Genomic DNA, 144,179 nt, shown 5'->3' on the forward strand with positions numbered 1-144,179 from the left:
TATTGACTCCACTAATTATCACCAACGTTCAGAAGTGATTCAAGGTGTATTTAAACAAGTTCTGAAGCCCTTGATCAACAAGAAATCATAGAGAAACAAGAGAGAAAGCATCAAACACCAAATTTGTGCAAATCAAGCCAATTTTCCTTTCAATATTCATTTTGCTTTCAAGAACACCATTTGTGCTCATTTGTAATTATCTTTGAGTGTTCTTTTCTTGTTCTAGAATTGTGCAAACATTTTACCTTGTGAGGTTTTCTTGTAAGTTTGCAAATTTGTAATCTTCTCTTTGGGAAAAAGAGTGTTCTCAAGAGTTGGGGTATACTCTTGAGGGATTTTGTAAGGTTATCTCTTTGGCCTCAAAAGAAAGAACAAATTAGTGAATTTGTTGGAAAATCCTTAGTGTGGATAGCTAAGGTAGTGGACGTAGACTTTGTTTGAGAAAGTTGAACCACTGTAAATCGCTGTGCAATTACTTTCAATTTTTCTGCAAAAGCTTCCACGAAATTTTTAATTGCCAATTTACCCCCCTCTTGGCCGATTCCGTCGATCGATTAACTCAACAATTGGTATCAGAGCCTCACTCATTTGAAGGTTTAATCGCCTCTTGAGTCGATTCGGGAAGAGTTACATCGATTACCAAGTTATCAATGGCCTCCACTTCAAATTACGACTCCGGTCTTGATTCGATGCCCGTCAACAAGTCTCCTTTCTTCAATAGAGCTAATTACGCCTATTGGAAGAATAGAATGATGTACTTCATTCAAGCAAGTGACATGGGAGCATGGAATTCCGTAGAAGAAGGATACATCAAGCCTATCACTCATCCAAGGTTGTGGAGTGAAGGAGAGACAAGAATGTTCCAGCTCAACTCCAAAGCCATCCATATTATTTTTTGTGCTCTTGGACCAGATGAATACGGAAGAGTTTCATCGTGTACAACCGCCAAAGAAATATGGGACAAGCTTCAAGTCACACATGAAGGTACAGATGAGGTAAAGAAATCAAAAATTAGTATTCTAATGCATAGCTATGAAAATTTCAGGATGAAACCAAATGAATATATCAAAGCTATGACGGATAGATTTTCAACGATTGTCAATGGTCTAAATCATATGGAGAGATCATCTCAAATGAAAAGCTTGTGAGGAATTTAGTCTACTCCATCCCAAAATCATGGCAATCAAAGAAGACATCAATCATCAAGTCTAAGGACCTATCGTCCTTAACTCTTGAAAACTTATCGGTTCACTCCTCACTCATGAGATGATGCTTGAAGATGAGGTGGACCTTGATAAAGTTGAAGAGACACCAAAGGAAAATGAGAAGAAGAAAAATATAGGAGTTGCTCTCAAATCCACAAAAGATGAGAGTGATTCTAATAATGATGATGATGACGAGGAAATGGCATTGTTTGCCAAACGGTTCAGAAAAATGATGAGACCTTACTAAGGAAGAAAATTCAAACGAAACGAAGGCCTCAAAAATGAACCAAAAGAGAAGGACCCAATCATTTGCTATGAATGCAAAAAACCAGGGCATGTCAAATATGATTGCCCACAATTGAAGAAAAAGGGTCAATCAAAGAATAAGCACAAGGCTCATGTGGCTACATGGAGCGATGAAGAAAGTTCCGATGAAGAGGAACAAGAAGTAGCAAACTTGTGCTTGATGGCATTCGGGGAAGATTCTAAGGTAACCTCTAACTCATCCGATTTTGATAATTTATCTTATGATGAGTTATTTGAGGAGTACAATGTGTTGGCTTCGGATTATGAGAAATTGTTTTTAAAATATAAAAATGATGTTTCAAAATTAAAAATTGAAAACAAACTCATATCCAAAACCAACAACGATCTTGAAAGTAAAATCAAAGATTTGCAAATCAAACTAGAAGAGTTTGAAAAGAAAAATTTAGATTTGCAAAATTTACTTTCAAAGATCAATGGTGATCATCAAAAGAAAATTGATGATCTTAAAACTTCTTTTGATAAAATTGGAACAAAACATTTTGAAAAAGGTGGAAATTCAAAATCCAACTTTGTTAGAAAAAGTTTTAGAAACTACAATCATAGAGGTCCCCAAAGAACCTCTAATGGAAAAATCATTAGAAGTATGTGGGTTCCTAAAGAACTCATTACTACTAAAGATAAAAATATCCTACACAAATGGATACATAAGGGGACTAGGAATTTGGAAACTAATGAATATGGACCCAAAAGAATTTGGGTACCAAAAATCAAAAATTAATCTATGTTTGTAGGGAAAGGAGCATTGCTACAAGGCACGAGAAACAAATTCAAATTCATGGTACCTTGATAGTGGATGCTCAAGACATATGACCGGAGACAAAAGCCGGTTCATTGAGCTTAACGCCAAAAATGGAGGAGAAGTGACTTTTGGAGATAATTCAAAAGGTCATATTAAAGGTATTTGTACTATAGGTAATACCTCTTCCATACAAATTAAAAATGTTTTGTATGTGAATGGATTAAAGCATAATCTTTTGAGTATTAGTCAATTGTGTGACAAAGGATTCAATGTCTTATTTGAAATTAATGGTTGTAAAGTCATTGACATTGCATCTAATCAGATTATGCTTGTTGGTCATAGAATAGGAAACATTTACATGGTGCATTTAGATTCTATTGATATGACTAATTTATGCCTAGTTGCTACGGATGAGCATGATAGTTGGTTATGGCATAGGAGACTAGGTCATGCTAGTATGAGTGTTTTGCAACGGTTAATTCAAGGAGACTTAGTAAGAGGGTTGTCTAAGCTTAAATTTGATAATGATAAAATCTGTGATGCTTGTGCTAAAGGAAAACAAAAACGAGTTTCTTTTAAATCTATTAATGATGTATCAACTAGTAGAGTATTACAATTGATCCATTTAGATCGTTTTGGGCCAACTAGAACTACTAGCTTGGGAGGAAAACAATATGCATTTGTCTTGGTAGATGACTATTCTAGATACACTTGGGTTCTATTCTTAAGTACTAAAGATGAAGCATTAGAAAATTTCATCACATTTTCAAAAATAATCCAAAAATGAAAAAGGTTACTCTATCACTAGTGTTAGAAGTGATCATGGAACTGAATTTGAAAATCTTGGATTTATTGAATTTTGTAATTCTAATGGTATTAGCCATAATTTTTCAGCACCTAGAACCCCTCAACAAAATGGAGTTGTTGAGAGGAAAAATCGAACTTTAGAAGAAATGGCTAGAACCATGCTTTTTGAAAATAATTTGCCAAAATATTTTTGGGCGGAAGCCACAAATATCGCTTGTTATGTTGTAAATCGAGTAATGATTAGGCCAATTTTTAAAGAAAACTCCATATGAAATTCTCAAAAATAAAAAGCCTAACATTAGCTATTTTTATCCTTTTGGATGTAAATGTTTTGTTTTAAACAACGGTAAAGAAAACCTTGGCAAATTTGATGCTAAAAGTGATGAAGGAATTTTTCTGGGTTATTCCTTAAATTCTAAAGCTTATCGTGTATTTAATAAAAGAACTTTAGTTGTAGAAGAGTCTATACATGTTGTTTTCGATGATAATCCCCTTCCGAGGAAGGATTCTTCTGTTAATGATGATGTAGGTATTGTACAAGCAAATGACGTTAGACATGACGTTGGAGAATCATCATCAAAGGAAGAAACAAAAGATGAGGAAACTCATGATCCCCTCGAGAATCCAACCAGTGAAGAAAGGGAAGTATCTTTTCCAAGAGAGTACAACTATGTCAAGGATGGTGAAATTATAGGTGATCCATCAAAAGGGGTAACTACTCGATCTTCTCTTAGAAATATCTGTAATTATGTTGCATTTATTTCATGCATAGTGCCTAAGAACATCAAAGAAGCATTAAAAGATGAACATTGGATTATGGCTATGTAAGAAGAATTAAATCAATTTGAGAGAAGTAAAGTATGAACATTAGTTGAAAGGCCTAGTAATAAATCTACTGTAGGTACTATATGGGTTTTTAGAAATAAACTTGATGAAAGTGGTAATATAGTGAGGAACAAGGCTAGACTTGTTGATCAAGGCTATACTCAAGAAGAGGGCATAGACTATGATGAAACATACGCTCCCGTAGCTAGGATGGAAGCAATTAGAATGTTATTAGCATTTGCATGTTTCAATGAATTTAAATTATATCAAATGGATGTTAAAAGTGCATTTTTAAATGGTTTTATAAAAGAAGAAGTGTACGTGGAACAACCTCCAGGTTTTGAAGATTCAAATTTTCCGGATCATGTTTTAAAATTGACAAAAGCTCTTTATGGTTTAAAACAAGCTCCTAGAGCTTGGTATGAAAGATTGTCAAATTTTTTAATTGAAAAAGGTTTTTCAAAAGGAAAGGTTGACACTACATTGTTTTTAAAGAGAAAAGGTAAAGATTTATTAGTAGTTCAAATTTATGTTGATGATATAATATTTGGTTCTACTAATGATGTTCTTTGCCAAGAATTTTCTAAGCTAATGCAAAGTGAGTTTGAGATGAGCATGATGGGGGAGCTCTCATTTTTCTTGGGACTCCAAATCAAGCAAAGAAAAGATGGCATCTTCATTAATAAAGCTAAGTACGTCAAAGATATGCTCAAGAAGTTTGGACTGGAAAATGGGAAACCTCTTGACACTCCAATGAGCTCTTCTACAAAGCTTGACTTAGATGAAGGAGGTAAATGTGTGGATGTTAAATTATATAGATCCATGATTGGCTCATTGCTTTATCTAACCGCAAGTAGACCGGATATTATGTTTAGTGTTTGCTTGTGTGCTAGGTTTCAATCATGTCCTAAAGAATCACATTTACTAGCCGTTAAGAGGATCTTTAGATACCTTAAGGACTCTCCTAGTATAGGTCTTTGGTATCCTAGAGACTCTAGTTTTAGCTTGCATGCCTTTTCTGATGCGGATTATGGAGGATGCAAATTAGATAGGAAAAACACCTCCGGTACTTGCCAATTCCTTGGAAATATGCTGATTTCTTGGTTTTCAAAGAAACAAAATTGTGTTGCATTATCTACCACTGAAGCGGAATACATTTCAGCAGGTAGTTGTTGTGCACAAGTTTTATGGATGAAACAACAACTTTTTGATTATGGAATTGAAGTAGGTACCATTCCTATCAAGTGTGACAATACTAGTGTTATTTGTCTCACTAAAAATCCCATCCAACACTCTAGAACTAAGCACATTGAAATAAGACATCACTTCATTAGAGACCATGTCACTAAGGAAGATGTAGTTCTAGAATATGTTGATACTTTGCATCAATTAGCAGATATCTTTACAAAACCCTTAGACAATGAAAGATTTTGGACACTTAGGAGAGAATTAGGTTTAACTGACCTATCTTCACTTAGTGTTTAAAATAATTTTAGCACTTTTAAGAATAAATGAAAAATGCTTATAAATAATAATTTTTGATTGCATTCTTGCTATTAGTTAGGGGGAGTTTGTGATTCTTAGTGAAAAATAATTTTATGTTCAAATAAAGTTTAAAGATTAATTTGATTGATTGAACATAATTAATTTTTGGTATATGAGTTGCCATTACCATTAGAGCCAAATTATTTAGCATTTTAAGTGTTTAAAACGGATTTTTGACATTTTTGTGCTTCATGCACCGATGCATTTAACAATGCATCGATGCATCCTTGAATATGCATCGATGCATAAGACCATGCACCGATGCATCTGTCGGGTTTTAGGCTTAAAATCTTCATCTTCTTCATTTTTCTCAAAACCTAAAACACTAAACACACGGCCGTTCGTCCCCCTCTCCCTCAAATCTCTATTTTTGCTCAAAATCTTCGGGAAAACATTGGATTCTTCAAGTCTTTCATCCTACAAACCTGCTACAATCATTAAATCGCACAAAACATCTCCACATTCCCCTCAATCCGAATTTTTCAAGGTATTTTTTACAAAAACTCTATTTTATTAATTTTTGAACTTAGGAATAGTTTAGATTAGTTATAGTTTAAAATAATTATCGGGCATTGGTTATATGATGATTCTAAACTAGTTTCTACAACGAATTTCATCAAAAACGCATAATTTTTCAAAATTATTTGGAATTTTCTAATTAAAAAAAATTATTATTATTATTTCGAAAGTTAATGATACTTTTGATTCAATTATGTTAGTTTCATGAAAACTATGCGTATTATGATATTAATTTTAAATAGTTTTTCAAAACTTTGCCCATTAGGACTTTGTTAAAGAATCTTGAATTATTGAGGACTCATTTGAGTTTTGGGATTAATTGTTGTGCATACATGTGTTTTAAAATTGCAGGTGATATTCATTTTCAAATTTCCCTTACCATGTCAAATCCTAAACGCCCTAGGTCATCCTCTAGTCGGTCTCACCAAAACCGTCCTCCCGTTCCTCAACATCCTAATCCTGTTCCTCTTCAACCTAATCCTGATCCTCAAGCTCCTAATGGCTTATTGAGTGTTTGTTTCAATATGCCAGAGCGTCGTAGAAACGAACTTTATAATAGATACATTGAGTCTTTCCAATCCTATCGAATTCGGGAAGAACGTATTCCCTCGCTTCAAGCCATGAACAAAATTGAATTTGAATACATCCCGACTCTTAGAAGGTGGAAGTTTGATAAACTCTTTTCTCTTCAACCCATCATTTTTCATCAACTTGTCCGTATTTTTTATTCAAATGCGGTATGCATTCAAAATGAAACCCAATGTGGAACCATCGGTATTAGATCCTACCTTTTAGGACAATACATTGTGGTTGATTCCGCAACCATTGCTACTCATTTCAGATTAGATGATAATGGTGCTTTTGATGAAAAAGAGAATGTGAATTATCCCTATATCCCTTATGTGAGTGTCAGTTCTCTTCGAACTCATCACGACCGTTTTCTTCACTTCATTATTTCTTGGTGGTTTAGACCATTGGCTGGTCGTTACTCCACTCTTCGTAATAGGGATTTGTGGTGGATGTACTGCATTAAAAATAAAATCAAAATAAATCTTCCACAAATTATATTCAGCCAATTAGTAGACATCATTAATATTGTCCCTTCCAAACATGTTGAAACCTTAGCCTACGGTTGTCTACTTAGTAACCTGTTTATCAAACTTGGTTTAAACGTTTCTCTCGACACTCCTATCCCTCTCCAAAATAAAATCAACCTCACATCTTTGAAGAAAGCAGATTGGATTCAGGATGAGCGAACCGGTCTTTGGGTCTTTCGACCCAATAAGCCAACTCCGGGAGCTAGTTCTTCTCGAGCTGCTCCTAGTTCTTCTCGTGCTCCTCCTCCTCCTTCAGCTCCTGATGCTGATGATGATCTAGAGCTTCAAAGGCTTATGAGAGATATTGACGAGGAAGTACCAGCTCGGCAAGATGATCAAACGCCACCTTATTTTCGATCTTTTCTAGAGTCGTTTGATCTACGTTTTGCCTCCATTGAGTCTACGATTTCTGAGTTTCAGAGGGAGATGCGTGATCATATGGATGCTCTGACTCTTGAAGTTTGAGCTCATTATCCTCCTCCTCCCGATCCTCCGATGGTGTAGACTTGCTTGTCATGTTTTCTTGTTTTTAAAACTTGGATTGATTTTGATTTTTTGTGCTTTGTTTGGTACTTTGAACTTGATTAGTTGTTGGATGTTTGTTTGAGGATGCTTGAACTTATTATATATATTTGGTTTGACATTTTAACGCTTTCTGTTTATTAATTTTGCATCATTAGAAATTTATGACCAAATTATACCATTTCACATTTTATTATGAATATTGTTTATGAAAACTAATGGCTAATCTCTCTTTTGATTGTGATCTTAGCAGCCTATTATTAATAAATCAATTGGCTAATGTTTTTCAAAATTATTGTTTAAAATGTTTTAATAGAGTCTTTTTGATTTAACAAAAAGGGGGAGAAAATTTAAGATGTGCTATAGTAAGGGGTATAGTAAGGGGGAGTAAGTTTTTCAAAATCGATTTCCAAAATAATTTCTTAAACAAATCTTAAAATTACTCAAATGTTTTGTTATATCAAAAAAGGGGGAGATTGTTGAAAACATTTTTGATATTTCGATATAACAAATTAAGTTAAATGAATTTTAAGATTTTACAAATGATTTTACAATTTTATATTCGATTCAATTAACCGAATATCAAATTATTACTCCAAGTTTTTCAAGATCAATTTTAAACCTTACTAAATGTGTAAAATTGTGATTTGTACTTAAACTATTTTTGAAACAATTTTCACAAAGTATTTTGAACCAAAAACAAGCCTTAAATCAATTATTCAAAGGCATGCACCGATGCATCAGTCCATGCATCGATGCATCGATGAATTAATTGAACATCGAATGCATTCCATGCATCGATGCACTCTCCATGCATCAATGCACTCTGAATATTTTCAAAACATCGAATGCATTTGATGCATCGATGCACAAGCCATGCATCGATGCACCAGGCTATTTTTCAAACATCGAATGCATTTCATGCATCGATGCACACTTGGTGCACCGATGCATCAAGTGTTCCAACGGTCAAAATATTTGAATTTTACACGAATGCACCGATGCATCCTTGATCATGCATCGATGCATGAGACGCTCCACCTAGAAAAATTAATTGTTTTCACACTTAAATGGCTCTATTGACTCCACTAATTATCACCAACGTTCAGAAATGATTCAAGGTGTATTTAAACAAGTTCTGAAGCCCTTGATCAACAAGAAATCATAGAGAAACAAGAGAGAAAGCATCAAACACCAAGTTTGTGCAAATCAAGCCAATTTTCCTTTCAATATTCATTTTGCTTTCAAGAACACCATTTGTGCTCATTTGTAATTATCTTTGAGTGTTCTTTTCTTGTTCTAGAATTGTGCAAACATCTTACCTTGTGAGGTTTTCTTGTAAGTTTGCAAATTTGTAATCTTCTCTTTGGGAAAAAGAGTGTTCTCAAGAGTTGGGGTATACTCTTGAGGGATTTTGTAAGGTTATCTCTTTGGCCTCAAAAGAAAGAACAAATTAGTGAATTTGTTGGAAAATCCTTAGTGTGGATAGCTAAGGTAGTGGACGTAGACTTTGTTTGAGAAAGTCGAACCACTGTAAATCGCTGTGCAATTACTTTCAATTTTTCTGCAAAATCTTCCATGAAATTTTTAATTGCCAATTCACCCCCTCTTGGCCGATTCCGTCGATCGATTAACTCAACACCTTCGATGTTTAATCTTAAGGGGGTGCATCGATGCACTAACTGTGCATCGGTACACTCAAGGCATTCGATGTTTCTTCTTTAAAGAGTGCATCGGTACACATTGAATGTGCATCGATACACTTTGCCCATAATTTGTATTTTACGCCTGAAAATCATCAACTCTTCATTCAATTCTTCTATTTTAAGCCCTATCATATCATTAAACTCAACTACCATTACTTAAACCAACTTGTATTCATATAAACCATCTCGATCTTTTATATCTCATCATGATTCTTAAAATTAAGAATCTTACTAAACTTTCAACTTTGTTATTAATCCTTTCTAATCTCTTATTCTTGGTGATGACAAGTCAAATTCCTTCTCAAATTTCACTTATTAACTATTTTCTAGAAAAAATTAATAATTAATCTCATTTTCTTTAATCTCTTCTATATCTTTCATCTTGTTGTTTTAGAAAAAATTAAGATTTCCTTAAGCTTAATTATCATCTAATGATCATAACCCAACCTTAAAATCAACAATTAATCAACAAACAAAGAAACTCACCTTAGAGCTCGGAGATACGGGAGGAGGAAGAAGAAGAAAGAAAACTCTAGAGAATTCTCTCATTTCCCACGTGGTTCCCTTGTCTTATAAAAGGAATATAAAAAATTTCCTTATCAAATGACCATTTTGCCCTTTAATTCCTTTAATAATTACTAACAACTTTTAGGAAATATTTCCAGATAAATCATTGAATTATTCAATTATTTTACTTTAATCACCAAATTCTGAAATATTTCAATTTGTTCACTAATCCAGTATTGAGGATGTTACAGGATTAGTGACTAAATTATAAGACTTCAAAATTTGGTGATTAAAGTAGAATAATTGAATAGTTTGATGGCTTATTTGAAAATATTTCTTGAAGGGTTGTTAGTAATTATCAAAGGAATTAAAGGGCAAAATGGTCATTTGACAAGAAATATATTTTCCCCATTGATAATAATGAATCACGTGGGGGGGGGGGAAGAGAGTTATCTGGAAACTCTATTCTTCTTCTTGTTTTCTTCTTCCCCGTGTGCCCAAGCTCAAGCCAAGCAAAGGTGAGTTGTCTGATTATTTGTTGATTTAAAGTTTGCATTTTGATCATTAGATGATAACTAAGCTAAAGGAAAGCTTAAGTTATCTTAAAATCAAAAGATAAAATAGTTAAGGAAGATTAAAGATTTGGAGTTCTCGAGTGAAATCTTGAAATAGAGTTTATAATAAGAATTGAAAGTTGGATTTGACTTGTCATCAACCTAATTAAAGAATATGGAGTATTAGAATTGGATTTAAAACATGTTAAAAATTGGGTATGATTCTTGAAGTTCATAAAGAGGAGAGGATATTAAGGTTAAAGATGAAATAAATGGATGTAAATGAGTTTAAGCATGTAAATGTAAGTTAAGAATATGAAATGGGATGAAATATGAAACATTTGAGTTGAATTAAGTGAATTTTGGGCTGAAAAAGCCTGTTTTGCGCAGAGTGTATCGGAACCCTATGTATATGTACCGATACCCTCTTGAAAGAAAATCACATAATGAAATAAGGGTACCGATACCTTAAGGAGGGTATCGATTCACCCCTAAAGGAAAAAGTGAATTTTGGTTCATTAAATTAGCCTAAGTTATTAACATCAAGTTATAAGGTTTAGGCTTTTGAAAATCGTATCGGAAATTATGTTATGTAGATATTGAGACTAAACAAGTTTCGGAACAATTGAAGAATTATAATCAATTCAAATCAAGTGAGGCTAAGGTGAGTGCGACTTAATTTGTACTTATATTATTGAATAAACATTGGCTTACGACGAGCAAGTGACGAAGTTACTATGGTAAGAAGTGACTCCTAAAATGTTATTGTATGTGACATAATTTACATGATTACATGTATATGTGATATGTTTGACATGTTATTTTATGTGTTGTGTGATATATATATGAACATAAGTAAACAAGACATGACATATGTGCTTACATAAAAACATGAGGCTATATGATATGATCTATGTGATTACATACAAAGTGATATGAACTATATGACATATGAATGTGAAATAAGCCATGTGATAAAGACATAGAGAATGAAATGAATACGTGTTAATGAGATATGAGAATATACGAGAAAGTCTTATGATATAAGATCAATAATTAAACGTACATGTGATACGTGACAGGAAAGAAGATATATATGTTTATAAGAGAAATGATATGAATAAGTGATGTGAATATATGAACTGTTATAAATGATAATGCCCATGTTATATGATATGAGAGCTACGGGTATAGTTGGCATGCCAAGGGTTGAGGGTTACCTATGTTATTCGGGACATATGGACTGTTTACCTATGTTATTCGGGACATATGGACTGATTACCTAGGTTCTTCAGAATCTATGGACTGGTCCTTCGGGACATTTATACGAGCTGTGGTGACATCATAATTGTGCACAACCTCAATGTACTCACATACCTTAAGTTCTCAGAAGTGTACATAGGCTTTAAAGAGAGTAAATAAATCAATTGATATGATATTATGTGTGCTCTGTTGTGAGATGATATATGTGTTCCATGGTATGTATAGATGTTCGCTATTTGTGAGTACTATATATGGGTGCATAAATATGTGCAAGTATACACAATCAAAAAAGTAATACAGTGATGAGTGAGTAGCGTCTCCACAGGGATTGGAGGAAATTGATAAGTTCAATAAAAGCCCTTTACTTTATCACCTAAGTAAAGTTAGTGATGTTATTTGCAAATGAAAATGATGTGGCAAAATGAATGGATGTTGTGGAAATTGTCTGATGGTGATATGGTAGTAAATTGAGATGTTATGGCAAATTGAATTGTGCTGAGTGCAATCAAATGAAAATGTAAAGGAAAAATAAATTGTAAATATTGGATTTGCTTAAAAGGACTTTAGACTCTTTATATGACAAGCTACTATGCGAATGAGTGATAGGAGTTACTTAGGAAATTTAAGTCTACTTCTCAGAATGGTTTTACTTCTATGCCTTCTCTGCCCGACAGAGTTTACTAAGGGTGCCCTATGCTATCTCTAGTAAGGGACTCGACAGATTGAAGATGCAATGGCAAAACTGATTGGCGTTAGCTACTGCAAGGATCCTATTGGTCCAGATAACAGGATATGACTCGGTAATACCTTTTTACGGTAGCATTAACATCTAACCTATCGCTCATACACAACAAGTTAGGCAGACACCGAATCCTTAGTGTCTAGCTCGAAAGCTCCATGTGATTTTCGCCCAAGTCCAAGCCTTGTGGATGGAAACTGATAATCATTGGTGGCAATCCTATCCAGAATGTCAAATGCATCTGCTGGTGATTTGTCAAGTAAGGTCCCATTTGCCGAGGCATCTAGCATCATCCTCGTGGATGCATTAACTCCATTGTAGAACTTCACCACTTGCGTCCAATCTTGAAAACCATGATTCAAACATTTGTGAAGCAATCATTTGTATCGATCCCATCACTCATACATCGACTCGTCATCAGCTTGACGAAAAGAAGCAATGTCGTTCCTCAGTTGGGTGTTCATGTTCGGAGGATTATACCGCAGTAAACTTTTTTTGCACAGATCAGTCAACGACTCCATTGAACCCGCTGGAATGTCACTCAACCAAGCTCTTTTATGGTCACGCAGGGAATATGGAAATAGCTTTAATTTCAGAACATCTTCATGCACTCCTTGTTGGCGAAAAAAATCGCACACCTCTAAGAAGTTACGAATATGTTGCCTGGCATCTTCATTTAGCGTGCCCTCGAAGTGCCCTATGGAATTCAACATATTGAACATGACAGGTTTGAGCTCGAAGTGGGCTGCCTGAATTTCTGGTGCCACTATTCCAGGATTTAAGTCATCTAAGAATGGGTTTAAGTGATCACAAATGGCACGAGGTCGGGCTACATTCCTAGCATTTAGATTTACCTCAGCATTCTGATCTTCCTCATGACTAATGCCTTGATTTCTGATTTAAAACATTTTTACATGTTGAGCACGTCTTCTTTGCATAAAAAACCTCTCGATCTCAGGTTCAACAGGTTCTAATGGCTCGTTCGAATGTCTTCTGGTCATACACCGCGAAAAACCTAAAATATATAAAGAAAATAAAAAGTAAAGCTATCTAAAAAAAGAAAAAGAAAAAGTAAAATAAAAATGCTTTGACAAAATAAATTAATTCCAGTTGCCAATCTCCGGCAACAGCGCCAAAAACTTGTCCGCTATTTGTGAGTACTATATATGGGTACGGAAATATGTGCAAGTATACACAATCGAACAAATAATACAGTGATGAGTGAGTATCGTCTCCATAGGGATTGGAGGAAATTGATAAGTTCAATCAAAGCACTTTACTATGTCACCTAAGTAAAGTTAGTGATGTTATTTGCAAATGAAAATACTGTGGCAAAATAAATGGGTGTTGTGGAAATTGTCAGATGGTGATATGGTAGTAAATTGAGATGTTATGGCAAATTGAATTATGCTGAGTGAAATCAAATGAAAATGTAAAGGCAAAATAAATTGTAAATATTGGATTTGCTTATAAGGACTTTAGACTCCTCACACGACAAACTATTATGGGAATGAGTGATAGGAGTTACTTAGGAAATTTAAGTCTACTTCTCAGAATGGTCTTATTTCTATGCCTTCTCTGCCCGAAAGAGTTTACTAAGGGTGCCCTATGCTATCTCTAGTAAGGGACTCGACAGATTGAAGATGTCTTGGCAAAACCGATTGGTATTAGCTACTGCAGGGATCCTATTGGTCCAGATAACAGGATATATCTCGGCAATACCTTTTTAGGGCAGCATTAACATCTAACTCATCGCTCATACACAACTCCTTTTAGTCGAATGAAATCATAGCCTTATCTCTAAGGTGGATTAGGCATAGTTACTATCTAGAACCCCTTGCTTATGTGGTTCCTCCCTAGTTTCTTTCGAACACTAAGAATGTGCTACCTAGACATTCTCTCAAACACTAAGTAATCTCCTAAGGAACGACTACTCTTGTAGCTCCTACAACCTTAAGGCGCTAAGCTTCATAAACAAAACAGAATATAACATAGAAAAATAACCATTCATTAAAGCAAAACTTAAAAATCCAAAATAAACGCCTAGAACGCCACTCCCTCTATCTTGTCAACGGAGGAATGCCACGACAAAAGTGATTGACGGAAAAAGGAAATACCTTTTTCTCTGAATTTTTAGCTCTTGGCGACTGGTCAAAAAGTTCAAAAGTCCCCCCAAAAAGTCAGGCTTCATCTCTTACTTATAGGGAAGAATGAACCTAGGGTTTTATATTAAAATTACACTAGTACCCTAAAGTTAATTCCTTTTATGTGAGAGTAGGTGCAAAGATGGTAATTGGCCTCTCCTTTATGGCTGATTGCAGAAATCACGCATAGTCAATGACAGCTGGCTCTTACTAAAAATATATTTTTTGACTTTTTCTGCCCAAAAATGTCATCCGAGTTGTCGCGACAATCGTATTTTGCTCAGTAGTCTCATCATGTAATGGCAATTCCCTTTTGCTTATCCTTGCCCTAAAATCCTACACATCATCAAACAAAACACCTTCCCCATAAAGCAACACTGATTACAAAATAAAATGCAGCGGCAAACAAAATTCCACCACATGCAACTATATGCTACTAAATGCATCTATATGATCCTAAATGGGCTTTTAGACAGTCAATAACTTAAGTGAAAAGGTCTCAAATATGACCTTTTTACAGAGTTATCATACCCCAAACTTAAGCTATTGCTTGTCCTCAAGTAATGGATAACATTAAGCAAAATAAAAATATCATGGCAAGTTCAGAAAAAGAATAGTTGCATGGGATAAAATTTCAGCCCTCAATACACTTGGCTTTAACATGCTAGACTAGTTTGAGAAATCAAGTACCATCCCCTAGGGCAAGATTTTTTGTATGGGTGTGTGCGCATTTGTATCTAGTCCATACTTAACAAACCTAAAAATTTTCTAAGCAAGTTTTCTTGTTTTGCCACGACATTTACAATTTTTACTCCCACATTGTTTTCTTTTCCTTTTTTAACACTGCTATGAGGGGAGTCAGCCCATCACACCTACAATCTCACACTCTAGGTAAAGAGAGAATATCTTCTACCCCCGAGCTAGTCAAGTAGAGTCATCCCGTGACCACTTTCATTCACTCATATACCATAGTTGTCATTTATTTAAATGCAGTTTCCAGGCAATGTCATGGCATAGCGGAGTGTCCCTCTACAGATATGCCGAAGCATTTATTCATACTTTTATTTTTTTCTTTTTTTTACAAAGTGGGGTTTTCATCGTTTATGCCAAGACATGCAAGAGATCTCTTATAAAAAAATTTCTAAGTTCCTTAAGCATGAAAAACATACAATCGTGTATTCAAAGGTTTCAAAGAAGCAAATCAAAGAAGCAAGTCCTAGAGTTGGTTCTATCATCCTCAACAGTCATGTACATTCAATCCTAGCCATCAAGAATTCATCATCATCGGGCATCCTTAATTTATTCCAGAAAACCAATTCAACCACTTACTAATGTCATGGCATATTCATTCTACTAATACTATCATGCAATGATTTAAGAACCCTACCTCCCCCAAACTTGAGAGAAGCATTGTCCTCAATGCTAAATAAAAACTAAGGAAAATCTAAACTATATGCAATGAAATTCAATGCAATGCAAGGTACCTTGACTTCATGCTTGTGGTGGTGCGACGGTCGTGCGACATGTGCGCTTTTGTAATTGTATGGGGCTGGAATGTTCAAAATATGATTGTGATACGGTTGAAATATGGATGGACCCTAACCTTGCAAAGAAAAATAAAATAGTAAAATAAAAGAAAACTGAATAAAAACAGTAAGTAAATAAACATTTATTTATGCACAAGAGTAAATCCAAAATGTAACGACATCTTAAGATGTTTGGCCAGTTTCGACATCATGCAAGAGGAGTGCATATTTGTCACGCATGGGTGGAGCTCATTGGTAAACCTTCAGGCGCTGGCCATTGATTTTAAAGATGGACCCATCGTCCATGTTCTTGATATCAACAGTGCTATACAGGTAAACATGGTGGACTTCGAATGGTCTCGACCATCGTGATTTTAATTTGCCAGGGAAGAGTTTGAGGCTAGAGTTAAACAAGAGAACTTTCTGGCCCACATGAAAATGTCATGGCAAAAGCATTTTGTCATGCCACTTCTTGGTTTTTTTCTTTGTAGAGCTTGGCATTTTCATATGCTTGTGCTTGAAACTCTTCCATTTCGTTCAGATCGAGCAACCTTTTTTCCCCAGCTAGTTGCGCGTCAAAGTTTAGTTTCTTGATTGCCCATTATGCCTTGTGTTCTAGCTCAACTGGTAGTTGGCAGGCTTTTCCATATACCATCTTGAAGGGTGACATTCCCAAAGGTGTCTTGAATGCCGTTCGGTAAGCCCAGAGTGCTTCGTCCAGTTTTGGGGACCAGTCTTTGCTTCGAGGGTTCACCTCCTTCTCTAAGATTTTCTTGATTTCACGGTTGGGCACTTCAGTTTGCCCATTAGTTTGTGGGTGATATGTCGTGACAATTTTATGTCACACTCCATATTTTTGTAATGCCTTGGCAATTAGCTTGTTATTAAAGTGAGTGCCCTCATCACTGATGATGGCTCTTGGTGCTCCAAATCGAGTAAAGATGTTCTTATGAAGGAACTTGAGCACCGTCTTAGAGTCATTCCTCGGTGTGGCAATCGCTTCAACCCACTTAGATACATAGTCCACCGCAAGCAAGATGTATAAATATCCAAAAGAATATGGGAATGGTCCCATGAAATCAATGCCCCAAACATCAAAGAGCTCTATTTCCAAAATATTTTGCAGTGACATTTCGTATCGTCTGGAAATGTTCCCAGTGCGCTGGCATATGTCGCATGCTTTGCAAAACTCGTGGGCATCCTTAAACAATGATGGCCAGTAGAAACCTGATTGAAGGACCTTTACAGCAGTCCTCGCACCTCCAAAATGCCCTCCATAGGATGCTATGTGGTAATGGTGTAAGACGTCTCGTTGCTCCTCTTCGGGGACACACCATCGAATCATTTGATCGGCACATTGTTTAAACAAGTACGACTCGTCCCAAAAATAGAACTTGGCATTATGCAGAAACTTCTTCTTGCCCTAGCTATTAAATTCATAAGGAAAAACACCACTAACAAGAAAATTAACAAGGTCAGCGTACCACAGAATTGTCGTGGCATATAAAATTTTCTCGTCAGGGAATTCTTATTTAATATAAAAAATGTCATGGCATTCTGAAATGTTTTCTACCCTAGATAGATGGTCTGCAACCTGGTTTTTAGTACCTTTCCTATGAATTACCTCTAAGTTGAACTCTTGCAGGAGTAATATCCATCTAATCAGTCTAGGCTTGGCATCTTTTTTGTTCACTGAGTATTTTATAGTTGAGTGATCAATGTGAACTATGACCTTGGTGCCTATCAAGTATGGCCTAAACTTGTCAAATGCAAATACCACGGCAAGTAATTCTTTCTCAGTGGTAGTATAATTCAATTGTGCCTCATTCAAGGTACGACTAGCATAATATATAACATGAAAAATTTTACCTCTACGTTGCCCAAGCACAGCTCCCATGGTAAAATCACTTGTATCACACATTAATTCGAATGGTGCCGTCCAATCTGGGGGAACCACGATCGGTACAGAGATAAGTCTTTACTTCAGCTCTTTGAATGTGCCATGACATTTCTGATCGAACACGAACGGTTGGTTCTGTTGAAGTAGGGTGCACAAGGGCTTGGATATTGTGGAGAAGTCCTTGATGAATCGTCTATAAAATTTAGCATGTCCAACGAAACATCGAATGCCCTTGACAGAAGTTGGTGGGGGTAGCTTCTCGATCACCTCGTTCTTGGCTTTGTCTACCTCAATGCCCTTCGCAGAAATTATATGGCCTAGAACAATGCCTTCAGTTACCATGAAATTCCATTTCTCTTAGTTCAGCATGATATCGGCTTCCTCGCATCGCTTCAGTACCTTTGCCAAATTGCCGAGGCATTTTTGAAAGTCGTCACCAAAACAGAAAAATCATCTCTAAAAATTTCCAGAAAATCCTCAACCATGTCTGAAAATATGGCTTGCATGCAGCGCTGAAAAGATGCTGGGGCATTACAGAGTCCAAAATGCATTCTTCGAAAAGTATAAGTGCTATAGGGTCACGTGATCGTTTTCTTCTTGTGGTCCTCCGGTACGATGGAAACATGATTATACCTCGAGTATCCATCCAAGAAACAATAAAATGCCTTGCCAGCAAGTCGATCCAGCATATGATTGATGAACGGTAAAGGGAAATGATCCTTCTTGGTGGCCTTGTTGAGCTTGCGGTAGTCCATGCAAATTCGCCACCCGGTGACTGTGCGTGTAGGTAGCAACTTGTTGTCTTCGCTTGCCACCACGGTCGTGCCTCCCTTCTTTGGAACACATTGGATATGACTCACCCAATAACTATCCGAAATGGGGTAAATCACTCCAGCGTCAATCCATTTGAGAATCTCTTTCATCACGACTTGCTTCATGATTGGATTTAATCTTCACTGCGGCTCTATGAATTTGCCATGACATTCTTCCAGTAGGATTTTGTGCATGCAGATAGTTGGACTTATTCCCTTCAGATCTGTCATCGTCCATCCTAACGCTCTCTTATGCTATGACAAAACACTTAACAAACTAGATTCTTGGTTAGGAGTAAGGGCAGAGGAAATAATCACAGGCAAAGTTTCATTACTACCCAGATAAGCATATTTAAGATGTTGTGGAAAATTCTTAAGTTCTAGGGTAGGAGCATACTGTAATAAGGGCTTAGGAGGAACAAACTCTTCAAAATCCAAAGGTTCAAAATGCGTACCCGGCCTAGCTTTGAGGAAGCTAGCCTGTTGTTCCTCAATAGAAAAATCATTAGGCTCTTCAGCCTTTATGTCTTCGAATAACCCCTCATCAGGTCCTAGCTGAATGAAATTGTCTTGGCAAAATTGATCTGCTTCTTTCGTGATTACTATATCCTCTTCTAAAATGCTTTGGCATTCTTCATAATCATCCATGTACTTGAGGGATCGGAAGACATTCACAGTGACATGTTGATCGGCCACTCTCATGTTCAGCTCACCCCTCTCGCAGTCGATGAGAATAAGACCGGTAGCTAGGAAGGGTCTCCCCAAGATGATGGGTGTTGTGGCATCGGCCTCACAGTCCAGAATCAGAAAGTCAATTGGAAAAACAAACTTGTCAACCAGCACGATGACATCTTTAATTCGCCCTTCAGGATGCACATGTGATCGATCAGCTAATTGCAAGATGACAGATATGGATCTCGTATTTTCTATCTCAAGCTTCACGAAAATTGACTTAGGCATCAAGTTCACGCTTGAGCCAAGGTCACATAATGCCTTCCCAATAAATTTGTCTCCTATCAAACATGGGATGATAAAACTGCCTGGATCATCTCTTTGGTGGCAACTTGCTTAATGAAGAGTAAAATTCTTTTGCCGTGGCAATTGTCTCGTACTTCTTAGTCTTTTTTTCTTGGTCACAATCTCCTTGAGGAACTTAGCATATATAGGCATTTGTTACATAGCTTCCAAAAAAGGAACATTGATTTGAAGTTGACTCAGAATGTCAACAAACTTTCTGAATTGAATATCCTCGTTATGCTTTTTCAGTCTTGCGGAAAAATATGTGAGGGTCTGGCTTCCTGTACTGATGGGGTGGGAACATAATTTGTCTTGGCATTTTTGTTTGCTCCCTCAGTCACTTTAATTGATGAACTCTCTTCCTTATCCTCTTCATCTGGTGCTTCTTCTAGCACTTCTTGATCAGCTTGTACAGTCTCAGGCGGTGAATTATCCTTCGATCTTCCCCCAAACTTGTATTCGACATTAATTCGTGTACCACTTCGTAGAGTTAGCACACTACAGTGCTCTTTTCCATGAGGTTCTTTGACTTCAGTGTCACTCGGCAGATGTCCTGGTCGTCGTTCTTGTAATATCGCGGTAATTTGACCAACCTGATTCTCCAATGTCCTCAGCGATGAACTGTGGCTCTGAAGCAGAGCCCCTTGGTTTTTTATGGAGGTTGCATGGTCTCGTAGTATTGTCTTCGTTGTTGCTATGAACTCTTGCATTGTGGCCTCTAAAGAACTGGTTTTAGATGAAGATGACTCTCTCTTGATGGAATTATGCCATGACATATTCAATTGAAATCCCTTGGAGTCATTGAAATTATGCTGCCGAGCTGGTTGATGAGCATTGTCGATTTCTTAGTTTCCCCACGAAAAGTTTAGATATTGACAACATCCAGGATTATATATATTAGAATAGGGGTTGTTGTTGTCTCGATTGAACTGTCCTACATAATTGATATATTCTTAATTGGTCGGGCAATCACTCTCATTGTGATTGTCGTGGCATAATAAACATGCTGAATGAGTTGCCTTAACTTCTCACACCTCGCTTGGTCTTTAAAAATTCTTCAGCATATTGGTGATAACAGCAAGTTGGGCGGACACCGAATCCTTAGTGTCTAGCTCGAAAGCTCCATGTGATTTTCGCCCAAGTCCAAGCCTTGTGGATGGAAACTGATAATCATTGTTGGCAATCCTATCCAGAATGTCAAATGCCTCTGCTGGTGATTTGTCAAGTAAGGTCCCATTTGCCGAGGCGTCTAGCATCATCCTCGTGGGTGCATTAACTCCATTGTAGAACTTCACCACTTGCGTCCAATCTTGAAAACCATGATTCGAACATTTACGAAGCAATCCTTTGTATCGATCCCATCACTCGTACATCAACTTGTCATCAGCTTGACGAAAAGAAGCAATGTCGCTCCTCAGTTGGGTGTTCATGTTCAGAGGATTATACCGTAGTAAACTTTTATTGCACAGATCAGTCCACGACTCCATTGAACCCGCTGGAATGTCACTCAACCAAGCTCTTGCATGGTCACGCAGGGAATATGGAAATAACTTTAATTTCAGAACATCTTCATGCACTCCTTGTTGGCGAAAAAATGCACACACCTCTAAGAAGTTACGAATATGTTGCCTGGCATCTTCATTTGGCATGCCCCCGAATTACCCTATGGAATTCAACATATTGAACATGACAGGTTTGAGCTCGAAGTGGGCTGCCTGAATTTCTGGTGCCACTATTCCAGGATTTAAGTCATCTAAGATCGGGTTTAAGTGATCACGAATGGCACGAGATCGGGCTACATTCCCAGCATTTAGATTTGCCTCAACATTCTGATCTTCCTCAAGACCAATGCCTTGATTTCTGATTTGATACATTTTTGCATGTTGAGCACGTCTTCTTTGCCTAAAAAACCTCTCGATCTCAGGTTCAACCGGTTCTAATTGCTCGTTCGAATGTCTTCTGGTCATACACCGCGAAAAACCTGAAATAGATAAAGAAAATAAAAAGTAAAGCTATCTAAAAAAATAAAAAAAAAGTAAAATAAAATTGCTTCGACAAAACAAATTAATTCCAGTTGCCAATCTCCGGCAACAGCGCCAAAAACTTGTCCGCTATTTGTGAGTACTATATATGGGTACGGAAATATGTGCAAGTATACACAATCGAACAAATAATACAGTGATGAGTGAGTATCGTCTCCACAGGGATTGGAGGAAATTGATAAGTTCAATCAAAGCGCTTTACTATGTCACCAAAGTAAAGTTAGTGATGTTATTTGCAAATGAAAATACTGTGGCAAAATAAATGGGTGTTGTGGAAATTGTCAGATGGTGATATGGTAGTAAATTGAGATGTTATGGCAAATTGAATTGTACTGAGTGCAATCAAATGAAAATGTAAAGGCAAAATAAATTGTAAATATTGGATTTGCTTATAAGGACTTTAGACTCCTCACACGACAAACTACTATAGGAATGAGTGATAGAAGTTACTTAGGAAATTTAAGTCTACTTCTCAGAATGGTCTACTTCTTGCCTTCTCTGCCCGACAGAGTTTACTAAGGGTGTCCTATGCTATCTCTAGTAAGGGACTCGACAGATTGAAGATGTCTTGGCAAAACCGATTATCATTAGCTACTGCAGGGATCCTATTGGTCCAGATAACAGGATATATCTCGGTAATACCTTTTTAGGGCAACATTAACATCTAACTCATCGCTCATACACAACTCTTTTTAGTCGAATGAAATCCTAGCCTTATCTCTAAGGTGGATTAGGCCTAGTTACTATCAAGAACCCATTGCTTATATGGTTCCTCCCTAGTTTCTCTCGAACACTAAGGATGTGCTACCTATACATTCTCTCGAACACTAAGTAATCTCCTAAGGAATGGCTACTCTCAAAGCTCCTACAACCTTAAGGTACTAAACTTCATAAACAAAACAGAATATAACATAGAAAAATAACCATTCATTAAAGCAAAACTTAAATATCCAAAATAAACTCCCACCAAATAGGATTAGTTTATGGTGGGGTTCAAAATAAGCAAGAACAAAGCAAGTTAATCCGTTCCTTACAACCTAACAGATAAATATGAAAGCAAAAGCAAAGGAAAGGAGGAAAAGCCTTCGACGTGCACTGCTGGAGCTTCCCACGGCCACCACGGACAGTCCCAGCGAACTAGCTCTTCTCAGACACCTAGAACGCCACTCTCTCTAGCTTGTCAACGGAGGAATGCAACGGCAAAAGTGATTGACGGAAAAATGAGAGACCTTTTTCTCTGAATTTTTAGCTCTTGACGGCTAGTCAAAAAGTTCAAAAGTCCCGCCAAAAAGTCAGGCTTCATCACTTATTTATAGGGGAGAATGAACCTAGGGTTTTGTGTTAAAATTATACTAGTACCCTAAAGTTCATTCCTTTTATGTGAGAGTAGGTGCAAAGATGGTAATTGGCCTCTCCTTTATGGCTGATTGCGAAATCACGCATAGTCAATGACAGCTGGCTCTTACTAAAAATATATTTTTTGACTTTTTCTGCCCAGAAATGTCGTCCGAGTTGTCGCGACAATCGCATTTTGCTCAGTAGTCTCATCATGTCATGGCAATTCCCTTTTGCTTATCCTTGCTCTAAAATCCTGCACATCATCAAACAAAACACCTTCCCCATAAAGCAGCACTGATTACAAAATAAAATACAGCGACAAACAAAATTCCACCACATGCAACTATATGCTCCTAAATGCATCTATATGATCCTAAAAGGGCTTTTAGACAGTCAATAACTTAAGTGAAAAGGTCTCAAATATGACCTTTTTACGGAGTTATCATACTCCAAACTTAAGCTATTGCTTGTCCTCAAGCAATGGATAGCATTAAACAAAATAAAAATATCATGGCAAGTTCAGAAAAAGAATAGTTGCATGGGATAAAATTTCAGCCCTCAACACACTTGGCTTTAACATGCTAGACTAGTTTAAGTAATCAAGTATTATCCCCTAGGGCAAGTTTTTTTGTGTGGGTGTCTGCGCATTTGTATCTAGTCCATACTTAACAAACCTAAAAATTTTCTAAGCAAGTTTTCTTGTTTTGCCACAACATTTACAATTTTTACTCCCACATTGTTTTCTTTTCCTTTTTTTAACACTGCTATGAGGGGAGTCAGCCCATCACACCTACAATCTCACACTCTAGGTAAAAGAGAGCATACCTTCCACCCCCGAGCTAGTCAAGTAGAGTCATCCCGTGACCACTTTCATTCACTCATATACCATAGTTGTCATTTATTTAAATGCAGTTTCCATGCAATGCCATGGCATAGCGGAGTGTCCCTCTACAGATATGCCGAAGCATTTATTCATACTTTCATTTTTCCTTTTTTTTTTACAAAGTGGGGTTTTCATCGTTTATGCCAAGACATGCAAGAGTTCTCTTATAAAAAATTTCTAAGTTCCTTAAGAATGAAAAACATACAATCGTGTATTCAAAGGTTTCAAAGAAGCAAATCAAAGAAGCAAGTCCTAGAGTTGGTTCTATAATCCTTAACAGTCATGTACATTCAATCCTAGCCATCAAGAATTCATCATCATCGGGCATCCTTAATTTATTCCAGAAAACCAATTCAACCACTTACTAATGTCATGGCATATTCATTCTACTAATACTATCATGCAATGATTTAAGAACCCTACCTCCCCCAAACTTGAGAGAAGCATTGTCCTCAATTCTAAATAAAAACTAAGGAAAATCTAAACTACATGCAATGAAATTCAATGCAATGCAAGGTACCTTGACTTCATGCTTGTGGTGGTGCGGCGGTCGTGCGACGTGTGCGCTTTTGTAATTGTATGGGGCTGGAATGTTCAAAATATGATGCTGATACGGTTGAAATATGGATGGACCCTAACCTTGCAAAGAAAAATAAAATAGTAAAATAAAAGGAAACTGAATAAAAACTGTAAGTAAATAAACATTTATTTATGCACAAGAGTAAATCCAAAATGTAACGACATCTTTAAGATGTTTGGCCAGTTTCGACATCATGCAAGAGGAGTGCATATTTTCACGCATGGGTGGAGCTCATTGGTAAACCTTCAGGCGCTGGCCATTGATTTTAAAGATGGACCCATCGTCCATGTTCTTGATATCAACAGTGCCATACAGGTAAACATGGTGGACTTTGAATGGTCCCGACCATCGTGATTTTAATTTGCCAGGGAAGAGTTTGAGGCTAGAGTTAAACAAGAGCACTTTCTGGCCCACATGAAAATGTCATGGCAAAAGCATTTTGTCATGCCACTTTTGGTTTTTTTCTTTGTAGAGCTTGGCATTTTCATATGCTTGTGCTTGAAACTCTTCCATTTCGTTCAGATCGAGCAACCGTTTTTCCCCAGCTAGTTGCGCGTCAAAGTTCAATTTCTTGATTGCCCAGTATGCCTTGTGTTCTAGCTCAACTGGTAGTTGGCAGGCTTTTCCATATACCATCTTGAAGGGCGACATTCCCAAAGGTGTCTTGAATGCCGTTCGGTAAGCTCAGAGCGCTTCGTCCAGTTTTGGGGACCAGTCTTTCCTTCGAGGGTTCACCACATTCTCTAAGATTTGCTTGATTTCACGGTTGGGCACTTCAGTTTGCCCATTAGTTTGTGGGTGATATGTCGTGACAATTTTATGTCACACTCCATATTTTTGTAATGCCTTGGAAATTAGCTTGTTATCAAAGTGAGTGCCCTCGTCACTGATGATGGCTCTTGGTACTCCAAATCGAGTAAATATGTTCTTATAAAAGAACTTGAGCACCGTCTTAGAATCATTCCTCAGTGTGGCAATCGCTTCAACCCACTTAGATACATAGTCCACCGCAAGCAAGATGTATAAATATCCAAAAGAATATGGGAATGGTCCCATGAAATCAATGCCCCAAACATTAAAGAGCTCTATCTCCAAAATATTTTTGCAGCGACATTTCGTGTCGTCTGGAAATGTTCCCAGTGCGCTGGCATATGTCGCATGCTTTGCAAAACTCGTGGGCATCCTTAAACAATGATGGCCAGTAGAAACCTGATTGGAGGACCTTTGCAGCAGTCCTCGCACCTCCAAAATGCCCTCCATAGGATGTTATGTGGTAATGGTGTAAGATGTCTTGTTGCTCATCTTTGGGGACACACCGTCGAATTATTTGATCGGCACATTGTTTAAACAAGTACGACTCGTCCCAAAAATAGAACTTGGAATTATGCTGAAACTTCTTCTTGCCCTAGCTATTTAATTCATAAGGAAAAACACCACTAACAAGAAAATTAACAAGGTCAGCGTACCACAGAATTGTCGTGGCATATAAAATTTTCTCGTCAGGGAATTCTTATTTAATATAAAAAATGTCATGGCATTCTGAAATGTTTTCTAGCCTAGATAGATGGTCTGCAACCTGGTTTTTAGTACCTTTCCTATGAATTACCTCTAAGTTGAACTCTTGCAGGAGTAATATCCATCTAATCAGTCTAGGCTTGGCATCTTTTTTGTTCACTGAGTATTTTATAGTTGAGTGATCAATGTGAACTATGACCTTGGTGCCTATCAAGTATGGCCTAAACTTGTCAAATGCAAATACCACGGCAAGTAATTCTTTCTCAGTGGTAGTATAGTTCAATTGTGCCTCATTCAAGGTACGACTAGCATAATATATAACATGAAAAATTTTACCTCTACGTTGCCCAAGCACAGATCCCATTGTAAAATCACTTGCATCACACATTAATTCGAATGGTGTCGTCCAATCTGGGGGAACCACGATCGGTGCAGAGATAAGTCTTTAATTCAGCTCTTTGAATGCGCCATGACATTTCTGATCGAACACGAACGGTTGTTTCTGTTGAAGAATGGTGCACAAGGGCTTGGATATTGTGGAGAAGTCATTGATGAAACGTCTATAAAATTTAGCATGTCCAAGGAAACTTCGAATGCCCTTGACAGAAGTTGGTGGGGGTAGTTTCTCGATCACTTCGTTCTTGGCTTTTTCTACCTCAATGCCCTTCGCATAAATTATATGGCCTAGAACAATGCCTTCAGTTACCATGAAATGGCATTTCTCCCAGTTCAGCACGAGATCGGCTTCATCACATCGCTTCAGTACCTTTGCCAAATTGCCGAGGCATTTTTGTAAGTCACCGCCGGAAACAGAAAAATCATCTATAAAAATTTCCAGAAAATCCTCAACCATGTCTGAAAATATGGCTTGCATGCAGGGCTGAAAAGTTGCTGGGGCATTACAGAGTCCAAAATGCATTCTTCGAAAATTATAAGTGCTATAGGGACACGTGATCGTTTTCTTCTCGTGGTCCTCCGGTACGATGGCAACCTGATTATACCCCGAGTATCGTTCAAGAAACAATAAAATGCCTTGCCAGCAAGTCGATCCAGCATCTGATTGGTGAACGGTAAAGGGAAATGATCCTTCTTAGTGGCCTTGTTGAGCTTGAGGTAGTCCATGCAAATTCACCACCCGGTGACTGTGCGTGTAGGTAGCAACTTGTTGTCTTCGCTTGCCACCACGGTCGTGCCTCCCTTCTTTGGCACACATTGGACATGACTCACCCAATAACTATCCGAAATGGGGTAAATCACTCCAGCATCAAGCCATTTGAGAATCTCTTTCATCACGACTTACTTCATGATTGGATTTAATCTTCGCTACGGCTCTATGGATTTGCCATGACATTCTTCCAGTAGGATTTTGTGCATGCAGATAGTTGGACTTATTCCCTTCAGATCTGTCATCGTCCATCCCAACGCTCTCTTATGCTGTGACAAAACACTTAACAAACTAGATTCTTGGTTAGGTGTAAGGGCAGAGGAAATAATCACAGGCAAAGTTTCATTACTACCCAGATAAGCATATTTAAGATGTTATGGAAAATTCTTAAGTTCTAGGGTAGAAGCATGTTGTAGTGAGGGCTTAGGAGGAACAAACTCTTCAAAATTCAAAGGTTCAAAATGCGTACCTAGCCTAGCTTTGAGGAAGCTAGCATGTTGTTCCTTAATAGAAAAATCATTAGGCTCTTCAGCCTTTAAGTCTTCGAATAACCCCTCATCAGGTCCCAGCTGAATGAAATTGTCTTGGCAAAATTGATCTGCTTCTTTCATGATTACTATATCCACTTCTAAAATGCTTTGGCATTCTTCATAATCATCCATGTATTTGAGGGATCGGAAGACATTCACAGTGACATGTTGATCGGTCACTCTCATGGTCAGCTCGCCTCTCTCGCAATCAATGAGAATACGCCCGGTAGCTAGGAAGGGTCTCCCCAAGATGATGGGTGTTGTGGCATCGACCTCACAGTCAGAATCAGAAAGTCAATTGGAAAAACAAACTTGTCAACCTGCACGATGACATCTTCAATTCGCCCTTCAAGACGCACATGTGATCGATCAGCTAATTGCAAGATGACAGATGTGGATCTCGTATTTCCTATCTCAAGCTTCACGAAAATTGACTTAGGCATCAAGTTCACGCTTGAGCCAAGGTCACATAATGCCTTCCCAATAAATTTGTCTCCTATCAAACATGGGATGATAAAACTGCCTGGATCATCTCTTTGGTGGCAACTTGCTTAATGAAGAGTAAAATTCTTTTGCCGTGGAAATTGTCTCGTACTTCTTAGTCTTTTTTTCTTGGTCACAATCTCCTTGAGGAACTTAGCATAAATAGACATTTGTTACATAGCTTCCAAAAAAGGAACATTGATTTGAAGTTGACTCAGAATGTCAACAAACTTTCTGAATTGAATATCCTCGTTATGCTTTTTCAGTCTTTACGGAAAAAGAGGTGAGGGTCTGGCTTCCTGTACTGACGGGGTGGGAATATAATTTGTCTTGGCATTTTTGTTTGCTCCCTCAGTCACTTTAATTGATGAACTCTCATCCTTATCCTCTTCATTTGGTGCTTCTTCTAGCACTTCTTGATCAGCTTGTACAATCTCAGGCGGTGAATTATCCTTCGATCTTCCCCCAAACTTGTCTTCGACATTAATTCGTGTACCACTTCGTAGAGTTAGTACACTACAGTGCTCTTTTCCATGAGGTTTTGTGACTTCAGTGTCACTCGGCAGATGTCCTGGTCGTCGTTCTTGTAATACCGCGGTAATTTGACCAACCTGATTCTCCAATGTCCTCAGCGATGAACTGTGGCTCTGAAGCTGAGCCCCTTGGTTTTTGATGGAGGTTGCATGGTCTCGCAGCATTGTCTTCGTTGTTGCTATGAACTCTTGCATTGTGGCCTCCAAAGAACTGGTGTTAGATGAAGATGAAGATTCCCTAGGAGTCATTGAAATTATGTTGCCGAGCTGGTTGATGAGCATTGTCGGTTCTTTGGTTTCCCCATGAAAAGTTTGGATGTTGACGACATCCAGGATTATATGTGTTAGAATAGGGGTTGTTGTTGCCTCGATTGAAGTTGCCTACATAATTGTTATATTCTTAATTGGTCGGGCAGTCACTCTCATTGTGATTGTCGTGGCATAATAAACATGCTGAATGGGTTGCCTTTACTTCTCTCACCTCGCTTGGTCTTTGCTAATTCTTCAGCATATTGGTGATAATAGCAAGTTGGGCGGACACCGAATATTTAGTGTCTAGCTCGAAAGCTCCATGTGATTTTTGCCCAAGTCCAAGCCTTGTGGATGGAAACTGATAATCATTGGTGGCAATCCTATCCAGAATGTCAAATGCCTCTGCTGGTGATTTATCAAGTAAGGTCCCATTTGCCGAGGCATCTAGCATCATCCTCATGGGTGCATTAACTCCATTGTAGAACTTCACCACTTGCATCCAATCTTGAAAACCATGATTCGAACATTTACGAAGTAATCCTTTGTATCGATCCCATCACTCATACATTGACTCGTTATCAGCTTGACGAAAAAAGCAATGTCATTCCTCAGTTGGGTGTTCATGTTCGGAGGATTATACCGCAGTAAACTTTTTTTGCACAGATCAGTTCACAACTCCATTGAACCCGCTAGAATGTCACTCAACCAAGCTCTTGCATGGTCACGCAGGGAATACGGAAATAACTTTAATTTCAGAACATCTTCATGCACTCCTTGTTGGCGAAAAAAATCGCACACCTCCAAGAAGTTACAAATATATTGTCTGGCATCTTCATTTGGCATGCCCCCGAATTACCCTATGGAATTCAACATATTGAACATGACAGGTTTGAGCTCGAAGTGGGTTGTCTGAATTTATGGTGCCACTATTCCAGGATTTAAGTCATCTAAGATCGGGTTTAAGTTATCACGAATGGAACGAGGTCGAGCTACATTCCCAGCATTTAGATTTGCCTCAACATTCTGATCTTCCTCATGACCAATGCCTTGATTTTCGATTTGATACATTTTTACATGTTGAGCATGTCTTCTTTGCATAAAAAACCTCTCGATCTCAGGTTCAACCGGTTCTAATGGCTCGTTCGAATGTCTTCTGGTCATACACCGCGAAAAACCTGAAATAGATAAAGAAAATAAAAAGTAAAGCTATCTAAAAAAATAAAATAAAAAGTAAAATAAAAATGCTTTGACAAAACAAATTAATTCCAGTTGCCAATCTCCGGCAACAGCGCCAAAAACTTGTCCGCTATTTGTGAGTACTATATATGGGTACGGAAATATGTGCAAGTATACACAGTCGAACAAATAATACAGTGATGAGTGAGTATCGTTTCCATAGGGATTGGAGGAAATTGATAAGTTCAATCAAAGCGCTTTACTATGTCACTTAAGTAAAGTTAGTGATGTTATTTGCAAATGAAAATACTGTGGCAAAATAAATGGGTGTTGTGGAAATTGTCAGATGGTGATATGGTAGTAAATTGAGATACTATGGCAAATTGAATTGTGCTTAGTGCAATCAAATGAAAATGTAAAGGCAAAATAAATTGTAAATATTGGATTTGCTTATAAGGACTTTAGACTCCTCACACGACAAACTACTATAGGAATGAGTGATAGGAGTTACTTAGGAAATTTAAGTCTACTTCTCAGAATGGTCTTACTTCTATGCCTTCTCTGCCCGACAGAGTTTACTAAGGGTGCCCTATGCTATCTCTAGTAAGGGACTCGATAGATTGAAGATGTCTTGGCAAAACCGATTGTCATTAGCTACTGCAGGGATCCTATTGGTCCAGATAACAGGATATATATCGGTAATACCTTTTTAGGGCAGCATTAACATCTAACTCATCGCTCATACACAACACCTTTTAGTCGAATGAAATCCTAGCCTTATCTCTAAGGTGGATTAGGCCTAGTTACTATCTAGAACCCCTTGCTTATATGGTTCCTCCCTAGTTTCTCTCGAACATTAAGGATGTGCTACCTAGACATTCTCTCGAACACTAAGTAATCTCCTAAGGAACGACTACTCTCGTAGCTCCTACAACCTTAAGGCACTAAGCTTCATAAACAAAACATAATATAACATAGAAAAATAACCATTCATTAAAGCAAAACTTAAATATCCAAAATAAACTCCCACCAAATAGGATTAGTTCATGGTGGGGTTTAAAATAAGCAAGAACAAAGCAATTTAATTCGTTCCTTACAACCCAACAGATAAATATGAAAGCAAAGAGCAAATGGAAGGAGGAAAAGCCTTCGACGTGCACTGCTGGAGCTTCCCTCGGCCACCACGGACAGTCCCAGCGAACTAGCTCTTCTCAGATGCCTAGAACGCCACTCTCTCTAGCTTGTCAACGGAGGAATGCAACGGCAAAAGTGATTGACGGAAAAATGAGAGACCTTTTTCTCCGAATTTTTAGCTCTTGACGGCTAGTCAAAAAGTTCAAAAGTCCCCTCAAAAAGTCAGGCTTCATCACTTATTTATAGAGGAGAATAAACCTAGGGTTTTGTGTTAAAATTACACTAGTACCCTAAAGTTCATTCCTTTTATGTGAGAGTAGGTGCAAAGATGGTAATTGGCCTCTCCTTTATGGCTGATTGCAGAAATCACGCATAGTCAATGACAGCTGGCTCTTACTAAAAATATATTCTTTGACTTTTTCTACCCATAAATGTCGTCTGAGTTATTGCGGCAATCACATTTTGCTCAGTAGTCTCATCATGTCATGTCAATTCCCTTTTGCTTATCCTTGCTCCCAAATCCTGCACATTATCAAACAAAACAACTTCCCCATAAAGCAGCATTGATTACAAAATAAAATGCCGCGGCAAACAAAATTCTACCACATGCAACTATATGCTCCTAAATGCATCTATATGATCCTAAATGGGCTTTTAGACAGTCAATAACTTAAGTTAAAAGGTCTCAAATATGACCTTTTTACGGAGTTATCAATAGAAATGTTCAGTATATATTTATATGATAAAAAGAAATTAGTGATAGTAATATAAGTACTGATAAGCATATTAATGGGCTTATAAAAGGTATCAAAAGTGTTCACATTATCATATGTTATTATGATGTTATTATGTATACTGAATCATATGTGACATGATTGAATTCATAGGTTGCATGTTTATATTTATGAGAAATGTGTTATTATTATTATGCCTCACTAAGTCTATGACTTAGAGTGTAAGTGATTTACACGTAGGTACTGAAAAGCAGGAGGATCAAAGCTAAGTTCAAAGGAACAACATATTTCTGCTCAAAGATCATATCATAAGTAAATTACATAATATGTCTTATTATGTGATAAATAGGTTGGCATGTAAACAAAGTAGTTAAATTAAGTATGTATGCTCTGATCGAGTTTTGGTAATGTTTTAAACGTATTTATAAATGGTAATTGTATAATGTTGAAAGTTTAAAATTTTATGAGTTTTATATAAGTGGATCGAAATTTAGTGTAGCAAGGGTATCGGTACACTGTAATAGGGTATCGATACCCCTGTAGCATTTTGGAAAAATTTTAGCATTTGGTACTGTTCACGGTACTGTTATTTAGTAAGAATATTATTGTATTTTCTTAATAAAAACATTTATTTCCTTAAATTTGTTATAACGAACATAATTCAAGAGTATATTATTGTATTTTCTTAATGTAAGTCCAAATATTCTGTTATTTAGTAAGAATATTGTTTTAAAAAGTCAATGTGACATCTCAGACTCGTATTCGGGTTGGGTACGGGTTGAGGGTGTTACATAGACATCTTCAACACGAAGGAATAATTTCGTACACCGACCAGATCTCCTCAATTCGAAGGAGCAGTTTCATCCTTAGACAATCAAACTTCCTCAACGCGAATGAACCATGTTATCTCCAAATTATCTCCAAATATGGCTAGACGTCCTCACCAAGAAGGAACAATGTCGTTCACCAACCAGATCTCCTCAACATGAAATAGTAGTGTCATCCTCAGACAATCAGACTTCATCAACGTGAATGAACCGTGTTGTCTCTAAATTATTTATAAAAACGGCTAGATATCCTCACCAAGAAGGAACAATGTCGTCCACTGATCAGATCTCCTCAACGCGAATGAGCAGTGTCATCCTTAGATAATCAGACTTTCTCAACGCGAAAGAACCGTGTTGTCTCAATATTATCTCCATATACGGCTAGACGTCATCAACACGAATGAACAATATTGTCCACCGACCAGATCTCCTCAACGCGAATGAGCAATATCATCCTCATATAACCAAACTTCCTCAACACGAAAGAACCACATTATCTTTAAATTATCCAGATTTACCCGATTTCCTCAACGAGAAGGAACAACGTCATCTTCAGTAAACAATTTATATGGAAGCGACCAGTACTCTTCAACATAGATGAGTAGAGTCGTCTTCAACACCGTATTATCTCCGGATTGACCCGATTTCAACAACGAGAATAAACATCATCATATTCAGCAAAAAATTTATTTGAAATCGAATAAATCTCTTCAACATGGATGAGCAGTGTCATCTTTAACATCAAGTTTCAAAATGAAAGAGAGAACCAGACAAAAACTCGTTGTCTTGTTGTCTTTGACCTATTATTGTTAACACAATAATGGCAAAGAATGGCAGCCATAGACACTTATTTTTATTCGAGTTTTAATTGTTTATTATTATTATTATTATTTTATTAATAATATTCTAATTTACATCTATAGGCCTAAAATCGAGGCCCAAATTACAAAGCCCAAAATGTCTAACCCGAAACCCATGTACATCTAGCCCAAACCAATTACGGTTTCACTCTTTTCTAATTCAGCTTCCCATTTCCCCTGTTAGATCTGGATGCAGATCTAATGGTCCAGATAGTTCCAAGTATTAGGGTTTCTTAACCCTTACTATTACCAGCCATCGTCAAGGAGAATGAGAGTTGCGCTGTCAGAGCACGCCACCATCACCATCGGAGCTTCAAGCCGCCACCGTCATCAAGCCAGGTTCGAGCTGTTCATGTTCCAGAAAAAATAACAGAAAAAATCATCAAATCCCAACATATCTTAGAAAATTCGAGAACCATACCCGCAAAATTTGGGATCTCCACAACACCCACTCTCAGCAAGTCACCAAAAATGGGTTACAAAACCCAACAGAAAAACATATTGTAGGGGAGACCCCCTGATTTTCTCCCTGGTTTTCTTTTTCTAAATTTTTTTTGTAATCATTTCCCCATTTTTCTCAATTAACACAACAACAACAGAAAATGAAATCAAAAAGGTTTTTTCCCATCAATTTTTTTCTTGTTTTTACTTTTTTGAATAGAAACTAGAATGATAGAAAGCCAATAGCTAGTCGTTTACCTTGTTGTGCTAGATTTAGGGTCGTCGTTGGGGTTTCTGTTAGGACTAGGTGGTCGTTTGGTTATTTAAAGGAATCGTTTCATCTTGGGTCAATTAGGTTTTGAGGGTAGTAAGGGGGCTAGGTGCTCAACCACCTCAGACGGTGGTCAGAGCGGGAAACCTTACCGATTTATGACAAACAAGCTCCGGTGGAGAGCCTTAAAAAGAAGGAAGAAATAAGTAAAACAAGAAGGCTAGGGTTAGTTTTGTTCTACCCAACTGTCGTTGGTGGCTGTCAAGGGGTGAATGATCCAAAAGTGTGGCGACCGATGTTCATTTTGGGGACTTTAGGGCGCCGTCGGTCACACATGGTGAGAGATGAGAGGTCGATAGAGATGAAAGAGGGGCAGGGGTTTAGTTTTGTTTTAGGTTTTTTTAGATGAATATATTAAATTTATGTTAAAATTTTTTGTCTAATTCTCTCTAGGTCCCCTATATTTAGCCGTATATTTCCATTTTAGTCACCAATTGTCAGGTAGAATCCCTCTTAATTCGTTCTGACTTAGGTGCATTTTCACGAAATAGTCACTCATTCCTAGTCTTTTTAATTAATTTGAATATGCTGCTATAGTTTCGTTTAGTTTATTTTAATCACTAATTTATTCCTTTTAGTTTGAAATTAGATGATGTAGTTTTTTTTTTATTCTGGCCATTGTTTTTTATTTATAATTTGTTATTGTTATTTTATTTTGTTTTAATTTGGTCACTGACTTATGCATTTTTATATTTCGATTTAACTAATGACTTTTTATTTTGTTACATTTTAGCAATTGTTTGTTTATTTAATTATTGCTAAACATTCGATTCGACCTTATGGTGACCCGATCCAGGGTATGATATACATTATTATGGTCCGAACTCTACTAACATTTCTAATACTAACCGCTAATTACTAACATATAACCACTAATTTTTTTAATTACTTATTTATTTATTTATTTTATGTTCGAAATAGCGTACGACCTTGCGATGATCCGCCCTGGGGTACAACTCGTATTATTTACAGTCCGAGTTAAAAATTAAAATTAATACTAACTTTTATTTTTATTGCACTTTTTAATTATGTTATTTAATTTTATGCACCTTTAAATTTATGTCTTTTATTCTTCTTTATTTAATTTCAGTCCTTACCCTTTAATTGCTTTAATTTTTTGATATTTCATTTATGTCCTTTATTTTTTGATACTTTAATTTTAGTCCTTTAATTATTGTTCTTTATTTCCTATTTATTCTATTTTAGTCCCATGAATATACATGTATGTTTCATTATTTTATCTGGCAATGTATCGCACGAAATTTGACTCATGTATTCTGGTTACCATGAATAAAGAGAAGGCATTCTTTTATAGAGAAGAAATCGATGGTATGTCATTCTAGTAGTTGGAGTGCAATTCTCGTAGTCTCCTCTCAAAATATGGAATATTTTTTATTAAATAATTTGAAACAAATTAATAAATGTTCAATAAATGGATAATAATTTAATTTTTATATTTGAATTTATAATTTCCATAATTACAAAAACATGTAAGCGACTAAGTACAATTTTTTTGGCGTTGTGGGATGCTAACCCTTCCCCACGTGTAATCGACTCTCGAACCTAAAATGAATCTTTGTTAAGTGCAAACCAGTTTTTTTCTTTAAAAATGATTTTTCTTAAAATTGTTTAAAAGATATTTTTAGGTGTTCAACCTACCTAACCCAAAGTCGATGGCGATTCTTAATCAATTTAATCCAAATAAACACCAAAATTCAATTTTTTTCCAAATAAGTCGTATTTAGGATTTTCGTCGAAAAATTATTCGTTCGATAAAAAAGACGTTACGATAGCTTGGCTACTACATAAAGTCCCAATTTAAAAGCCCCAACTTTTCTCAAAGTCATAATTTTTTTAAATATAAAATTTTTCAAAAATGATTATGATAAAGATTATGATTTTATTTCTTATCAATAAGACATCATTATTTATTAAAATCATTGGCGGAATGATTAGTTTTCCACACCTTTTCTTTTTTGTTTTTATAGATTATCTTGGTTGATGGCAAATTTTTAGATGTATTAGGTAGGGATCCCAATAAAAAGCAGCAGCACTCCATCAAATTAACCTTTCTGAACGTGCTTTTATAATTTGGTTGTAATAGTGTAAACGAGATATTTGTATTCAAAAGTTATTTGGATCTCAAATTATGTAGTTCAATCAATATTGAATTGAACTATTGAGTGAATTAAATTTGAAGAGAATAATATTGGATTTGAACAGATTAATAATTTTATTAATTTATTAAGAGATAAGATTTTCTTACACAACGTTATTTTTTTCACATAGATTTGAGATTGTTTGATGAAAATATGGTTGAGAATAACAGTATAAAATGGAAAGTTTTTACGGAAATAATGAATTAATCTCAGCCGTATACTTTATTTATCCAAGTCTTAAATTTATGTATAACTAAAAGAATTTTATATTATGTTAGCGGATTCTAATCCATTATTAGTTCATTTTGATTAATATTATCAATTTGAACTATTACTTAATTTCTAAATTGAATAATACTAATGAATTTTAAGTCAAATATGAGAATTTAACTCATTTCTTGTTTCAATAATCTCTTAAGCATATGGTTAAAAGTTATAAGTTGATACTTCTATTCTTTTGTAAATAGTGAATTTAATATTTATTATAATCAAAATTCTCATATACTCTCCCTAACTAAGAATCGTTAAAGAAAGAAAACTCTTTTAGTCCAATAGAGAATAAACTTAATGGAGAGCAAATTGCTAAGGGATATTTCCTCCTTGAAATTTTCATAGAACTATTGCATAAACACCCGCACAAGAAAGCTCTCATGTTTGTACAATAAGGCTAACAAGCAGTATGATATTAGTAATATAACACGCATTCAACTTATAAATATAATTGTCTGAATTAGTAGGACAAATTTTAAAAATTAGATATCTAATAATAAATATTAAAAATGAATTTTAAGAGTAGGTAAAAGTAAATTAATTTACTTGTAAGTTATACTTTTTTATTACGTGTAGCAACCTATCTAAAAAATATATAAAATTTCAAATGAAAAAAAAAATTAATTTTTTATTAAACACCCAACTACTCACACACAAATAATTTTTATGAAAACATTTTTAAATATAAAATCATAAAAATAGTGTTTACATCAACATGAACTAATTTTTTTTTTCAAAACATAAAATGGCTAGACCATTCAACATTTCTTGTGACATTGATAATTTCAGGTAAATTTTTAACAATTTTAACTTCGAAAAATTTCTTTCAATAGATACAATTGACACTGGTATAGTTAAGAGGATTTAATAAACAATTGAAACATTTGAATAATAATCCGGATAAACTTGCAAATTTCAAATATCGATATTACAACACTTTTAATTTTTAAAAAAATAATTTTCAGATTTGTATAGGATTTTTATAATTCATCATTACCATAGGATTTTAATCTTTTGGGTTTAAATAAAAATTCAAAATATTTCTAATAACTATAAGATTCATTGAGTTCCTATGCTCATACGTTGAATACAAGTATCAGACAAATTTTATCGTTTGAACACCGTTAGTATTGAATACAAATATTAAAACAAAATGAAGAGGGAAGGGAATCTTAGTTTGGTTCAGTCCAGAAAAGAATCCATTAATTGGTGGGTCATTGGGGGCGTGTTCCTGCGAGGAAACCTTTTCCTTTTTCCCGGTAAGGTCAATCTGTCTGCATGATGGACAGGAATGTGAAGGTACCATTACAAGTTATACCTTCTTTGCTGTATTAGAACTGATGATGGCGGTGGCGGTGGTGGTGGGGGTGGGGATGGAGAAAATGGTGGTTGTGATTTCATGTCTGAAAGTTATGCAATTTCCTGAATAAATTAAACCAACAGATAAAAGATAAAATTGCTGTTTTTTCTTCCTGCAAATGGGTAAGTTTCGGCCAAAAGCTAAGGGAGCTGTTGCTTCTTAATGGCCAAGTATTGTTTTGTCCCTTTCTTTTGATTGTAGTAAATGACCCATACCGGCACTTTAACCGAATCACTTTGGACACTAAATAGATACTTTTCTGAATCTGAATGACCTCGTTGTTTGAAGTGTTGTTCTTATTTGAGATTCTGAATTCGAACAATTGTGTAACATATATAGTTCTTTGAGGTTCCGAGTTCGAACAGTTACGTAATGGATATTACTTTATGATCACCGGCTATTAAAAAAATAGATACATTTCTTTCCAAATGCTAAAAATGGGTTCACAAATTGTCATATAGCCATGCCGTTTCTGTTGCGTAATATTCAGGGTTAATCTGTGACTTTTTAAAGAGTTGGTATCATAAAGGGGAAAAAGCTTAAACTTTAAATCTACAGGTGGATTACCTAATGGACTAATGCCAACAAAGCTATAATTATAAGAGTAAAGTTGATGTAATTTGACACTAAAGATCAAGATTCAGATCTTAATAAACCATCTTTTTCTCAAAACTTTGAAATGAAAAAAAGTGACGCGATGTGATTGATCTTCAATAAGTTATCACATGTTAAATATATGGATAAATTGCACCACCAGTCACTGAAAATTAGTTTTATTTAATCATAAATTATAAAAAGAAGTTCATTAGAATTTTCGAATTAATTCTTTTAGTTATTGTGCCATTAAATAATTAAGAATTGGATAAAATTAATATTTTCATCTTAACGTGAAAGTCACAAACTTTTTTACTAATTTTGTTTTTGGAGTGTACTAACATTTCATTTTTCACCTCATCATATTTTCATCAAAGTTTATGTTTTTTCATCTATTTTAAATCAACGCCGTTCTTCAATGTGACGTAGTATGATTGGCAACCGCCTATAATTGCAGTTAGGGAGGAATAAATTCGACCTCACTTAAAAATATTTTTTATTTCATTTAAAAAAATTAATTAAATTAAATTTGAATCGTAATTTCATAAATTTAATTGATTCGATTTTTAAATTTAAACCAAATTATAAAATAAAACCCAAATAACTCAAAATTTTATATCTAAGGCTCCAACTGGTATCACCTTGGCTTCCATAGTCCAAAAGTTAGCCGTTTTGATGACCTATTAAAACCTAAATTTTATATCTATTTACAAGACCTATATTTCATAACACATAGATCTTGTTACCAATAAATTATACTTTTATTTATAAAAATAATCAACATTAATAATTTAATTATCAAATAATATTCAACAATAAATTTGTTTATAAAAGACTTAGATTTAAGCTCAATGCAAATTAAAATACTTAAATTCGAATCATTGTAAGAAAAAAATTTTCTTTAATTACTGGTATCATTAAAGGGAAGTACTCATTTTCAAATGGTAAAAACGGATGTATACAAACTTTCAGTCTCGTATAGATTTAAGAGATTTCGACGTTGAAGTTATAAATTGTGAATGACTTTTCACTTATTGATAAGTCGATTATAGTGAATAGTTTTGTGGTCGGACAATTCCTTAAATTCTGTCTTCGATCACGGTTGATTATAATATAATTTTTATCAAATAAATAATCTTAAAGAATAGCTCTAATGATTAGTTCTAATGATTCATAGTTCTAATGATTCATTAGTTCTAATGATTTGTCTCTTTGATTGTTTGTTTCTTCCAACAATCATAGCTGATCATATTATCTCCACAGATATAATAATAATGATTAATCTATAATAATTCTGAGATACAAAGAGTTCAAATATATAAAATTCTCTGTATCTTCTTTATATACACATATCCCAAAATTGATATTGTCGACCGCCAATGTTATTTGTTACACAAGATCATTCTAGATTGTCTCGCGACATGTGATTCTAATTCGTGGTTTCTTTTTTCAGAAGTTTATGATCATACACAGTTGTTTTAATATTGATAATAGAAGAGATTTCAATCTCGAAATACAAACAAAAATCATAAGCATTAAAATTAAATATTAAATTTACGAATCCATGTTAGATCTAAATTTGAAATGACTATAAAATTACATTCTCACTAGCGTTAGAGTTTGATTCGAATTCAAAGTAACACAAATTAATTAAATATAAATATTAGGAAAATAGGAAACCTAGTTTGATTAAAAGTAGAAAAAATTTATTAAAGAGATTTATATTTATTTAGTTTTCTTTGTAATCAAGTATCTATTCTATAAAGAGATACTAGGGGCGGATTAGACATAAAAAATTTCTTTCACCAAAATCCTATTGTATTCTTATTCTCACGTAAATCTTGGTGTTATTTCTTTTTCGATCGTGTTATTTATTGTCGATAATAATCGTTTCAATACTATAACACTAACCATTGCCTGTATACCACAATAGTCGGTGTCAAAATCTCAATCTTGAGCCTAAAGAATAAAAGATGCCTTTCTGGACGTGCAATTTTGACCCTCAAATCTCTTTTAAGACAGCATATATTCTCAATAACATGAAATTTCATCTCTTAAAAGCTGAAGATGATAATTAATTATGATGACATATAACATAAAAACTATATACTTGTGTTTACATGGAAAAGCTTTACCAGGAAAAGATTAGACTGATCGAACTGCAACTACAAGCTCATTTCATCACAGTACCGAAGTTGGAATTCAATGTATCTTTTCATTCAAAATCCATTGATACTTATTAGTGGAAGAGCAATGTTTCAATTTTGCTTCTTTCCGTCACTAATGAATCATGAAAATTCCCTTCTCCATTGAAAATCTACAAAGATTTTTCATTTATTTATTTTTTATACAAGGTTAAAAAACGTATTTAAGTTGAGTAAATAATTATTTAGTTCCTATACTTTTTCTTGGAGTACTTTAGTTCCTCAATGTGTGATTTTGGATCAAAAAATTCTTATTGATGGAAACCGTTAGTCAATAAACAGACAACACTCCAAAATGTGATCTTTTTGGCCTAAAATAAAAAATGTTTACAGGTCAAATGCTCTAAAAAAGGATTAAGAGCCAAAGTGACTATTTAATCAAACATTAAAGATCTTTGTACTTTAAAATAAAAAAAAATATAGGCTAAAAATAAAAAATAAGAATATAATTGATTGTTTAAACAAATGTTAGGATATATTTTGCAGTATATTTTTTATAAGAATTTTACTTTAGAAAATCCCAAAACAGTGTGATATTGCACTAGAAAAGCTCAAGTCACCATCTTCCATCATTTCCTCTCAACTTTTTTCTCCACAAACTGCAAAAGGGGAAGCTTGATGAAGACACAAAAGTTTTAGGCCAAAGAAAAAGAAAAGGCTATGTCAAAGTGGTGTTTATCGGGTTCCCAGGTGTTCGGGTGGATCGAATTGTCCAAAAATACTAAAAAAAATCACATGGAATTTGATTTTCTTAGGATCTGACTAACAAGTTCATTCCATTTTCATCATAAGAAGAGATGATGCATGATTTTTCATAGCATATAATGAGATTGCTGAAAAGGGTTTTTGATGAATTATGAGGAATGTGATGAGGATATTGTTTAACAAAAATCTTAATCGAGAATAATATAGAAAAATATAATGATAATAATCATAATAGATATCATTATGAAAAATTAATGATAAAAATGAGTTTATCATGTCTTAGGATGTATATAACAATCCGAGACCATAATTAATATTGAGAAAAATAAAACAAATCAGATTAAACTTCTTAAGAAAATAAAATAAAATAAATAGAAATAAAATACTATTAATTGATTTATCTTTTGATAGGAAACAATTGAGGCCTCTCGCTACACATTTCTTGAGACAGATTTTCGGCCATCCTTTGGTGCTCGAGATCGTGGTCATCGTCTCCCAGGATACAACAAATAGATGATCAGCTACAGTAGCACAACAGTAGAGATCAGAACTATCCTTGCCTTCGACTATCACCGAAAAACTAAGGAGAGAAAATATTTTCAAGAAAATAAAAGTTCTTGAATTTGAGATGTGAAAACTTGTGAAACTGTTATGAAAATTGTGATTAACCTAGCATGTTAACTCAGTATTTATAGGAGATTTTCAAAAATATTTACTTAAATAGATATCTTTTAATATTCAAATTTAAACATATAATAATATCTTTTAATTTGAAATATTCAAAAGATAAAGTCACATTTTACTATTCAAACTTAAATAGATATTATTTTAATTTGAAATATTTAAATGATATAATTTTTAATATTCAAAGTTAACTAGATAACAAATACCTTTTAATTTGACATATTCAAATGATAATATCCTACTAATATTCAAATTTAAAATATCTTTTAATTGTAATATTCAAAAGGAACATGAATTTAATTTAAATATTAAAAGGAACATGAATTTAATTTAAATATTAATCCATCAATGAAATTCACTCTTTTCCAACAATCCCCCACATGAATGAAATTGATGATTTTATCAAAAACATTTTGACTCGGTGTGGTGATAGTCTCTACGATCGAGTTGTATAGGATAGTTAGGTTTCCTCATTTGAACATTCCCTTGTGACATATGTTTACTTTACTGGCTAACCAATAGATGTGACATGATAGAACTCGATTATGTGTTTCGAGTCATATCGTTGTTGCCCGATCGTGATTCTAGTAAGAAACTCCACAGTGATTGAAATGATTCTGAAAGTGCAAATTAACGTTGTGAATATGAGATAAACAAATAAAGAATGAAATTGAAAAGGAAGTGAATGAATTTGAAGTGATTTGCAAATGAAAGAAGTGTGGTGATGATAATGGTTGAATAAGTGTAACGAAAATGGTGAAGGATGGTTGTAGTCAGCGAGGAGGAGGATAGAAATTCAAAGGATGGATTGTGACCCGTTAGCTATATATAGCTAAGAACCAGCAATACATATGATGGTATCGAGGTGGAAGAGGATTGAACGGCCCACTAGCTATAGGTGAGCTAGGAACCAACGTTATAATAAAATGAAATGAAGGAAGGCTTCAAGACTGACAGAACCGATAAAAGGTTGATTTTGGAAAGCTAAGAGATAGAGGAATAATTTTCAATTGATTTTTGGACCCAACATGTTTGTATCGCATCCAGAATTATAAGACATTCTAACTGATATCCTTGCATCTGCTGAGACTGTTTAGCTTCCCTCTTGCACCTAGACACAAAATTAATAAATGTTAAGCTTGAATAAATTAAAAAAACATGTTATGAAAACATATAAAGAGCTAGTTTAATTAATGAACCAATTAAATGAATAAACTAGTTTAATTCCTTAACTAGCTTTATTGAATGAAAGAGGATACTTAAATGAAGTAGCTTCATAAAAACCTACATGCTTTTATGAACTCATGCTTAATTAAGTAGCATGCTTATTATTTATGCAACTTACGTCATGGAAATTTATTAACACTCATACAAATTCATGAACAAGTAAAAGATAAAATCCTCCCTTAAAATTGGTTGTTTTCTTCACATCCCAACCTTGGTATGATGGTGGAGGTTATTCTTTTGGATTGAAAAAGACTTTCAGAAATTAAAATTTGGCTTGAAATCCCCATATTAAACTCAAATAATCTTCTTGAAGCTTCTCGAATGTAAACAACTTGCCCTTGTCAAACGGTCTCAAGGAGATTGCAGAAATGATGTAAGGTGCATAGTCGGGATCACATCATGACATTCTTGATTGTTATGTTATTTGTGTAAACGTTGACATACTTCACACAACTACCCTCTGACAAGAATTAGTTTCATGGGTATGTCCTTAAAGCCATGGACATCGCCTGGTTCTGCAAGAGTTTGAAAGAACTATGCTCAATAGTCTCCTTAAAGCAGTCCCACTTCACTCTCACATAGGTGACTTATGTTGCTCGACTCACGAAGCATACAATGGTCATTAAATCTTTGCATAGCATATACACTTTGATCACTGTTTACATTATAAGAACAAATTTGGGATTAAACCCCCCCCCATAGTGACCATACATGGTTTATGCAATTAGGTGTCCCTTTGAACTAGATCTTGGGATCTTCAGTTAATAAGGTAGAGTTTTCCTTCACATAAAACCTTTAAATTTCAAGGGCTTTAGTCTCATTCCTTTCGATGTTTCTTAACTTGATCTTGATTTAACCCTTTGGTTAGTGATCCCGATGTTATCCTTTGATCTCACAAAATCAACAAAGATAATTCCATTTGGATGAATTATATATGATATTATTTCGACGATGCATGCCTCAACTTACATTATACTTGAATTCTATGCTAGTCATAGTATGCATACTGTAGGCACAGTTTCAACCATTCAGAAATAACCTCCAATAAATCTAAATTCATTCATCTTATTCTCATATCTAAAGCTACAAATTCAGACTCAATTGTGGATATGATATAATTGTTTTCTTGAGAATTTCCATGACACGACTTCTCCTCTCAGTATGAAACATGTTCACTTGTGCCATTGATATCTTAAATATCAATTCCAACTAGCATGATTATCCTTTTAAGACAATAGGATAGTCAAAGAAATACAATCCATCATTAATATTTATTTTCATTTTTGGGTAATAGAGTCATTACCTTCTCAAGACAGCCCCACATTTTTAAGTGTTTGTATGAAACAAGTTTTCAACCTTTTCATAACTAGTATGGTGTCTATCCTTTTTCTTTTGTAGGACCTTATTTAAAAGGTAATTAGTTCACATAACAACTTTCCTTTCCCCACATGTTCTGGACAATCCAAAATTTTCTAGAATTGTGTTCATTGTTTCTTTTAAGAATCAATTCTTCCACTTTATTACATTATTTAGGAGAGTATGATGATGTCACTTCATAATAATATCATGTTTGTGCACAATCACTTCTTACCATTTTAATCTTTTTAGTTGACTTTCAACTTCATATTTATAGAAAATAAATTTCTTTATAACTTCGGTTTTCCTCTTTTAGCAAATACACATAATAATATTTTTGGTATCATCAATGGAGGTAACAAAATATTTTTCCTCATTTGTGCATTATTACGAATTTTAAGAACTGACTACTAAAATTTTCTTGGTGTCAACATCTTCTGTTTCGTATTTATGGTCCAATGTCATCCATAATTTTTTAGCTTGGATACTATTCATTTTATATTGTGTATCTAATAATACATTCATGATGTATTTTCAGTTTAGGAAGTCAAGATACTCCCAAACTTTAACATCAATGAATATGGTAACAATGTTGACCTCATCCTCTCTAATAATAGGAGGATCATTTGATATTTGGCCAAATTTACCAAATAAAATAACATCTTATGTTATCACATCTTGAAATTCTATCCATAGAATTTTACAAGTTTCTCATTGTGGCTCATGACCACTGACAATTATTATTTTGTTTAACACACGAAATTAGAATTAATAATAATTTCAACAATAAACCGAAAATGAATTATGGTTTATTCCACCAACAAATCTAATTATAAACTAAATGAGCAACAAACTTGTTACTTTCAAATGATTTCTATTATAAATAGTAATCAAATAATTCTGTTAGACAACATAATTAAATCCTCAATTGATTTTCAACATGAAATCAAAAATTATAATAAACAGAAAAGTAATTCTCGTTTATATTCGATTTTGTTATCAGATAGAATCAACGTTCTGAAACAAAATCAGTAACCAAAGTTACTTTCACGATAATTTCTGTTGAACAGATTTGTCCACTCTGAGATTTTTACAAACCGGTTAAAACGACAGGACAAATCTCAAAACAAATTTATTTGCTATCTCATTTTTACCATGATATCTGAATCGTTTCATATTAAAGAAAGGTAGAAGAAAGAGCTTCAAATCCTCTCAGATTAAAAAGAGATATTAAAATTCCACATACCTGATTGACTTCATCGTTGCCTATAAAAAACTTTAACTATCAAAATTCAATGTGTACCCCACAAAGTGACCAACCACAAAGACCTTTCAAAGATTTTGAAATCCAATTATTTGAATTCTTACACAAAAATTGGTGGAACTATGTCCCGCATGAAAAAATTAAACGTAAAATCTTTACACAAAAGATTTTAGAATTCATAATAGGAAACTTATCGCTTGCGTAAATTCCTCTTGATTTTCGCTTAGTATTTGTTCTGTCGAATTTCTGGCACTTCCCCTGTACACAAAAAGGATTAAACTCAAAAGAATCTATATTATCTCGGAAAAATAAGATTAACATTGGACAAAAATAGTTAATCCGAGAATAATATAGAAAAATAATGATAAAATAATAATAAATATCATTATGAAAGAATTAATGACAAATGAGCTTACATCTTAGGATTGTTAATATATAACAATCCGAGACCATAATCACACATGAGAAGATAAAACAAACCAGATTAAACTTCTTAAGAAAATAAAATAAAATAAAATAAATAGAAATAAAAATACTCTTTTCTTGATTGGTATTTTGGTCAGAAACAGTTGAGGACATTCACTACAAAGTTTCCTTAAGATAGATTTTCGGTCACTCCTTTGGTGTTTGAGATCGTTGGTCGTCTGTCTCCCAGGATATAACAACTATATGATTAGCTACAGTAGCACAACATATAAATCATGAACTATCATTGCCTTCGACTATCCCGAAAAGCTAAGGAGAGAAAATATTTTCAAGAAAATAAAAGTTCTTAAATTTTGAGATGTGAAACTTGTGAAACTTGTTCTGAAAAATTATGATTAACCTAGCAGGTTAACTAAGTATTTATAGGGGAATTTCAAGAGAGATTTACTCCAACTAAATATATTTAATATTCAAATTTAAATAGAATAATATATTTTAATTTGAAATATTCAAAAGATAAAACCACTTTTTACTATTTAAACTTAAATATATATTATTTTAATTTAAAATATTTAAAATGATATAATTATCTTTAATATTCAAAGTTAACTAAGTAACAAATACCTTTTAATTTGACATATTCAAAGAACAATTATCCTACTAATATTCAAACTAAAAATATCTTTTACTTTATAATGTTCAAAAAGAACATAAATTTAATTTAAATATTAAATATATTAATGAAATCACTATTTTTTTTCAACAGATACACTTTAGTGTTTGTGCTTCAACATGGGTGCTTTTCAAGCATGCTTAATTGTGTCCAAAACCGCAGTGCCCACACTTATATTCACTACCTATTTATATTATTCGAATTAATTATGAGATATTAAATCAAATTTGATTTTAATACAAGTATATATATATGATCAACTTAAAAAGCATATTCAAAATTTAAATTTTCTATTATAAAAAAATATGTTTTTCTGTGTAATTTGTGAGCCTTTAAAGAGTTAATATACCTACATATTTATATCTAATTAAATATTCGTAAAAACGATTAAAAAAACAAAAAATTGATGGAAGCAATTTAAAAGCTTTCCAATTGGTGAAAAGAAAAGTTATTTGTAGCTTTCATAAAAGCGAAATAAAAAGATCATATGGTTTTTCCATGAAAATTCCAACGACAAATATAAATAATTTTTTCTTAATGGAATCTATGATAAATCGTAGTTTTTTTATGATTTTATTAATAAATTTTATAATTTTTTTACATATTTCAAGAATAGATAATGATTCATTATAATAATGTAAAACTATATAAGTTTTCTATGATTGTAAAATGAACTCAAAACTTAACATGTATAATTTAGTAAATAAAACATAAATTTTAATAATAGAATTATAAAATATCAGTCGTAGAATATTTTTTAGAAGTATATAAATTATCGATCAAACTTATAATATAATGACAAGTAACATCACTTTAATCCTTGCTAATATTGGGTTCCGAATATCATTCTTTGTAATCACTCTCCTCCTCTAATACATCAAATATATGTTTAATTTTAATTTTGTAAATATTTTTATGGTCGAAATCTAAATTTATACTTTGATCAATGAAACATTCTCTCGATTTTTAATATATATATTTTCATAACTTTGCATTGATTTTGGGCTTCGGCCGAAATTGATATGAACTTTCCTTTACTTTGGGCTAACCGTAATTCCAACCTAATTATGGCCCAAAATATCAGCCTCAAATAGATACCCAATTATAATTTTCAATTAATTAATTGTTTTTGAAATTGATTTCCTGTTGTATAAAATCTTTTCCTTTTTCGAAAAGCTCTTTTTTCAATTTCTTTAAACCAGGAAGCAAAACCAAAATGGCGGGAACTGATCCACCAAAATATCTCCTCTCTCTAATCCTAGATTCGCGTCTGAGAAATCTCAAGGGGGTAACCATTTTCCTTTCTATATAACATACGTGTTTCTGTTTGTTTCTAGAGAAAATGCTGGAAATGAGAACAAATTTGAAGTTTCCGGTCGGATTGAAGCTTTCTTCTCTCTTACATTTTATTTTTCTACATTTTTTGTTCATAGTAAACGGAGATTTTTGTTTGAGGTGTTTGGCTTTTGACACGTATAGAGAGGAGTCGTTGTCTTGAAGAAGCAAATCGAAGAGCTCCGATCAGAGCTTCAAGCAGTGAATTCCGAGCTTGAAGAAGCGAAACATTTGAAAGAAACAACCGAGCAAGAGATTAAAGGCTTCGAAGTTGAATTAGCTTTGAACGAAGCTTCGATTCAAGCCCTAGAGGTTCGTTGTTTTCGCTTATTTTTAACTTCTCGCTAATTTATTTTTAACATAACTTTTTTATTTTCCAATTATTTGCAGGCCAGGATTGCTTGATTCAGATGAAATATTCACCATTGGTTCTGAAATAGAAGACCTTAAGGTACTTAAACGACTTTGTTATTGTGATTTGTTATATCTAAATTAAAATTCTACACTTAATTAAATAAATACTTATTTATGAATTTTGCATGGATTATTTGAAGAATAAAGAGGCAACATCAAGGTAAGGAGATCATCTTCCTTCTCTTTTTCTTTTTAATCTTTTTATACTTCTAAAGAAGAAGAATTGCTGATTCTATTTCTTGTTAATTCTGTACAAAGATGAGTTTATTGTCAAATGGTTCAGTTCAATACTAAGATAAGGTTTGGTGTAATTCATATGAGTCCTTCCTTAAGCTTATGATTATATTCTTCTCTCCAGATATGCTGTAGCTATGATCTAGCATTTCCATGAATGGATTTTCAGTAATTATGAATGTATTTCTTTCTTACCATGGACCAATATGTAGTTGTAATTTTATTGTCGCTTTTGGTTGAGGTAAAAAAGCCAATATACTCATCAAATAATTGTATTCTTTCATCTGACATGGAAAAGATGAATGGAGTCCTGAAACAAAGATGGGGAGGGCCTAAAAGCTGAAATATTAGTTGGAGAAATTATAGCAATTTTTTTAAACTGTTTCATTCTTTGCACCAATATTCAAGGATCTGTGATTTGCTGTGAATCGGGATTCTAAGATATTCCGATATGCACCCTTGTTGCTTACCCTTAAAGATGATTTACTTATGATATGCTGACACTTCTTACTCAGGAAATTCCAAGAGACAATATCTTCTGGTTTTGAGAACAAGAATATTGTTGGCAATGCAACAGGTTATAACCTTCAAATTCATCCTGTTTTCCCCTCACCAATTTTTCGAACCATCATTTTACATTGTTTCCATCTATACTAATCTTATTTAGGGAATCAGATTTGTTTTACCAACTTTTAATGATAAAAAATCATATTACATGTCTATGTGTCTTCAAGTTGAACAGTGATCTTCCCTCTATAATGATAAGTTTTAATCTTTGTTAAACAAACTATAACTTATGCTTCTTACTGCATGACCTATTTCAAGTCAATATCAACAATCTTGTTTTCTATTAATAGTTTATCACAAATACCTCTGTTTTTTAAGGCAGTTAAGCTTAAACAACTTTAGTGAAAACTGTGTCAAAAAAGAGGAGGAAGAATACCTTGCGGAACAGAGTACCCAAAAGCAGGTAACTAGTCTTCTGGACTACAAATATCGCTAATAGGATACACTATCAAATGTATAGTTGTTCTTAACTTAGTTGCTTAAATCATGCGAGCCTTAGTTGCCTAAGTTTTACTAGAAGTAATCTGAGAATAATTGGGTGGTATGAAAAACCATGCAGCTTCAGCTGGAGTTGATTGACATTGAAAGGAAGGTGTCTCTGATGGATGTAATGATGCGGGAAACATAAGCACTGGAGGACTTGACAAGATATCCTTATCAAATGCCTTAGGAAACTACGCATTGACATGTCATCGATTAAACATGAAGTCTTGATTAAAAAGAAGTATGTGAAGGGAAAATGCCATGTGCATGTTATGCAATAAATCATACACCAATATTACTATTAAGTGTGATTAACATCTAAACACATATTGTCTTGATCGCTTTGTATATCTGCAATTTGTACAAGCTGGTTCCTCACTAGTTAATTCTCTATTTTGTTATCAAGAAAATAATGGGAAAGAAATAAAAAAACTCTTGAACTGATAACTATTAGAAGTTGAAATCTTGTGTTGATTTACATATTCTCATAGACCTAGGAGTCAAGAAGGTCATTCTTTGGATCTTTCCATTGCCGGAAATTTTTTTAGGTAAAGTATATATTTGAATTTTTTTATGCTGGCTTTTATAATCTTTTTCTTAACATCTTTGTGAATGAAATATATTACTTGTAAAATAGCTTCTTGATGGAAATAAGCAGACTTCTGAACTGGAAAAGACATGTGCTTCCTTCAATGAAGAGTTGCAGAAGAGGTGTTATGTCCCAGTTGTCAAACAGTTAATGTGGAGGTTTTGGGTGGAATGCTTCACGCAAATGATGCAAATTGATCTGTTAGTATCATACTTGCCAAGTTTTCTGCCATGGTATTGATGTCTATGAATTTTATTTGCACAAGAACTTTTGGACTATACATTTATGGCATTTGATCATATGGTATAGCCAAAAAACGGTTTGCTAAAGTCGAGATAGGGATAAAGATGTGTGAGGGTTATCTGAATGCACTATGTGTGAAAGAATATACCATGTTTTGAACTCACTTTTGCTCTTTGGATCTTTCCATTGCCGGAAAATTTTTTAGGTAAAGTATATATTTGAATTTTTATGCTGGCTTTTATAATCTTTTTCTTAACATCTTTTGTGAATGAAATATATTACTTGTAAAATAGCTTCTTGACTGGAAATAAGCAGACTTCTGAACTGGAAAAGACATGTGCTTCCTTCAATGAAGAGTTGCAGAAGAGGTGTATATGTCCCAGTTGTCAAACAGTTAATGTGGAGGTTTTGGGTGGAATGCTTCACGCAAATGATGCAAATTGATCTGTTAGTATCATACTTGCCAAGTTTTCTGCCATGGTATTGATGTCTATGAATTTTATTTGCACAAGAACTTTTGGACTATACATTTATGGCATTTGATCATATGGTATAGCCAAAAAACGGTTTGCTAAAGTCGAGATAGGGATAAAGATGTAGTGAGGGTTATCTGAATGCACTATGTGTGAAAGAATATACCATGTTTTGAACTCACTTTTGCATGCCAAAATTTCATATATAATTGTTTCAGCTGCTGACTGATAACATCTGAGAATGATGCAATGTTTGAACCTTCAATATATATTTTTTCAATTATCTCTTATTGTGCTGAATAAGAGGTTTGGTGTATCTCAGTTATTACTCAATGTTCAAGTTTTTATGAGGTTTACTTTGCATTACTGTATTTTAACACTAGGTTTCATCTGTGGATCCAACTCGTAACCAAACCATGTCTAACAAAAAGTAAGATATGAAAGAGGATTATGAAATAATGATGCCTCCTCAAAGCTAGCCTGCAGTAAAATAATTTAGCTGAATCCTCTCTGATATGGTATGGTTTAACTACAATTTTGCATGTGTGGAAGATGCTTCGGTATCCTTTACAATCAAAGATAGCAATGTAGATTTGCCCTCTTCTTTGTTTCCACTCGGCCCCTGTAATGAAAACACTATCTATCATGCCATGATGTTATCTACAAATTTCCCGAACTTAATTCAAACTAACTGGACCATGCATGCATTGTTGTTACTACGTAGGAAGACATATTGTCATGCTACAGAAAGAATGAGGAGAACTTACAATCTGTTCTGGAGGCATAATATTTGGAAAAGTGTCCTTGTCTAGAAATCTTGAATTGGTGGATTTCATGACTTCTATCTGTGTTGAGAATAGGGCAGAGACGGGTCGATGATCAGAGAACTTGCTTTCACTGCGAAAGTAGGATAAAAGTTTCACTCCTTTCCCATACCACAGAATTCTATCACACCTGCAACCAGACACAAATATCAATCATGCTAATAAGTTGTCAGAAATCCAGGTCTTATATACTATGTTTCTAGAACTCTTTATTTTCCATTAAGTATTCATGTCCACCACTTATGTCTGACACATATTAGGATATACGTATGGGTATGATCCTCCAAATATATGAAAAAACTTGGAAAACCGACATTCACCTCAAGCCTTGGTAAACTAGCTTACATATGGTGACTATGTGCCTAATTGCCGATTGTAGTAGTGATAAGAATTTTATTCTGTAAAAGTTAGATGATCGCAAAACATGTTACCATGCTGGAGTCCTTTGTTTCTCTCTGATCTGTTGGGAAGGCCCCGAGTACCGATTACAATTTGATGAAGAATACTTGTATGTTGGTGCAAAATTGATGTTCCCCTCCCTCCAACCTTCAACACTCCTCCATCTTCCTGTTCCTTTCGAAGCTGATCGAATTCCTGCAATGCCTTCCAGTCTTGCTTCTTTATTAAATACCTAGCTAAATTGTCTTCCAAGTCTAACCTATAGTTGAGGTCTCCGAACCAGAATATCTGACTGTCTTCACAAGAATAATGATCATGGAGTTAGGATTCTTCGTTCAACTTATTTGAATAAACTTTATATGGTCACTTTTATGTAACTGTTTTGCATTTAGAGCTAAAGTGTACTATAAAAACAAGGTTGAAACTGGAAATTCATTAGCATTTTTAGGGGACAGTTAATATGTTGAAAATTTTGGTTAACACCTGTATCTAGTAAGGACCAATCTCATCCATCGTATTTTTTTTAAATCTTTTGATCGTCTTTTAAAAAGGAATTACTTACTCATGTCCTAAGATGGTGAGAGGATAAGGATTGTCATCGTCGTTGGCTGACAGAGGAAAAGAAGTTCGCTTAAAAATCTCTGAAACTTGACGATTCCTTCGACCTTCATCACCATTCTTCTCACCCGAAGCCAAGTGAGCAGCAATGAAGCAGAAACTGGTACCTTCAATTGTCATACTAACAGAAACTGAACCTTTGTTTCCTAAAAGCCCATGATTCCACAAGCCACTGAGCTGACTTTCCCATTTGAAACACAGTATTTCTCGAGCAATTCCTTTTTCATCCACACACTAATAAAAACTCCAACCATTTTCTTGCTTGCCATCAGCTTGTATTTGCTGCCACCGAGATATAGTTGCTGATGTCGTTGAGTTTTCGACCTCCCTCTCATCCGTAAGCTATCAGTTATGCCACTGAAACTTGCTCTTCTTTCACTATCATGTACTTGCACATGGTAATTGTCACTCGAGATTGGATCCAACAGGGGAGTCAACCAAGGGCCACCAAATTTTTCATTGAGTGTTTTTCCTATTAACAAGTTCCAATTTGTTGCTTCAGTCGGATCTTCTGCTCCTATCACGGTTCGAGTTTTCAATGGTACGATCTCTTGAAATCTGCAGGTCAACAATTTTTTATTGTCAATTTACTGATCTATTCTTTCTTTTGAATTATGAATAGCCTATATAGCATTATACGATTCTTGATTTTATTTGACTTGTTTCGTACCCGAGAACATAGATATCAGCAGCATCCTGGGGTTTTAGCCACTCATGTAAATCAACAGCTAAGCTTCCTACAGGAGATCTTCCAGCAACATTCCAAGTTCCCACAAAAATTCTGAAACACGATGGGAAAACGGTTAGCTAATCTATCTTTAATCCCTTTTTGTTCCTTAACTGCATTAAGCCTTTTAAACACACCTTAACTCATTGGTTGAAGTACAAGGATCCATCTCAAATGAACTAATGTAAACATCTTCCATGAAATCATCATCTTCGTCTTCTTCTCCAGATGCAAGAAAAAACACTTCCAGCATTCAAATCTCGAAACCAATAGAAAAATCCCATAAAAATAACAAAACCAATGATGAAATAAGTAGATAGAAATTACTTAAAACCTGAAAGTACATCCAGGCCGTAGTAAGGATCAGGTTGCTTGTGCTTCTGCTTGTTCTTGTGCTTCCTTTTGAACCATTTGCGGAATCTCCCAGAGCTTGAGTTTGGGTTCATGTTATCCATTATAACTCCTAAAGAAACTCAAATCCATACCAAAAGAACACGTAGGCACCCTGCAAAAAAAGGGAAGAATTAGGATAGTATTCAGAAGCTTAATGCAACTTCTTGAAGTACTTTCTTCCAGGTTTCATCAATGATCAATCTCCATAATAGAAATATAAAAATAGAATGTAGTTTTTTCCCCGTTAATATTGTTGTGTTCATCGCCTGACAGCAAGTAGATGAGCTAGAGGGAAGTTTAGAACAAGGAAACAGACTTAACGAAGCTTAGACATTAATAATTGAAGCGATAATCCCAAGAGAGGGACAAAGAAGAGAAAAGTACAATGAAAAGTCTAGGTTTGGAAGATTGATGAGAAGAAACTTCCTTAGCTATATTATCTTTGGGTATATGCTCGAATTATTTTCAAACTTGAATAAAAATACAATATACCAGGAAGCCGAATCAATCGGAATTGTGATCTTAGGCTAATAAGTTGAATCGGTCATATGATTATTATGTCGGAAATTATTATATTAAATCAATGAATTAAGATATGCAACTTAAAACTAACTATTGTTAATATAAGTGGTTGATATTCAAGAATTTAATGTTATAAGGTCAAGTTTGAATCTTACTGTCGGTACTTTTGATAGATAATCTGTAAATTTTTATGTAAATCTTAATTGAGTCTTAGGTATATTTTAATCGTAGATTGGGGAACCACCCTTTAGCTAAACTTTTATATAATATATATATATATTTAGTTAAAGTAGCACAAGATATTATTAAGAATAAATGAGATTAAAAATAATTAATAATAATTTTTAACAGAGATATCAACAAACTCATAATGAGGGAAATTTTTAAATAAAAATCTATGCAAACACTTTATTTAACATAACTAATGGATATACAATAAAAAATTTTAGAAACAATAATTTTCTTTAAGATCGGAAAATATAACATTAACAAGACATATCATGTTTTTTTAATATTTTATGAAAAATTTATATTTAACATAATCTATTTTGTAGACCTATAAACGTGAGATTTATTATCCCTTTTTATTTTTATCTTTGTTGATTGACGGTGACATCAATTTAATGTTAGTTGTCGATCGTTTATATTTTTATTATCTTTTTATTTCTATTTTTTTATTTTCAATAAATCTGTCTGTATGATATGTTTTTATCTGCCGCCTTTATGACATGTTTTCTTTATCTTTTGGTAATTTTTTCAATCGTTTGGTTGTTGTGTTCACTTATTTTTTTACTAACGGTTGATTAGACATCATCCTACTGATCAAGATGACGCTTATCTGTTATATGTTGATCTTCTATGCGTTGGACTTTCGGATTAGATTTGGATACTAATTTATGCGTTTGTAGATAGCTTTTCAAGTTATTGGAATTTGATTTGTGGTTGTCGATAGTTTTTTAGAAGTTTAATCCTCTTTTATGGTTTGTTTGTCGATGCGATCAGATCTGTTGTATCTATCTTTGTTGAGTTTTCTTAGTTAGATTTTAATCTTTCTTTGTATGGTTCTTAAGTGATTTTAAGTTATTAGTTTTCTTTCAATGATTATATGAAATTGTTTTAATTATATATATAATTTATGATTATAATTGTAAATATTTATTGTAATTTAGAATATTTTTTTTTGAATAAAATTAGTGATTTAAAAAAAAGTAAATAATAGAGGGAACAACCAACAAATTTTTCATCAAGAATGCTACGTAATTATATATATATGTTTGAGAATCTGTATCTTTTATGAATTAAGATATAATAAATTAGTCAACATTTACTACTTATAATACTAAAATTATATTAACTATAATAAAAATGCAGTCCAACGGAAAACCGAGTCTAACACTATGCAAAGCAGTCCAAAAATGCAGAGAGCAGATTGGCCCATCTCAGTTATGACGGTTGAATTGCTTTGTAGGGTTCTTGAAAAAATATTTGCTGAACGTATCGTTGGAATTATTTTTTGAGATGATATTAATATTATAGTATTTAGAAAAATACCGATAACACAATACGTCTTCCTCATTTTTCTTGTCATTGAAATCCCAAAATTGCCAAGGCTCTCGTATGATCAAAGCTGAAGATGCATTGTGTTCCGGTGAATTTCCGAAGATACAATATTTCTGACAACTTCCAACAGATACTAAAACATTTATACTAGATCAAAAAATATTCCAATAAAGTCGTATTCAATTAATAGTTTTTCACAACATCACGAGCAAATCAGCTCAGTTATGACTTATGACTATACCACCCACTTGCATGATTTGACATCTTCCTCTTTATCAACATATAGAAAAGTCATTCTTATTTATAACTTGGAATTGTTAAATATCTTCAATTAATATCGGCAAAACTAAAACCAAAATAACATGTGAAACTACTCTATACTGTAAGTTTTTTTAATTATTCTGTAATATTGGGTTAAAAGTAAAATAGTTCATATAAAATAGGTCAAACGAATATAATATGTTTTTTTTTTAAATTAGGACTGTTGAAATTAATCTTACCGTTAACCGTAACAATTAATCGATGTAACCACTATATTTTATAGGTTAATTAACTAATAAGGTTTAATGATTCGATTAACTAAACTGCTGAAATATCGGTTAATAGTTACAATTACAATTAATGAATTTTGATAATGGTTAACTATATGTTTTAGAGAATAAAATTAGAAATAAAATCAAAATGATTCTTCTTTTATTTTAGTTATAATATTTATCTTATAGAATCACATTATCAAACATATATGGAGTAATACATGATTTAAATTATAAAATATAAATATACACGTAAGATTTTAGATTGTAAAAAGATGTATATCTCGTAATATATATTTCTATAAAATAAAATACATTTACAAATAAATAAGATTTTTAAATATATGTTTCTATTGTCGTAAATTTATGGAATTTTAAGTGTGTCATGTTTGAAAAATATTGCAATAGGTTATATGGTTACCTTATAACCAAACCGTTAATAAGATTAACTTAACAGTTAACGTTCTAATGTTATTATATTTAGATATTAAATCATAAATGAGATCAAACAATAATAATAATACAATCCCACTTAAACTTTTTTTATCAGCTTATGAGATATTTATTATTGTGTGTAACTCAAATCATAGATGTACATGAGTTGGGTTGGATCGGGTTTCTGGCCTACTTAAAATTTTATACTATCCATTTGAAACTTAACTCGATTCGAGTTTAGGGTAATTTCACCCGATTCAAATTTGATCATACTTTTGAGATAAAACCCAATTATGATCGGACTCAACATGAAAATATATAAAATTAATTTATTCAATAAAATAGTGACTTAATTGAAAATAAATAAATAACGAGGGACATTTTTGAAATTATATCCAAATATATATGGTATATTTATATTATTTTTGAGTCGAGTCTGATCATATATTTTTCACCTTAAACCTGAACCGACTTTAATTTATCCTCAAAAATTTAACCTGACTAGAGTTATTTTTTTAAGCCGGATCCAATTAGATCAAACTCTATCAAATTCGGATCTCGTGCCTATCCATACTCAAATCTTTATATTTTGTCGTATTAAGGATCGTTGATTATCCGAAAACATTCACTGCCAGCAGAAGAAACTTCGCTCTCGTATTTGATCCAGTTGCTCACATGCAAAATGTCCCACGTGCTCTAGCTTTTTCTTCCCACGACTTCTTAGATAAATGTGTATAGATAATATAGATTAAAATCCACGTATACAATTGAGAATAAATTTTTATATATTTTCAGTAATATCTTCTCATTTCTTAGCGTTAGTCCTAACCATCTATTTTCACTCATTCAATGATTTAAAATTGTATAAAACTAAAAAAATTATATTATGTAACAAGATCATATCCTCGTGTATATATTATATTATATATATTTAGAATTTGGATTATTTTTTCTAGAAATTAGATTTTAATTTTAATATATATGGATTTTTAATTTTATAATTTATAATTTTAAAAGATTTAAATTATAATTTTATTCTTTTAAGGATTCAAATATAATTTTATCATATTTTAATCTATTATATTTAGAGAAAATCTACCTATGGTATTAGAGAAATATCTGCCTATGGTATTATATATATATATAAATGATAAAGATCTAATTATATATGTTAAAATTTGAAAAATAGATAATTAAGATAATTTGTTTCATTTGCTATTGTTAATTTTAACCATCTATTTACTCATTCAACTGCCTAAAAACTATAAAACTAACTAGAAATTATATGAGAAAATACCTCAGTGACCGATTAAAATCCAAGTATACAATTTTAAATAGATAATTGAGAATAAATTTTTATATTATTTTCAGTAAATATCTTCTCATTTCTTAGCGTTAGTCCTAACCATCTATTTTCACTCATTCAATGATTTGAAATTTGTATAAAACTAAAAAAAATTATATTATGTAACAAGATCATATCCTCGTGTATATATATATATATATATATATATATATATATATATATATATATTAGAATTTTGGATTATTTTTTCTAGAAATTAGATTTTAATTTTAATATTATATGGATTTTTAATTTTATAATTTATAATTTTAAAAGATTTAAATTATAATTTTATTCTTTTAAGGATTCAAATATAATTTTATCATATTTTAATCTATTATATTTAGAGAAACATCTACCTATGGTATTTAGAAAAATATCTGCCTATGGTATTATATATATATATAATGATAAAGATCTAATTATATAATGTTAAAATTTGAAAAATAGATAATTAAGATTAATTTGTTTCATTTGCTATTGTTAATTTTAACCATCTATTTTTACTCATTCAACTGCCTAAAAACTATATAAAACTAACTAGAAATTATATGAGAAAATAACCTCAGTGACCAAAAATCTTAGATAATATACGATTTTGACCAACTTTTTTTGGATTTGTGAAAATGACCAACAAAATCGCAATGCGATCTCTAATTCGCATTGCGATCTCCACTATCGCAAATTCACGTTGCATTTCGCATTGCGATAGTTGAAAATCGCGTTGCGTTTTTCCATTTCGCGTTGCGATAGTTGCATGTCGCGTTGCGATAGTTGAAAATCGCGTTGCGATTTTCCATTTCGCGTTGCGATAGTTGAAAATCGCGTTGCGATAGTCTACAGTCGCATTGCGATTTTCCATTTCGCGTTGCGATAGTATACGCGCGGACATGTCGAAGACACGTATTACCACGACCCGACCACGACCACGACCACGACCACGACCGACCCGACCGACCCGACCCGACCCGACCCGAGACGGACGGCGGCGGCGGTGCGCGAGAGTCCCCCTTGTTCTCTATCACTCAACAAGGAAGTGGGAAAGCCAAGCCTTAAATACCATTCCCAATAGTGTTTCCAATACAATGTGAGATTGAGCATTACCAACACTTGTTTCCAATACAATGTGATTATTCAGGAAACAATTAACAATCATGCACCTTAAAACAACTGAATCAACAACCAATTACATTAGTATTATACGATTAAATATGTCATAATTAAAAGTCAATCTACAATCAATCGCGATTATTGTAATTTTAAGCAAAATTCAAAAATAATATCATTTAAGGCTCAATCCCACATAGTATTGGGAACAAGTGTTGGTAATGCTCAAATCCCATAGTATTGGAAATACTATTGGGAATGGTATTTAAGGCTTGGCTTTCTCACTTCCTTGTTGAGTGATAGAAAACAAGGGGACTCTCGCGCGCGCCGCCGCCGTCCGTGGTCACTGAGGTTATTTTCTCAAATTATATTGTAAGAGAGTAGTAGCCTTTGTGTATATATATATATAATTTGATGATGAATTTAATGGAGATGTTTAAATAGCCCTTCAAAAGTGTAGTGTGTAGACAGGAACTAATAATTTGAGAATAAGGGAAGGTAAATAATTAATGGGTGTGGGGTAGAATTAATTAAATAAGGAGATAATATAAATTAAGTAAGGGGTTGGGACATAGGCAGAGACATAAATAGCTTTCACAGGTTGCGACATTCTAACTAGAATTCCACATTCTGCTGTTTGCAGATATCTGTCCTTCTCATTTCTTTATTATTTTGTCTTTTCAATTTCCCCTTTTTATTAACACAAATTATTTCAACATACTCTTTGTTGGAAATTATATTGTACATAATCTTAATATATGGTTTAAAAAAAGTGTTATTAGTTTTGTTATTATTTTTTTAATATTTTCGATAAAAAATTACCTAAAACATTATTATTTCTACCTAAAACATTAATGTTTTAACATTTTCGGTAAAGTGCCTAATAATAACAAAACAGGTAGAAAAAAATAATATTTTAGGTAGCGCTTTACCGGATATGTTAACAAAATGGGTAAAGCACCCCATAATAACAAAACAGTAGAAATAATAATGTTTTAGGTAATTTTTTACCGGAAATGTTAAAAAATTAATAACAAAATCGATAACGTATTTCCTTAGCCGTATATTAAGGCTGCCGATGTTAGATTTCCCCACTCTTTGTTTCTTGTACCAGACTTGTTCTTCTTTGGACAATTATTATAAAAAAAAAAACTACGATGAACAATAAATCACTATGAAATTAATAATTATTGAAATTTGAATTCGATATCATGTGAAGTTAGATCAATTATTTCATAAATTTAGAAATCAATCAGTTTTGCTGGAAATTCCCTGCCCTCATGTCTGTTCCTTTAAGGATATTATGCCATATGTAGGCTTGATATATTGAAATTTAAAATAGAATTCAAATAATTTAAAAAATTTATTAATTAATAGATTAATGTGTTCGAGTCGAGTTTTATAACTTTACAGCATATATATGTACATGTCAAGTTTGATTTGCAAGCTCTATTTTTTATGCCAGATGTTAGGTTTAGATTTGGAGAAGAAATGAGGTCCATGTATTGGCCATTCGATTTTTACTTTAGCCTTTGGAAGTTCTTTCTGATTTACGAAGGAATGAATGAGGACTAGGTGGAAGTGTGGCTCAATACAAGGAAAACCACTGATTCAAAGAACCTATAGAGCCCAAAAAACAAGCAATCTAATTGCACTTCAAGGCCTGTTGTTGAAACACCATTAAAGGAACATTGCGATGCTTCCTTTGATCTCTGATCCAGTAAGTTGGTATTGCTGTTGGATTGAAATCTACAATTGTGTACACATATATAGTTTTTATAAAACTAAATAATTAAGTATATTATACATATCATAAGTATTAAAGTGTGGGAGAGTACTTTCATTTCTTTTCGGAATTTTTTGTTTTTGGAAAGTTAAAGTGCTTTGGAGTCCTCTGACAATCGTGGAAGACAAGGATGATATGTGCATAGAATCTATAACGGGGTATAACAATTATGACGTATTTTTGTATAAGCAAAATTCAATAGATATAAAGCCATTGATCTGCCCTGTGAACAATTTACTCAACAAACTTGATATTTTAAACATGCTCAAGTGTCCTTGTCACGAGGAACTAAACCAACAAGGTTTTATTTATTTATAATATCTAAATAGTGTATATTACATTAGTTAAACGTGTAAAAAGAACAACCCTTTATTGGAATCTGCTTGGCCTGGTCTTTCGCCATTCTTAAAACAAAGCCCCCTATCCATGAATTTTTCTTGTCTTAAAAGAACCAAGATGGGACAAGCAAAAATGGTGGTGATGGGATAAGAAACAAACACATGATTTTATGTTAAGGGTGAATAATTTCAGTGGACGAAAATATATTATTAAAAAAAAACAGAAATTAAAAATTTCTAGAGAGACTACCGCCCCATTAGTCTCCCCGGATCCATCTACGATTAACATGTACTTGATGCTTGATATCTATCACAACCTGATGATTATCAGCAGAATGCTGGAGGAGTTCCATTTCCATCACACACCTAGGCTCGACCTGGCTGTTGTCTAGACTTGGATGCTCTCCTGAAACATATAATTTCATGGAAAAAAAATGTTCATTTCTGCAATGTCTTAATCTACTCGTATTTCAAGTCCGGATAATATAGATTATTTGAATTTCATGAAAAGGAATGGGGACTGTGAAATGCATCTTTCTTTGAGATAAAGTGGAGTAATACTTCCCTTTCTCTTTATTTCTTTCCTTATCAAAATAAGAAAAGATCTGTTTAAAGAAACTTTTCTAAAAGAACATCACCAACTTTGAAATGCAAATTTTATTTACTCTCTGTAGGGAAAGAACTAGAGAATATTCCAAGGACGGCGTAGAACGATTGATTGCTTGCTCAAAGATGTTAAAGACATTGTTGGAATCCGCCTTAGGGAAAAACATTAATAGACTAGATAGTACAACTTAATGTTTTGTAATGCTTGGGGTATAGTCTAACTAATCATATTGTAGGCTGTAATTTGATTCTTTCATTGTTGATTGGTGGATGGTTGTAACTAAACCTTGATTTGGGTAATAAAATCAGAATTATCCGAAAAAAAAATTGTGAATTCATTTAGTGAACTCAGCCATATTACTCGGTCGACTTAGCTGAAAGTGTTATTTTTTTGCTATATTTTCATGTATTTTGGGGAGAGAGGGGGGGATATAAGACATTGATATGCAGTTCATGTTATCTGAGGCCAGACAAGTACCTGTTGTGAATGGGATCAGGTCCATTAGGGACTCTTCTCTTGCTGACATAACTAAAATGGAAATCCTGGTGAGAACCAAGCTTCTCTTTTGCAACGAATTCCCAGCGTTTGAACTCTCGAGTTGAGGAAATCGTTATCGACTTTGTTGTCGTGGTTGCTCGGTTCACTAGGTCGCCTACGACCATAACCAAAACTGCCACAAGAACTGTAAATCCGAACAAAAACTTCAACGTTCTACCACCCTTCCCCATAATCTTTCTGCAGTTTTACAAGTTTTCAACGTAGAATTGCGGGTCATTAAATAGAGAACTAATGACAAACATGTTGTGATTTAGGGAAGGGATGGGAAGCAGCAGATAAAAACATGGTGGTTTAAGAAGCCAAAAATGGAAACAATCCTCCTCGTATCAAATAAAAACAGCTTCTCTTTATTGGATCCATGCCGGAGAGACCAACAGAATCCAGGTTCAAAAATAATATGTGCTTTAACAAAGCTACTCGGCATTCAAAAGCAACATGTAGGGTTTGTTCAGTTGCTTTGGATATGCTTTTCAATGTAAAGCTACTCGGCATCGAAATCCACATTGAAAGAACCGCATCAGAGAATGCATTGAATCACTGATCTCAATGTTTGTTTTAAATTTATGAAGTGTAGAAATAATTGGAAGAGAATACTTTCTTGTATCTTATTCATCACCATTATGTGTGTATATTGTTAAAAGTCAAATAATTTAGGCACCAAATTAGGCATCTAATTTTTGTTTAAATTGGGTAATGGGATAATGAATTTTAGTCATTGTAATTTAGGGTATTTATAAGATTAATCCTTAAGTTTCAACTATAAATACCCTAGCTCATTTAGCTTCAAAATCATCCTAAAGCATTCTAGCTTTCTTCCAATACTAGAGAGATTTTAGAGAGTTTCTTGAGAGTTGTTTTCTCCTTTTTTTTTATCTAGAGAAAATTATCATTGTTTTCTCCTTGGTAGATCGAGAGAGGTTGTAATTCCTATTTTCTCATAATGAAATTCTTCTACCGTTGCCTGTGGTTTTTACCCTAAATTTTTAGGGGTTTTCCACGTAAATTTTGTGTCTCTTTTATCTTCATTTTTATTTTCTCAAATTATCAGTTGCGATTTTGCTCTATTCGATAGTCGTCTTCCGCAACAATTGGTATCAGAGCCAGATTTGAGTGTGTAATATCTGCTTATTGTCTTTGTGGTTGCCACCAAAAGGTGGATCATCCAACATAAGAAAATAAGAAAGTTTTACCCATTCTTTGAGGTTCTAAAGAACTATTCACGATAGTGAAATAGTGGGAGCTATCAATAATAGAAGTTATGACAACGAAATTTGATATTGAAAAATTCAATGGGAGAAATTTCTCATTGTGGAAATTGAAGATGAATGTCATCCTGAGGAAAGCGGTTGTCTAGCAACTATCAGTGAAAGACCAGTGGATTTCACAGATGACAACAAATGGATCGAAATGGACGGGAATGCTATGGAAAACTTTCATCTAGCATTAGAAGATGAAGTATTGTCAAGCATCGAGGAGAAGAAGACATCTAAGGAGATATGAGACCATCTCACCAAATTGTACGAGGCCACATCGCTGCACAATAAAATTTTCCTTAAGAGAAAATTGTACACTCTCCGTATGCTAGAATCTACTGAGATGCTCTATGCTGTGAAGCGTCAACCACCGTGGAAGGAAGAAAATGATTTGCAGATATATGGCTCATTGATTCGGGAGCAACATATCACATGAACTCAAGAAGAGAATGGTTCCATCATTATGAACCTGTCTCAGGAGGATCTGTGTATAGTTGCAATGATCATGCCTTAGAGATCGTTGGCGTGGGAACCATCAAATTGAAGATGTATGATGGAACAATTAAAGTTGTTCGAGATGTGCGGCACGTGAAAGGTCTGAAGAAAAATTTATTATCATACGGATGTTGGATAATAATGCTAGCAAGATTGAAACACGGAAAGGAATCATGAAGGTGTTTGTGGAGCGCTTGTGGTGCTGAAAGGTGAAAAGATAGCTGCAAACTTGTACATGCTGAAGGGAGAGACATTGCTAGAAGCAGAAGCCTCTGTTGCCTCATGCAGTTCAGATTCGGCAATGCTATGGGCATCAGAAACTTGGACACATGTCAGAACAAGGAATGAAAGTCCTTGTGGAGCAAAAGCTACTTCCAGGCTTAACAAATGTATCACTTCCTTTGTTTGAGCATTGCATAACAAGTAAGCAACACGGTTGAAATTCAACACATCAAATTCTAGAGGCAAAAGTGTTCTAGAATTGGTTCACTCTGACGTATGGCAAGCACCAGTAATGTCCCTAGGTGGAGCAAAATACTTTGTCTCATTTATTGATGATACTCCAGGATATTGGGTGCACCCTATAAGAAGAAGTCAGATGTGTTTTCAACTTTCAAAAACTTCAAAGCGCGGGTGGAACTTGATTCTGGAAATAAGATCAAGTGTTTCAGAACAGATAATGGAGGAGAATACAAGCGAAGAATTTGATGACTTTTGCAGGAAAGAAGGTATCAAAAGACAGTTCACAGTGGCGAACACTCCTCAACAAAATGGAGTGGCAGAGCGGATGAACATAACCTTGTTAGAAAGAACAAGAGCAATGTTGAGGGATGCAGGCCTAGAAAAATCATTCTGGGCAGAAGCAGTCAATACCGCCTGTTATTTGGTGAATCGAGCTCCATCAACTGCAATAGAGCTGAAGACACCAATGGAGATGTGGACTGGAAAACCAGCTGATTATTCAAACCTCCATATATTTGGAAAGTATAGTGTACGTGATGTACAACTCCCAAGAAATTTCAAAGTTGGATCCAAAATCCATGAAATACAAATTCTTGGGGTATGCTGATGGAGTAAAGGGGTATCGCTTATGGGATCCCACTGCCCGCAAAGTGATCATTAGTAGAGATGTTATCTTGTAGAAGATAAACTACAAAGAAAAGAAGATGATGATAGCGCTAAAAAGTCAGAGACTACTCAGATACATGTGGAAAAAGAGTTTGAAGAAGGAGATTCTTCTGAAGCAGAACCAGCACATGATGAACAAGAACCAGAGAATTCTGAAGCTCCAACAACTCGTCAATCAGATCGTGTGAGAAGACGTCCAATTGGCACTCAGATTATGTTATAGAAGGTAATATTGCATACTGCCTTTTAACAGAGGACGGTGAGCCATCAACATACCAGGAGGCAATAAACAGCTCAGATGCTTCACTATGGATGATGGCAATGCAAGAAGAAATCGAAGCCATTCATAAAAATAATACATGGGACATTGTGCCACTACCACAGGAAGGAAGTCAATTGGTAACAAATGGGTCTTCAAAATCAAGCGAAATGGTGACGATCAAGTTGAGAGGTATCATGCAAGACTGGTGGTCAAAGGATATGCTCAAAAAGAAGGTATTGATTTCAATGAAATATTTTCTCCCGTGGTTCGACTAACAACAGTTCGAGTAGTTTTGGCAATGTGTGCTACATTGAACTTACATCTAGAGCAGCTAGATGTTAAAACAACTTTTCTTCATAGAAATCTTGAAGAAGAGATTTACATACTCCAGCCTAAAGGTTTTGAAGAAAAAGAAAATAAGAACTTGGTTTGCAGGTTGAACAAATCTCTGTACGGTCTAAAGCAGGCGCCGAGGTGTTGGTATAAGAGATTTGATTCCTTCATTATGTGCCTTGGATACAACAGACTTAATGCAGACCCTTGTGCTTATTTTAAGAGGTCTGGTGATAACGATTTTGTTATATTGCTGTTGTATGTGATGACATGTGGTTGCAGGACCCAACAAAGATTATATTGAAGAATTGAAGGCACAACTGGCTAGGGAATTTGAAATGAAGGACTTGGGATCAGCAAACAAGATTCTAGGGATGCAAATTCACCGAGACAGAAGTAATAGGAAGATTTGGCTTTCATAAAAGAATTACTTGAAGAAGATTTGTCACGATTCAAACATGCAAGATTGTAAGCCAATTTCTACCCCTCTTCCTATAACTTCAAATTCCCTGCCCTCATGTCTGTTCCTTTAAGGATATTATGCCATATGTAGGCTTGATATATTGAAATTTAAAATAGAATTCAAATAATTAAAAAATTTATTAATTAATAGTTAATGTGTTTCGTGAGTTTTATAACTTTACAACATATATATGTACATGTCAAGTTTGATTTACAAGCTCTATTTTTTATGTCAGATGTTAGGTTTAGATGTGGAGAAGAAATAAGGTCTATGTATTGGCGATTCGATTTTTACTTTAGCCTTTGGAAGTTCTTTTGATTTACGAAGGAATGAATGAGGACTAGGTGGAAGTGTGGCTCAATACAAGGAAAACCACTAATTCAAAGAACCTATAGAGCCCAAAAAACAAGCAATCTAATTGCACTTCAAGGCCTGTTGTTGAAACACCATTAAAGGTACATTACGATGCTTCCTTTGATCTCTGCTCCAGTAAAGTTGGTATTGCTGTTGGATTGAAATCTACAATTGTGTACACATATATAGTTTTTATAAAACTAAATAATTAAGTATATTATACATATCATAAGTATAAAGTGTGGGAGAGTACTTTCATGTCTTTTCGGAATTTTTTTGTTTTGGAAAGTTGAAGTGCTTTGGAGTCCTCTGACAATCGTGGAAGACGAGGATGATATGTGCAGAGAATCTATAACGGGGTATAACAATTATAACATATTTTTGTATAAGCAAAATTCAATAGATATAAAGCCATTGATCTGCCCTGTGAAAACAATTACTCAACAAACTTGATATCGTTTAAACATGTCTCAAGTGGGTCCTTGTCACGAGGAACTAAACCAACAAGGTTTATTTATTTATAATATATCTAAATAGTGTATATTACATTAGTTAAACGTGTACAAAGAACAACCCTTTATTGGAATCTGCTTGGCCTGGTCTTTCGCCATTCTTAAAACAAAAGCCCCCTATCCATGAATTCCTTATCTTAATAGAACCAAGATGGGGACAAGCAAAATGGTGGTGATGGGTACACTCCAAGAGTTTAACCCATTTTATCCATGGTCGGAAATTATAAACAAACACATAATTTATGTTAAGGGTGAATAATTTCAGTAGACGAAAAATATTATTAATAAAAAAATAGAAATTAAAAATTTCTAGAGAGACTACCACGTCATTAGTCTCCCCGGATCCATCTACGATTAACAGTACTTGTTGCTTGATATCTGTCACAACCTGATGATTATCAGCAGAATGCTGGAGGAGTTCCATTTCCCATCACACACCTAGGCTCGACCTGGCGGTTGTCTAGACTTGGATGCTATCCTGAAACATATAATTTCATGGAAAAAATGTTCATTTTTGCAATGTCTTAATCTACTCGTATTTCAAGTCCGGATAATATAGATTATTTGAATTTCATGTAAAGGAATGGGGACTGTGAAATGTATCTTTCTTTGAGATAAAGTGGAGTGATACTTCCCTTTCTCTTATTTTGATAACTTTTCTAAAAGAACATCACCAACTTTGAAATCAAATTTTATTACTCTCTGTGGCAGGAAATAAACCAGAGAATATTCCAAGGACGGCGTAGAACGATTGATTGCTTGTTCAAAGATGTTAAAGACATTGTTGGAATCCACCTTAGGGGAACAAAACATTAATAGACTAGATAATACAAACTTAATGCTTTGTAATGCTTGGGGTATAGTCTAACCAATCATATTGTAGGCTATAATTTGATTCTTTCATTGTTGATTGGTGGATGGTTGTAACTAAACCTTGATTGGGTAATAAAATCAGAATTATCCAAAAAAAAAAAATTGTGAATTCATTTAGTGAACTCAGCCATATTACTCTGTTGAATCGAAATAGAGTAAAATCTCTAATTGATCGAGAAGAAGATAAACTCTTTAGAATAATCTCACAAAATTGCAAAAGGGAAGAACTCTTAAGAAAGCTTTCAAATGCTTAAATTAAGCTTTGATTGTTGGATGATAAAACTCAAATACAAGTAGGGTATTTATAGGTTACAAGAAACAATCTAAACCACTCATTAAAATAAGCACTAAATAATCTAAACCATTGAAATTAAACATGAGAAAAATACTTAATTTCACCTAACTAAATTGATGTAAGCAATGACATCAAAACTAAATTGATGTAAGCAATGACATCAAATTAATTTAGGTGTGAACTTATTTAGGCTAATATTGAATTTTCAACACTCCCTCAATGTTAGCCTCCATTCTTTTAATCACGTCATGTTGACGACGAAATGTTCAAACTTTCCAACACTCAAGCTTTTTGTAAAAAGTCAGCAATTTGCTCATCTGGCTTGATTTTCCTCATCTCAATCTCTTCTTGCAAAACTTTTTCCCTAACAAAGTGGTAATGTACTTCCACATGTTTAGTTTCTTGCATGAAAGACAGGATTCTCCGCCAGCCAAATTGCCGATTGGTTGTCACAATACAAACGAAATTGCATAATCTACTGGTTGATGTAGATTATTCATCAACTATATCAACCAGGTACTCTTGAGCTGCCATTGCTGCTGCTCGATACTCAGCTTCAGTGGTTGACAATGATACTGTTGGTTGTCTTTTGCTACACCAAGAAATTGTTGGAGCCAAGCTTAAACACATATCTAGTTGTGATGATCCTGGTGTCATGATCTCCTGCATAATCAGCATCACAATAACCAACTAACTTGCCAGTCTTCACCTTTCTTGTACAAAAAACCATAGTCAATTGTATTCTTCACATATTCAGTATTCGTCGAACTGCTTCCAAATGAGGCTTCTTTGGATTTTGCATATACGATCATCACATCAGGTCGGGTCAAGGTTAAGTAGATCAGACTACCACCAATTTTCGATACATTGTTGCATCTTCCAAATCTTTCCTTCATGTGCACACATTTTGATATTTGGTTCCATTAGCGTTGAAGTTGACTTGCATTCGAGCATTCCAAACCTCTTCAACAAATCTTTAGCATATTTCTGTTGACATAGAAATATTCTTCGTGTGTGCGATCAACCTCTAGACCAAGGAAGTGCTTAAGTTGTCCAAGTTCCTTCATCTGGAAATGAACTGATAAATTCCCTCGTCTGAAGAATTTTGCCTCATCATCACCGGTTATGATTAAGTCAATCCACGTACACTAGCACAATAGCTAGCTTACCTTCATGGCTTTGACAAACAAGCTAGAATCTACAGGTGTTACTGAATAACCACTTTTCGTTAGAAATTCAGCAATCTTACCATACCACGCCCTAGGTGCTTGTTTCAATCTGTAGAGTGCTTTTCGCAGCTTACACATATTCAGGAAGATCTTGACTTTGAAAACCCATTGGTTGGGTCATGTGGTTCCATTAGCGTTGAAGTTGACTTGCATTCGAGCATTCCAAACCTCTTCAACAATCTTTAGCATATTTCTGTTGACATAGAAATATTCCTTCGTGTGTGCGATCAACCTCTAGACCAAGGAAGTGCTTAAGTTGTCCAAGTTCCTTCATCTGGAAATGAACTGATAAATTCTCCTTCGTCTGAAGAATTTCTGCCTCATCATCACCGGTTATGATTAAGTCATCCACGTACACTAGCACAATAGCTACTTACCTTCATTGGCTTTGACACAGCTAGAATCTACAGGTGTTACTGAATAACCACTTTTCGTTAGAAATTCAGCAATCTTACCATACCACGCCCTAGGTGCTTGTTTCAATCTGTAGAGTGCTTTTCGCAGCTTACACACATATTCAGGAAGATCTTGACTTTGAAAACCCATGGTTGGTCATGTATCTCCCGATCTAGTTCTCTATGAAGAAAAGCATTCTTCACATCCATCTGCCACAAGTTCCAGTCTTTGTTGGCTGCAGTGCAAGTAAGACTCGTACGGTTGTAAGTTTCGCCACTAGACTAAATGTTTCATCATAGTCTAGTCCATACTGTTGAGAGAAACCACGAGCTACCAATCGCGCTTTGTACCTCTCGATTGACCCATCTGGACGACGCTTTATCTTGAAACCCATTTGCAAGATATGGGTTTCACATCTTTTATCTTTGGTACAATATCCCAAGTTTGGTTTGCTGAAGTGCATTGATCTCTTCTTTCATAGTTGTCATCCACTCAGAACTCTTCGATGCTTCTTCGAACGTCTCAGGCTCCGTTTGCTTCTTCAATTATGGCTGCATTGGCATATTTGGGATTTGGCCTTCGTATTCTTGTTGACCTTCGGAGTTGAGATTGGGAATTGATTCTTCTATTTCACTAGGCCCACCTTCTTCGTTGGTTGTTGATAAACGCCAGTTTGCCAAGGATTCTAAGTCACTCTTTGTTCGACATCATCGCCATTTAGATCTCTGATTCATCTGAACTTGTTTGGAGTTGAACATCATGCTCCCCTATCTTTGTTGTAGCTTGTCTCCAAATTCTCTCGAATCTGGCAACACCTCATTCTCTGAGGACCACCAAGAAATGCTTCATCAAATACCACATTTCGTGACGTGTAGCATCTTCCACTAATTCACAACATTTCCACCCCCTTCTCTGGCTGTCATATCCCACAAAGATACATCTAACAACTTTCTTGTCAAATTTGCTCCGTAAATGATCAGGAACAACACATACACAACCAAATACTTGAAAGTAGCTAACTGTAGGTTTTATGTTCCATAGTTTCTCAAAGGGTGAAACAAATCCTAACCTTGGTTGAGGAAGTCTGTTGATCACAAAGGTTGCAGTCCTCATTGCTTCGGCCTAAAACCTTCCAGGTACATTCTTTGCATGTAGCATACTTTGACAAATTTCTGCAAGATGCCAGTTTTTCTTTCCGCTACACCATTCTGTTGTGGCGTGTTGGCACAAGTGTACTGATGACGTATTCGACATTCCCTTAGGTATTGAGAGAACTCGTTTGATCTATATTCTCCTCCGTTGTCTGTGCGCAAGCAATATATCTTCTTTCCCACTTCTCCTTCAGCTGAGTCTCTGAACTCTTTAAACTTTGAGAAAGTATCAGATTTTTCTTTCATAAGAAAACCCACACATACCTGGAGAAGTCATCAATGCATGTTACCATGTACTGCATCCGCTAATTGATTGTTGCTTAACCGGTCCGAACACATCAGAGTGAACAAACTCCAACGGTTCTTTTGCTTTAAACTTCGACTCGTCATATGGTAATTGGTGTGCTTTACCATACTGGCATCCCGCACAGACCGTGTCTATTCTCACGTCTAGTTGAGGAAGCCCCTTAAGCATCGACTTTTTCACCATCATCTTAGCTTGGAATAGCTAACGTGACCTAACCGTATGCCATAGATCTGATGTCTCATTTTTCCTTGTCCTGTCTACATATGCAGACTCTGCTGACATCACGTAAATTGATTCCAAACGTCGTCCCTCCATTGTTGGTGTTTCTGAGATTTTGACGTCACGATAAACCTTCACGTCTTGGGGACCAATAAGACTAATGGCCTGATGATGTTAGTTGAGCCACATATAGCAAATTTTTCTTCATTCCTGGGACATGGTAAACATCTTGGAGTTGCACTTGGTTAGTATTATATCGAGGCGTAACTATTGTCTTACCGATGTGAGTTATCGGTTGCCTTGAGTTGTCAGTTGTCACCACCACACGACCTCCATTGTACTCAGACAGGCTTTACAACTTCTGTTTGTCACCCTCATATGATTTGAGCAGCCAGAATCTACGATCCAATCATTTTTGTAGTCAATCCGTTCTGGTGTTGTTACCGTGAGAGCTAATTCTTCTTCTCCATAGCAAATAACGCTTCAGCATCCCACCATCTTCACTATTCTCCTTCGAACAAGAAGTAGCAGTATTACTTTCAACAGGCTTTTTCTGGTCCAACAGTCTTTTTCCATGTGACCAATCTTCCCGCAGTTATAACACTTGCCATCGAACTTTCTACGATTACCGCGATTCTTGGATGCTCCCCTTGAATGAGGGCCTCCCTTTCCTTGGTAATTTTTCACCTTGTCACCATCCTTTTTAGATCCACTGCCAGTATACCGCTGAAAGTGCCTCTACTTTTGCTGGTGTAGCGCTTCCTCTTCACCCTTCAGCGAGACTCCTCCCATTTGCTTGGCCATGGCTTCTTGACCTGCAAGCAAATTTTCGAACTCAACAAGCGATGGATGTTGTCGACCATCCCTGTACAGCGACAACACCCTCGATATTCGGGTCTCAACCATGGACAATTATTCTTTTTATCTTGGCTTCCCCAATAGCAGCTGTAGGATCTAATTCTGAAATTTCGGCGACATATCGACTTCACCTTGTGAAATATTGGGCAACCGCCATGTCGCGTTGCGCCATTGATAGAAGTTCATTCTCGAGAAGTTGCAATTTTGTATCATTGCTCTTTGAAAAGAGTGTAACAAAGTTTCCCATGCTTCCTTTGGTGTTTTAGCATCCCGAATGTGCTCCAACATTTCTTCTTCAATTGTGGTCTTTAAAGCAAACATTGCTTTGCCTGCTTTAATTTTCCACTTTCACAAGATTCCATTGGCATCTTCTATCGCCGGTTGTGTAACTTCACCACCACCGACAACCTCCCAAAGGTCTTGACTTGTAAGTATGACTCCATACATGTTGCCCACTGTTGTAGTTTTTGTTGTTGAGCTTCTTGATTCCTCCAACTACTTGAAGATCACCCATCTAACGGCAAGGCTTTGATACACCGAACAGCTTGAGTAACAACGTGCAGAGTACTAAATTACTCTAAAACAAAGAAGCTCCACAAGGTTTGTAATAACCCCGACAATAACTCAAGAAATATTTTTCTGATGTGGAAGATTAGTTAAAACTGCAGTCACAGAGCATACTCAAAATTTCAAAAGACCTTAAAAACGTGGCTCGGATACCAATTGTTGAATCAAATAGAGTAAATCTCTAATTGATCGAGAAGAAGATAAACTCTCTTTAGAATAATCTCACAAAATTGCAAAAGGGAAACTCTTAGAAAGCTTTCAAATGCTATAATTAAGCTTTGATCGTTGATGATAAAACTCAAATACAAGTAGGGTATTTATAGGTTACAAGAAACAATCTAACTTATTAAAATAAACACTAAATAATATAAACCATTGAAATTAAACATGAGAAAATACTTAATTTTCACCTAACTAAATTGATGTAAGCAATGACATCAAAACTAAATTGATGTAAGCAATGACATCAAATTAATTTAGGTGTGAACTTATTTAGGCTAATATTGAATTTCATCATACTCGGTCGACTTAGCTGAAAGTGTTTTTTTGCTATATTTTCATGTATTTTGGGGAGAGGGGGATATAAAGACATTGATATGCAGTTCATGTTATCTGAGGCCAGACAAGTACCTGTTGTGAATGGATCAGGTCCATTAGAGAAACCAAGCTTCCCAGCATTTGAAATCTCGATTGAGGAAATCGTTATCGACTTTGTTGTCGTGGTTGCTCGGTTCACTACGTCGCCTACGACCATAACCAAATACTGCCACAAGCACTGCAACTCCGAACAAAACTTCAACGTTCTACACCTTCCCATAATCTTTCAGCAGTTTTACAAGTTTTCAACGTAGAATGCGGGTCATTAAATAGAGAATAATGACAAACATGTTGTGATTTAGGGGAGGGATGGGAAAGCAGCATAAAAAAACATGGTGGTTTAAGAAGCCAAAAATGGAAACAATCTCTCGTGCAAATAAAAACGGCTTTCTTTATTGGATCCATGCCGGAGAGACCAACAGAATCCAGGTTCAAAATAATGTGCTTTAACAAAGCTACTCGGCATTCAAAAAGCACGACATGTAGGGTTTGTTCAGTTGCTTTGGATATGCTTTTCAATGTAAAGCTACTCGCATCGAAATCCACATTGAAAGAACCGCATCAGAATGCATTGAATCACTGATCTCAATGTTGTTTTAAATTTATGAAGTGTAGAATAATGGAAGAGAATACTTCTTGTATCTTATTCACCATTATGTGTGTATATATACAAGTTTAAAGGTCATATAATATACAAAATAACATCCTACGTTAACTACGTAATATTATACATTAAATACATATATATCAACCTAATATTTAGAACGGGAGGAAGTTGCATGGATTGTTTCTAAAATGTTTTATAAATACCAAGTTGGGAGTTGGAGCTTCCTTAGCATTTCTTACGCATAGGAAATTAACCAATCCAAATAAGACAAACAAGAATAAACAAAGACCTGACTGCAATTTTATAAATGAAATTATGTTTGTTCTCTACTTTATGGGGTTTGAAATTTGGTAGAAATTCAGTTGAAGTGATGGATATGCAGCCCGTCAATTAGTAAGGGTAATTTGTGAGATATCACATTCTCATAAAATTTAGGGTCCATACTTTAAAAAATTTCTAATTCAAAAAAATATTTTTCTATTGTATGCACATGTGAAGAAAATTAATTTTATATATTTAATTTTTTTTATTTTGTAAGAAACAATCGTAATATGAAATTTCGATAATTTACAATTTTGTCTTATTAAAATATTTTAAGAGCCTTATTTTAAAAAAATAGCATAAGATTTCCACATCTTTTGAAACGAACATGTGGATATGAATATTTATTTGATATTGATATGTTCATTTTTTTCTGAATTATTTCACATATTTAAAAAATCAGACCTCTATGCTTCACTCAGAATATATGTTAAATACTAATACTTACATAAATAGCGCAGCTTTGGGAGAAAATTTGATTGCCTGTCTAATTTCTCTATATATCAGAAAAAATATTAACCAACTTAACCATTTATAATTTCATTTTCTTAAAATACTCTGCTGGATAGGGAAGGACCGAAGGGAGTTGGTGGAGGCAATTATCCTGAAAATTTTAAATTATCATATATTTTAGATATTTTTTTATATTGATAATGTTTTTTTGTCTCTACAATTTTTAAATACGCCCCTAACATAAAATTATGGGTTCGACTGCTTTGACCCTATATGATGCATGTCTATATTGGGTATGGGATACTATGCTCAAGGAAAAACCTGGATTGTTTAGGTAGAAACTCTCTTGTAGTATGAGGAACTTAGGTGGAAACTGAGTTGTAGTCATGAGGAAATTTCGGTACCTATATGCTTGTGCTGTCTCCCTATATATTTGTATGTTGGTTCAGTTTTGCAGGTCACCATAAAATACTAGAAAAATTAGAAGAGGATGAGTGATATGTCATCGAACCTTGGCTCAACAATGGCGACTTTTGCTATTGTTTATTCCACAGCAACTATGGTGTTCTTTTATACCATGGCTCGTGAACGCTTCCCTCCATACCTACTTGATGGTATTGAGAAATATGGTAGAAAACTGGTGAATCTTGCCTTCCCTTATTCTCAAATTACCTTCCCTGAATTCACCGATGCATATATGCGGCGTAGCGAGGCATTCACTGCGATTCAGAACTATCTCAGTGAGAAATCCTGCCTCTGCTAACAGACTTAAGGCTGATGCCCTCAAAGATAGTCGGTCTTTGGTGCTTACCATGGATTATAATGAAGAAATCTCTGATGTGTCCGATGGAGGGATCAAAGTTTGGTGGACTTCAAACAGGAATGCTCCGAGATCGATGCAGTTCTCGGTGTATCCGGCTGTCGATGAGAAGTATTACAAGCTGAAATTCCACAACTGCCAAGAAACACATTATTGTTCTTATATTCCTAAGGGTTGGAGGATGGGAAAGCGATTGGGCAAGGTAAACGGCTGCGAAAGCTTTACTCGAACAATCCAAGCAAGTTTTGGATTGGATTCAGTCCAAAGTGGAGCCATGTTCCTTTGAACTCCTGCATCTTTTAAAACTTTGGCGATGGATGCAAAGAGGAAAGAGGAAATCGTCAATGATCTCAACACGTTCAAAGAGGGGAGAGATGATTATGAAAGGATTGGAAAGCCTTGGAAACGAGGTTATCTGCTTTATGGTCCGCCTGGCACCGGCAATCAACCATGATTGCTGCTATGGCTAATCATTTGAAGTACGATATTTATGATCTCGAACTTACTGCAATCAAAGATAACACAGAGTTGAGGGGCTTTGATCGACACGACAAGCAAATCGATCCTAGTAATCGAGGACATCGACTGTTCTCTTGATATTACGGGTGAAAGAGAGAGCAAAAAGAGGAAGATAAAGGAAGACGAAGACTGGATCCAATCAGTAAGGAGCTGAAAAAAGAAACGGAAGAGACAACAGAGAGTAAGGTTACTTTATCAGGTGTTTTGAATTCCATCGATGGACTTTGGTCATCATGTGGGGGTGAAAGAATCATTGTTTTCACCACAAATTACCCTGAAAAGCTTGATCAAGCTCTAATCAGGAGAGGAAGAATGGACAAACACATAGAAATGTCGTATTGTGCTTTGAAGCATTCAAGGTGTTAGCAAACAATTACTTGAAAATCGATTCTCATTTACTCTTCGAAGAAATCGGTGAACTGTTGGGTAAAACTGACATGACACCTGCAGAGTTGCAGAAAATTTAACCCCAAAATTCAAAGACGAGAATGTGGAAACGCGTTTGAACCGACTAATTGAAGCTCTGAAGGCTACAAAGGAGGAAGAGGGAGCTTCAAGGCCAAATGAAAAGAGAAAGAGAGGAAGCAACAATCCGATAACAACCGGAAGAAAAGAAACATACATCATAATAAGCTAATGCAGTAACTGGAGTTGTGTTTGCGGACATTGATGGGAGACAAGAAGTGTCATTCCATCAATGTCATGTTGAATACATGAAGTAGATTCCATTGCACGAAGATGGGTTCCGGTTGTTTAGTTTCTGTCATTAGTATTTCGTAGCTATTACCAAGTTGTACTAGAAGGAGTTTAGCTTAGGTACATCTTTAGGAGGTAATTTTGGTTTTAGTTGGAAAGGGTGGTTCCTTCTTATGTGCATATGAATTGAAGCAGCCATATTTCTAATAGATAAGAAGCTATTGCCCATTCATGGATGTAAAATTATGTCTAAGAACGAATTATGTAATGTATACATTATTTAAGGTGCATAAAGACGTCATAGATTGTGACAATTGTATTATAATACAATTTGGGACGTAGGATTAAGATGGGCGACTAAATTTTATAATATAAAAGTTGGGACCTTCATGCATAAATAACGACTCCGGAGAAGACCAAAAACTTAATAAACAAATTCTTGATCTCATAAGATGAGATTAGACAGCAGCGGTAATTGGATGATTGGCTTCCACAAATATCTTGCAAGTACAACTCTGGGGCGTGCTTATTGGCTTACAAGTTGCCTTCCAAATTATGCAAATCCAAACTCATTGCTCCTTCACTTGAAGATTCATATGCCGAGTCGACTCCTTACTCACTTGTTCAAGCTATCAACCACCTTCGCCAACTAAATTATTTGGGTTCCTAGGGAGAGTAACAAGCTCATTGATCGTATTGCTAAAATGTTAGTGCTGCACTCTCTCGAGATCAGTTTCCTAGACTCGCCTCCTCTGCTACTAAATGACATTTATCGCAGTGATTTGTTAGCTGCTGCTTAATCCTCATGGCTTTGCCTTTTAATTCCAAAAAAAAAAAAACTTCTTTCCCCGCTTTTATGGCATTGAAATTCGTTAGAAACTCAGCAAAAGTCTATATATATTGGATAAGGTAATATTTGTTCAAAAGGTCATTTGATAATGAACGTTTAAACATCTTTGCAAATGTTGTGTTCGAATTCATGACTTTAAGAAAATAATCATCTTTTTAAATCAACGAAATCACTTAGTTCGTGCTAAAATAATATTCTTAGATGTAATTTAATATTATAAGTATTAAAATAAAATATCTATTTGATTATTAAATATAGGATCGACTCTATATTGATCGCTAAATAAAAAAATGTCAATTAGATCATTATGTTTCATTTTAATGTCAATCAAATTCTTGATCATTAAATGTTTCACTCACCATCTGTAACATTAATGTGAGTTTTAAAATATTTAAGTGTAAACTATCAAATTGATTGTTTTCTTTTCAAATTTTTACATTTTTGCTCATTAAACTCACAACATATATTTTGCGTAATTGATTATTAAATTTTGAGTATTTATGTTATTGATTGTTATATTTTAGTCATTGAGTCATTACATCATGTTAGTTTGATGATGTAACATATTAGTAGAAGGGGTTCATTTTTAATTTGACTCTTAAATTTTAGATAAAATATCAATTTGATTCCTAAACTTTAGATAAATATCAATTTGACCCATAAACTTTAGTTAAAATATCAATTTGACCCATAAACTTTAGTTAAAATATCAATTTAACCCTTAATTCTAATCAAAGTTTCTCACCGTTGAGTGTCAAACACTATCGTAATTGGTCATCGGTACCATTGGAAACGATTGTTGGACCATAAAATTTCTAATGCACCCCTTTTTGACCTCCCAAATCTAATCAAACTTTAAAATTTCAATTTTAGCAATGGATTGTAGTTTCAGGTTCATTAGGACACCAATTCGTTGAATCATTAACAATATTAAGAAGTGATCATTTCTTCTTTATGAATTTTAGTTTGTGTATCAATTTGGTCACTAAACTTAAAATACATTAATTTTAGGCTGTAAATTTTAGTTTATGTATCGATTTGGTTCCCTTAGAAAATGGTCAAATCTTTCAATGTCATTGTTGGTCAATCGCCATATGTCATTGGTTATGATTCACAATAAGTTCAGACCAAAACATTTACATTTTACTCTTCTTTTTTCTCCTCGAATTGATTTTCATGAAACACACTCAAATATATTTAAAAGGTTTGATATTCTAATGCTTTAATCTCCTTTGATGGTCGTCAGGTTAATTTTGAGGTATGATATTTGTTTTTCTTGAAAGAATGTTTCCCACTTATCGAATTTTTAACAAACACCCAAAAGCACTCAAAATCAGAGAATGTCTTCAAACCCCCCAAAATGTAGAATTTTTGTTTAATTATGTGAGTTTTAAAGAGTTTTGAAGAAAATCCAAACCAATGAAATGATAGAGAATGTCGAGACGAGTTCATCAATATCTAGGATGGCTATAAAGGATGCTGGAGATTAACAATTTCCTGCGGTGATAAAAATGCGTGAAAAGCTCTAATTTTGATGAAGAAGATGATGAGGTGGAATAAAAATATATATTTTTTGTTTTCTTTACCAACACCAAACTCCCACATCATTAGATTATTGGTCGTTGATTGGCTTCTGTTATGGTGGATTTTCATGGAGTTATTGTTCGTCGGGTGGAGGTTCTGCAGCAATAAAGGGTGGCGATTGGTGTGGGTTTAGGGGTTAAAATTATAATTTTTAAAGTTTTGGTTTTTTTAAGTTTTTCGAAATCTTTGAGTTTTAAAAAATATAATTTTAATTTTTTTATTTTAAATAAAAATTTTAAAATTATCAGAACATGACATGTGTCACTTTAACTGGGCTTTTTAATGATTTTTACGAACGAGACACCTAAAGTGATAATGTTTGTAACGTTAGACACTTGAATTGAATGAAAAAATTAAGCACCACTTAGTTAAAAACGGTATAGTTTGGACACTTATTTTTACATTAAGCCTAAATCTAATGACAAAAAGCTTGAGTCGATCGATATTTTGCATAAACAAAGAAGTCATAATGAAATAAAATGTCCTTAACATTTGACTAAATAGTCATTTTGACATTTTTTTTCTTTTGGAGTATTTTGGTCCAAAAGTTTTATTTTAGGGCAAAAAAGACCATCAACTGATGAAAATCGTTAGTTAACAAATGAAACATTAAAAATCAAAATATTTAAAAAAACCAAATATTAAAATCATTATTTAATTAAATATTAATATATTAATGTACATTTTTAATATTATGACAAAGAATGGTGAAACTTACCAAGAAAGTTCCAACATATGAAAGAAACAAAACCCAAAGGCTTTGTCGTAGTCATTCACATATTGTGAGATCAATTACATTATATCCTTTAGACCCATCCTTAGCTAAGCCTCTTACAGTCTGTTGGAAGCGTAGGTGGGCAATCGAGTAATTTTTATAACTCGAACTATTATTAATACAAGGTAAAATACGTTACAACGACGTTACCCCAATATTACAATACTATAACACTAGTTGCGGCTAGTTTACAAAAACAACCTCTTTATTCTAAGCTTTGCTAACCTTTACCCTATCTCTAATAGCTTTGCTAAGCTATTTTTCATTCTTGCTTTTCTAAGCTTTTCTCATATTCCTTCTCTTGTATTTTGCATACATTTATATTAATGCTAAAGACATATATTTATAAGGGTAATTAACCTCCTTAATGAAAGATCTAGGCATTTCCAAATTCTTCTTGTATTGTCATATGGAGTTCCTTGTCTTAATAAAATTCCCTTCCATCATCAATTGTTACATGTTTATTTTTCATGCTTAGTTCTTAAGTAATTCAAGATAATGTTTCATTAATCAAGAATCTTCTAGCTTTTGCCACCTTTTGCCAAGTGTGTTGCCAACTTTGACAATTTCAAACTTCATGCAACTATATCATCCTGTTGCCTCTTTAATTTCTTTTCTTTTGCCAACATTGATTTCCATAATGTTCAAGAATTATCCATTCCTTGCCAGCATAAGTAGTAAAATTAGATTTGAATTCTAACACTCCCCTCAAATCTGATTTTCATTCCGAGCTTTTCTCCTCTTTTCATCTCCAATCGATTCTTCATTTGTTACAAGATCACTCTTTGCAAAGAGACTGAATAATGAAACATTATTTAATTCATAATCGTTGTACCTTTCTGGTATTCTTTTATCTCTTGTGGATCTTCTAACTTCTGTGGGAGGTGCTTCAGAATCTTCTATTATGTTTCATTTTCTGCTCATGGGTTTGAAGTGAACCCACAAGCTCATTCGATCGATATTTGAGATAAATCTTTCGATTCTTCGATTGCCACGACCATGTATCGATTTTTCTTGTCAATGACCGCAAATTTTTACCATCACTCTAACCTCGTCGAGTAATTCACCATTTCTTTTCATTTCATTCACTATCTCTTTTACACGGCTAATATAATCATCGATTTTTTCTGTATTTTTCATTTTTAACATCTCAAACTCAGCTCTAAGAGTTTGTAAGCATACATTCTTTTCTTTTTCGGCATCTTGTAGAGATTTTTGCAAAATCTCCCATGTTTGTTTTGCGGTCTTCGCATCAGAATTTTTTTCAAAGGTAGATTCGTATACTCCTTGAAAAATAAAGAACAACACTCTTTTATCTTTTTTCCGGGATTCCTTCAATACCTTCTTTTCTTTATTGGCCAGGGTTGCTTCTGCTGCTGCATTCTCAGGCTCGGTGTAACCATCCTCGATGATATCCCAACAATCTTGGGAGCCTAGTAACACTTTCATTTGAATACTCCAATTGCCATAATTCGTCTTTGTCAATCTCGAGATTTGAGGTTGAATCATGTTGGCCATCTTCTCTACCACGTTAAACTCGAACCAAGCTCTAGATACTATTTGTTGGAAGCGTAGGTGGGCACTCGAGTAATTTTTATAACTCGAACTATTATTAATACGAGGTAAAATACGTTACAACGATGTTACCCTAATATTATAATACTATAACACTAGCTGCGGCTAGTTTACAAACACAACCTCGTTATTCTAAGCTTTGCTAAGCTTTACCCTATCTCTGATAGCTTTGCTAAGCTATTTTTCATTCTTGCTTTTCTAAGCTTTCTCATATTCCTTCTCTTGTATTTTGCATACATTTATATTAATGTTAAAGATATATATTTATAAGGGTAATTAACCTCCTTAATGAAAGATCTAGGCATTTCCAAATTCTTCTTGTATTGTCACATGGAGTTCCTTGTCTTAATGAAATTCTCTTCCATCATCAATTGTCACATGTTTATTTTCCATGCTTAGTTCTTAAGTAATTCAAGATCATTCTTCATTAATCAAGAATCTTCTAGGTTTTGTGTAACACCCCAACCCGTACCCGACCCGAATACGAGTATGAGATGCCACATTGACTTTTTAAAACAATGTTCTTACCAAATAACATAATATTTGAACTTATATTAAGAAAATACGATAATATATTATTGAATTATGTCTGTTATAAAATTTTGAGGCAAAAATGTATTTATGAACAATATTATACGGTATGAACAATACCGTGAACAATACCATGAACAGTGAAAATTTTCGAATATAAATTATGTATCGATGCACCGCTATTGCTACAGTAACTTCGACAAAATACATATAAATTCATAAAAATCTAAGTTTTCATTCGTATAAAATTACCATTTACATACATACATTTAAAACATTACAAAACTCAATCATATGATTTTACAAAACCGATTAAAACATATCGGATTCAAATCTTTGTTACATGCTAACCACTATAAGTATTACAAAATACATACTATTAACTTCTTTTCTGATATGATATTTGGAAATGAGAAACTGACTTGTCTTGCATAACCTTTATCAATCTTCCTCTTCTCGAAACCTACGTGTGAAACAATCACACGCTAAGTCTACGACTTAGTGAGGCATATAAAACATATAATAAACCATAGAACATTTCATATAACAAAAATGCATGCATGCATATATATATATATATATATATATACAGTCATTATCATCATTTATGTTCCTATCATATTCATACACTGATATCATTCATGTTACTTATCTCTTGTTCATATAATCTCGTATGTTCTTATCATATATTTTATATCTCATTCTTATAACAGAGGCAATAACTCATAACACACATATATCATTTCATATAGTTCATATCACACATCATATATATATTACATACATTATATTCAGGATTATCTCTTTATTAGCCCATGTACATTATTGAGAACTTAAGGTATTCGAGTACATTGAGATTGTGCACTATTGTTGTCACCACAGCTCGTATAAGTCTCACTGAGTGGCATATGAAATTTGTCCCGAAGGACCTATGTAACTGTCCATATGTTCCGAAAAACATAGGTAAACTATAACTGTCCATAAACGCGACCGTAAATTCATCACTGGAACTTATCTCAAGCATGTGATGAAACAGGGGAAGGTTATCGCCGCCAATAACCGTCAACGGAAGCTTTACTCAAACGGCTCAGGCCAAGGTTTTCATGGTCCACGAAGTAGCACTACATGGACACATGTGGCTTTTGAGCATCCCGCGACGTTTGATACTTTGGGGATGGATGAAAAGAAGAAGAATGAAATCAAAAAAGATCTTTTGAAGTTCAGCAACGAGAAAGATTATTATGCAAAGATCGGAAAAGCTTGGAAACGTGGTTATCTTCTTTATGGTCCACCGGGAACAGGCAAATCCACCATGGTTGTTGCCATGGCTAATTTTTTGAACTACGATGTGTATGATCTCGAGCTTACGACTGTGAAGAGCAACATGGAATTAAGAAGGCTTTTTATCGAGACATCGAACAAGTCGATCATAGTGATAAAAGACATCGATTGTTCCTTTTATCTTATAGGCCAAAGGGAAGGGAAGAAGAAGAAGAAAGACGATAAGAGTGAAGAAGGGGCTAATCCGATTAGTACGATATCGAAAAACAAGGAGAAAAAAGAGAGCAAAGTAACGCTATCGGGGCTGTTGAACTTCATCGATGGGATTTGGTCTGCTTGCGGGGGCGAAAGAATCATCGTTTACACCGCCAACCATGTTGAGAAGCTTGATCCAGCTTTAATCCGGAGAGGAAGAATGGATAAACACATCGAGATGTCGTATTGTCGGTTTGAAGCGTTCAAGGTGTTGGCGAAGAACTACTTGGACATTGATTCTCATCCGCTTTTCGGAGAAATTGAGAGATTGTTGGAAGAAACGGATATGACGCCAGCCGATGTTGCTGAAAACTTGATGTTGAAATCGGATGATGATGAAGAAGATGAAGCTTGTTTGAAGTGTTTGATTGAAGCACCTAAGGCTGGAAAAGAGGAAGCAAGAAAGAAGGCAGAAGAAGAGGCTCGTTTGAAGGCAGATGAAGAAGAGAATTAAAGGAAAAAGCAGAAAATGAACAATCTGTTGAAGAGGTTGCCACAGAAGATGCAAAATCAGCCAAAGAAGTGAAAGAAAATGGAGTCATCCATTAATTTCGTGACACCTCAATCCCACATCGATCTGATATGCTGTTATGTGAGACAATTATTGTGTTTTCAGATCAAAATAACATTGCTTTGAGTCTTTGACTTGTATTAATAAAATATTATCTTTCAAATATAAAAAGGGTAAACTACATTAATCGTTATTGATATTTGAGTAATTTTTTTTCATATGATATTTTAGAAGTAATGATTTGATAACTAACGTTATTAATTAATAACAAATCGCTCACTCTCAGTTAGCAATCATTATTGAAAGTAACGAAATATTAGTGTGACATGTTAAATTGGTTGATGTGATATAATTTTATTTATTTCCTTAGATTATATAAACTAAAGTAATTATATCAAATTATTTGACTTTCTATAGATTTATATGAACTAAAGTAACTACATCAATTTATTACACTTATCATAACTCCAACACTATTTGACCTTTTTAATGTGCGAGTGAGGACTTAGGGATGCAAAACGCGAAGAGTGAGTTACCAGCTGTGTTGTTGGGGTTGAGGGTTCCAAAACCAACCCTATTATTCGTGGCCAATGAAAACGCACCCATCGCTAACTGACATCCCACCAAAAATAGTTGCGCCTGTGTTATATGACCATACAATTTCCCGACTCTTAGCATCCTTTGCATATATCGGTCATTCTTTATACGTCGAACCACCAAATAGGACCCCATTAGCCACCGTCACAGGCCCACTGACAGTGCCATTATTAGGGTCGCCTGTCAACCAAAGGATTTGACCATTTTTAGAATTCATTGCCACCCATCCACCGGCAGTGGCGTTCCTTGTAGATGGTTTCAGAGTGAAGTTTATACGATTAGAGTGTTGGGAAATAAACCGAGTACAAGTAATTTCTCTATAATCAAATTAGTGAGAATACGAAATAAAAGCAGAAAAAGAATATCCGAAATTGATAACGGAGTTCAGCCAATTATGCCTACGTCTCCGGACTGTTGCAGATCTTTTACTAAAGGGAGAAAATTTACAGGTGTTTACAAAAACATTAGAGATAGAGCTAGAATGATTTGGGGATGATTTTGAAGCTCAATGGGTTAGAGTATTTATAGTTGAATCTTAAGGACTAATCTTGTAAATACCTTAAAGTACAATAACTAAATTTATGATTTTACGATTTCCAAATTGTCAACAATTTCTCCTGCCAACTTGCACCACCGAAAATCTGCTGAAATCTCACCTAAAATTGCTTTGACAAATGCAATGTGCGGTGCCTCCTTGTTTGACAAAAGCCTTGTGAAAGCATGACTTTCAACAATCTCCCACTTGAAGATTGGTTTTAATATGTCTTCATACCTCGATCAATGCAACAGTATTTCTATTCTTGTTATTCTACATGCCAACTGAGGCTGAACACAACTTCAGTTTGTCTGTAGTCACCGCCCTGTAAACCCACATGTTATTGGGCAGTTTCTCCGTGGTTGCCTTGTCCCTCAACGTCTTGGCTCCCTTCGACTCTTGTCCACTAGTCTTTGAAGGATTGTTCCTCACTTGAACATCCTCGGCAAGCCCCTACTTCGACCTTTCTCTTAAGATGGTCTCTAAAGCCATGTTCTCTACACGAACATGCTCGACAAACTCCTTGGATACGGACAACTCTTCTTGCACTTGGCTTCTACTCTCATTGGCAAAAATGAACCTTATTGAGCCAACTCACTATGCCTCTTCGATCTTGGGTTCATCCTCTTCTCTGGACAACTCGATCTTGGGCTCATCCATCACCTTGGATGACTTGGCTCCCCTCGGGTAATTTTGCAACACTTCTGGCATCTTAAGTCTGCTCCCCCTCATTTGCTCGACTCTTACCCTCGACTTAGAATCTTTGATACTCGAACTTGTGCGAAGACTACACACATCTTCCCCAGACTCACCATCTGGTTCATCATTGAGTGGACTTTCTCTGCCACTCGAGGAACAACATTCCTTATCCTTCGACTTGCCTTCATCACGGATTTTCTTGCCGCTACCCTCGGCTTTCAGCTTTGCTTTAGAAGTCGTGTTCTTCTTGACTCCAAATTCTTTGATGGATTCGGCGGTTGCCAAGGCTTTAGACAACTCCTTAACTTCCTTTCGCTCCAACACTTTCTTCGCCCATGAATTTAATCCAAACATGAAGGTGAAGAACCCATCTTCTTCAGTCAAACTTGGGATTTTGAGCATGGTGGGTGTCGAATCCAACAAATAATAATACTTTCTTTTTAGAAATATAAATTGTAGTAGTGATAAGCAAGGTCGAATCCACAAGGATTGGGTATTCTAATGAAAATTAAAGCAAAGAAAATGGAGTTTTGAAATTAATGAAAATAAAGACAAAAAGCAATTATAATAAACTAAGAATTTAGAGAAATTAATATTAAGGAAATATCCAACTAAAGGTATAATTTCAGAATTGATTCAGAGAATTTATCATAGATGCAATGATAAAATCTTCTACTTTTCACTAAATTGGTTATGGTTATTGAGAAGCTCTAACAACTTGTCTCTCCTTAGTTTCTCGATAATCAAGAGAAGCTCTTTGATTATTTATCTAGTTAATGAACAACCCTAGACAAGCTCTTAAGATTTAATCCACCAACAGCATTAATCACTAGAGGGACCACCAATTCTAGCTAGCAAATACGCAAGCTCGATTCATTTAGACTAGGTTATATACCTTCATAACATAATCATAATCAACCATGTTACTTTACCAATAATATTAGAACATTTAAACAATTACGAATTTAATGTTCTAAATGGAAATTTATCAACCTGATAATTGAACAACGGATCCTTTGCACAATCAATCAAGACAATAATTCTTAATAAAAACAGAAGATATATAAATAGCAAAGAGATAAAAGAACAATGAAAATTATTTAGATCACACAATCCTTGAAGAACCAAAACTTCAATTATCTTTCAGTTGGAACAAAAGTATTTAGCTACTCATAATTGAAAGAAAACTAAAAGAAAATAAAGATGAAAACTGATGTAAAACTTGATGTCCACTAATGAAAGCCCTAGCTCCCCTTTTATAAGGATTTTCCTATTATATATAAGGAAGTTTCCCTTAAAGAAAATCCCACAAAAATAGGAGTTTTAAATGCCCTCATATTTTTCTAAAGATAAGAATAAATCAAAAGAGTCTTCCAGCCATCATTAAACTCTTTTTCCTTTGTAAATTCATAGCCTTAATTTAGGGTTACACGGACTAGTAAAGCGCGCCCACGCCTTAACTGAAGACTTCTTCTGCGGTAGTTTAGGATGAATAAGCCGTGCCCATGCCTTATGTGAAAGCCTCTTCTGGTCTTGCTAACTTCTTGAATTCCAATTTTTCCTCCTTAATTTGGGGATTTTGTGAAGATCATGCTAATCATTAGATTTTGAACTTGTTTTATCCAAATATTCAACCTAATCCATAAAATACGAAATATAATCAAAATCTATGATTTAATCAATTTTAGTTATTCAAATTTGAGGAAAATATCATAGAATATATGTCTAATATGCATCTTATCAAATCCCCCCACACTTAAACCAATACTTGTCCTCAAGCATACAATAGTTCAAATTCATAACTCTTCTCAACATCAATCCTTCTTCTTCCTTTGCTCAATCTTCCACAATCAAAATTGTCATTCCTTAAAGAATCAAATCTAAACACAAGTAAGGAACGAGCAATTCGTAGAAGAAATTCTCATAAACCAAAACACATGAATAATCACTCCATCAATCTTTTCGAAATCAAAATGCAGTGGGATCTAATACCCTCACGTTGGATTCACTCAATACGCTCGAAGTGTTTAAGGGTGTCAACAAACTCTTAAGCCAAAACATAGAAATTTTTTACCATAGGCTTGCTAACCTATCACATCCCCTCCACTAGTCAATGAATTGAATGCGTAAAAACCTCAGGGTCTTAAACAGGGTGTAATGGGGCTTAGGCTAGGTTCGATAGAAAAGGAATTTGAGTTGTTTTATTGAATGAGTCATACAAACTTATCCACATGGAACTCAATCTTCAAATGTTCTCTTCAAGCCATATAACTTTTTTTTCATTGCACAATCTCTCTTTCTTTATTTCCTTTGCACAATTTTGTTTGTGTTTTTTTCTTTTCTTTTCTCTTTTTTTTTGTTTTGTTTTTTTTTTCCACTGAAAGAGATTGCAACTCGAATCACTATATTCCAACATCTTCCGATCTTCTCAAGATAATTTGAATTCTCATGTGAAGAAGATCATATAATCCTCCAATTCAAGGTTCAAAAGAGGGGAAATTAACAAAAAGGATTTAATATTTACTTGTACCATGGTTAATTTCAAACAACAAGGCTCAGGCTCAAAATTGGCTTTCTAAGGATGACAATCATGGTAGGCTCTTTACGAAAGCTAAAAGTGGTTTCACCTAAATGCCCTTATCGTTCTTGATGCATCCAATTCTAAAATGTGGTCTTCGACATGTATAGCAAAGCAAGTTCTAGAAAAATTAACTATGCATGGCAATCACTCAATCAAGAAATGGAGCATGCTGAAAGTGAGTGCTCATTGGCCCAAAAACTCACAAAAAGGGTAAACTTGTATCAAATCCCACACATTTTTCATTCAATCAATCATCAAGAGTAATCAACCAGTGTGTAGTAAATAAGAATTCAACTACTCAAGCTAATCCCCTATTATGCTTCAACTTAATTCGATAATTCAAAACAATCCAAATTATGTAAGGACAAACATCGAAAGAATCTGGAATTTTGAAGAGAAAAATCACAAACAAGAACTAAAGCATACTTGTTTTTTCGGAAAAAATTTGAAGCAAAATTATGTTCAAAGCAAAACCATGTATGAAATACTCTCCCCCACACTTAATCCATACATTGTCCTCAAAAGTATCAAAAGTAGTATGCTCAAAAACCTCTCCCCACACTTAAATACATTGGGTAGATGCTCAGTAAGAAAACTCCCCTGAAATTATTGAGCATCGACCACGTTATCTGTCACGAGATGGGAGTGAAGGCGCTGTGCGTCGGCTGGGTTGATTCTCGGACTGAGCGGAGATGTGGGTCAGGTGGAGTGAAGAGGACGGTTGGTGGCGCGCATTCTTCTGAAGGAGCACAAAAATAAAGAAAAGATGAGGCACATTTATATTTGAATCTTGTTTCCTGAACCAGAAGTGGTGTTGAGTTTAGACGTGGGCACGTCTTATACAAAAACATCTGGATAGTGAGAGACTTTAGGAATAATTCTTTTGTAAGGCGTACCCACGGGTTACAAAAATTCATCTTTTGACTTAAAGAGGAAAACAAGAATAATTGTACTCCGAAAAATCAAGGAAAAATAAAATAAAATAAAAAGAACGAAAATAGAAATTAAAAATAGAAAAAAGAAAAATTGGGTTGCCTCCCAAGAGCGCCTTTCTTTAACGTCTTTGGCTTGACGTTGTAGCTTCTCAATCATCCTAAGTTGGGTACTCCAAAATGGTTTGACCAACAATATGCACCAGATAACCTTCATAAAAAGGTTTGAAACGATGATCATCGACCTTAAATATTTGACCTGTATCCAAACCTTGTATTTCATCGATAGAGAATATTTTCTCCACCCAATAGCTTCCTTGTACTCTCTAAGCATTTGAATTAACTTTTCTTCTTCAAAGAGGGAGAGTTTGTTGGGAATGATCACCGGAATAGTTTCCTCTTCTCCTAGATATACAAGCTTCAAATGATTTGACAAAGGTTTCGTTTTCAATTTTGGTGCCTGCACAAGAGAATGAAGAAGCTTGGTGTGAGAAAGAGGTGACTCAATAGAAGATACATCATACCTCATGAGTTTGAGTGATTCTAGTTCTTGGATTGTATCTTACAAGTCAAGATCCAATACAGACTCTTTCATGATTCCCTGCAATCCTTCAGGATTGAAATTCATGTTGAGTGCAACTTTCAACTTGTCATCATTATTTAAATCAAAAATTTCATGCGCTAAAGGGTCAATAACATCCATGAAAAAATAGAGGACACATCACTAGGACATCTCATGGCATCATAAATATTGAATTTAATAATATCACCATCAAATTCCATGGTAAGTGTACCATCATCTACATCAATTTTTGTCCTAGCTGTTTTCAAAAATGGCATTCCTAATAAAATTGATGTTGATTTAGAATAATCATCTTCTTGCATATCAAGCACATAAAAATCTGCAGTAAAAACCAATTCATTAACTTGCACCAAAATATCCTCTAAAACTCCCTCAGGATATACATTAGATCTGTCAGCTAGTTGAATAATCACTCATGTCTCTTTCAAAGGACCAACGTTCAAAGATGAGTAAATAGAGAGAGGCATGACATTTATTGAAGCTCCTAGATCTAACATTGCTCTATCAATCCTAACATTACCGAGTTTACAAGGGATAGTAAACATACCTGGGTCTTTGCACTTGGGGGGTAGTTTTTTCTGGAGGACAGCTGAAACATTCTCCCCCATACTTACCTTTTCATTGCCCTTGAGCTTTCTCTTGTTGGTGCACAATTCTTTAAGAACTTTAGCATATCGAGGTACTTGTTTAATTGCATCAAGTAAAGGAATATTTACCTCGATCTTGCGAAATGTCTCAAGAATTTCTTTCTCTTCTGCTTCTTTCTTGGATTTAGCGAATCTAGAGGGAAAAGGAGGTTCTATGACAAATTCCTTCGATTTTTTGCTTTTGAGTCCTTTAGGTTGGTCTTTCTGAGTTTGAGGAGCAACAACTTCCTTTTCAGCTTTTTCCTCTAAGGCTCTCCCATGTGCCAATGGACTAGGTTCCTTCAACTCCTTTCCACTTCTCAATGTGATTGCACTAACGTTTTGTTTTTGATTAACAATGGTTTGTGAAGGTAACTTACCTTGGGATTCTAACCGATTCACGGATGATGCCAATTGACTCACTTCATTCTACAAATTTTGTATACTTGTTCTTGTCTCTTACTGAAATTGTTGTGTATGGTTGCAATTGATTTGACAAATTCTTCTAGGGACATACCCGGCTTTGAAGAATACTGTTCAGGTGGAGAACGCTGGAATTGCGATGGTCTTGGCCCATAGCTAAGGTTAGGATGATCCCTCTATCCTGGATTGTAGGTATTTAAGTAAGGATCATATTTCCTTTGTGGGGGATCGAGAAACCTTCCAACTGCATTAGCGTACTCATGAGAATCATCTTGAAGTGTAGGACACATGTCAGTTGGGTGACCGATCGCAGCACATATCCCACAAGCTTTCATTTACTGCATTTTTCCTACAACTAGTTGTTGAAAAAGGGAGGTGAGATGCGATAATTGATGTTCAATAGAGGACGAACCTACCTCGTTTACCCTTCTTGAAGATGTGTCTTGTCTAAAGCCAAATTGTTGTGAATTGACATCCATGATGGAGATCAATTCCCTGGCTTCACGAGGAGTCTTATTCACTATAGCGCCTCCACTAGCTGCATCCATCATCTTCCTCTCCATGGGTAGAAGTACCTCATAGAAATATTGGATGAGAAGTTGCTCAGAAATCCCATATTGAGGGCAGCTTTCACACAGTCATTTGAATCGTTCCCAATACTCGTGAAGGGTCTCAGTATCTTTTTGTTTTGTTCCACATATCTCCCTTCCAATGCCAGCGGCTCTTGAAGTGGGGAAATATTTATCAAGAAATAACCTCACCATATCGGTCCAAGTAGTTATAGAACCAGGGGGTAAATAGAAGAGCTAATATTTAGCTCTATCGGTTAGCGAGAACGGAAAAACGTGCAGTTTTATCTGCTCTTCAGTCACTCCTTGCGGTCTCATACTTGAACATACCACATGGAATACCTTCAAATGCTTATGAGGATCTTCATTCTCAATTCCATGGAAAGTAAGCAACAAATGAATCAAACCAGATTTTAGTTCAAAAGCTACCTCCAAAGTTGGGTAGTCAATGCAGAGCGGTTGTTGATTCTCATTTGGTGCAGCCAATTCTCTTAGAGTTATTTCTTCGTTGGCCATTGTTCCTTTTACTTCAGAATCGCTGGATGAATTAACCAAGTTGACTGCAGATTCTGATTCAGGGGATGAATAATAAGAAGCTTGTTTGTTGCGCAAGTTAGTTTCTTTTCTTAACCTGTGAACGGTCTTCTCGATTTCAGGATCGTATTGGAATTCACCTACACGAGAAGAATGAGGCATCAAAATAAATCTAAATGACACTAATCCCTGGCAACAGTGCCAAAAATTTGGTGGGTGTCGAATCCAACAAATAATAATACCTGCTTTTTATAAATATAAATTGTAGTAGTGATAAGCAAGGTCGAATCCGCAGGGATTGGGTAGACTTATTCTAATGAAAATTAAAGCAAAGAAAATGGAGTTTTGAAATTAATGAAAATAAAGACAAAATGCAATTATAATAAACTAAGAATTTAGAGAAATTAATATTAAGGAAATATCCAACTAAAGGTATAATTTCAGAATTGATTCAGAGAATTTATCATAGATGCAATGATAAAATCTTATACTTTTCACTAAATTGGTTATGGTTATTGAGAAGCTCTAACAACCTGTCTCTCCTTAGTTTCTCGATAATCAAGAGAAGCTCTTTGATTATTTCCCTAGTTAATGAACAACCCTAGACAAGCTCTTAAGATTTAATCTACCAACAACATTAATCACTAGAGGGACCACCAATTCTAGCCAACAATACGCAAGCTCGATTCATTTAACTAGGTTTATACCTTAATAACATAATCATAATAAACCATGTTACTTTACCACTAATATTAGAACATTTAAACAATTACAGATTTAAAGTTCTAAATGGCAATTTATCAACCTGATAATTGAACAACGGATCCTTTACATAATCAATCAAGACAATAATTCTTAATAAAAATAGAAGATATATAAATAGCAAAGAGGTAAAAGAACAATGAAAATTATTTAGATCTCACAATCCTTGAAGAACCAAAACTTCAATTATCCTTCAGTTGGAACAAAAATATTTAGCTACTCATAATTGAAATAAAACTAAAAGAAAATAAAGATGAAAACTGATCTAAAACTTGATGTCCACTAATGAAAGCCCTAGCTCCCCTTTTATAAGGATTTTCCTATTATAGATAAGGAAGTTTCCCTTAAAGAAAATCCCACAAAAATAGAAGTTTTAAATGCCCTCATCTTTTTCTAAAGATAAGAATAAATCAAAAGAGTCTTCCAGTCGTCATTAAACTCTTTTTCCTTTGTAAATTCGTAGCCCTAATTTAGGGTTACACGGACTAGTAAGGCGCGCCCGTGCCTTAACTGAAGACTTCTTCTGCGGTAGTTCAGGATGAATAAGCCGTGCCCACACCTTATGCGAAAACCTCTTCTGGTCTTGCCAACTTCTTGAATTCTGATTTTTCCTCCTTAATTTGGGGATTTTGTGAAGATCATGCTTATCATTAGATTTTGAACTTGTTTTATCCAAATCTTCAACCTAATCCATAAAATACGAAATATAATCAAAATCCATGATTTAAGAAATTTTAGTTATTCAAATATGAGGAAATTATCATAGAATATATGTCTAATATGCATCTTATCAAATTCCCCCACACTTAAACCAATGCTTGTCCTCAAGCATACAATAGTTCAAATTCATAACTCTTCTCAACATCAATCCTTCTTCTTCCTTTGCTCATCATTCCACAATCAAAATTGTCATGCCTTAAAGAATCAAATCTAAACACAAGTAAGGAACGAGCAATTCTTAGAAGAAATTCTCATAAACCAAAACACATGAATAATCACTCCATCAATCTTTTCGAAATCAAAATGCAGTGGGATCAAATACCCTCACATTGGATGCACTCAATACGCTCGAAGTGTTTAAGGGTGTCAACAAACTCTCAAGCCAAAACATAGAAAATTTTTACCATAGGTTTGCTAACCTATCACATCCCCACCACTAGTCAATGAATTGAATGCATAAAAACCTCAGGGTCTTACACAGGGTGTAATGGGGCTTAGGCTAGGTTTGATAGAAAAGGAATTTGAGCTATTTACTGAAGGAGTCATATAAACTTATCCACATGGAACTCAATCTTCAAATGTTCTCTTCAAGCCATATAACTTTTTTTTTCATTGTACAATCTCTCTTTCTTTATTTCCTTTGCACAATTTTGTTTGTTTTTTTTTCTTTTCTCTTTTTTTTTTGTTTTGTTTTTTTTTCACTGAAAGAGATTGCAACTCGAATCACTATATTCCAACATCTTCCGATCTTCTCAAGATAATTTGAATTCTCATGTGAAGAAGATCATATAATCCTCCAATTCAAGGTTCAAAAGAGGGGAAATTAACAAAAAGGATTTAATATTTACTTGTACCATGGTTAATTTCAAACAAAAAGGCTCAGGCTCAAAATTGGCTTTCTAAGGATGACAATCAGGGTAGGCTCTTTACGAAAGCTAAAAGCGGTTTCACCTAAATGCCCTTATCGTTCTTGATGCATCCAATTCTAAAATGTGGTCTTCGACATGTATAGCAAAGCAAGTTCTAGAAAAATTAACTATGTATGGCAATCACTCAATCAAGAAATGGAGCATGCTGAAAGTGAGTGCTCATTGGCCCAAAAACTCACAAAAAGGGTAAACATGTATCAAATCCCACACATTTTTCATTCAATCAATCATCAAGATTAATCAACCTGTGTGTAGTAAATAAGAATTCAACTACTCAAGCTAATCCCCTATTATGCTTCAACATAAATCGATAATTCAAAACAATCCAAATTATGTAAGGACAAACATCGAAAGAATCTGGAATTTTGAAGAGAAAAATCACAAACAAGAACTAAAGCATACTTGTTTTTTCGGAAAAAATTTGAAGCAAAATTATGTTCATAGCAAAACCATGTATGAAATACTCTCCCCCACACTTAATCCATACATTGTCCTCAATATATCAAAAGTAGATGCTCAAAAACCACAAAAAGGGTAAGAGTAAAAAACTCCCCTGAAAATAGTGAGCATCAACCACAATATCTATCACGAGATGGGAGTGAAGGCGCTGTGCGTCGGCTGGGTTGATTCTCGGACTGAGAGGAGATGTGGGTCAGGTGGGGCGAAGAGGACGGTTGGTGGTGCGCATTCTTCTGAAGGAGCACAAAAATAAAGAAAAGATGAGGCACATTTATATTTGAATCTTGTTTCCTGAACCAGAAGTGGTGTTGAGTTTAGACGTGGGCACGTCTTATACAATAACATCTTCTGGATAGTGAGAGACTTTAGGAATAATTCTGTTTTTGTAAGGCGTGCCCACGGGTTATAAAAATTCATCTTCTGACCTAAAGAGGAAAACAAGAATAATTGTACTCCGAAAAATCAAGGAAAAATAAAATAAAATAAAAAGAACGAAAATAGAAATTAAAAAAGAAAAAAGAAAAAAGAAAAATTGGGTTGCCTCCCAAGAGCGCCTTTCTTTAACGTCTTTGGCTTGACGTTGTAGCTTCTCAATCATCCTAAGTTGGGTACTCCAAAATGGTTTGACCAACAATATGCACCAGATAACCTTCATAAAAAGGTTTGAAACAATGATCATCGACCTTAAATATTTGACCTGTATCCAAACCTTGTATTTCATCGATAGAGAATTTTTTCCTCCACTCAATAGCTTCCTTGTACTCTCTAAGCATTTGAATCAACTTTTCTTCTTCAAAGCAGGAGAGTTTATTGGGAATGATCACCGAAATAGTTTTCTCTTCTCCTAGATATACATGCTTAAGATGATTTGACAAAGATTTTATTTTCAATTTTGGTGTATGCACAAGAGAATGAAGAATCTTGGTGTGAGAAAGAGGTGATTCAATATAAGATACATCATACCTCATGGATTTGAGTGATTCTAGTTCTTGGATTGTATCTTGCAAATCAAGATCCAATACAAACTCTTTCATGATTCCCTGTAATCCTTCAGGAGTGAAATTCATGTTGAGTGCAACTTTCAACTTGTCATCATTATTTAAATCAAAAATTTCCTGCGCTAAAGGGTCAATAACATCCATGAGAAAAATAGAGGACACATCACCAGGACATCTCATGGCATCATAAATATTGAATTTAATAATTTCACCATCAAATTCCATGGTAAGTGTACCATCATCTACATCAATATTTGTCCTAGCTGTTTTCAAAAATGGCATTCCTAATAAAATTGATGTTGATTTAGAATAATCATCTTCTTGCATATCAAGAACATAAAAATCTGTAGGAAAAACCAATTCATTAACTTGCACCAAAACATCCTCTAAAACTCCCTGAGGATATACATTAGATCTGTCAGCTAGTTGAATAATCACTCATGTCTCTTTCAAAGGACCAACGTTCAAAGATGAGTAAATAGAGAGAGGCATGACATTTATTGAAGCTCCTAGATCTAACATTGCTATCTCAATCCTAACATTACCGAGTTTACAAGGGATAGTAAACATACCTGGGTCTTTACACTTGGGGGGTAGTTTTTTCTGGAGGACAGCTGAAACATTCTTCCCCATACTTACCTTTTCATTACCCTTGAGCTTTCTCTTGTTGGTGCACAATTCTTTAAGAACTTTAGCATATCGAGGTACTTGTTTAATTGCGTCAAGTAAAGGAATATTTACCTCGATCTTGCAAAATATCTCAAGAATTTCTTTCTCTTCTGCTTATTTCTTGGATTTAGCGAATCTAGAGGGAAAAGGAAGTTCTATGACAAATTCCTTTGGTTTTTCGCTTTTGAGTCCTTTAGGTTGGTCTTTCTGAGTTTGAGGAGCAACAACTTCCTTTTCTGCTTTTTCCTCTAAGGCTCTCCCATGTGCCAATGGACTAGGTTCCTTCAACTCCTTTCCACTTCTCAATGTGATTGCACTAACGTTTTGTTTTGGATTAACAATGGTTTGTGAATGTAACTTACCTTGGGATTCTAACCGATTCACGGATGATGCCAATTGACTCACTTGATTCTCTAAATTTTGTATGCTTGTTCTTGTCTCTTGCTGAAATTGTTGTGTATTGGTTGCAAGTGATTTGACAATTTCTTCTAGGGACATACCCGGCTTTGAAGAAGACTGCTCAGGTGGAGAACGCTGGAATTACGATGGTCTTGGTCCATAGCTAAGGTTAGGATGATCCCTCCATCCTGGATTGTAGGTATTTAAGTAAGGATCATATTTCCTTTGTGGGGGGTCGAGATACCTTCCAACTGCATTAGCGTACTCATGATAATCATATTGAAGTGTAGGACACATGTCAGTTGGGTGACCGATCGCATCACATATCCCACAAGCTTTCACTTGCTGCGTTTTTCCTACAATTAGTTGTTGAACAAGGGAGGTGAGATGCGATAATTGATGTTCAATGGAGGACGAACCTATCTCGTTCACCCTTCTTGAAGATGTATCTTTCCTAAAGCCAAATTGTTGTGAATTGGCAGCCATGATGGAGATCAATTCCCTAGCTTCACGAGGAGTCTTATTCACTATGGCGCCTCTACTTGCTGCATCCATCATCTTCCTCTCCATGGGTAGAAGTCCCTTATAGAAATATTGGATGAGAAGTTGCTCAGAAATCCCATGTTGAGGGCAGCTTGCACACAGTCATTTGAATCGTTCCCAATACTCGTGAAGGGTCTCAGTATCTTTTTGTTTTGTTCCACATATCTCCCTTCCAATGCCAGCGGCTCTTGAAGTGGGGAAATATTTATCAAGAAATAACCTCACCATATCGGTCCAAGTAGTTATAGAACCAGGGGGTAAATAGAAGAGCCAATCTTTAGCTCTATCGGTTAGCGAAATGGAAAAACGCAGTTTTATCTGCTTTCAGTCACTCCTTGCGGTCTCATACTTGAACATACCACATGGAATACCTTCAAATGCTTATGAGGATCTTCATTCTCAATCCATGGAAAGTAGCAACAAATGAATCAAACCAGATTTTAGTTCAAAAGCTACCTCCAAAGTTGGGTAGTCAATGCAGAGCGGTTGTTGATTCTCATTTGGTGCAACCAATTCTCTTAGAGTTATTTCTTCGTTGGCCATTGTTCCTTTTACTTCAGAATCGCTGGATGAATCAACCAAGTTGACTGCAGATTCTGATTCAGGGGATGAATAATAAGAAGCTTGTTTGTTGCGCAAGTTAGTTTCTTTTCTTAACCTGTGAGCGGTCTTCTCGATTTCAGGATCGTATTGGAGTTCACCTGCACGAGAAGAACGAGGCATCAAAATAAATCTAAATGACACTAATCCCCGGCAACAGCGCCAAAAATTTGGTGGGTGTCGAATCCAACAAATAATAATACCTGCTTTTTATAAATATAAATTGTAGTAGTGATAAGCAAGGTCGAATCCGCAGGGATTGGGTAGACTTATTCTAATGAAAATTAAAGCAAAGAAAATGGAGTTTTGAAATTAATGAAAATAAAGACAAAAAGCAATTATAATAAACTAAGAATTTAGAGAAATTAATATTAAGGAAATATCCAACTAAAGGTATAATTTCAGAATTGATTCAGAGAATTTATCATAGATGCAATGATAAAATCTTATACTTTTCACTAAATTGGTTATGGTTATTGAGAAGCTCTAACAACCTGTCTCTCCTTAGTTTCTCGATAATCAAGAGAAGCTCTTTGATTATTTCCCTAGTTAATGAACAACCCTAGACAAGCTCTTAAGATTTAATCCACTAACAACATTAATCACTAGAGGGACCACCAATTCTAGCCAACAAATGCGCAAGCTCGATTCATTTAGACTAGGTTATATACCTTAATAACATAATCATAATCAACCATGTTACTTTACCACTAATATTAGAACATTTAAACAATTACGGATTTAAAGTTTTAAATGGCAATTTATCAACCTGATAATTGAACAATGGATCCTTTGCACAATCAATCAAGACAATAATTCTTAATAAAAACAGAAGATATATAAATAGCAAAGAGGTAAAAGAGCAATGAAAATTATTTAGACCTCACAATCCTTGAAGAACCAAAACTTCAATTATCCTTCAGTTGGAACAAAAGTATTTAGCTACTCATAATTGAAAGAAAACTAAATGAAAATAAAGATGAAAACTGATGTAAAACTTGATGTCCACTAATGAAAGCCCTAGCTCCCCTTTTATAAGGATTTTCCTATTATAGATAAGGAAGTTTCCCTTAAAGAAAATCCCACAAAAATAGGAGTTTTAAATGCCCTCATATTTTTCTAAAGATAAGAATAAATCAAAAGAGTCTTCCAGTCGTCATTAAACTCTTTTTCCTTTGTAAATTCGTAGCCCTAATTTAGGGTTACACGGACTAGTAAGGCGCGCCCACGCCTTAACTAAAGACTTCTTCTACGATAGTTCAGGATGAATAAGCCGTGCCCACACCTTATGCGAAAACCTCTTCTGGTCTTGCCAACTTCTTGAATTCCGATTTTTCCTCCTTAATTTGGGGATTTTGTGAAGATCATGTTAATCATTAGATTTTGAACTTATTTTATCCAAATCTTCAACCTAATCCACAAAATATGAAATATAATCAAAATCCATAATTTAAGCAATTTTAGTTATTCAAATATGAGGAAACTATCATAGAATATATGTCTAATATGCATCTTATCAGAGCATGAGTCTTCTAAATCGGCTCGCATACTCCTTAAGTGTTCATTTATGTCTGAGACGCCTCAACTTGGACCACGCTTCCATCCTGGCATACTGTGAGCGGACTTGCTCACTTTGCACCCTCGGCTTGACGACTTAATCTCTTTCTATCGCACCGGGTCCTTTCCTGTGCTCGACTGCTTTGACACTCGCAGTCTCGTCACGTCTTGATCCTGGGCTGACTACTTGAGAACTTGTAGTCGTACCACTCTTGCTCCTTGATTCGGCTACTTTGGAACATGTAGCTTCACCAAGTCTTTCCCCTGTCTTGATTGCTTGGATACTCGTAATCCCGGGCTTTCTTCCAGGTTCGACTGCTTCAACATCAATAGTCTTGCCTCGTCTCAATCCTTGCTTGGCTGCATTGATCCCATCAATCGGACCAAGTCTTTTCCCTGGCTTGGTAGCTTTAACACTTGCGACTGCGCCAATTCCTGCTACTTATCATTCTTCCATCCTATTCATGATGGTTGTAAGGCGACGCTTCTTGGGACTTCCTATAATCAAATGAGGACCATCACAGAAGTAGCACTTCAATTTTTCCTTGCTCCCCTTCTTCTTTACACCGGACTTAACCTTGTCATTCTTTCCCGATGGTTTTCTTTGGCTACGAACAGTAGATGGCTCACCTTGGCCACTCGAAGAGCTTTCTCTACCATCTCCCTGCTGCACCTTTTCCCGGTCTCCACCACTGTTGCCACTATATCTGGGCATGGGCTTGGACGACACATCGCTACTTGGCTTGTCACCTGCAAGCTCAGTCAGCTTTTCGGCTACAGCTATGGCTTCCGAAAGTCTCTAGGCATCACCTTTCTCTCCCCCGAGCATCACCCCTAGTCTAAGTCCTTCCAAGAATGTCTTGAGCGCACCCCATTCACTCATTTCTCCCTTGCATATGAGCAGCTCCTTCTTGAACTCATCCACTTCGTTTCTCAATGTCATCTCTCCCACTCGACTCTAGCTTCTGTTGGATCGTTTTTGACAATTTTGCGAACCACTGTGTATTAAAACACCTCCGTCGACAAACTCGTATCACCGAGAAAATTTTACTATTCACAAAATTCACTATTCATGTGAATAGTAACCTCGTAGAAAAACTGATAAAATTCACAATCAAAAGCTCTGATACCAATTGTTGGGAAATAAGCGAGTAATTTTCCTATAACAAAATTAGTGAGAATGCGAAATAAAAGCGGAAAAAGAATACCCGAAATTGATAACGGAGTTCAGTCAATTATGTCTACGTCTCCAGACTGCTGCAGATCTTTTACTAAAGGGAGAAAATTTACAGGTATTTACAAAAACACTTGAAAAAACACTTGAGAGAGAGCTAAAATGATTTGGGGATGATTTTGAAGCTCAATGGGTTAGGGTATTTATAGTTAAATCTTAATGACTAATCTTATAAATACCCTAAAGTACAATGACTAAATTTATGATTTTACCATTTCCAAATTATCAACAATTTCTCATGCCAACTTGCACCACTGAAAATCTGCTGAAATCCATCGAAAATTGCTTTGACAAATGCAATGTGCGGTGCCTCCTTGTTTGAAAAAAGCCATGTGAAAGCATGACTTTCAACACAAAATTAGCTATGTTTGTGTAAACCCTCTTTTCATCGTGGCGGCATCCCATGTTCCGCCACCGGCGACACCGTATGGTTCGGCTTCCTACACCAATTAATGGCTAATTTAATCATTGAATTTTAGTACCAAGTTAATTTGGGGTCAGATACCTTACCGTAAACCATAAAATATTGCCATCATCACGATCCAAAGCCCATGCAAATCCACTTTTTTGGACTGCAACGACGATGTCTTGCTCAGTTCCATTCACGTCTATGCTTAGCATCATCGGTGCTTCGTCGAAATCAGCATCAGGGTTTGGTCCCGGAGGACAATCAGGAACTGAAAGATTAATACAGGCAAAAAACCAAACATCATAGCTCCCTAGCTGATGGAACCACTTGATTTTTCCAGTGTCCAAATCAAGGGCCATGAATGATTCTGATTGATTTCGGGATCGATACATTCTTCCGAATGCGTTGGAGGAACTTGGGTTTAATTGTTTTGTCTCTCTTGGCAATCAGATATGTTTTGGGGAACCGAGTAGAGGTTCCCGGTGGCAATGTAGACGAGGCTCCACTCGGCGTCGATTGGCGGACTGCTGCCCCAAATGGCAGTCCCGGCGTATTCGCCACGATTGCCGAAGTTGTCGAGTAAAATGAAGGTTTGCCACAAGATTTTGCCGGTTTTTACGTCGAGTTTGACGAAGCTCCCTCGAAAGGTGCAGCATTTATCAAGGCTTAGCACTTCTTCCAGTGAAGATGTGCCAACGTAGAAATTCCTGAGTTTAAATCAAATGGAGACAATAATATACTAGGTTTTATTACAAATGCATATACGTCTGACATTGTTGATTTTGATCCCAAACTTTGAGAATGAATTTGTTATCTGAAAGATGCATTCTATATAATTTGAATTTATTTATATAAAATTTAATTTTTTAATAAAATATTAGAATTATTAAAGAGTCAAATTATTGATGTGATCCGTATTTTAAACGAAATTATGTATTGTTCATCTAAATTATTATTTTAATAATAAAAATAACAACTTTTACAATGATTTAGACGGTTTATTTCCCTTGTATAGTTTTTTTAACTTCATAGGTGAGCTTAGATATGGTCCAAAATTTCAAAGGATTATGAGGTCAGCCAAACTAAATAATATATATAGCCTTGCATATGACTTTTGGATTGTTATCAAAACATTATCCGAATCTGCCGATCTTATCGATCTTTCTATTATTGATATCTTAAAATTCGGAAATGAAATAAATTATACATATGATGCAAATCTAGTATGTTGCAGGCCAAGTAAATAATAAAATACGGCAAAAAGCATGGAGGCTCTTGCACTTTTGAAAAAAATTAATATGACACTCAAATTATTTTATTCACTTAACGTGACCCTTAAACTCAGAAAATATACCTACTATAATCGTGTAACAAATATTTTTCATTGTTGACCGTTACATTAGTGACATGGTGATTCATAGTGTTGCTGTGGCGATTTATAGTGTTGAGGTGACAATCCAATGTGACAGATGACATGACAAATGTGCTAAACTAATTTTTTTGGTCTTGTTCAAGGGTCAAATTGGTCAGCACTGTAAACTACCACATTAACAATGTAACGGTCAACGAGGAAAAACATTGATCAAATGTCACATTGAATGAAAAAATAATTTGAGAATTACATTGATTTTTTTAACGGACAAATACCTATGATGCCTTTTAGCCATTAAATAATTATGAATATCTCAACAAGGTAAGATCTAATTTCCTAGTATATATATTATATGCTGATATCACATTTCTATTATAATTATCAAGGATTTGATGATTCATATGCCTACATTTTTATTTTTAAAGAAGCCAAAAATTATGTCTTTTTAATTAGGGTAAACTTCATGACGTCCGGTTCCTTTTGTGTTTGATTTATCTTATTTTGTTCACTATTTTATTTAAAAAAATAATGATTTGGTCACTTACATTTTCTATTTATCTTATTTTAGTCACTAAATCAATAACTTAATGATGTGACACATTAATACAGAAAATTAATTTCTAATTTAACCCCTATAATTTAAAAAAAATTCACTCTCTTCAGATAAAAAACCCGAAACCCTTTTTCTTCCAAAATTTCTCACCTTTGACCCTAACCCTAACAATCATCCTTTTTTATCAATGTTGCCACTATTAATCGTCGCACACCCTTTTTTCAAACCCCAATGCTCTCATACTCTCGTCATTGTTCGTTGTGCCGACCACCTCACCTCTATATTGAACCCTCCACCTCTCATCTATATCATTCATCTAAACCCCAAATCATAGCAACTCCAAAACTCTACATACCCTCGACTCTATTTACTTCACCATGTTGTGCATGAAAGCATAGCGCATCAAACAAGGTCACTAGCGTGACATCACAAGCGCGCACGACAACCCAAAAGTGACGGCACTGGATGAGCAAACCAGAGCGAAGGTATGATGGGGCTGAAGGATAGAGCTTCAGTTGGTCAAGAGGTAGGGGTGCTAGAGACGTTCGGTAGAAGGCAAGCAGAGAACCAAGGAAAGGGCTGGAGGATGGCTTTCATAGATAGATGGGATGCGACAAGCACAATGGATGACCTTGGGACGGTCATGAGTTGTGCGATGAGGGTTATAGTGGTTGAGAGAGTTAGGAGAGAAATGGGTTTTGGGCTTGCGGTAGTGCTTGAAGGAAGTTAAGGAATGCAACCGTGCGGATCCAGAAATTTATAAATGAGAGACCAAAATTTTAATTTTAATTTATTAAAAATAATAGGGTGAATTTGTTTTTATTTTTATAATTTTTTTAATATATTATACTAAATTTAACTTTTTTTCTAAATAATAGGGTCAAATGCATCCGCCCTGAAATGCAAGTGACTGAATCGAAGAGAGGGATAGATTACCAGTGGGACAAGAGAGATGATGATTGATAAGACGATGACGACACAATGACGACAATGGTGCACAACTATAGGGTGGTGTAGCACAAACATCGATGATCCCATGTGGTTTCTTGAGCACCCATTTCACTTGTTGATAAAATATGAAGCGGTCGAACGAAGGTGTCTGAAAATGACGATAGCAACGATGAGGGTTAGGGTTAGTGAAGAGGGTTTTTTTAGGGGAAAAAGATTTTAGTTTTTTTTTATGGGGAGGTGAAAGCAATAATCTTTTGACACTCCAAGGGTTAAATTTAAAATTAACTATTTATTAAACTTACCACGTCATCGGATTAAAAAGACTTAACTGCTCAATAACCATAATAAGACAAAACGATATCGTAAGTGATAAAATCATTATTTTTCAAAATTGATGATTAAAATAAGATAGATCAAAAACAAAAGGACCACCTGCATAGTTTACCCTTTTAATTATTCACATCTTATTTGTGTCTTGTTTAGCAGTACCGAACCAAAAACGAGGGTTTTTTCTTGAAATTTGAATGGAAAAAGTTATATAAAGAATAAAGTATGATGTGGCTAACCCCATGTAGTAAGTTCCTGACATGGTGATGATACCAGCGGGGTTTCCATCAAGCAGGGTTGACCAAACAAGCTCCCCACTGGATCGCTTCACAGCAACAACAGAAGCCGGTCCACAGATCCCAATGATGAGCAAATCATCCGCAATGGCGGGCGTTGTTCTTGAAACTATGACACTAACATTGGATATAAGTCCAGTCGGATTAAAGCCAGTTGTGAGAAAGCAGCCACGGAAGTTGAGTCGATGGTATGAGTTGAAGAATGGCAACTGTGGGTGTTTGGATTTAGATACAGGAAAATAAGAAAGTGAAAGAGGAAAGCACTAAAGATATTTTTATTGTAAATGACTTCTATGAATTACAAACTAAACTTGGGTATTTTATAGCCCAAATATAACAACCTAATGACAACTCAAAACAGATTTAACAAACTAACAACTAATTACAACTTATTTCTAACACCAGTCAACTGCTGCAAATTCTGTTTCCAAATAAGAGATCCATCGGATTCGTTAACAGCGTAAAGATATCCATCCCAACTTGGGAAGTGAACTGCCCCTCGAAAACCGATGGTGTCGCAGTGATGTCTCTTCCGGCATTGAATTTCCATTTCAATCTCAGATTCGAAACCGTTTCGGGGCTTATCTTGCTTTCCTCGTTGGCATATCTCCTGTTCAGTATGTCTCCACCATGGCTTAACCAACCCTACGTAAATGGATTCAAGATTTAGTCTATGTAAGATAACATAATACCTACAGATATGTGCATCGGTTTTGCAGATTATTTTTCCCATATATGTATGTAAAAGAGGAGGAGATTTTGAGACTTGGAAAAATAACAGCAGACAACTATATCATCCAAAAATTTTTGGATAAATTTCAACGACAAGAATAGAAACTGCTACAAAACCAGCAGTGTTCTGTTTACCAAAAAAAATTTACATACAAAAGAATTAAGAGCAGTTTATATTCCAAAATGTACAAAGGGTAGAATTAGTGCTATCATTTCTATTTATGTTCCTATCCCGAATCGCACCACATCCTTAATGACAATAAACAATTCTTGAGTGTTTCTGCAGTGACCTTGAAAGAGCCTCCTGTTTCTTTCTTCCCATAGGACATAGATGAGGGAATTAAGAGCAAGCTTCAAGATCAAAGTTAGCAAAGATTTACCTTTCCAAGTAGAGCTTTCCCATGCAAAAAAAAAAACATCCCAAGAGGTTATGGAATGTTGCAGACCAGTGTGAGTGAAAACATAATTCCATAATTGTTGAGCCATATGACAATGGAGGAACAAGTGCTCCCTTGTTTCCCAAGGATTGTTGCAAAATAAGCAATGGCATTCATTGATAATCCCCATTTGGCATTCATTGATAATCCCCATTTGGTGAAGTCTCACTTTTGTTGGAAGTCTATCAAGTAATGCCATCCAAGAAATCAAGTTGTGCTTAGGAATGTGCAAAGGAAACCAGATAATTTTTTGTCAGTGGACTTGGGGTATGTTATCACGAATTGCTTCCCAAATTGTAGAAACTTTCATAGTTCCAGCAGTCAACACTGAGGAAGCCTTGGTTCTAAGTTTAAAAATACGCCTTAAATTCCAGCTACAAGAGGGATGAACATTAAAATTCCAAAAATTGTTGCCTTTAAGAACATAGTGTTTGACCCATGCAACCCATAGAGAACCTTCGCCTGCTAAAATATTTTTGATATGGAGGATCATACAAGCTTTATTCCAAGTCTTCAAATCTTTAAGACCAAGCCCTCCCTCGGATTTCAGAAGACAGATGTTTTGCCAACTCACTCTAGCTCCTTTCGCAGCTTTATCCTCACCTTTCCAGAAAAAACGTGAGCAAAGTTGCTCAATTTTTTTAAGGACATAATGAGGAAGAGAGATTTGCCTACACCAATAATTAGTGATACTGAACAAGACAACTTTGATTAATTCCAGCCTTCCAGTATAGCTAAGAGATTTAGTAGACCAATGATTTAACCTTGCTCTAATGCATCACAATCACTTTCAGTAATTTTCCTGGTAACAAGAGGAATTCCGAGATATCGAACAGGAAGTCTGTCAATTTGAAACCCAGTGAGAAGTTTGATTTCCACCAGAATTGAACAATGAATACCAGCAACATAAAGGTCACATTTCGAAGCATTAATCTTAAGGCCAGACATCTCATAAAACATATCAAGGACACTAGAAACCCCAATAACAGAATCAGCAGTACCTTTACAGAAAATTAAAAGATCATCGACAAAAGAAAGATGTGTGAGGCCAATTTTTTTACATTTCGGATGGAAACCAAAAATACCTTTGGCAGCTGCTAAATTGAGGAGTTTAGAGAGAATGTTCATAGAGAGAACAAATAACAGAGGAGAGAGGTGATCACCTTGATGAATGCCTTTAGCTCCCTTAAAGAAACTAATAAGACTCTCATTAAAGGAAATAGAGAATCTAACAGTAGAGAAGCAAAGTTCAATCCAATTGATGAAAGTACTTGGCATAGACTACAAGAATTTGTTGGTCTTTTAATATTCAACTACAGTAATCTTTCTTGTAATGAATTAAATACAAGAATTTCACTATTCAGTTATTAATGGTTTATAGACATAGACTAACATTTTTATTTAAGAAATATTTTGATACATAGACTTTAATTTACATAATTTTCTTTTTAATGTCATATGTTTTATGTAAATTGTAGATTATAAGATTTAAGATTTAAGATTTTAAATTTTAAAATTTAAGATTTAAGATTAAAATTATATACAAGATTATACAAACTAAATTTTACTCGTGTTCTACAACCATGAAATTCCCCCAATCTTAACATTTATTGCAAACAATGGTTCTTATTCATATGTCGAATCACTGAATAGGACCCCATTAACCACTGTCACAGCCTCACTGGCTGCACCGTTGCTAGGGTTGGCTGTTAACCAAAGGATTTGACCATTATTAGCATCCATTGCCGCCGGCAGTGATGTTCCCTGTGGATGACTTCTAATTCTAAATGAAGCTAATACTTTGAATAAACATCATGATTATGTGGCCTGATTTTTCAATTTTTTTATATTTATTAAAAACATTATATTTATCTTTCTAACTATGTCATTTGAAATGTTAGTAAATTCAAATTTAGACCACCTCAACGGTTTCTTTTTATTTTTAAAAAGAGATGATTAACAGATTCAGGGATCAAGTGGCAAAATGCACAGTTAGAATTGTAAAACGCAAGGGCACACCTTTTGACTGAGTCGCTTTTTGTAGGGACCCAACCCCATAAGAGCCTCATAAGCAAGTCCTAAAGTTCCATTTTGCAAATGAGTTTCTTGAACATTGATCCTTTTTTCAATGTTTAGGATCTAACTCAACGTCGTATTACTTCTTCTTTTTCAGCCATCTCTTAATGGCCAACTTCAAGCACCTGATGTAACACCCCAATTTAGGGGTTAAATTTTAGAATTATAAAGTGGTGGATTTAATTGGTAATTTGGGAATAAAATTGAGGATTAAATTGAAAATTTTCAAAGTTGATAGACCGTTTTATAAAGTGTATGAAATTCAGTGACTAAACTAATGGTTTACCCATTTTTTAATGGGATGAATTATAACCCTCCCCGTGTGTTTTATGCAGATTTTCCCAGTTTTCCCTCCCTGCTCTCCTTTCAACTTCGATCTACTCACCGTCCGGCCTTCGTTCGACAAACCGAAACTGTCATCGTGTTCGTTGTTGACCGATGAACAAAACCCTTCAAACATTTCGTCGTCGTCGTCGTCGTTAATTTTAGTTAGAAGTATCGTTGGTTTTAACTTGATTTCCGTTGGTTTTCCATCAATTCACGTCGATCCAGCCACCCGTTTTCGACACCTCCGTACTATAGTGTTCCTTGCATCGTTCCGAGTCCACTGGTGTTCTCCGTTTCTCCGTCGTCGCCGGCGTGTGGAGGGTGAGAAAATCAAAGTTTTTGATGTTTCGTAATCGAGCTCTCCGCCGTTCAAAATTGTGAACCGAACTTGGTAAATGTCTCAAAATGCCTTAAAATAATTTTTAGAAATTTTTTCGGGAATTTTTGGACATCCCAAGACGTCGCACGCGCCCCATACGCGTGGGGAAGTCCTGGCCGCAGGTAAAAAAACTCGGGTGTTAGTTTTGTAAATATTTTTAAAATGGTGCTAATATAATTAATTTCTGTTATGGTGATATTTGTGTAAAACCATTGACCATAACTTTGATCGGCTTTGACCGACCATTAAACGACCATTGACTTTTTTCGAGTATACCTATCTTGACGTTTTTCGACATTTTGAGTCCGTTTTTTGGGTCTGTTTCGCCAAATTCAAAACCAGTAAATTGTTTTTCACTGATTTATCATCCGATTCGATCCGTTTTTTGGAATTAAGCCCCATTTTTTATGAAATTTTAATTGTTATGTATTTGGGGAATTATTGGAAGTTGAATTAAAGATTCGAGGACATTTGAATGGAAATTATATGATCGATCAGTATGCACAAAAATCGAGGTAATACATTACTACCTATTTATGCTTTATAGAACATATTGAAAATGGAAAAATGTATGGATGTACATGATTGGACTATTATGCATGTTTGTTTATGGATGGAATCGAATCGAATATGGTTTAAGCGATAAATTATGAGAACAATTCGATTAGGTAAAATTATGAAAATACCCTTATATTGTAAAAAAACTAGATTTGACCATGGAAGTTGGATAAGGGTTTTTTTAAAGACATGTTGATCTGATGAAACTACTGATGTGCATAAGAAATACTAGTTTTTCTTAGGAAATTGGGATAACCGGTTTTTAACCCCATGAGGGTTTATGCAAGATACTAGAAGTCTGTTATGGAATCATTTCGAGATCAAAGAATGTTCGGGAAAGAAATTAACCATAGGATCTCTAAATTATAGTTATTTTCATTAAGAGTTAATACCGAAATTATTTGGGTTAAGAAATTACGAAAATGCCCTTAAGAGGTAAAAATAGTCTGAGTTGACCTGAATGGGGAAATATTTTGAGAATTTGTACTTAACTCGATAAATTACGGATTTGATTATTAAGATTCTGTCTTTGTACAAAAAATTCATGATATTCCGTTTGTAAAATCTGAGAAGGCACTTGACCCGAAAAATATCCGAGTTATGAGTAAATATCTAAAGAACAATTTATCGAGGGTGTTCTTTTGTAGGAATTATTCGAAAGGACTGAAATAAATGATAAGATTGAATTTAATAGTAAGATCGGACGGAAGGAAAGGATTGGAATACACTGAATCTATAAAATGACCAAAATACCCCTAGAATAGAAATGACTCAAGAATATCACTAAGCCCAGGAATGAATGGACATCCTCAAGCTTTGAAATGAATGGAAAAATATTGAGCACCAAAATAACCAAAAGGCCCTTATGGTCTAGACTAAGTAAATGTTTTGGATTAATTAAGAAATTCAAATAAACATGGATGGTGTACTACTCTTAAAAGTTATGGAACGCAACTTAAGCCGGTCAACCAACACTAGTGCTATATCAATACTTGAATGGCATAGATGCCACTTGAATGCTTGTTCGTCTCCTCAAGTTTGGATTGATGATAATTATGGTAGCACTCAGTTCAACTCAACACTAGAGCGCCTTCGATATTAAGAAGTGGATATTCGTGAGATAAATCAACCACGAATACCAAATGATTTTATTATATGACCAAAATGAACTGAAAGGAAGTACAATATGTATCCGAAACTCAGAAGCGTCTGAATTACTTGGGAAGACTCTGAAGTAAATGAGATAGGTTTGACTACTACATGAACTAAGTGACCTTAATGACAGAGAAATTAGTAAGTGATTGGAAGAGTCTGGGAACACCAATGAACTTGTATGATGTATGGTCCCTATGGGTTATGAACTAAGAATCAAATACGTCGATAATTCTTGATATTGTTGCAATGTGGAAAGGAAGTAAATATTACTGGGATATCTGTTCGATTTCTTAAGGTATATTTAGCGATGATTTGGCAATAAAAATTTTGGTGTATAGACTCTTCTCAAGATCCTCTTGAGAATCGACCAAGAGGGGGGTGAATTGGCAATAATTGCCAGTAAATATTACTGGGATACCTATAATTTCACCATCCTTGACATAGTTGTACCTCTTGGATAAGATACTTCCTTTCTTCAATGGTTGGATTCTCAAGAGGATCATGAGTTTCCTCATTTTTCGTTTCTTCCTTTGATGATGGTTCTCCAACGTCATGTCTAACGTCATTTGTATTTATAACACCTACATCATCATTCACACAAGAATCCTTCCTCGAAAGGGGATTATCATTGAAAACAACATGTATAGACTCTTCTACAACTAAAGTTCTTTTATTAAATACACTATATGCTTTAGAATTTAAGGAATAACCCATAAAAATTCCTTCATCACTTTTAGCATCAAATTTGCCAAGGTTTTCTTTACCGTTGTTTAAAATAAAACATTTACATCCAAAAGGATGAAAATAACTAATGTTAGGCTTTTTATTTTTGAAAATTTCATATGGAGTTTTCTTTAAAATTGACCTAATCATTACTCGATTTACAACATAACAAGCGGTATTTGTGGCTTCCACCCAAAAATATTTTGGCAAATTATTTTCTTAAAGCATGGTTCTAGCCATTTCTTCTAAAGTTTGATTTTTCATCTCAACAACTCCATTTTGTTGAGGGGTTCTAGGTGCTGAAAAATTATGGCTAATACCGTTAGAGTTACAAAATCAGTAAATCCAAGATTTTCAAATTCAGTTCCATGATCACTCCTAACACTAGTTATAGAGTAACCTTTTTCATTTTGGATTACTTTCGAAAATGTGATGAATTGTTCTAATGCTTCATCTTTAGTATTTAAAAATAGAACCCAAGTATATCTAGAATAGTCATCTACCAAGACAAATGCATATTGTTTTCCACACAAGCTAGTAGTTCTAGTTGGCCCAAAAAGATCTAATTTGGATCAATTGTAAAACTCTACTAGTTGATACATCATTAATGGATTTAAAAGAAACTCGCTTTTGTTTTCCTTTAGCACAAGCATCACAGATTTTATCATTATCAAATTTAAGCTTAGGCAACCCTCTTACTAGGTCTCCTTGAATTAACCGTTGCAAAACACTCATACTAGCATGTTCTAGTCTCCTATGCCATAACCAACTATCATGTTCATCCTTAGCAACTAGGCATAAATTAGTCATATCAAAAGAATCTAAATGCACCATGTATATGTTTCCTATTCTATGACCAACAAGCATAATCCGATTAGATGCAATGTCAATGACTTTACAACCATTAATTTCAAATAAGACATTGAATCCTTTATCGTATAATTGACTAATACTCAATAGATTATGCTTTAATCCATTCACATATAAAACATTTTTAATTTGTATGGAAGAGGTATTACCTATTGTACCAATACCTTCAATGTGACCTTTTGAATTGTCTCCAAAAGTCACTTCTCCTCCATTTTTGGCGTTAAGCTCAATGAACCGGCTTTTGTCTCCTGTCATGTGTCTTGAGCATCCACTATCAAGGTACCATGAATTTGAATTTGTTTCCCGTGCCTTGTAGCAATGCTCCTTTCCCTACAAACATAGATTAATTTTTTATTTTTTGGTACCCAAATTCTTTTGTGTCCATATTCATTAGTTTCCAAAATCCTAGTCCCCTTAGGTATCCATTTATGTAGGATATTTTTATCTTTAGTAGTAATGAGTTCTTTAGGAACCCACATACTTCTAATGATTTTTCCATTAGAGGTTCTTTGGGGACCTCTATGATTGTAGTTTCTAAAACTTTTTCTAACAAAATTGGATTTTGAATTTCCACCTTTTTCAAAATGTTTTGTTCCAACTTTATCAAAAGAAGTTTTAAGATCATCAATTTTCTTTTGATGATCATCATTGATCTTTGAAAGTAAATTTTACAAATCTAAATTTTTCTTTTCAAACTCTTCTAGTTTGATTTGCAAATCTTTGATTTTACTTTCAAGATCGTTGTTGGTTTTGGATATGAGTTTGTTTTCATTTTTCAATTTTGAAACATCATTTTTATATTTTAAAAATAATTTCTCATAATCCGAATCCAACCCATTATATTCCTCTAATAACTCATCATAGAATAAATCATCAAAATCGGATGAGTTAGAGGTACCTTAGAATCTTCCCCAAATGCCATCAAGCACAAGTTAGCTACTTCTTGTTCCTCTTCATCGGAACTTTCTTCATCGCTCCATATAGTCACATGAGCCTTGTGCTTATTCTTTGATTGACCCTTTTTCTTCAATTATGGGTAATCATATTTGACATGCCCTGGCTTTTTGCATTCGTAGCAAATGATTGGGTCCTTCTCTTTCGGTTCATTTTTGAGGCCTTCATTTCGTTTGAATTTTCTTCCTCGATAAGGTCTCATCATTTTTCTGAACCGTTTGGCAAACAATGCCATTTCCTCGTCATCGTCATCGTTATTCGAATCACTCTCATCTTTTGTGGATTTAAGAGCAACTCCAAAGTTTTTCTTCTTCTCATTCTCCTTTGGTGTCTCGTCAATCTTGTCGAGGTCAACCTCATCTTCGAGCATCATTTCATGAGTGAGGAGTGACCCAATTAGCTCTTCAAGAGTTAAGGACGTTAAGTCCTTAGACTTGATGATTGTCGTCTTCTTTGATTGCCACGATTTTGGGAGGGAGTAGAGTAACTTCCTCACAAGCTTTTCATTTGAAATGATCTCTCCATATGATTTGAGACCATTGACAATCGTTGAAAATCTATCGTCATAGCTTTGATATCTTCATTTGGTTTCATCCTGAAATTTTCATAGCTATGCGTTAGAATACTAATTTTAGAATACACGATGAAACTCTTCCGTATTCATCTGGATTTTAGCTGCAACATTCTTGTCTCTCATTCACTCCACAACCTTGGATGAGTGAGAGGTTTGATATATCCTTCTTCTACAGCATTCCATGCTCCCATGTCACTTGCTTGAATGAAGTACATCATTCTATTCTTCCAATAGGCATAGTTAGCTCCATTGAAGAAAGGAGGCTTGTTGACGGGCATCGAGTCGAGACCGGAGTCGAAGTTTGAACTGGAGGCCATTGATGACTTTGATTATCGATATAACTCTTCCCGAATCGACTTAAGAGGTGATTAAACCTTCAAATGAGTTAGCCTCTGATGCCAATTGTTGAGTTAATCGATTGACTGAATCGGCCAAGAGGGGGTGAATTGGCAATAAAAATTTTGGTGGAAGCTTTTGCAGAAAATTGAAAGAAATTGCACAGCGATTTAGAGTGGTTCGACTTTATCAACCAAAGTCTACGTCCACTACCTTAGCTATTCACACTAAGGATTTTCCAACAAATTCACTAATTTTTCTTTCTTTTGAGGTCAAAGAGATAACCTTACAACTCCCTCAAGAATATACCCCAATTCTTGAGAACACTATTTTCTCAAAGAGAAATACAAATTTGCAAACTTACAAGAAAAACCTCACAAGGCAAATATGTTTGCACAATTCTAGAACAAAGAAGGAAAACTTAAGAATAAATACAATTGAGCACAATAAGATTTCTTGAAAGCAAAATGAATATTGAATGAAAAATAGGCTTGAAATGCTCAAACTTGAGGTTTGATGCTTTCTCTTTGATTCTCTCTTGATTCTAATTGCTTGATGTTTCTTGTTATTGATCAATGGCTTCTAAGCTTGCTTAAATACACCTTGAATCACTTCTAAACGTTGGGATGATTAGTGAAGATCATATAGCCGTTTTAGTGTGAAAATAATTAATAAAATAGCTTAGAGCGTGGGGGGAATCGGTACCCCCTATGGGGAATCGGTTCCCTAAGTGTAAAATTCAAATATTTCGACCGTTATACAAGGGGGGAATCGGTACCCCCTGGAGGGAATCGGTTCCCTCCGAGCATACTGGAATTCTCGGAGCCAAACCATTCATGGGGGAATCGATACCCCCTTAGGGGGGAATCGGTTCCCTCTGAGCAATCTGGAATTTTTAGCTTTGAAATGGTTCGAAATACTTTGTAAAATTATTTTGAAATTGTTTTAAGATTAAAACTTAATTTTACACTTTGAGTAAGGATTAAAAATGATCTTTGAAAGATTTGGAGTAATGTTTTGATATTCGAATAATTCTATCGAATATACTTAGAAAATCATTTGAAAAATCTTAAAATTCATTTAACTTAATTTGTTATATCGAAATATCAAAATGTTTTCAACAATCTCCCCCTTTTTGATATAACAAAACATTTTAGTAATTTTAAGATTTTGAAATCAAGTTTTGAAATTACTCCCTCTTACTTTAACACTTCTCCCATTTATCATTTAAAAACACTTTAACACTTCTCCCCTTTTTGTTAAATCAAAAAGACATTTTAAAGAATTTAAACAAGGTTTTGAAATCAGGTAGCTAATTGATTATATATAATATAAGCTGCTAAGATCACAAGCAAGAGAAACGTTAGCCATTAGTTTCATAATCAATATTCATAATTAATGTGAAATGGCAAAATTGGTCATATATCTAATCATGAAGTAAATGATGCAATAATGAATAAATTTAATCACACCAAATAGATAATTTCTAACCATTCATAAATCCAAACAAATTCAAAGTCAATCAATCCACAAATTCAAACATTCCAAAATATTCAAAATGTTAAAACAATAAGTTTGGATTTCAAAGCAAAACATTGAATCACATATCCGGATCAGGAGGAGGAAAACGAGCTCGCATAGCGGCCATTTCGTTAGTGAGGTCATTAATACGTGCGTTGGTTGCTTCATTATTTACACGCATTTCCCGAAGAATTTCTAATTGTTGAGCTCCCATTGTGGATAAATGGGACTCTATAGAAGTAAAGCGCGAATCTATAGTAGCGTATCAAAAATCGAATGTCTCCATAAAGGATTGGAAATATGGAGGCATTGGATGCTTTTGTTGTGCTTGCTCTTCGGGCTGCTCCTCGGGCTGCTCAGGCTCATCTTCGACTTCATCGATGTCTCGCATTAATTGCTCAAGCTCGAGATCTTTGTTAGCTTCGGGTGGAGCTTGTGAAGAACTAGCTCCCGGAGTATTTGCAGAAGATCGAACCCATTCACTGGTTTCCTTATCCTTAATCCATCCCGCTCTCGTCAAGGAAAGAAGGTTAATTTGTTTCTTAAGGGGAAAAACATCATCTAGACCGACTCTAAGCCCAGCTTTAGAAAACAGATTACTCAAAATGCAATCGTAAACAAGAGATGAACAGAGTTTTTTGTTAGGAACAAGATTTAGTTTCAATAATTTCAGCAAAAATAATCTGAGGTAGGTTGATTTTAATATTGTTTTTGAAACAATGTAACCACCAAAGATCTAAGGCTCTAAGAGTAGAATAACGACCTACGGATGGTCGAAACCACCAAGAAATTATTAGATGAAGAAAACGTTCATGAAGGTCTAGGACACTTGCACTATCCCTTCTTTTATAACGAGATCCTAAAACCTGTTTTTCATTTGAAATACCATCATTATCTAATCCGAATGTATTGGCTATGTAAGCCGAGTCAATATATAAGAATTGTCCTAGAAGGTAGGAACGAATTCCTATGGTTTCAGTTTCATTTTGGTTTTTAACACAAACGGCATTAGAATAGAAAATACGAACAAGTTGATGGTAAACGATGGGTTCAAGGTCAAAGAGTTTATCAAATTTCCACTATTGTAAAAGAGGAAGATATTTAAAATTGATAGCTAACATAGCTTGACGAGAAGGAATACGTTCTTCCTAGATTTTGTAAGAGTCGAAATATTGATAATACCAAAAACGATGATTTCTAGGACCAGGATGATTGAAACACGAATTTTGGATAGTCAAATTAGGATCAATGGGATTAGGATTAGAAATAGGAATAGAAGGAGGATTTGGAGGTGGATTTGGTTGACGGTGTGAACGACTAGATGAAGACCTAGCACGTTTAGGATTGGACATGGTTTAGGAAATCGGAATAGAATTGATAACCTGCAATTTAGAAAACACATGTATGAAATTCAATCAATCCCAAAACTCAATTGAGTCCTCAATATTTCAAGGTTCTCTAAATCAATCCTAATGGGCAAAGTTTTTTAAAAACTTTTGAAAAATATGGTTTTGAGAAACAATATATGTATAGTTTTCATAATAACAACATAATTTAATCAAAACACAATAATTTAAAAAAAATTATTTCGAAAATTTAGAAAATTTAGAAAAAATCTTGTGTTTTTGATGAAATTAGTTGTAATATCTAGTTTCTGATCACTAAATAATCAATGCCCGATCAAAAATCCAACCTAGAACTAATTAAAACTAGTTCTATGTTCATAAATTGATAAAAAGAAGTTTTGGAAAAATACCTTGAATGATTTCAGATTTGAGTGAGATTAGATGAAGTTTGCACGTTTTTGATGATTCCAACAGGTTTAGAGGATGATATTTGAAGTGAATTTCGATTAAAAACGTTGATTTGAGGCAAGAATGAAGATTTGAGAGAGTAGAGGGAAAAAATGGTGTGAAGGAATAAGAGAGGGTTTGAGTAAATTTTGGATTATGCCCGTGTTAAAACCAGAAACCTAGGTGGGTATCGATTCCCCTGTGGGGGGAATCGGTTCCCCTTCAAAAGGGGAATCGGTTCCCTCAAGGGGGGATCGATTCCCTCTGCACCAAAATGCTAAAATCTGATTTTAAACATCCAAAATGCTAAATTAATTTCCTCTAGTGGTATTGGCAACTCATATATTAAAAATTAATCATGTTCAAACAATTCAATTAATCTTTAAATATATTTGAACATAAAATTAATTTTTCATCAAGAATCATAAACTCCCCCTAACTAATAGCAATGAATGCAATCAAAAAATTACTGTTATAAGCATTTTTCATTTATTATTAAAAGTGCTAAAATTATTTTAAACACTCAGTGAAGATAGATTGGTCAAACCTAATTCTCTCCCAAGTGTCCAAAATCGTTCCTTGTCTAAAGGTTTTGTAAAGATATCCGCTAATTGGTGCAAAGTATCAATAAATTCTAGAACTACATCTTCCTTAGTGACATAGTCTCTAATGAAGTGATGTCTTATTTCAATGTGCTTAGTTCTAGAGTGTTGGATGGGATTTTTAGTGAGACAAATAGCACTAGTATTGTCACACTTGATAGGAATGGTACCTACTTCAATTCCATAATCAAAAAGTTGTTGTTTCATCCATAAAACTTGTGCACAGCAACTACCAGCTGAAATGTATTTGGCTTCAGTGGTAGATAATGCAACACAATTTTGTTTCTTTGGAAACCAAGAAATTAGCATATTTCCAAGGAATTGGCAAGTACCGGAGGTGCTTTTACTATCTAATTTGCATCCTCCATAATCCGCATCAGAAAAAGCATGCAAGCTAAAGCTAGAGTCTCTAGGATACCAAAGTCCTAAACTATGAGTGTCTTTAAGGTATCTAAAGATTCTCTTAACAGCTAGTAAATGTGATTCCTTAGGAAATGATTGAAATCTAGCACATAAGCAAACACTAAACATAATATACGGTCTACTTGCAGTTAGATAAAGTGGAGATCCAATCATTGACCTATATAATTTAACATCTACACATTTACCTCCTTCATCTAAGTCAAGCTTTGTTGAAGAGCTCATTGGAGTGTCATGAGGTTTACCATTTTCCAGTCCAAACTTCTTGAGCATATCTTTGACGTACTTAGCTTGATTGATGAAGATGCCATCTTTTCTTTGCTTGATTTGGAGTCCCAAGAAAAATGAGAGCTCCCCCATCATGCTCATCTCAAACTCACTTTGCATTAGCTTAGAAAATTCTTGGCAAAGAACATCATTAGTAGAACCAAATATTATATCATCAACATAAATTTGAACTACTAATAAATCTTTACCTTTATGCTTCAAAAACAATGTAGTGTCAACCTTCCCTTTTGAAAAATCTTTTTCAATTAAAAAATTTGACAATCTTTCATACCAAGCTCTAGGAGCTTGCTTTAAACCATAAAGAGCTTTTGTCAATTTTAAAACATGATCCGGAAAATTTGAATCTTCAAAACCTGGAGGTTGTTCCACATACACTTCTTCTTTTATAAAACCATTTAAAATGCACTTTTAACATCCATTTGATATAATTTAAATTCATTGAAACATGTAAATGCTAATAACATTCTAATTGCTTCCATCCTAGCTACGGGAGCGTATGTTTCATCATAGTCTATGCCCTCTTCTTGAGTATACCCTTGAGCAACAAGTCTAGCCATGTTTCTCACTATATTACCACTCTCATCAAGCTTATTTCTAAATACCCATCTAGTACCTACAGTAGATTTATTACTAGGCCTTTCAACTAATGTCCATACTTTACTTCTCTCAAATTGATTTAACTCTTCTTGCATAGCCATAATCCAATGTTCATCATTTAATGCTTCTTTAATATTCTTAGGCTCTATGCATGAGATAAATACAACATAATTACAAATATTTCTAAGAGAAAATCGAGTTGTTACCCCTTTTGATGGATCACCTATAATTTCACCATCCCTGACATAGTTGTACTCTCTTGGATAAGATACTTCCCTTTCTTCAATGGTTGGATTCTCAAGAGGATCATGAGTTTCCTCATTTTTCGTTTCTTCCTTTGATGATGGTTCTCCAACGTCATGTCTAACGTCATTTGTATTTATAACACCTACATCATCATTCACAAAAGAATCCTTCCTCGGAAGGGGATTATCATTGAAAACAACATGTATAGACTCTTCTACAACTAAAGTTCTTTTATTAAATACACGATAGGCTTTAGAATTTAAGGAATAACCCAGAAAAATTCCTTCATCACTTTTAGCATCAAATTTGCCAATGTTTTCTTTACCGTTGTTTAAAACAAAACATTTACATCCAAAAGGATGAAATAACTAATGTTAGGCTTTTTATTTTTGAAAATTTCATATGGAGTTTTCTTTAAAATTGGCCTAATCATTACTCGATTTACAACATAACAAGCGGTATTTGTGGCTTCCGCCCAAAAATATTTTGGCAAATTATTTTCACAAAGCATGGTTCTAGCCATTTCTTCTAAAGTTTGATTTTTCCTCTCAACAACTGTATTTTGTTGAGGGGTTCTAGGTGCTAAAAAATTATGGCTAATACCGTTAGAGTTACAAAATTCAGTAAATCCAAGATTTTCAAATTCAGTTCCATGATCACTCCTAACACTAGTTATAGAGTAACCTTTTCCATTTTGGATTACTTTTGAAAATGTGATGAATTGTTCTAATGCCTCATCTTTAGTATTTAAAAATAGAACCCAAGTATATCTAGAATAATCATCTACCAAGACAAATGCATATTGTTTTCCACACAAGCTAGTAGTTCTAGTTGGCCCAAAAAGATCTAAATGGATCAATTGTAAAACTCTACTAGTTGATACATCATTAATGGATTTAAAAGAAACTCGCTTTTGTTTTCCTTTAGCACAAGCATAACAGATTTTATCATTATCAAATTTAAGCTTAGGCAACCCTCTTACTAGGTCTCCTTGAATTAACCGTTGCAAAATACTCATACTAGCATGTCCTAGTCTCCTATGCCATAACCAACTATCATGTTCATCCTTAGCAACTAGGCATAAATTAGTCATATCAAAAGAATCTAAATGCACCATGTATATGTTTCCTATTCTATGACCAACAAGCATAATCTGATTAGATGCAATGTCAATGACTTTACAACCATTAATTTCAAATAAGACATTGAATCCTTTATCGCATAATTGACTAATACTCAATAGATTATGCTTTAATCCATTCACATATAAAACATTTTTAATTTGTATGGAAGAGGTATTACCTATTGTACCAATACCTTCAATGTGACCTTTTGAATTGTCTCCAAAATTCACTTCTCCTCCATTTTTGGCGTTAAGCTCAATGGACCGGCTTTTGTCTCCGGTCATGTGTCTTGAGCATCCACTATCAAGGTACCATGAATTTGAATTTGTTTCCCGTGCCCTGTAGCAATGCACCTTTCCCTACAAACATAGATTAATTTTTGATTTTTGGTACCCAAATTCTTTTGGGTCCATATTCATTAGTTTCCAAAATTCTAGTCCCCTTAGGTATCCATTTGTGTAGGATATTTTTATCTTTAGTAGTAATGAGTTCTTTAGGAACCCACATACTTCTAACGATTTTTCCATTAGAGGTTCTTTGGGGACCTCTATGATTGTAGTTTCTAAAACTTTTTAATAAAGTTGGATTTGAATTTCCACCTTTTTCAAAATGTTTTGTTCCAATTTATCAAAAGAAGTTTTAAGATCATCAATTTTCTTTTGATGATCATCATTGATCTTTGAAAGTAAATTTTGCAAATCTAAATTTTTCTTTTCAAACTCTTCTAGTTTGATTTGCAAATCTTTGATTTTACTTTCAAGATCGTTGTTGGTTTTGGATATGAGTTTGTTTTCATTTTTCAATTTTGAAACATCATTTTTATATTTTAAAAATAATTTCTCATAATCTGAAGCCAACCCATTATATTCCTCTAATAACTCATCATAGGATAAATCATCAAAATTGGATGAGTTAGAGGTTACCTTAGAATCTTCCCCAAATGCCATCAAGCACAAGTTAGCTACTTCTTGTTCCTCTTCATCGGAACTTTCTTCATCGCTCCATGTAGTCACATGAGCCTTGTGCTTATTCTTTGATTGACCCTTTTTCTTCAATTGTGGGCAATCATATTTGACATGCCCTGGCTTTTTGCATTCGTAGCAAATGATTGGGTCCTTCTCTTTCGGTTCATTTTTGAGGCCTTCATTTCGTTTGAATTTTCTTCTTCTATAAGGTCTCATCATTTTTCTGAACCGTTTGGCAAACAATGCCATTTCCTCGTCATCGTCATCGTTATTCGAATCACTCTCATCTTTGTGGATTTGAGAGAAACTCCAATGTTTTTCTTCTTCTCCTTCTCCTTTGGTGTCTCGTCAATCTTGTCGAGGTTCACCTCATCTTCGAGCATCATTTCATGAGTGAGGAGTGACCCAATTAGCTCTTCAAGAGTTAAGGACGTTAAGTCCTTAGACTCGATGATTGTCGTCTTCTTTGATTGCCACGATTTTGGGAGGGAGTAGACTAACTTCCTCACAAGCTTTTCATTTGAAATGATCTCTCCATATGATTTGAGACCATTGACAATCGTTGAAAATCTATCCGTCATAGCTTTGATATCTTCATTTGGTTTCATCCTGAAATTTTCATAGCTATGCGTTAGAATACTAATTTTAGATTTCTTTACCTCATCGGTACCTTCATGAGTGACTTGAAGTTTGTCCCATATTTCTTTGGCAGTTGTACACGATGAAACTCTTCCGTATTCATCTGGTCCAAGAGCACAAAAAATGATATAGATGGCTTTGGAGTTGAGCTGGAATATTCTTGTCTCTCATTCACTCCACAACCTTGGATGGGCGAGAGGTTTGATGTATCCTTCTTCTACAGCATTCCATGCTCTCATGTCACTTGCTTGAATGAAGTACATCATTCTATTCTTCCAATAGGCATAGTTAGCTCCATTGAAGAAAGGAGGCTTGTTGACGGGCATCGAGTCGAGACCGGAGTCAAAGTTTGAAGCGGAGGCCATTGATGACTTTGATTATCGATATAACTTTTCCCGAATCGACTCAAGAGGCTATTAAACCTTCAAATGAGTTAGCCTCTGATGTCAATTGTTGAGTTAATTGATTGACTGAATCGGCCAAGAGGGGGTGAATTGGCAATAAAAATTTTGGTGGAAGTTTTTGCAGAAAATTGAAAGAAATTGCACAGCGATTTAGAGTGGTTCGACTTTATCAACCAAAGTCTACGTCCACTACCTTAGCTATCCACACTAAGGATTTTCCAACAAATTCACTAATTTGTTCTTTCTTTTTAGGCCAAAGAGATAACCTTACAACTCCCTCAAGAATATACCCCAATTCTTGAGAACACTCTTTTCTCAAAGAGAAATACAAATTTGCAAACTTAAAGAAAAACCTCACAAGGCAAATATGTTTGCACAAATCTAAAACAAAGAAGGAACACTCAAGAATAAATACAATTGAGCACAATAAGTGTTCTTGAAAGCAAAATGAATATTGAATGAAAAATAGGCTTGAAATGCTCAAACTTGAGGTTTGATGCTTTCTCTTTGATTCTCTCTTGATTCTAATTGCTTGATGTTTCTTGTTATTGATCAATGGATTCTAAGCTTGCTTAAATACACCTTGAATCACTTCTAAACGTTGGAGATGATTAGTGAAGATCATATAGCCGTTTTAGTGTGAAAACAATTAATAAAACAGCTTGGAGCGTGGGGGGAATCGGTACCCCCTATGGGGAATCGGTTTCCTAAGTGTAAAATTCAAATATTTCGACCGTTATACAAGGGGGGAATCGGTACCCCCTGGGGGGGAATCAGTTCCCTCCGAGCATACTGGAATTCTCGAAGCCAAACCATTCAGGGGGAATCGGTACCCCCTTAGGGGGGGAATCGGTTCCCTCTGAGAAATCTGGAATTTTTGGCTTTGAAATGGTTCAAAATACTTTGTAAAATTATTTTGAAATTGTTTTAAGATTAAAACTTAATTTTACACTTTGAGTAAGGATTAAAAATGATCTTTGAAAGATTTGAAATAATGTTTTGATATTCGAATAATTCTATCGAATATACTTAGAAAATCATTTGAAAAATCTTAAAATTCATTTAACTTAATTTGTTATATCGAAATATCAAAATGTTTTCAACAGGATCAATACATTCCCAGTAAACTAGTACCAGCAGTTTCTCGGATTGAGCCATGCGATTTCACTATGTCGATACTCACAACCAATTCCCTGATTTAAAGAAAAACCAAACAAGAAGATAAAAAAAATTAGCCTAGGACTCTCTTTCACTTCTATTCTGATGGACTGAATATCTTAAGAGTACTAAAAGTTTTGATTAAGAAGAAAGAAAAAAAATTAGATGGTTTTGGTTCAAAACTAACACTGAATATCCAGATCAATGACATGCAGTTCTAGAAACATAAAAATTTCAACAAAAAAACACACAATGCGAGCTGAAAATAGGAAAGTACGAAAGAGGAAAAGCTTACTTTCGGATATCCTAAAAGAGAAAATAAATATCTTCTTGCAAGTGAGAGGAGAGGCTAAGAAATAAACGCAATCGGTGTTGCATTCCAGCAATTCTTCCTCCATTTTTTCTTTGTAAATAAAAAGCTGAAAGACAGAGCACTCTTGGGTTTACAATTTTACATGGCGAAAATTGAAGAACAAAAACCAAACAAGATTGCATATGAGCGAAAGACTGAAAGGTGAAAGCGTTGTTTGGGATTTCATTATATTTGATCATCTGTTAGAAAATCTTTAACCACAAGGATTAAACGAAGAAATTATTATATGTCATTTATACAAAATAATTTCAGCTTTGTTGGTGACTTTCAACAATGATACTTAGTTCATCTTAGTAGTATTTGTCAACTCTGCATTTCTAACTCCATTTTTTTCTCACAAGCATTTCATCGAACATCTATGCTTCACCTGAGATGACATGTATCTAACATTACACCTTGAATCATTGATGGTCCCTATAGTCCCTTGGTCGGGTCTTCTCTCAAAGGACCCTTATTCAAGCCAACACCTCCACATAATTCAAAGTTATATTAGAATTTCTCAATCATCCCCAACTGAAAAGTTACAATAAAAATGAGAAGAGAGAAACGAAAAAAGGAAATTCGAGATCGAAAAGGAATTTAGGGTTTAGAATGAAATTAAGGATTGTGTTGTAAGTTTTAAAAGTTAGGGGGCCTAAATGCAAGTGCCTAAAAAGTTCAATGACCATATTGCAAACGTACTAACGGCAGTGTAACGATGTCAAATGGCCAGTTACATCAGGGACCATATTGCAAACGGACTAAATATTGGAGGACTGTATTGCAAGTTTTAAAAGTTGAGGGACCTAAATGAAAGCTTCAGAAAAGTTCAATGACCATTATTATACTTTACCCTTAATTTTATTTGATTTTTTTATGTATGTAATATGAGTCACATAAAAACTCAAAAATATATACATGTGAAAATGGGGCTTCTTCCTGGTAAAAAAGAGGGTAACAGATTGTTTTTCTCCCATATTCGAAACAAACAAGAAAACAGAGAGGAACATTTTTGTTCAAAGGTTTTCCTTTTTTCCTTTCTTTGATTCCCAATAACTATTTTTGATGTTTTTTTAAAAAGCAAAAATAAAGTAGAAAAGATGGGTGTTTGTTTACCTTTGAGAAGATGAGCTCCCGCCGTCGAGGAATGGTGCACCGGAGGCCCTTTCGGCCATGCATATGGGGTTCATTGTTCTTCAGTTTAGTAGGGGTTGTGTTGTGGTCTAGGTTGGTTTAGGCTTTGGTTCTGCCGTAGGGTGGGATTTTTGTAGCCATCAAGAGTGGAACTGTCGTTCGTGGTGGTGGTTAAGGGATTTTTGACCCTTTCGGCCGCATAGGAAATGAGGGAGAGTTAAGAGGTAAAGTTGGGGTCTTTTCGGCTCTCCGTTTTTGGTCTTCGAAGGTGAGCGACTCCGCATTTAGAGAGGAAGGTAGAGAGAATATTGTGTTTAGTTCAGGTTTTGTTAGATTTAATATTAGGTTTAGTTTAGGGTTGTTTAAAATAAGTAAAATATGGGCCTTACATATTAGATTAAGGGTAAACCACACAAAAGTCCCTGCACTTTTAGCGTTTTCTTTAACTATGGTCATTGGTTGCCTTATTTTAGTTGAAATTTGAATTTCATCCATAACTTTCTATTTAGTTTTATTTTAGTCACTTATTCACTTTTTATTTATTTTAATTTGGATATGCTATGTTTGTTAGTTTATGTTCTGGTTACTTTTTACATTTTATTTATTCTAATCTTGATATGATTCTTTGGTTTCTTTACATTTTTGTCACTGGATTAATTCTTTTATTCCATTTATTTCTAATTAGCTATTTTTTATTTTTTATTACATTTTAGTCCTTGTTAAAATATTGATATTAAACATTTAATATGACCTCGCGATAACCTGCACTGGGACATGATTCACGTTATTCATGGTCTGAGTAAAATTTTAATTTAACTATTAACTTTGCTATTTTCCTAACTTCTAACTCCTAACTTTTATAAAATATATACAAATTATTTTACGACCTCATGATGACCCACCCTGGGGTATGATTCGTGTTATTTATGGTATGGGTAACAATTAAAAATTAACTCCTAACTCTTTTTTTATTCGATTGATTTATTTTTTGTTACATAAATTTTGCCATTTAAATTTTTTTATTTCAATTTTTGCCTTAAATTATCAATGTTTACATTTCAGTCCTTCAATTTTAAGCTTTAATTTCTTGTTGTTTGGACTCTATATATTTTTTAATTTAGTCACTATGTTTGCTTTCTTTGATTTTGGCTATGCATTTCATAATTATTTTAATTTATTTATTTTGTGTTTATTAATTTCCTTTATTTTTGCTTGTCAACTTTAATTTAGTCCTTGATAGATCATTTGTTTTTAGATTCAATCCTTAAGTATAGGCTTCTTTAAATTTAGTCCCTAATTTCATAATTATTTGATGCATAATTAGTCTTTAATTTAGGAAATTTTTAATTTGGTCCTCGCTTTTGCTCGAGGTTCCATTTTAATCATTCAATCAATATTAATTAAATTGAATAGGTTGATTTTAAAGCCTTTACTTTAGTTTTAATTTTAAAATTAGTCCTAAAATTTAGGGAATTTTTAATTTGGTCATAGCTTATGCTCGAGGTTCCATTTTAATTATTCAAATCAATAATTGAGTAAAATTAATTAGGATTGATATTAGAGCCTTCACTTTAGGTCTAATTTTATTTTAGTCCTTTAATTTAAGGGAATTCTTAATTTGGTCTTCCCTCATGCTCGAGTTTCCATTTAATTATTCGATTTAATAATTGCTTAAAAACTATTAGGGTTAATATTAGAACCTACATTTTTAGGTTTAATCCCTTGGGTTCTTTAAATTTCATAATTTGACATTTTAAGTTAGAGAGAAGCTTTAATTATTCATTTATAATTAGGTTCAATAATTGATTGTTGATTGCATTTTGTTTTTAAAAATAATAAGGCAATGTTCATTTATTAGGGGTTAGTAGTGTATCTCTCGCTTTTGCCCGGGGTGACAGTTATTGATTCCCGAAGTAAATTAGCATCATTTTTAAAACCCTACATCATGATTTCTAAATTATTAAGGCAATATTCATTTATTGAGATTAGTACGAAACTTCCGCTTTTGCTTGGGAGTAGTCATATTGATCTTGGTGAATCGATATCATTTTTTAAAATATGCATACATAGTGAATTTTAAATTAATAAAATTGCAAACTCAAATTTCAATTTTAAAAGATAGGGTAATCGACTAGGTACCAATTTTGGGCGTTGTGGATTGTTAATCATTCCTCACACGTAACTAACTCCTGAACCCGATTTCTGATTTCGCATGCCAAACATGGTAGTTTTAGTAAAATAAAATGATTTATTAATTACCTTCTTTTTAGGTATTCCAATCTCACCTTGAAAATGATTGGTGGAACTCCCATATTTTCATAGCACATATTTATTTTCCAAAACGACGGATCGATCTTCCAACCAAAAAATCGGTTACGACAATAAGTATAACAAAAATTTATTCCCATATACAAGAAGGGAAAAAACTACAAAGTACTTTTAGTGTATAATAGAAAATCAATAGATTTTATTTTGGTTAGATTAAGTTAGATTTTAGTGAGTAATTTATTCTATAATCTAGGGATAATTACTATAACATCCCGTCTATAACTTTTTAAATTAGGATTTAATTTACCGAATAAAATGATTTTTATATTTATATCATATAAGATGTAATTGTATGTAAATTTTATCTTAAAAAATCGGGTTAGATCTAATTCGAACAAAGGAAATATACTTTTAGATAGAAAGATGTATGATTTGCAATCAGATTGAATTCGGATATAGGGTATAGGTTTTCTTGGATCAGGTCGGATTGATTAAAACCAATCCAAATGTTGCCATCTCTGGAGAAAATATATGACCACAGATTCCCCTCGGACCTATGCTACACTATTTTGAATGATCTACACTAAAATCTCACCAACATTTACAAACATTAAGAGTTCTTACTAGAAATTATAGATTAATTTTACACCTGATCTATTTACAATCTTTTACACATTTGTAGATTCATAAACTGAATGGAATCCTCTTTCTTGAAATTCAATGCTATCTTTACCGGAAGAGCAACCAAATGGGAAGTCACCAATGCCATCATAAAGCAGCCTACTAAACTCATCATCTCCGTAATTTTCTGGTTTTTTGTTCTTTGGTTCATCTGCATCACTACTACTGCTTCTGTCCTCGGACGAAACATTGGCATTCTTTTCGACGAGTTCCCGGAATATTGAAGATCGGAAGAGCAGATCAGTGCAGTAGGTGATGACGATGATGATGATGAACAAGAAGACCTGTATGAGTTTAATGGGATTTTGTTTTCGAAAAATTCTTGCTTTTCTGGAGATCTCAAGTAATGGTTGTTGCTAAAGACTGGTAAATGAAGCCTTAGATTCGGGTTCCGCCATTGCCATTAATTTCATTTGCAGAAACTGAATCACTGTTCCCGGTTTTACCATCTGAAATGTGCTCAAATCGAAGTTGGTCATTGCATTTATCCCTCTATATTCAATTGCTGCAATGTCATAAGCCCGAGCAGCCTCCTCTGTGTGCCTGCATGTCATAAGTATCGGTGTAAGTGTCGGATATGAATATCTACGTTAAGTTCCTAATTTTCTACGTTTCAAAATAATGTCGGACACGAATACTTCAAAAGAGTCGGAATAACATATATAATATACACTTACTGTAAGTGCCAAGGTAGAGATACTTGTTCCCAAAGACTCTCCCTATTCTTGCTTCCCACCTTCCATTGTGATGGTGCCTGCATGATTCATCCAAAGAAATCTTAGAATTTACGTGCTTTGCTTACAATTTGAAAATATTCATCATTTATATATTCAAACTTTTTTTTTTTTCGATTATTTTGTCTCAGAATACATACATAGATAATAAATAGAGGTTCTAAACAAACTAAACAAAAGTACCTTGCAACTCCCCTATACTTGGATACACCCCTTGAAAACCCACTGCTCTTTCTGAAACAATGAAATTCAAATTGCCATACATTAATCAGTAACAATAGCCTTTACCATTTAGATATAAGTAAATATAACTTTGTGGTTTTGATATACATATATATACATAAAGTGTACCTTCTTAATGATGCCAAGTACTCTTCTTTTGTCACAGTTTGCATGATTTCAATCTCTTTTTCGTATTCTGATATCTGCAGAAATCATTGAAGGGAGTTAGATCACTTCATGACATATTACATTCATTAATGTATCTTCAAACTAATAGAAGGTCTTGAATTTGGGTATAAGCAAGTTCAAGATTCGAATCTCCATATCTGCAACCCTTTTTCGTATCGGAAAAAAAAAACTAATAGAAGGTGCTAAATACCGGGAAATTGGCGAAGGTTGATGTCCCCCAATACTTAAGTGCAGCTAAATCATATGCTCTCGCAGCAGCTTCTTCATCATCATAAGCTCCTGAAAATTTAGGAAAAAGGAAAGAACATGTTTCATTTCTCTGTATCATAGAAAGAGATTTTTTTCTTTATTTAAGAAAAAGCGAGACTTGACTTTTAAGTAATGGAGATGCACTCACCAAGATAAACTGCAGGATCCCCAGTCAAATTCACAGCAGGATCCATGGAGGAACATAAAATACATAATACATAAGCATCTATGAATCGAAAACAATGATACCGTTAACCTGCAAAAAAGAGATGAAAGATTACCTTGTTTCCCTTCTTCTTCTGTGTAACATTCCAAGAAGCTTATCCCACAGTGAGCTTCATATCTCCCAGTCCATCTATGCCTGTTCATTTCCACATCGATAAAAGTTGGTCAAACTCCAAAAAAAACCCAACGTCACGGTTGATATTTTATGGTTTAGAAAGGTCTGGTTTCGTACCTGCTGACACCACGGAACCTCGAGCTTCTTTTCACAGTGGTAGCAGCAATGGTTTGTTGATCATTTTGTTGCTGGGGTTGAACCAGGCCTTGATTTCCATCAATCCAACTGCAACCGAAGCTGGAATCGTCGCCCTCTCTGACATATCTCAAGTTCTGAACCTCACTCGACCCAACGTCACGGTTGATTTTTTGTTAAAATCTTTCCATACTGTCACCAGATCCTCTTATCTTCTTTTCTCAGTGGTAGAGTAATGGTTTGTTTATCATTTTGTTGTGGGGTTGAACCAGGCCTTGATTTCCATCAAATCCAACTGCAACCGAAGCTGGAATTCGTCGCCCTCTCTTGACATATCTCAAGTTCTGAACCTCACCTTGGACGACCGAGCTTAACCGGCGTCGACGGCTTCCTAGGCATTGTTGTTCGTTAACCATCATCATTTCCATATCTTGTCACCTTGAGATCCTTTCTTATCTCTTTTGCTTTTCTCCCCTTCAATAGCTGCTTGACTTATAAGAAAGTAAAGTGTCTGTATATATAATGTGGTTATCAAATTTGGAGTTATTATGTTCCGTTATGGTTGTGGAAAACTGTTTGTTTAGTACAAAACAAGTGTGTCGATGATCTCTATGAACAATGAAGACAAATTTACAATGTCCAGACGAATTTCAGATGTCTCAAATATACTTTGAATGACTAAATGCAGTTGCTGACAAAAATGGTGGACTGATTACATGCAATTGAATAGTTAACAACCATTAAATTATCTTTCTATACGTAATTTTTCCAACTAAATCCAGAAGGGATTTCTTGTACTTTCCCCCAACCATAATTAAATAATTACATATTGTTTAATCTCAAGAATATTTTGCTCCTTGATTCCATAGGAAACTCAGTCGCTTACAGCTTCGCTACGAGAACAGACTCAACCCTGTCCACAGACTACCATGAAATAAGGTACGGAGTACCGACAGTCAGCCAGTTTGAAACGAGATGAAAAATTCCAACGGAGAATCCGAAGGCAAAAAACTGTTGAAGAGTGTACTATTGAAGTACCAAGTTTTGTTTTCAACAGGTTGACAGCATATGATGTTTTAACTCTTTCATACAAAACAAGCTCAAAGGAATTTCCGGACAATTTCTTGTAAATATAGCCTATGCAATTGTTATACATTTGTAATGTCATGTCTGAAATAGTTACATTAAACTTTTAAGTTATAAACAAGTATTTTCTTTGTTTTTGTTTTAGACAGCTGCTGTTCGTTGGGTTTAGAGAGATGAGTTGTCAGTTATATGAAGCATGGAAGAATCAATGGAATTCCATGGACTGAACTTATGAAGCTGTTGGGGTTTGAAGTTTTTGTGTTAACCAGAAGTCTAAAATTTGTTTGTAGTAAAATGAATTTATTTTTCAGCGAGATTGATTAATTGATTGAGTGGTCAAAAATACTTATAATGTTCCGTTTTATGTGGATTCAAATCTCGACAGTTGTATTGAAAATGTAATACATCTCTACTTGATAAAAAAAAGAGCTTGATTTCTCTAAAGATTGCTGCAATATGTTCGACTGTTAATTATCATCATGAGTTAAATGATCGTTGGGAGTAAAAATTGTTTGATTTATGTTATGGACATGGGATCAAGGAGCAGCTAAGTCAACAATTATAACTATTACAGCTGTGTTAGGAACACGTGTCAAGAAGGAACCAAATAAATTGGATGAATTCATGCATTTTGACCTAGTTGTTTAACTTTATAAAAAAAAAGTGTAATAGAATGGGATATAAAAAATTGTTATCAAAATACTCTCCTCTTATTCCTTCTTCTACTTATCTCTGTTTATCTCTATTTCTTCTACTTATTTATCTAAAATTGCAGAACAATTCCTAACAATTTACTTATACAAAACGAGGTTATAAAGGAAAATTTGTTAGTCACAATCTAAATATTGTTACATCGATTGTGGACCAGGTTTCATCTATTTTTTTAATCATAGTTTATCTATCTGATTAATAGTTTAAATAAAAATGAACTTCGTCAAGTCAAATGAAAACATAAGATAAAATTCTCTGCATTCTCATTTCATTTTGTAAATAAGCTAAAGGGGTATAATGACAGACATGTTGGCATATAAAACAATAATCGAGAAAAATTAATCAACAGGGATGTAGCTCAAATGGTAGAGCGTTTACTTTGCATGTGAGAGGTATGGGGTTATATCCCCGCATCTCTATTTTTTTATTTGATTAGTCTCTTTCTTTGCAACACTATTTTGTCATCTTAAAATGGCACTGCATATCAATTGCAAGAGTGCTTTACTCCTTTACTTTGAAGATGTGGCAAACCCGGCCTATACACGTTTACTGGATCTTTCCCTCTGGAAATTGTTGTAGATGCTCGATTTCATCCGGGGACTGCATCAGAGGCTTCGTATCCAGTACACGATACAAATTTGGACCAGTATGAGCCCAAATCAGCCCAATAGATAACAGTTACAGGCAGAGAAAAATAGAGAAGTTAACGTTGGTTTTTGACAGTTTTGTAAGTGGGGAGGGATATCAGCAATTGAACACCACAACGAAGGGAGGACACAGGCAGAAGAGAAAAAAAAAAAAAAAAACGATCTGGAGAAACAAGAGAGTATACTGTAAATCCACTCCCGGACATTCAAAATAAAGGGCAAATTGAAAGGGGTTCTTCCCCATTTCTCTGAAAGAGAACGAAGCAAAAGAAACAAAAAAGGACCATTCGAGTGAAGGGAATAGGAGAGATACATTGTAAAAAACAGGGGGTTTCCCCTTCGTTCTTGTAAGCAGAGAGTTCGAAAATAAATAGAAAAGAAGCAGTTTCTTCTTCCTGGTACATTCGTTTTTTCAGCAATACAATCAATACATAACAGAGATTTTTTAAGGTACATAATACTTCTTTGTTCCTCTTTCTTTCTTGCAATCGAAAAGCATAGATAGATAGGGAGTTGAGTTTTTACCTTAACGATGCAAGCTCTCATGGCTGGAGCGGTAGACATGGTTGTTTCTTAAATTAGTGATCAAACAATAAGCGAGTAGTAAACATAACAACCCAAAAAGAAAAATCCATCAAAACCCAAGAGAAAATATAAAGGAAAAAAGGGGAAAATCTAAGGGAAACCTTACCTCTTCTGCGATAACAGCCTTTGTGCCTTCATCGAAGGAAGTAAACGTCTTCAACAGTCGAAGGTAACACTTTTATAGTATCTCGGTTGGGGTTGTTTGGGTTTGTAGAATCTGTGTTTATTTATGGGTTGTAAGGCCCGAAGAGGGATGATTTAGAGACTACGTTTGAAATGGAGTTGTATAGTAGTCACTCGGCTCCTCGTAGGAGCCGGAGAGTGACGAGGAAGGGCTATGAGTGGCTTTTTCGTTTAAGAAAAGAAAGAGTGAGATGAAGAACTTGAGTGACTGAAAGTTGAGGACGGAAGGAAAAACAGGGTTGTTTAGGATTCCTGTAGAGCTTTTAGTGGTCGGAGTGGAGTGTAGTAACCACCGGGGAGGCTGTCGGTGTCATGAGTGTGAAAACCTTGAACTTTTCGGCTGTGCAAATGAAAATGAGAGTGACGAGGAAAGCCTGAGCAGCAGTGGAGAAGGAGAGTTAACGTAATGGGATATTAGGGTTAAAATCAAGTTTAAACCATGTTTGTTAAAGCCAAAACGTTTCTGATTTTAGCAAATATAGGCCAAGAGTTGTTTTCTTTTGTTATTGGGCTTATTAAGTGAGGGATCAATTCAATTTTGAGGTTAATGCAAGTTGGTTCTCAGTTTGAGGTCTTTCTAATTTTTGATTTAGTTTCTTTATTTTACATGCATTTTAATCTCGTAAGTGTATTTATTTCATTTGTTTGTCATTTAGCATGGTGGTCCATTTTAAATACGTATACGTACAGAAATATATGCATGGGTTTGTTTGTGCTTAAATTATTTAGATACGTATTATATGTATGTATAAATGCATTTGTTTTTAAAATCCTGTGAACTATGAATAGTGGGATATATGAGCATTGGTATGTTAACACATATTTTGCACATAATTTTGGGATGTATGTTTACATGCATGTACGTACTTTGCCTTTTTTTATTTATTTATTTATTTAGTATTGGTAGTATTTATATAATGTATTCTTGTTGTTTTTCAAATATCTTATTATTTTAATTGGTGTAAAACCATGTAGATTTAATTGCATGTATCTTTAATTTCCGGTGTATGAAACCTCATTTGCATAACTCGACATAATACATAATTAGACTAAGGGTAATATGCTTTTAATTTAAAATTGTTTTAAGTGGACAGTCATAACTGATTTGAGGTCCGCTTTTAATGATTTTAAATTAAAAGTGTATCCGAAAGTGACGCCTAAAAATTGATTCGTCACCTAAAATTTGGGAACGAAAGAAAAGGAAATGTTCGTTTATTTAAATTTATCGAGAAAAGGTTGTTATAACTTTTAAGATCTGGTCTCGATATTTGTAAATATCGAACATTCTTTATCTTTCTAAAACGACTCGGTAATTTTAATTTAATTTATTTGAGTGCTTTTGAATGTTTTAAATTTACATTTTATTTTATGGGATCAAAATCAGAATAAGTCCGAATTTGTAAAGTTCATTGCAAAGACGTTAATTAATCGATTAGGTACCAATTTAGGGCGTATGGGTGCTAATCCTTCCCCACACGTAATCGACTCCCGAACTCATTTTTGGGTAACGCATACCTTAATTTGTTGTTTTAATTAAGATTAATTTTTATTTAAAATAACAAAATATTTTGGGTGCCCAATCACACCCTAATCAAAGATTGGTGACGACTCTCTGAACAATATTTTTTTAACGTAAAGAGAATTTCAAAATTTCGAAACGAGAGGTTTTTAAATCGTATTTGTTTTTAAATTAAAAATCAATTGAAAGAGATAAATTAAAAATTGATGTGGTTTTCAAAATCTCACCTTTTCACCTTTTGAGGGAATAATCGTTTCGACAGCTTGGCGACTCCGCTGGGGAGTATTTTTAGAGAGTCAGGCCGATAGTCGATTAATTAAATGTCTTTGCAATTGAAAGTTATAAATTTGTTTTAATTTGTTTTTTATCCCTTTTTGTTTTTAATAAGTTTTGTTTGTATTTTGATTTAATTCGATTAACAATTAAATAGTTGTATTGATCTGTTTGCTAATGGTTTCAGATTATTTGTGAATTGAGAATTGATTTTGAGTTCTTTTATTATGTGTTTTTTCGTTTTTCCTCACACACTGCACAGTTGCATTATCATAACATGAGCTAAAACCCCGCTCCGTCCTATTGAAGTAGGAATAAGAGACTATGCCCTCGTGTGGTTTTCACCTCTGCATGGGATAGTGGATCGCTCCTGGAGCTCACGCCTTATGGTCCTCGTGATGGTATTCACCTCCGCATGGACATAAGGAGATGTGTTCCCTCGAAATTGAACTCGATCCCCTAAAGCCTGTGATGGGCCAGGATTGAGGGTTCGGCAGCCCAAGAGGGCACCGACAAGGATAATTCGAGAACCTATTACTTTAGAACCGAACTCAGCATATAGTGAACATAGAGCCCAAATTTAGGTCAAGCCTAACCTGAACCTTAAGAGTCCCGTGAGGAGGGAACACAAGGAAAAGCTTTTTGAGTCATATAATTTCGTTTTTTGAATAAATGTATGCGAACTAGAAATCATGCGGTTATGTTTATTTTTTGAGCATGTATGCGAACTAGAAATCATGCGGCTAGGTTTATTTTTCTCGAACAAGCATGCGAATTAGATCATGCGTTAGGATTTTTTTGTGAATGACAAGGCATGGGGGTAGATATCATGTTGGGTAGGATTTGCTAAAGCATGATTGGGTAGCCAGCATGTGAGGGTAGGTTTTATTTAATGACTTTGATACTTATTATTTTGTTGTTTATATTATGTGTACTAACCCATTTTGTTATATTTTATTTTGATTTTATTGCATTTGCATCTTCATGTCATCCAAAGGTGTTTTCGCAAGTGATTGACTAATAAGAAGACTGGTCATAATGAGACAAGAAATTCTTAATCATGTAATCAAAATCGGGAGATCCAGAGGAGTTCAGATGATTCATGAAGAAGGGCATCCGATGAATGAAGAAATTTGAAACTGATTGAAGACTGATCCACAAAGAAAGACATCATGAAGATCTTCCCTCAAGAGATAGATGCAGTAATGCCAAGGATGAAAAGACCCTTCATAAAGACATGAAGAGCACTTTCCATTGAAAGTGGAGATGGAGATCCCAAGATTCAATTCAAGGACAATCGATTTCATCAAATGTGATAAAATACGCCGACCATTTGGAGATGCAATGCCAGATTCCATGAAGAGTATGATTCAAGGAAATGAAGAATACAATTTTATTTTGATTACATGGTGTAATGAAATCTTGTTGTCTAAATGAAGGTTGTTCTATAGTGGTCACTTTTGGGATTAACACCTTTTGCATTTGCATTTTTGCATCCACATTTGCATTCACATCGCTTTAATTTAAGCATTTTTACATGCATAAATCATGAAAATATGAGAGTAACTCGTGAAGGATTGTGGCAGAAGCTCTGAAATTAAATTGAAGTTACCCTGAGACGTGTTTATGGAAAGATAGACAACAATGAATGAGATCTTAGCACGAGTTAGTAAGATCGAGAGAATTCAAGAACAGCTCGTAAGGACCCAACAAGAAATGATTGATGAAGCAAGGAAGTTCCAAGTTGAATCCAGGGGACAGATGTCCAAGTTGATGAGCATGATGATTACAGTGATATATGGGGATAAATCATCAGATGACCCTATTACACAAGAAAATATGAAGACTTCGGGTGAGAATCTGAATGTTAGTGGTGCAGTCAATGTGATGATAGCAAATGATCAAGAACAGATGAAAACTTCGAGTGAGAATCTGAATGTTAGTGGTGCAGCCAATGTGATGATAGCAACTGATCAAGACCTGTTAGGGGATGTGGTAATTCAAGTCAAATCCAAAAATTAAGTAAGATTCCAGAAGATGCTACGGAGATCATACTGGGAAAAGCAGAAGTTAAGGGTGAAACTTCTAATACGAAAGTGGAACCGGACTCAAAGAAAAGAGGCATAGAGGAGGTTCAAGTGTCAGTAAAGAAGGACAAAAAGAATAGAAAGAAGAAGAAGAGGACACCTATGGTTCCGATTTCGATCTCATATTCAGACTTGTTACCCTTTCTCTTTGAAAGTGGGCTTCTAAAGCTTTTTCCTCCGAGGTACAATACTTTGCGTCCAGACTGGCAAGGTGTCAAGAAATCATGTGGTTATCATTCTCATGAGTTTAGCCACTCTACAGAAGATTGTACGATCCTGGGATTTAAAGTTCAAAACTTCATCACGAAGGGTTGTTATGCTTTGAAAATGGAAAACCTAAGCTCCTCGGAAGCTCAAAACTTATCAATGAAGGGAGATTTGCAAATCAATGTCTCTCCCAGATGTTGGTCAAACATTAAACCTTTAAAGCGAATGTTCCAGTGGTCAGTCACAAGGTCTTCAATATGATCATAATAACATCATGGATAAGTGAGATCAAAAGAGTTTTCATATAGCCGATATATCCAAAGTTGCTCCAAGCCCAACTGATTGTCCCACGTCTGGCCAAGCCTTTGATGCCCCCTTATCCGAGTTGGTATAATGAGGATGTACTTGTGAATATCATACTGGAGCCCGAGGACACTCCATCGAGAATTGTAGCAACTTCAAGCGACAGGTTCGAGATCTTTTGGCTCACGGAGTTATAGATATGGATGCTCAGCAGTTGAAAATTAATCGCCAGAATGAAGTTGATGGGGTTGAAACAAGTGAAGTACATGCCAAAGAGAGTGTTGAAAAGGAGAAAAATAAAATCAAGGAAAGCGAGATATGTGAAGCAGAGATAAAGGACTCAACTCTTGAGACCTCTTTGATGCTAAAAAAGAAGATAGAAGTGGGAAGTAACAAGAAGAAAGTTAAAGAAGAGGTAGTCCGAGACTGGTCGCAGAAGATGTCTTGGGAAAATACAACCCTCAAGGTTTTTCAAGTGCCCATTTTCGACTTGTTATCCCCTTTAATCAAGAATCAGTACCTCACTCCAAGGCCATTAAAATGAAGACTAGCCCATCCGCTTATGGCTACGACTCGAATAGTGCTTGTGATTTTCATATGGGGGTATTAGGTCATCCCACTGACAAGTGCATACCGTTGATGGAAGATAGAAAATCTCGTTGATAAAGTCCTGACACGAGAAATAATCGAGATATGGGGAGAGAATGCTGATGAAAACCCTAATCCAACGGGGCACCCGTCATTCTGGGGAAAGTAGGGCCTTTTAGTTGAACAAGTGAAGGTTGTACTCTACCACAATCGATTTCCCATTTGCAACATCATGTTTGAACTTGTTTTTCATCATTTCTCAGTTTTTTTAAGGATATTTTAATTGAATTCATGCTACTTTATGGATGGTGAGCATTGAATCGAATTTACGACTTGAAATTCTTTGAATATCAACTGAATTAGAAGCTCTTTAATGATTAGAGTTATAAATCTTTGACACAATGACTAGGTTGAAACCTGATCAAACAAGGACCTTGACCTTATCCCCAGAAGATACAATCGAACACTATACCATTTTCTTGTAGGGACCGATATAGCCTTCTTCTATCATAAGGGGATGAACAATAGGCTTGGTATTAAGGTATGCACAGAAGCAGGCAACTTGGGGCATTTTTTGTGTATGATGTTACGAAACTGAATAGACCACACTTTTATTGATGACGTTCAATGATGATTATGATCTTTACGGATGGAATAGTCAAGCAGATGAATCTAGTTTAGGTCAGTTGCTTGGAAATTGAACTCTAATGATGAGATTTTCTGGCTTTCAACAACACCTAGACTATGACAGGTTCTTCTTGACGAGCTTAAGAAATTGGATCTGTATACCCAGATTATAATATTATATATATATAATAAAGCTTGAGTTGTCCCTGTAGAGCAATTGGTTAAAAGCCCCAGCTTTATGGATAGAATTCAGATACCCTGATAAAAATGATTATATATATAAAATAAAGCTGAACTATTCCGCTAAAGCAATGGTTATAGAGGAAACTCGAAAGCTCTGGCTTTATGAATAAATTATATTCAAACCATGACCTTGATGGATACTTGGCAATTCGTTGTATGCTCCACTGTGATTGTCAAGTCAAAGACTTTGTGATGAGATGGATCCTTCAGCTAGCCCGTAGAGGCAAATTACAATAAAGCTGATTTCAGCTAGCCAGACAATGGCAATTAAATCAATTTTATAAATAAAGAGTTGCGGCAAAAATGGACTAAGGGAGTTAAGGAACACTTGTTATAGTCAATTTCACACGTGCACTCAGAAATTTCATTTTTAGATCGATATTTCTGCACTGCCTTGGTTAGAGGAGTCTACGAAGCTTGAACAAATGGAAGATTTCAGAGAACTGAAATGAAAGTGTTCTAAAAAGTCTAGTAATGGATTATGCTAGTTGCGTAATTTTGTCTGCATTCGATTAAAATACCAAACCAAGAAAGAAGAGCATGTTGCAATATTCACGATGACGAGAAGGAAATGATATTTCGGTGGTTGAAACCTTAGAAAATAGGAAGCCAACCTGAAGTCAACCCCTCAATTTTGACATTTGTCAAAGAGCTATAACCCTGAAAATATTAAAGAGATATTGATTCTTTTGATATTCTGTGAACCCATGTTTATGATTTGATTCAATCTTGAAGCAGATAGTCTGAGAGATCAGAAGGACGAGGAATGGAGCTTGTACCGTTTCCTTGACGTTGTCAGTAACCCATCAAGAAGAATATGATCTCATTCAGAAAGGCACATCTTACGGCTTGTATAAAAGTACAAGACATTTGTTAGAAGAATTGATCACTTATTAAGTGTTTAGGGCAACATGAAGAGAAACCCTCAAGATATTCGGCTATACTGTTGTGTAGCGGTACTAGAATTTGAGCATTCAAAGTCAAGAGATCTTGGTACGAAGGGAGCCGTGAATACCCACACTAGGGATGACTGAACCCCATCATTTTGAGATGACATGATTCAGACGAAGAAGGAATGAGCCCTACAATTTGAGGTGTTGGGGCATTTTGAAGGCCCGTATCAGAATAAGATAATGTTGCGCCATTAGTGAAGGCATGTTTCAACCAGAGGTATTAATGTGGGGCATCTTTGGAAGCCAATGAAGACCTGTTGAACTATCATTGAATTAAACAAATAATTCCAATGAGATAGAAATGTATGAGTGTTGAAAATGGTGAAACATTGACAGTGGAGTTTACCATATATGATCATTTTATCCATCATCAGTTGCATTATTCCAGTGATTTCACATGCATTAATGTTGGCGAGCCAAAATATCCCATCTTAATCTCCATTGAGTTTTGGTATCCTTGTAATACCATGCAAAAAAACTCTGAGCGCTTTGTAAAAAGCTTCTCCAATTGAAAGTTACGGGCAGAAGCCACAGGAAAAGATGAATGTGTTAAATATTTTACGAGCCAGTAAATATGATGTTGAATCAATGTTGCGATCATGTGTTGTTTCCATTATCCAAGATGAAGGTTGTCTTACGCAACTCCAAGGTTAAAATGAGAAATGATGTGATGAAAATGAAATTTGGATGGGTCCTCTTGGCGTCATGTTTCAAGAGTCAAATCAGAACAGATGCAACTATCCCATTGACCTTTGTGGAGTTTGGCGCAGTCATGTACATAGTCTCTAAAAATGGGGCAACACAATCATGCTTCTGACTATAGCAAGAAGTTGAGAGAGAAAACATTTTCTCCGAAATAAAGATAGATAACAAAGACGACAAGGAGATAGAAGAAGATCAGAGGGCTCGTCAAAAATGCAAGTTGGAAATTATGAGTTGCTACACGGGTATATAAAGCAGATCCTGAAAATGAATGATCAAGTATAAGAAGACTAAGTTCACCACTTTGAAGTCAAATGAAGATGGAATCGGCATTTATGCATTCATGAGAACATCATTTAAAAGAATATGCATTACACTAATACATTTAATTGCATTTGTGTTCGTGTTTCATGCATAAACGTGGTTTTGACAGATCTTCCAGTGAAAAGAGAAGATGCATGATGTCAGAAGCCCGACAAGTCGAAAGGAAGATTTCAAACCTCAAACGCAAGAAATCACGTTTAGAGAGGCATACCCTGAAGAATTGAGAGGTCTAATCCACAGAAGAAGCATTACTCTAAAGTGATAACCATTAGATATAGAAGAAAAACATAGATGTTCGCGTATGAAAAGAGAAATCACTCGATTAAAGTGATTTGTCACAGAAGATTGGGGCAAAGCCAAGTCTTCACCAAAGAGTAGTGAAGCAAATCCATTTTGACCTCCACTAAAGAGTAGTGAAGCAAACCATCTTAAGCCTTCATCGAAGAGTAGTGAAGCATATCCTTTTTAAACCTTCTCGGAAGAGTGTTGGAGCAAACCATCAGACTATCAGATGTAGGAGAAAAAGCAAAATTTCTCGAGTACAAAGAAAAGGAAACGCGCGCGAGAGTTATAACCGATTCAATGTCCCAGGAAGGGAGGGGTTCAAATGACAGTCAAGTCAAGGAAGACTCTCGCATTTAGTTGCGGCGAGACAAGCTCTCACAAGAGAAATGAATTCGAAAAGATTCTCTTAAATTCTAAATTTTTGAGTATAATGATTTTCAAATTTTGAAGCACACATTAATGATTGATAATGTTTGATTTTCAGGGTCGACCTTCGAAGCAAATCAACTTAAGTCTTCACGAGAGAGTAGTGAAGCAAATCATCTAGAAGTCTTCACAAGAAAGTAGTAAAGCAGAAGAAGATGTTCGAGTTCCATACTCCCTAGAGAAAGAGGGAGCGAACCCGTAAGAAGAAGATATTCGAGTTCCATACTCCCTAGATAAAGAGGGCGAACCCGTAAGAAGAAGATGTTTGAGTTCCATACTCTCTGAAGGAATAGGGAGCGGACACGTTTGTTGAAGATCGAGTCCTATACTCTCTAAAGGAATAGGGAGCGACACGTTATTGAAGATCGAGTCTTATACTCTCTGAAGGAATAGAGAGCGGACCCTTTTATGAAGATTGCTCGAGTTCTATACTTCTGAATGAATAGGGAGCAAACACGTTTGTTAAAGATTGAGTCCTATACTCTCTGAAGGAATAGGGAGCGGACACGTTTATTGAAGATCGAGTCTTATACTCTCTGAAGGAATAGGGAGCAGACCCGTTTGTTGAAGATTGTTCGAGTTCTATACTCTCTGAAAGAATAGAGAGTGAACCCGTTTGTTGAAGATTGTTTAAGTTCTATACTCTCTGAAGGAATAGAGAGCGAACCTGTTTATTGAAGATTTTTCGAGTTCTATACTCTCTGAAGGAATAGAGAGCGGACCCGTTTTAT

The 144,179-nt window shown here is 34.8% G+C and overlaps 1 protein-coding gene and 5 pseudogenes across 1 annotated transcript; 2 read left to right on the forward strand and 4 right to left on the reverse strand.

Annotated features, from left to right (window-relative positions):
- Window positions 1-52,286: 52,286 nt before the first annotated feature.
- Window positions 52,287-55,246, reverse strand: LOC120123017 (annotated as a pseudogene).
- A 21,485-nt stretch (window positions 55,247-76,731) lies between these two features.
- On the forward strand, window positions 76,732-78,487 carry LOC120123024 (annotated as a pseudogene).
- A 6,096-nt stretch (window positions 78,488-84,583) lies between these two features.
- On the forward strand, window positions 84,584-85,725 carry LOC120123055 (annotated as a pseudogene).
- A 421-nt stretch (window positions 85,726-86,146) lies between these two features.
- LOC120123056 lies at window positions 86,147-107,827 on the reverse strand (annotated as a pseudogene).
- A 112-nt stretch (window positions 107,828-107,939) lies between these two features.
- On the reverse strand, window positions 107,940-109,429 carry LOC120123057. The gene is made up of 4 exons (XM_039142062.1): window positions 109,343-109,429; window positions 108,772-108,871; window positions 108,451-108,687; window positions 107,940-108,289 (listed from the first exon to the last, which is right to left on the reverse strand). Exons 1-4 carry the CDS (start codon window positions 109,427-109,429, stop codon window positions 107,940-107,942), a joined length of 774 nt encoding a protein of 257 aa, XP_038997993.1.
- A 20,388-nt stretch (window positions 109,430-129,817) lies between these two features.
- On the reverse strand, window positions 129,818-132,127 carry LOC120123058 (annotated as a pseudogene).
- Between the last annotated feature and the right edge of the window lie 12,052 nt (window positions 132,128-144,179).

Source organism: Hibiscus syriacus, unplaced genomic scaffold (genome assembly GCF_006381635.1).
Source record: "Hibiscus syriacus cultivar Baekdansim isolate YM2019G1 unplaced genomic scaffold, ASM638163v2 tig00110388_pilon, whole genome shotgun sequence".
In the NCBI taxonomy this organism is placed as follows: domain Eukaryota; kingdom Viridiplantae; phylum Streptophyta; class Magnoliopsida; order Malvales; family Malvaceae; genus Hibiscus; species Hibiscus syriacus.

Bases quoted from the DNA above. Each gene is read 5' to 3' on its own strand.
- LOC120123057 (XM_039142062.1), bottom strand. From the start codon at position 109,429: ATGGATGCTAATAATGGTCAAATCCTTTGGTTAACAGCCAACCCTAGC. The intron at 108,872-109,342 runs GTCCTATTCAGT...AGTTTCTTTAAG, and splicing joins CTGTGACAGTGGTTAATGGG to GGAGCTAAAGGCATTCATCA. The intron at 108,290-108,450 runs GTTAAATCATTG...TTTTCTGGAAAG, and splicing joins TTGTGATGCATTAGAGCAAG to GTGAGGATAAAGCTGCGAAA.